We start from the raw sequence: 121,896 nt of genomic DNA on the forward strand, positions 1-121,896 counted from the left end.
TGTACCTCAAGAGTGGTCCTGTAACCGATAACAAATTTAGGGCTGAACCCTGTGGGGAAAGGGGACTAATGGCCTCGCCAAATTATCCACACCTGCACTCTTCATATCTGTCCGGGTCCTCTAAAATCTAATCTCTATGCTTACTGAAGGCTGCAGCACCTGAGGGGTTATGAAGGCAGCTGCCTTCAATTGCAGCCCATCTTTTCACTCTTCTTTTCTCAAGTGTAATTCCCTGCCTGGATGGACTTAAGGGCAGGGTACTGATTAATGCTGGAAAATCAATGGCCTGGAGAACTGAAGACAGTGCTGGAGTTTGGAGAAAATGGAGTTTACAGGAGGAAAGGAGCTGGCAAGCCAACATTTTGGTTCTCTCGCTTTCTTGCTGGTCCTTCTTGCTGGTGTTATTTAGGCTAGGTTAGGGCTTCTTTTAACTTGGAGCTAGGAAATCTGCGTCACTGGGAAAACAGATTGCTCCTGGGCAGTGTCTGGTAGGGGAAGACTCATGGTGTTATTTGTGGGGGTCACAATCCTTCATGTGCTGGAGCAGGGACCCGTTCCTTCCTTCATTACTCCAGATTAGTCATAGAACTATTCATATTTTGCCCTAGAGTCAGGCAAACCTGGAAACATTACAGAACACGCAAGTCCTCTGTACATGACCTCTTTAAAGAAATTTCTGTACCAAGATGGAGCTAAAGGCTGCGTCATTCAGGCTATTAGAAAACAATAGGGCCAGGCGGGACCACCGCTGTTCATTCTGAGGTTCAGAAAACATGCATTGAAATGATTTTCTGGGGAAAAAATATTTTTTTTTCCTCAGAAATAATTACAACAGGAAATAAGTTTATAAAAAGAAAACTGTTGCCCTCTGGCAGATCTGTATTCTTTCAGTATCTTAGAAAATCATTCTCAGGAGAAGACATTTATATGATGAAGCAGTGCGATTAATTCCCTGAGTCTTAGTTTCTTGCTCACGGTGGTAAGATGATAAACTTTGTCACTCATGCATAAGGAGCAGACATGTTTCAGTTTCTACATCTACCGCATTTTGAGGTAGCAGTAAGAGAGTAAAACTGTTTCACAGCTTTTATGGTTGGCCGTATTTTAATAGCAGCATCAAGGGTGTTTCCTTCCGGTTTCTAGCTGAAAATATCAAACTCCAAAATCCTCTCAGAATGTCCTGTTTGTCCTCTGCTGATAGCATTTTTATGGCACACGTTAATAATTCATGGGGAAAAAAATAATCATGGTTAAAATTCTACTCCTAGCTGCCTAAAAGCAGCTTATTGACCTTTCTAAAGGCTTTTCTTTTCATCTTTTTATTGGCTTATTCATATATTTTTTTTTAATGTTGAGCCTCAGAGGTTCCTGATGCAAAGCACAGCTTCTTGTTTGTGTGACTGCGGATAACCTTGAAGTGCCCTGAGCCAACTGAAAATTCAGGAGGGAGAAAACAGAAACAGCAGATTGAATGGCAGCTCATTCCTCAGGTGCACAGAATTTGCCTGAACCAGCAAGTCAGGTAGTACACGGTGGGGGATGCCCTGCTTTCAAGAATGTTTTATCATTTCCATTATGCAGAGGCATGTCATCAGAAAAAAGGATAAGCACTGTCTGGGAATACTTTGAAGAAATGTCTTATCAATGGCATTTTACATGCAGAAATGTGCAAATACATCACATACTTCAATTTTTGCAAGAGAGCTGTGAAGTAGCAGAATTTTCCTAGCTTAAACTAGGGTAAGCTGAGGCACCAGAGAGCCTCCTTTCTTTACACTAAAGCCATTGCTCTGGCTCCCTTGTGCCAAATTCCAATTTCTTGTCATCCATTCAGATGTCAAAAAGGCAAGTGGAAAAAGAAACTTGTAGCCCCACAAGCAACATCGTGGCTTTGACAACTGCCTCATGCTGCCAGGCACACAGGTTGATGCGTTTTGAAACATCTGATGTGCTCCTGAAATTACAGCTCTGATCCCTGGGTCTTTTAAAGTAGCAGGATATCCGTGGCAATACACGTGGAGACCAAAGCACCAGAAATTTCTGTGCTTTGTTTTCTGAAGGCTTTTTTTTTTTTTTTTTTTTTTTGATGGAGGGGGGAAGGGAGGTCCAGGTAGTGATAATCTGGAAGGTTTCTTTCCCTTGAACTGTGTTCCATTCATCTTATGCAAGATCTAAGGTCATTTTCAACAGTGCACCCAGGAGTAATTGGGTTAATGATAAACAAGGGTATCTTGCATCTTGTTCTCCTTTTTTTGCTCCGGCTTATGCCTTAAAATGGAATATGCCTGTATGGAAATGAAGCCCATTGAAAAAAATAAATAAATTCCTAGAAAACTTCTAACTCCACTTCCACATTATCATTGAGCTCTGTTATTGAATCTAGACTGCATTAAGCGAGAGCTTACAGTAAAGCAATAGATATTCTGTGCTGGCTGGGTCTGGAGGAGGAAAATGTCCTGATGAGCCATTAACATCCATGGTGTTAGCAGAATTTACACTATCTGATGATCCGTCTCCTACAGTCTGCTCTCAGCCCTGTTTTATCTCTTATATCTCTTATCCTTGCTTCCATTTCCCATGTTATTGAAGCCGGGCTTGGACAAGGTCCAGCTTTCTCTGGTGGGAAGCCAGCTTTATTATCCTGGAGACACCAACACAGGCATCAGGCTGGTGTCAGTTCAAGGTTTGCACGTACTGAAGCATCTTCCACTGTTGCATTCATAACGCATGGTGAGGGATGCCAGCTAACAAGGACCCTGCTGGCCGTGCTGGCTGCAAGCTGCTCACACCTGGAGATGTAAATAAAAGCCCTGTGTGTCTCCCCAGCCTATAGGTGCAGCCGGGTGTTTTCATCGCATTCAGCATCTCTCATTAAAAAAAATCTCACACACACACGCTGCCCCAGGGAATTCGGTTTCATCTGTAAAACTGGGGATTAGCCCACCGTAAATACACCAGACCCAGCAGTCAAGCTAAATGCTGAAAGGCAACGCTGTGCTACCACAGCATTAATTCACCAGGCTCATCAGTATTTTAATCACAAGATCCAGGTGGCTTTTCTGAGCCACGGGATTATTAAAGCACAGTGGGATTTCTGATATCTATTGCCTTTACTCACTTTATTCAGGAAGCAAATATTCTGCAGCAACAGTAGATTTATTTCCTACAGCTGCCAAACATTGCAAGCAATAGATACTACTCATGTTTCAGAGGAGGAGCTGATAACATCAGGGTCAGAACTGCAATGGACATTGCAGATCTGCAGCATGGAGCCCAGCAAGGCAGAGCAGTAGATTATTATATTAAGAAATCAAAAGCCATGTCGTGTTTTCTCGTGGCCTGGGAAAACATTTTCCAGTTCAGCGTCAGGCAGCAGCACCCTCCCTTTGCACACGATCTGCGGGCTGAAGCTGCTCAGTTTGGTGCGGGAGCCTAGAGCAGGCCATTGGACCAGGCAGGGTGCAGCTGGGGGTGCTGAGGGCAAATGGTACGCGACAATATAAAATTTTACCTAGTCCTCTTCAGAATCAGATCATCAGCTAACCCATTGTCGAGAGAGGCTGAGCACCCTCCGTTCTTGCAGATATTTGCAACTAGACTACACGCTACACAGAACAACCTGATCTATGTTTTGCTGCTCCAGGGGCTCTTTCCACCTGAAATTGTTCTATAATCCTATACCTCAGGATAATTCATAGGTAAGAGATAAAGACAGATAATAGGTAATATTTTAAAGGAGACATTGTTACGGTCTCTATGGTTACAGATGCTGATGTGAACCCTGGAAGGTTACAGGGTTCCCCCTTTCAGGAGGAGCTGTCAGTCAGCAACACAATTAAAAGGAAAACTTCACAGTACGGCTTTCTTAGAAGTCGTATTCCACACTGCGCGTTCCACTAAGAGAATAAGCTCTTGTTCACATCTTTTTATATTTGTATTTTATGGCTATTCACTGAGACGCAATAGTGGGTACTATTATAGCAGACCAAGTAAATGTGGACTAGTATTTTGCTGAGACAACAGCAAATCCCAGAGAAGCTGTGGAGCCTCCTCCTTGGAGACCTTCAGAAGCCACCTGGACGTGGTCCTGGGCACCCTGCTCTGGGTGTCCCTGCTTGAGCTGGGGCTTGAAGCAGACGGCCTCCAGAGGTCCCTTCCAGCCTCAGCCATTCTGTGATCCTGTGAAATCAGTGGGCTCAGCTTTTCAATTTGCTAGAAAAATATTTTCTTAGGGGAAAATCAAAAATTTTACTACATCTAATTAAGCGATAGATGTGAACTGACTAGACTTCTCTCATTGGTTTTGACCCAAAATGTCCTGATTTTCCTGCTTTGTTACTAGTGACAGTTGCTGGCGTGGCTACAGTAGCACCATGTCCCACCAGGTTCATGCTGGACTCCTGATGTGCTTTTTCGCTATATGTCAAAGGCTGTATTACACACCCTATATATTTCAATCCGCCCATAGTGTTCCTCTTTTTAGAATAATAGATGTACCATTAGCCTCAGGGACTTTATAGAGCTGAAAAATTCCTACTGACTTTGTGCAGAGAAATCCACTGTGTGTCGATTGCCTGACCATGGGCTGACCTGGCAGGCTGCACGGGGCAGGCACCGTGCTTTGGGTGTATGTGTAGGAACAAGCCCCGGGAAGCCAAGACCTAGCATGGGGCTTGTTGCTGCTTCTGAAACTCAGTCAATCAATGACCAGGGATCTGGTATATATGAGAAGCATTTTTCCCATCTAAGACATTTTCAGAAATACATGCTGCACCTACTCATCTGCACTTTGGTGATAACATTTCCCGCTTACCATCAACAAGAAGAGTGATGTCTGACCTGCCTAAAAACTGGCGGGGGGAAGCTTTCATCTCCTATTATGTTCCTATAATCGAAGCATTTGCTCTCATGCAGGTTTAATATCCAGAAATCTCGTTTATTTTTCTTTATTGCACATTTTCTGAATGCCCTGGCATGTAGCAAATGACTAGAGTTTGTTTAGAAGTAGAGATGCTGAAAATCGATTATTTTATTTCTAATCCAGGAATTCCAACCTCATCATTGCCATCACATTCGCCTGTCTTAGGTTTTAAAGTGGTGCAAGGCGCAGTCCATCAGAGCCACACTCAAAATCTTGCTGCGATCCTCAGCATCACACAGTTTCTAAGAGGAGACAGCTGTTCTGTGAGGGGACATAGGCAAACAGTCACAGTGATGGTCCTTGCACGGAAGGGGAAAGAGATGCCAAAGCACAGCAGTGTCGACTCAGCTTCCAGCAAATATGAATGGGAAGGTGCAGCCAGCAGCAGAGACCAGCAGCCAGGAAGGTTGCTCAAGCATCCAAGCACTTTTATTTCCTACTAGACTTTTGAAACCATGCCTTGAGGCTTTCCTTTGTTACTTCCCACTTTCCCAAGCCATCTGGAAGGCCCTCAGAGCTGTTCTGCAAGGTCTGTGGCACCAGCACCTTTTCAACCCCCTCCAGAAAACAAGACAGAGAAGGGCAGAGGGGAAGGAAGAGGAATGAATGGTACGTAATCATTGTGGTAAAAAAATATCTAAAGGAAAACAACAACAAAAGTTGCTTTAAAATATTTTCTCTGATCTGACCTCTTTAAAAAATAAAGAGAGTTCATGTTCCCGTTTCTGCCCCTGGTTGTGTAATGTCTCCATGAATTACAGAAGCCTCCATAGTGCCCATGTCAGTGTCACATACGCCTGTCTCAAGAACAAGGCAGGACAAAGCAAGTGAATGCCATGCCTTGGCCTGTGCCTGCACTCCCGGTTTATATCAGATCATCAAATCGATTTCTTTTTATATGGACTTTTCTGTTTAATTACTGTAGACAAAGCTAAACCGACCTCAGTATATTTAGTATGCCGATGTAAGGCAGCATAACTGTCTTGAGACAAACTGATTAAAGAAGAATCCATAATTGTTTTTAATGAGGTTAGGCCTGCTGCTGCTTTAGAAAATCCTACACTGATATTAAGTGTCTGTAGGGAAAAAAAAATAAATCTCCCTGTTTTACAGCAGGGCACAACCTGACACATGTTTCCAGGAGTTGAGGAGTATCTGATATCTGCCCTACATTACTTCATTGTACGGAAAGGGTTGAAATAAAAAAAACAAACAGAAACTTTTGTCGTCATGTTCCATTGCTCTTCTATTGATCTGAACTTATTTTAGATTTTTGTCGATGTTAGGAATCTCTCCAGTCAACTAACAAGGAAAGGGTTTTTGTTTTCAGTCAGAATTTGGAGCATCTTAGAGTAGAGTGTGATTTTTTTTAAAACGTAGCTTACTCTTAGACATGTTGATAAGACAAGGTTTTTAGGTAGAGTTAATCTGTTATTGAATGAAGTAGCTTAGCTGGAAAAAAATAAGCTTTTGGATATATAAACCCTCTTCCTAATCTCAGAAGAAGCTGGAGATTTGGGGATTGTTTATTTTGTTGGCATCTAATTCATTCTTTTAAGAAACTTTTGGAGATGCTTCCAGACTGCCTATTCTTCTTAAGATACCTCAGCTTGAACGTTCAGAAACTCATTTGAAAAACTGGGTTGTGGAAGTTGTAAAATAGGCAGAATAAAAAGGATTAGCCATATAAATAGTGTAGTTACTAAGACAGAGTTAAGCTAAATTATATCTTCTTAAATTTCATGGTCCTTGTTAACTTCTGAAGGAGCTGGGCAAATATATCCAAGGGCACTCTTCAGTTTTTGAAGTGTAAATCGACTTCTCCCCATCCCAGCTGAAAGCTCTAGGGCATCCGTTTGTAAAGCCTAGGAGTATTTTTTACATCGCTTTGGCAATATATTCCACAAATTGTGTCTGCGGCATCGGTGTTATTGCCTCTCGAGAGGCAGGTAGGCATGCAGCCTCTCAGAGACCTGTGCACAGGATCCATCTCTGCAATCAGGACTGAATGTTCGTTCCTTTGAGGCTCGTGGTAAAACTGCAGAAATTCACCTTGAATTTCAGTGGGATCTGCAAAAGGTGGGATGAAAATCATCTAGAAATATCCTTGTCGCCAAAGGGACTAATAAGGACTCTTGCATTTGTAATTGCCACTTCATTAGACATGTAATGTGTTCATGCCTGAAGAATTTGAAGGAGCAATGCTGCAAATCCACTTGCAAGCACAAGCATCTTTTCTCTCTTCTGCTAAATCCACATGTTCTGACAACATTGCTGAGCAGCTGGAGGATTAACAATCATTTCTCTAGTTTACTGGAAGAATTTTAACACCTCCACCACCAAATCTTTGTTCCTCAGCAGTCTGCACTATAAACTGTGTGAATGAATGCTCCAGCATTATAATAATTCTACTGCAGGAACTTAAAACCAAACTATTTCTGATCCTGGTGAAAGAAAAAGCTTTTAAAGGCTCTCTTAAGACTATTTGAAAACACAGAAGTGACTGAAAAGGCAAAGATGCATCTTATTGCCTTCTACAGTGGGAAAAGGAATACCAAACAGCTGAGCTGGTCATACCTAAAGTCAGCTAGGGTCTACTTCTTTTTTCCAGTGGAACAAGAGCCAGCCTTTGGCATCTGCAATGAGCTAAGCCCTTGAGGCCATGTATAGTCAGGAGTTTTGCTTCTCCTTCCCTTTACGTGCTCTCAGCTCTCCCGGGGCTGCCAGCTGCTAGTGCCCAGCTCCCAGCCGTGTTCCTCCTCACCCATCACCTTGCAGCCAGCCTTCCTCCTGGAAGTCCAAACCAGCTGAGAGTGGTGGGAGAGAGCTTAACCCACCAGGATAAGAAAAGCTTACTCCACAAAGCACAAACGGTATTTTGCTGCATGAATCACCAGTATGGCAGGCATTTAGCAGCCAGCTCTACATGTCTGCTTGCAGCTACTTGGAGCAGCAGGGCATGCAATGCAGGGGGACAAAGGACATGGGAGGAAGGAGGGAAGGAAGGAAGGAAGGAAGGAAGGAAGGAAGGAAGGAAGGAAGGAAGGAAGGAAGGAAGGAAGGAAGGAAGGAAGGAAGGAAGGAAGGAAGGAAGGAAGGAAGGAAGGAAGGAAGGAAGGAAGGAAGGAAGGAAGGAAGGAAGGAAGGAAGGAAGGAAGGAGAAGAAAGCACGGTTGCATTTTGATCTTGTGAAAAAAGCTTTTAAAATTCACAGATTTTGTTGAATACAGACTGTGTCACTGAGCTTTCCTTACTCATTAGTGATGTTCAGACTAAAAGTGTTTCATGTTTTCTCCCTGATTGAAACCCAGAATAACGTACTATGAATATGCTCCTAATAGCCAGGAAAAAATTAAAATAAAAATAGCATCCCCCTGAATGACTTTCAGGAAAGGAGGGTGTCCCTGCCCTGCTCCAGGAGTTAGGCAGCAAGGTTCAATTAGAAGCCGATTAAAGCCTCAGGCGCTCATCTCTGCTGCGGCTGGTGTCAGCACATCGCAGCTCCCCGAGGCTGCAGCAGAGGAAGGGAGAAGCAAGCTGGGCTGGCTGATTTTGCCTCCCTGCAACCTAATTGCAAGGAAATGTTTTGGGAACACACAGCTGCTGTTACACATGGCACTGGCCCGTATTTGAAAGCAGACAGAAATGCCCGCTTAACCATCCCCAGGATTTCTGTGTGGCTGCGGGAAGATGTGCTTTTCCTAACCCTGACACACAAACCCTCAGCAATTTATCCATCCATTTCAGTAAGGGTTCCCTGCACCTGGACAGAGGTGGCACCCTAAATCTGCATGGCAGAGCAAATGCTTCTGCTCCGCCTGTTAATGCAGAGCTGCCACATGACCCCCCTGGCATCATTAGCCCTCTAATGAGGAGCAGTGACTGCTGAAGGTGCTGTGACAGCCAGCATCTGGCCTTTTCTCTCCTTTGCACTTTGCTTGCTTTGAATTTTCCCTGTCACCAAGCTGCTTTAGCAACACTGCCCTCTTCCCAAAGCCTGTCTGGAAAAGACCCCCTTCACCGAAGGCGCCCAGGTCCTGCCACCTGCAGAGGGAGGACACGACCAAGCCCAAACCTGCAGCCTCTGGGGGCTCATCTCGTGCAGCCAGAGCCCCCGCGGGTTCCCCTTGCTGGGATCCGTCTGCACCCCGTCTGGGATCCGTCTGGGAGCCCTGGCATCCGTCTGCACCCCGCCTTCACCACGGGGAGGCTGTTTTTGTGGGAAAACAGCACTTGGGAGCAACCAGGCTTGCCTCACCAAGCCAAGTGGAGGCCAAGATGACAGAGATGAAGGCAGTGAGACGTGGGCCTGGCTTTCTCCGGGCTGCTGAGCCCACTGCTACTCAGGAGAGACAGAACAGGCGCTGGCTGCATGCAAATTTAATTGTGAAGCCTTTTAATGGATTTAAATGGATTTAGCTATTCCAAAGCAGCTTTCACACACACTTCTCAGCTGCAGAGTGTGCAGACCTCCGTGGAGAATTTGACTTCACACAAGCCAGCTTTGTTGGTTTGTTTATGCAAGGATCTAGGTATTTGGGGTGCTAAAGAAGCTTTAAAACATTACTGGCTGCAAAGCAAAAGAGCCCTTTCACCAGACCAGGGCAGAGGCAGTAGCTGATCTGTCTGATAATAAAGGTTTATTCAAAATTAAATCAGACTTGCTCCAGGCTTATCACAAAGAGCGCTCTCCCCAGTCATCTAAATGCAAAGGAAGGCCTGTGCTCCAGGATAAAGCCTCCGCACAGAAATTAAGTACCTTTTACGTGGAGGCAGAGGACAATTGGCTCACAGCCTGCCCCAAGATCTTAAACCTGTTCAGTCCATTACCATTTTCAGCAATGACAACCACTGCAGGGAAAAGGTCTTTTGAACTGCAGTCACTACCTAAAACGTGCCCGTGCTGCTTAGTCCCTGTCAGTGGCCGTGTTTCACGCTGCCTGCTCCATCTTCTTCCGAGGATAGCATCTCAGTGGGTTTACCTGAGAGGATTATGTTATCTCTGTGTAACACAAACAGCTTTTTCATGCCAGGCTTATCGCTTGCAGCCATGCTGAGGCTGGCAGCTGCGCTGACCTTTGGTATGTTTATTGTGGGTCATCACTTAGGCAGCGCTGTAAATTTACACGGCACTTTACAAACATAAATACAGCATTCCTGTTCCGAGGCAGGCCCCTATCAGTTCAGAAAGGGCTGTGCCATGAGAACAGTTGAACCAAGGTTAATGAGCTATTGAAGCACAATCAGAGAGAAGCCACATGTGGAAGGACACAGGTGACTTTGTTGACTTTATCACTGCAGAGCTCAAACTCTGCCACGCTCACGTGCTGCCACCAGGAATAAAAGCTTTCGGCAGAAAAACTCTCCAACATCCTCCAGCTGCGTGCAGCCATGCTGAAACCCTGCGACTCAGCCTGAGACAGCACTCACGGAGGGAAGAGCACCAGCACTCGGTCTGCTTTGCGTTTGGAGTAATCTTGGTGTAAAAAGCTGCTTTGAGCCCCCGGTGGCTGTGTGTTCTGCCTCCGCGCCTTTCTCTGGAGCAGAACAACAAACGTCCTGTGCTGAGACCTTCTCATCTCCTGTCTGGAGCTCTAGCACTTGCAGGGTTTGACTCCAGGTTTCAGAGAGATGCAGTTTTGCTGTGAATATTGAACAAACTGTAGCGCACAATTACCTACAAATTGCCATCGGATGGATGTTGATTACAGTAAATAAGAACTGAAGAGATTGTACAGAAACGACTTGAAAGCAGCAGAAATGAAGCTCATTTATGTTTCCTCAGCCCGCCTCCAGTAGCTTTGTTGCACATACGCTACATTTGCTACCCTGATTGAAATACAAATTACTTTCTACGTGGGAAGGTCTAGTGGGAACCACGAATACCCTCCATCTGCAGATTTGGGAACCTTGTAGTTAAAACGTGGTACTTAGCTAAAAAGTAGGTTGTCAAGCCAAGCAGCCTGACCTGAACAAGGGAAGGGGAAATACCTCAGTGAGGGGGAAGCCTTCCTTGCAGGGTTTGTGCAGAGTGGGACCTTGGCCCCTGCCCCACCTCACACAGAGCTCTGCGGCATGGACTGGGCAGGCAGTGCTCCAAGGGAGAGCGAGGAGAGGCTCCAGAAATGAGCCTCATGTTCAGCCTGCGTAACCCTGCAGGCCGCCTTCTGCAACCCGCCCTTTCATAGCATTGCTCCTCTAGTGCTGCAGAGCTTTCCTTTGAGCTGAGAGCCGTTAATGCTTTTGTTTTCTTGGTTGCTTGCTCTGAAATTGTGGTCACGCTGTAGGAGGCTGGTGAGGGAGGGAAAGGGCTGGTGTCACTGGTGAAAGCACCGAGATGTGTCTTCTAAAGAGGATGAAAAGTTGTTTCCAAAGGAAAGGGCGCAAGGGGTTAAAGGGCAGTTTCTCTTACTTCCAGCTCCCACCTGAGTGATGAGAGATGTCTGGGAGGGAGTAAGTGGATGCTATTTAATATTTACAATGCAGTACGTGGGAGAAGAGACAGCCCAGTGACGCTTTGCTCTGTGCTATGCCCCCAGTCAGCACTGGGGGAAATGTGAAGCTCTGCTCCTGAAGTGCACAGATTGCATTAAAAAAGCTGCAAAACTGAAGTCCCTCCTTTAGAAAGTACTCCGTGTTGCACTCAACTTTTGTGTTCTGCCGTGGATGCTCAGTTCGGAGCAGATCACTTGACTCTTGCAGCAAAGGAGTAGGGCTAGCAGTGCATAATTGTGTTTTCAGGACATGTCGCATGTATTCTTCCGTCAATACAGCACCAGTAAAAGTCATAACGTGTGGCAAGGACCAAAACAGCAAGATTTTTCTCAGATACTTGTCTCATTGTCTTCCTGCCTCTTGAAAACATTTTCAGCTTAACCTACACAGTGGGCACAGAGAAATCAACACAATTAGAGAGTAATGGTGAGAGACTGGGTCTGTTTATTTCAATACTTGCCCATTTGCAGAAGAAAAGGTTGTGTTTTTCCTCCTTTTGCCATTTGATTTGAAATGACTAATACAATAAAGTCACAATAATTAGACTCCATCGGTTTGCATTCCTCTGCAGCCTCAAATTAGAGGTGTAGCAAAGTCACACTGCCTGCCCAGCCTGGCCTGAGCACAGTGTGAGACACCCTTCTGGGGCACACTGCATTCATACTGTGCATGTGTGAGCCTGTACGTGGGTTATGACAGCCGTGCCTTTCCCTTTGGGATGAGGGCACACGACAGAGGCTGTGTTTGCAGCTCCTGAGAGTGGTTTTCTTTTTGTCAGAACTCATGGTTGCGTCTCGTGGACTCTTCCAAATCACTTTCCATCCTGGCCTCTCAGCAGCAGGGGTTCACAACCAAACTCTCCCGCAGGCAAGCAAAAGTCCCAGGCCTGGGGACAGATTTTCCCAGCTCCTGTGGCTTCCCCAGGTCCTGCTCTCCCCTTCCCACCCTTCTCATTCACAGTTGTCTGCAGCCACCTCCCTGCTGAGGGAGAACACTCCAAATGTGAGGAAATGCAACACTGCAACAGGCATCCTTGAGCTAAGGGACTCTGAAAGCTGTAGATGTGTCTTGACAAATGTTAATTCTTCGTACTGATAGCTCCAATTTAAAGTGACAGTTTTTAAAAGGTGTTTGAATCTGACTTTTAAAGTGTCCTGAGGCAGATTTTTTTAAACTTTTTTTTCCTCTTGGGCCATTATGAATGCAGAAGCAATGCAATGAGCACAGACTTAAATCCTGACTCAGGCTCCAGAGCATGATCACAGTGGAGAGGCGCCTATTGACAAAGCTGGAGATGCTTGCCTATAGATGTTCCTGCCTCTCTTGTGAGGGTGAACAGAAGATCTTCATGTATATGAATTATTTTTGGTTGGTTGGTTTTTGTTATGCTCACTTTCCTAGACCATATGTGCCATGGGAATCTGTAGCTTGTGAAGGGAAGACTTTTGTGGACTCTTTCAGTAGGATCATTCCTCCCTCTTAGACTAGGGAGAAGACAGTGAAAGTCAAATGACCCCACAGGGAAGGCTCTACACAACATTCTTTTATATTTGTCTATTTGATACTTATTATTTTGCCATTTTCACACCTGGATTTTATCCTGTGCTTATTACTTTTGTCCCATAGGTAAGAATCCCCTATCTCAGTTGCAGCTGTGATGTCTTCCTCACATAATCCTCCTGTTGATTCTTAATTTCAGGCGGGATGGGCAGTTCTGTGCAGCAGAGCTTTCTTGTGCTGCATCAATGAGCCAGCAGGGCATCAGGGGGAGTTAGCCAGGGATAGGGAGTCCTGCCTGCGCCAAACCCAGACCTCCCCTGGCTACGGCAGCCACCCTTTTATAGCAGGTCTCTTGTTACCATTTTTGTTTAGGGGGTCAGCCATGAAATGATGCTAATGACTTAATGACTTCATCTGTTTTTATTTTTTTTTCTGTGTGGATTTCATCGTTTTCAGGCATGAGGAAAAAAGACCCACCCACTCTGCATGGTCCACGTAAAAACTAGCATACTTTAAGAGAGGTATGTATTTGATGCAAATAAATGGTGTATTCAGAATTTAAGAGTTTCATTTAGTTTCGTAAATTATCATAATCGTAGCTAACCCACACAAAGTATTCCTGAGGTGTTGTGACTGATGGGAAAGCATTAATATGTCATAATCCCAAGGTCAGAGCTCAAATCTGCAGTTTAATGGCAAATCTTCATAAAGCAGTACTTGGAAATGCTCTCCAGTTCTTCAAAAGCTTAAAAGGTGATCAGCGAGTTGTTTACTCATCCACAATTATTTAGATAAATATTTCAGAGTACATTACACTTCTGTGCTATCATTGCTGTCCCACAGCAGGTTGCAAACATTGATCTTGGTATTGATTTCAGGAAATGCGGTTGAGACTTGTTCAATCTAAAAGTATCATTTTTGACCTGCAAAATATAAGGTTTGAAGACCAAATGCTCTTCACAATTAAATCTTCAAAATCCGTTGAACACCAGGGTTATTGTATGACTGCAGCTTTGCAGCACACGGCTGCAGTGTCCAGGGAAAGGAGCTGGTCGGCAGCCCCCAGACTGGGAGAAGGCTTAAAAGGAGAAGGGTCCAGTTTGAAGTACCAGGGCAGAAGCTGGATCTGGAGGGCTAAAGGAAAGCCCAGTTAGGTAAGCAAAAAGTAGATATGTATTCTGGAGCTGGGAAGTGCCCTGTCCTATAAGTGGTGATGCAGCCCTCACAGGTACATCACTGATATTGCTACTGTATGGTCAAAGGGACCTAGGGTGGATGGGGACAAAGCCAGGGTGCCGGGCAGTGCCCCCAGACTGCTCAGGACTCTGCAGGGTCTCAAGAACAACCTCAGATTATATATATATATATATATATGTTTTGTGTTGTTTTTTTTTCTTGGGTACATGAATGCTTCATTGCCTTGGCCCCATAGCACCCCTCCCTCTACATCACATCCAGCCAAACGTGCTCTGCCCAGGACAAGGGGAGAAATTCCTCGGCTCAGGATGACAGAAACTAGAGGAGCCCCAGGCAGTCCTGTGGCATGGCACAGGGGCTGAGGCACTGAAAAAACACGAGAAGTGAAGGACAGACCACTTTTGCTCTGGGTACCATTAAAACCTCCCCATTCACACAAGCTGCTGCTGGGAGAAGGTCACTTGCTTTAAGGACTGGAATTGCTGAGGACTGCGTGGCTGTAACCCACCCAGCTGGCTGCCATCACCTGCAAAGTGCCTGGGGCATAGAAGTATTTCAGTCACATCCCCCTGGGGCTCCAGGGAGCACCAAGCACTCGGTTTCCTGGGGACGATTGCCATGTCACTTAGCTCCTACAGGGCTCTTCAGAGAGGCGCAGGGGTGGCGGTGGCAGGCCTGCGACTCGGGGCGGGGAATGGCTGTGGCTCACACGGGACACACAGCTTCCCTGAACGAAGAAGAACTTGTCCCAAAACCTGTCTGTGTCACTGCGGGCAGAGCCAAGGCAAAAGGGCCATGTGCTGGTGTCTCTTCCCTGAGCCTCCTCCTGCTGCTTTAGACCTTGCTCTTGTATTTCCTCTTTCCCTGCTAAATGCTCAGTCCCTGTTACTGCCAGCCGTGGCTGGTACACAAACAAGATGCAGCAGGGCTCTTTCCAGACGTCTACCCCACGACTTCCACCAAAGCTGTTGTAGCATGACGTGGACCCTGGTTGCAAAGGTGTTTTACCTGATGAGGGGCACCAGGCAGTAGTTTGGTCAATAATGGCAGCAGGAGAAATTGTTGTTTCTTCTGTTAGCTGGCACGTGACAAACACTGGCAGAAGGGATGCTCAGCACCCCAGCACACATTTGTGGGTTGCTGAACCGCAGTTCCGTGTGTCTGCCTGCCTTTCTTATGCTGAACCATGAAGCACAGGAGGAAGGAGAAGAAATCCATGCAAACAAACCTTGTGGGCAGCTGTTAATTGTGGGGAAGCATGGGCAAAAGCCAGAAACTAAGCATAGATCAACAGCATTTCCATATCAATGTTAAACTCTCAGTGATATACCAGTATGAAACTCATGAATTTCCATGCTGGAGCTTTGGACCTTGACAGGAGGACTTCTCCGTTGGACCAGGGCAGAAACTTGGCTGAAATTTTCTGCCAACAATCAGGAAAGGCCTTTGAAATGGTTAAGTTCTTCATCAGAGCTTTTCCATTTTATAATAAAAAGTGTAGTAATGAAAATTCAAAAATTCAAATTTCAGGATCTGATATTTAATGTCAAGAATCAATGTCAAGGCTTTTTTTTTTTTTTTCTTAAATAATGTCTGGCTGAAATTTAGTCATTCTGGCTAAAGGATTCGACACTGAAGCAGTGGCTTGTTGCCACTTCCAGTGACTTTTGGCCCAGTTCTGCACAGGCTGGGGAAAGTGAGAAAACACAGAACATGGCAGTAAGCCCACTAGCAAGCCTTGCTAGAGAGCTCAACTCTCCCTTGTCCCTAAATCATAGCACTCGTTTCAAAAAACACGGTGTTGGCCTCAGTCTTGCTTCTCACCTGGGAGACTTTTAAGGTCACTATGAGAATTATGTGTCTCAATGCCTCATCAAAAATATTAAATTAATAGATCTGTAAAACCGCCTGAAGTCCATGATGCTGTCAAACAACTACAGCCCTTTTGCTTGCTGGCAGTTACCATACAGGGACATACTACAGCCGCTCTCTGTCTTGTGAGGCATCTGTAGTACCAGACTGTGGCAACCACCACACTATTGGCCCCGTACTGGTGACCCCCTAAAAGTGTCCCCATCTCACAGCAGAGACTGGCCGTGCCTGGCAGCAGCAGCACCTGCAGGACACGTTGGCTGTGTCCCATAGGTACCAGCCTGTCCCCACCTGCAGTACTTGAGGGTGAGACACCAAATGGGGCATACTAAAACATGTGTATGCTGCTTTAGCTCTTACGAGACCATTTGATAAGTAAATCACTCTCTTTTTCCACTCTTCTCATTCTGTCAGCACCAAAAGCCTGAAATGCCCAGTCTTGCGGGGAGCAGCTGCTCCAGGGGGGCATCATGCCATGAAAGCAAGCTTAGGCCTGTATAACAAATAACCAACTGTATTTTAGGTTAGTGTATGGTAGCGATCTCGTGTAACGCCCTCTGGCTGGGATAAGGCGGGTCAGGCCCGGCTCCGACGGCTCTGTTTCGGTGCACTGCGACGGCAGACTTTGCTCTGAGAGTTTGGGGGTCCCAAAGTCATGGCTACCGACACCCACAGTCTGTTAGGGTGCTCTGCTTCCCGGTATAGGCTGGAGACTAGCCATAGAGGGCATGCCATCGCTCATTAACTAACATCAGCTAATGAATGCCTTCAGCTACCTGAGGAAAGCTTCCCCCGGCCCAGCCCAGTACTGGGTTTAATCGGTGCTGGGAGGGAGGCAGGGAGTAGAAGCGGGTTACTGAGGGCCCAGAGTAAAAGAACTTGACAGGCCAGGTAAAACTGCTTGGAAGGTTGCTTTAAATAAAATGTTAAACGAACGTGTTGCTTGAAGTGCCACTAGGCAAGATTAGCATCAAATATCATCAAAATGCCAAAGAAACAGTGAGAGAGTTTTGTTAGATAGTAAATAGCAAAAGGAAATGTACCTTTCTCCACACAACGGGGAAGAAAAGGAACTGGTCAATAGCAGACTAATGGAAGTATTGAACAATTAAATTGCCTCTGGCGTTACAAATGAGGGTTGTAGATAAGCATACATCTAAAACTCAATTTACAAGGTCGGAAGAGTACTTGTGCAGCATACAAAGTGACATAAGATCACACTTAAGAGATTAAGAATATTTTAACCAATCAAAGACACACAGCTAGAAAAACTTATGAAGATATTATGTTTGTTTATGGATATTTTTATCATTTCTCTGAGGGAAGTCAGAACATTCTAAGAAAAGAAATGTGAGAGCAGGCTTTCCCAAAAGAGAGCTTTCTGCCTCAGATGTTCATTTCAAAAAAATAACTGATGCGAAACAGACTTCATAAAAACATTTAGACTTTTGTTAATTTTTACTTTTAAAGCTTTGTCCTCTGTTCTCAGATGCTGCTGGGACTGGAAGTACAGCATAGTTGTTTTAAACTATTCCCAAAGTATTTTCAGCCCAAACAGAAACAGAAAACCCCAGTGATGGTACAAAAAACTTTCTCCTAATCCTGCCACAAGCTTTAGGTCCTTGGTTAGTCGCATATCTAATCACGTGTTGTTAACTCTGGGCAGATTTTCCAGCATTACTTTATTTTGAACATTAAGACAACACCCTGTGAACCAGAACTGAAACATTTTTACTCTTGCAAATGAGGTGCTGTACACTGTGAGCTGTCTGAATATACAAGAAAATTTTTGCCTGCATAGATCTGTTTCTCTGTAAGTGTGGAAAGTGTAGTTCTAAAAATACATTTTCAGGTGGGTTTGTACTGATGTAGAATAAACTCCAGTCAATACAATTACATTGACATATGCCAAAAATCTGCTCTAGCGCTAAGTTTTGTATTTGAAAATAAATCGTAAATTGGATTCTTGCACCTGTTACACTTGTCACATCCCTCAGAAAGCTGGTGGGACCCTGGGTCTGTTGTGCTTTAACCCAGCGGGCACAATGCCACACGATGTGGGACATCCCCGTGGGCAGCCTGGGCCAGCTGTCCTGGCCGTGTCCCCCCCCAGCTCCTGGGCACCCCCAGCCCATTTCCTGGCAGGGCAGCACCAGGAGCAGGAGAGGCCTCGGCTCTGTGCGAGCGCTGCTCTGCAGCGACTGAAACATCCCTCTGGTATCAGCACTGTGCGCTGCCTAAATTCAAAACACAGCACCATACCAGCCTCTATAAGAAAATCAGATCTATCACAGCTGAAAGCAGGACAGGATCTTTCAACTTTTCTTTTTCTACTGTCAAAATGTCAGGCAGCGTTGCACTCCATTCAGTGGGTTCAGGAGCAAGCCGTAGGGGGAATCCCGGTTCTTTTCTGGTGTTGCCAGAAGGCAAAGCGCTATAAAAGGCTCCTTGCAAAGACATAATGAGTTGCACATTAAGGAAATGGAATCTCTGGAGAGACAATCTAATATTTGAAGCTCAGTATTTATTCTATATTAGCTATAGTATTTTTGTAACTGTATTCTAGAGATCACTGCAACTAGGACACAATGCTTACACAGCATCAAAAGCATTTCCTGCCAGAAAAGTGGATTGAAGGTCCAGATGGTACAAAAATGGCTTGAGTATGACAGAAAATTGAATGCAGCTTTCTTTCTGAAGCCCAAAAATAATCTTTCTTTTATGAAACATTAAATATGTACCTTCTCTATGTGGGGGTTTTCTTTTTATTAAATTCTGTTTCTCTCATCCTTATTTGCCACCCCTCAAATTGCCTAAGTCTAAATACAGTCAGGGGAAAGTGGCTCTGGACCAAAGCTATTGTAAATGTTTGGATGATCCCTTATCTTCTCTCTCACACAATGAAGTGCTGTCTGAGTTTTTTACCCTAACTTTTACCTGCATGAGTCCTTGCAAAGGGATGAAAGGGGAGGCCCACTCCATTTGGCCTCCACTCATCTCTCTTTTCTCTCACAGGATGAGCATGGGCTCACCTTGCTTGGAGCTCTTATTAATCAAACTATTCAACTGAAAGAGAAGAAATACTTTTTTTTTTTCCTTTCTCTCTTTTTTTTTTTTTGCAAGGCCATGTACTGCTCAAGGTTCTCCTCAACTGTTCAGCTTCTCATACAGCAGAATTAACTAATCCATGATAATTTTGTAAAGGTTGTGTTGATAAAGGATCTAACCCAGACTTCACAGCATATTTTGACACCAAAATCACTAAAACCTTTCCATTAGAAGTACGTCTTACACTCAGTTAAGGCCACTGGCAACATGTGAGTTCTGCATTTCCTGTTTCCTGAGTGTTTCCTGAGCCGCTATAAGTAATTAAGTAATTAACCTAAATGAAAGGTATGCTCGTCTGCAGGTGGATGAGGTGGTGCTCATCTACAGGTGGTGAAATTTCCAGCCTGGCACTGCTTTTCCTCTGAAATTTCCCACAGCAATGCTACAGAACAGACACTGTGAAGCCCAGCTAACTGACCATGAATAATTTCTGCTTGACTCAATCCTAGAATGGTTTGAAATGACCAAGCTGTCAAATGCCATCTGCACCCTCTTGCTTAAAATTACCTCAGATCCCAAGGATTGGAAAACAGTAAATGTCATATCAATATTTAATAAGACCCCCAGGGAAATTTAGAGAGTTACAGGGAGATAAATCTGCCTTCTATGAGGAGCAGAATAGTGGAAACAGTATTAAAAATTAGAATTAGTGCTTTTGTAGATAAATATGTTATAAAGGGCATGAATCAACATGACTTTTCGAGTAAAATCTGTTGGAGTTATTTGAAGATATCAAAAAACATACAGTTAAGGATGAGCTAATCACTAAATCACTTTAACAATGTCTCCTCAAAGAGCCTTAAAAATAACTTAATTACGAGTATAAAATTAGTGAATAGAAAATGGAATAGCTGTATAATTCCATTAATGTTTGTAAGTGAACATAAGAACATGAGGAATTTGGAGAAATTTTTTGCTGATGATACTGAATTACTCACAATAGTCAAAGTTAAGTCCATAAAGAGTTGTAAAAGGATTTTGTGAGAATGTCGGTGATAATGCAGTGGCTGATGAAATTCAATCCTGATAAATATAAATTAATGCATGAAGAAAAAACAACCCTACTTACACTTTCACAATAATGGTCTCTAATTTAGCTATTACTACCCAGGAAAAACATCTTGGTGTCACTATGAATATTTCCTCTACCCAGCAGTGGTGAGGCCACAGCTGGAGTCCAGTAGTGGGCTCCCCCGTAAGAGAGAGAGAGAGATGGAGAGGGTCCAGCAAAGGGCCATCGAGATGACCGAGGACCTGGAGCAGCTCGTCTGTGAGGAGAGGCTGAGAGAGCTGGGACTGTTCAGCCTGGAGAAGAGGAGGCTCAGGGGAGATCTTATCAATATCTTTAAATACATGAGGTGCAAAGAGGATGAGGCCAGACTCTTTTCTGTGGTGCCCAGTGCCAGGACACGAGGCCATGGACACAAACTGGAGCACAGGAGGCTCAGTCTGAGCACCAGGCAGCATTTCTTTACTGTGCAGGTGACAGAGCACTGGCACAGGTAGCCCAGAGAGGCTGTGGAGTCTCCTCCTTGGAGATCTTCAAAAGCTGCCTGGACGTGGTCCTGGGCAGCCTGCTCTGGGTGTCCCTGCTGGACCAGATGGCCTCCAGAGGGCCCCTCCAGCCTCAGCTGTTCTGTGATTCTGTAGCCCATCGTAGCGCTCACATGGCAGCGGGGATGGCGGGCCCTTCTCGTCCAATTTGTTGCACAAACTGAAAGTACAGAGGGAGGGAACAGAGGAAGGAGAAGGCTTCTCTGGGCATGGAGCCCTCATCATTGACATACTTGGTTATGCTCCTAAATAAAAGAGAAATAGCAGGTAGGTTACTCGTGTTAGTAAAGAGCTCTAAATTGAACTAAGCGGAGAGGGACGAAGGAGGATAATTCCCTGTGCCAGTGGTGTGCCAGATACCACCAAAGCGTGAAAATCCCCTCAGGCTGTAGAAAAGGGAACTGCACATATCACCTTCAATGGGCTGTCCTGAATTTACCAAGTCTATGATTATATTTTTACAGGTAATCTATTTGTAGCTTGGCAGCAATGTTTTTCCCATAGATGTTCAAATTCATAGTACAACAACTTTCCAAAGTCCAAGAAGTCAGGGTAACAAAGCTCACAGCACTTACAGAGTGGCTGAATTAAAAGCCTAAATATTTTTGTATTTATTTGTAAAAAAACATGTATTAAATAATTGAATATTTTAAAAGATGGAAGTAGAACCTCCATACTTTGTTCTTCAGTGTAGACACTTGCAACATTTCAAATGAGTAGGATTTTAAGAACAGTCAGACCAATGGTGTCGTGAGTTAACATCCTGTCTCCAAGGCAGGCAGATGCCCAGAAAGGAGTAGAAAAGGAGCAAGACCATGAGATAATCTTCTTCCACCGATATTCTCTCAACCTCCGACTAGTTTTACTGTTGGAACTTTATTGCATAGGATATGGTTTCCGTATCAATCCCTGATGGATTTCCCTTCCAAGTACTCATCCAGTTGTTCCCTTGAGGCACATAAAGATTTTCCATTAACAAGAGCCTTTTGCAATAGATTCCATAGGTCAATTATCTGCTGCACAACAAATTCCTTATTTTTGTTTTGAGACTGTTTCCTGCCAGCTCCTTTTGATGCCCCTCACTACAACACAGTGTATAGAAAGGGTCCGTTGAAGCACCAAAGAATAATATGCCCCCAGCCTGTTGCCATGTGTTTGAAAAGGACTCCAATTTAAAAGAATGTGAATAGGAAAGGTACATAAGAGAAAAGGACTATGAATAATATTTTCTGTCCAGTTAGCAGATTTGGTACATCAAGAAGAATTAGACTCTTCTGCTAGCTGTGATGGTGCTGGGGGTTGGACACAATGATCTCTCAAGGTCCCTTTCAACCTCTACAATTCTGAGAAAGAAAGATATAGTAAAAAATAATAATAAAAAAAATAAATGCTATTCCACCCTCAAACCAAGTTGAAAAACAAAAGTGTATTTGGCCAGAATTTCAATTACAATTATTTTTCATGTGACATTTCTCCTGACCTATTAGTGCAGTAAGAACATTTTCTTTCAAAGTACATCTGTATTTCCTGCAGCCAAAAAGCTATCCTGTGGTAGCTATTTTGCCTAATACACTGCATTTGACCCTCGGGTCTAGCTGAAATCCATTTGACCTGGGAGAGTGTAAATTACCTAAACTGCTCACCTATGAAAACGGCACCACATCCATTCCAGGCAGAATTACGTGACTGCTCCTCAGCTGGTAGCAGTGGCCTCTCATCCAGGTGGCGAGGATTTGTACTGTCCTGTTTGAAAAACAGAGCTGTTCACCAGCTTGATGCTAGAACATCCTTTGTACCCCAACAGCTGAACATTTCTGATTCTGCATGGCAATAAAAAGACAGCCTTCAATCTAAGTATTGAAATACTTTGGGCAAGGCTTGCTACGTGATGCTACAGACTGTGATATAGTATGTGCTTTGCCACCTCCTGTGCGTGCTATAGGTACACATCTACAGCAGAAAGTAGTAGCATATATGCACAAACCAAGCCTCTCAGCATTTTGCAGCCCACCTTCAGTGAGAGCTGGGACAATACCAAATAATACTCAATTCGTTATTGTTAAATAGAACTGGGTTTCTCTCTAGCTCATTAATTCACTTATGCCACCGACTGTCTTTTGTTATTCTCTTCTTATATTTCTTCACTGCTCTTTGGAAATCATTTTCACTTTTGGTAATCAGGCTTGTAATCAAAGCCTCCAGTTCCAGACGCAAGCTCCCACTCACAAAATCCCTGAAAAGTTGATTGCTGGAAAATGGGAGGATCTGCCAGGGGAAGAAACACTCAGCTGCCACTACTTAAGCAGCTGCTCCTGGCTACTGTTAAAGGTGGATTTTTGCTTTAACTCAGTTCTTACATTTTCATGAGTAAAGAATACAGGGGAAACTTCTGGTGTGAAATAATGTGTTTGTTCTTGTAAAATACAGTTTGATATGTGGAATACCTGCTAGGGCAGGGGATAGATTTCATATTCTCATTTGGCTCTGAAAGGCTATCGGCAGGGAATCTATCAAAAATAGAGAAAAAATTGTTTCCTTGAACAGACTCAAAATGTTATGCTTCTCTAATGTTATGTTTGTCATTGGAGCTGGGTTGATTATTCATGCATAATTTTGTGCATAATGATCTTTGAGCCCTTAAAACAGCAATGTGCGTTGTGGAAAGCATTTATAAAAATGTTCACAGGTTTACTTTTCCACTATTTAACTGTGTTTAACCCAGAGTTTCAGATCACCAATTTAAAAAAATGTTCACTGTTGGCCTAAGTGTACTTTCATTTTTGTTAATATAAATGTCCCATCCTGGATGCATCTTTCCTGTAGACTGTCACCTCAGCTGGGTGACAATGACATTTTCAGTTTTTAAATACAACTCTGAAGTAGTCTGATTAAAAAAGAAAAAAGAAAAAAGAAAAAAGAAAAAAGAAAAAAGAAAAAAGAAAAAAGAAAAAAGAAAAAAGAAAAAAGAAAAAAGAAAAAAGAAAAAAGAAAAAAGAAAAAAAAAAAGTTGCTCTATTCTTCATGCCAGCAGCCCAGCCTATAAACAACTGCCTAATTAAAATTTACTGGTTCGGGTTTGTGATTCTGCTCCTACATCCTCTCAATGCAGAAACCCTAGTGATAAAAGACCCTTTTGTGAAGATTACTTTGATTTGAATAAAGTTTTGCTGACTTTGGTGTCTCCTAGCCCAGGTTTGTTTGTCTTTTCGGTGTGCTGCCAATATGAGTATATTTTAATTTCTAGCAGGGCAATAAAGGGCAGGAAGGAAGAACCTCACGGTGTTCACATGTACGGGCAAAACCCACCTGTCACACAGGTAACTTATATGCCATGGGCTTCTGCTGCTGCACTGGAAAGTGAAGGGAACACAAGTGATGATGTGAACATGGTTTCATGTGTGGCCATGTGCTGAGTCTCAACGGAAACTATAAAAGTGAGACTTTGTGGCCTGTGCCTTGTGAACTACCCTAATGCACCCACTCACACAACTAATGGAATGCCCAGATAGCAGCTAGCTAGGTAAGCTTTTCTCTCCCTTGCTTAAGAAATGGTTTCTTTTGAAAGCTTCTTAATTTACTTGTATGGTTTCTGGGGAGAGTGCTGGTAAGGTAGGAAGCTTCGTTAGTACTGGGGCAGTGCAAGTCAGCCGAACCAACGTGTTTGCCCTGGTCTGTGCCAGGTCTCTGCTGCGCCAGGTGTTTATTTTTAAACTGGTCTTATACAAACCCACAAATGCAAGCATCACAGTCAGGGATGAATTACATAAAGCAGCCGAACGTGAGCATTTCCACGACAGCATGTAGCCCCCACCAGAGACCCTGCAAGGTGATTCCTGGGCAAAAGAAGGCACAAAGAAGGCTACATGCAATATGGAGGTTTTATGTATGTGATCAACACCCATTCCTAAGGGTTTCTGATTGATTTTGGCCGCATGCCTCCTGTGCCATCGTGACTAACCTCCTGGGGCCAGCCGCGGCAAAAGGAATCTTCCCTTTGGCAAAGGAGATGGGTTAAGAAAGTGCCTAGAGTTTTGGCAGAGCAAAGCGCCAAGGGATTTCTGCAAGGAATAATGATTAACAAATGTTAGCTAGCACTGCTCTGAAACCTCCTTTTCCTAATTCTTGCGAGGACCAGCTTGAGCCTGGAATATTAATAGTAACATTAATGCAGTCATGCATAAGCTAACGCAGTCTTTGGGCGGAAACGTCTGCTGGTAGTGAGAACGACTTTCGTTACAGCCGCAGACCTGGCTACACCGCCAGCTGCTGTGTGGCTACGGGTGTCCTGTAGGGTGGGAACAATGGGACGAAGGCCCCAAGGCACAGGCTGTGGGTCTCCCCGACCCACGCGGCAGCACGGCCAGGCCCAGCCGGCCTGGGTGTTGGTGCTGGGCCCCCCTTGCTCAGCTGAGCCCTGAAGCGGATGTTGGTGGGGTCGGTTGTTCATCCAGCCTGCTAGAGCACATCGTTGCTTTTCTCCACGAAGACGGGAAACTCCCACACAAGCTCTTTTTATTTCCTCTTCATGACCCAGATGAGTTCAATGACTACAGTGAAGATCTTCACTTTGATCCCGTGGCCTCTAGGCGCTGTTATTTCATCAGACCCCCCCCCAGTGTAAATTATTAATTTACATAAATTATTAATTCATATCGGTGGTCCAGAAATGCTACACTAGGAAAAGAGCCAGAAGCTCAGTAGATAATTATGAAGGAGAATGCCCATAGTTACCACAGACGAGAGTGGTCTTCCAACAGTCTGAAATTACACGGCAGCAACAAGACAAAATGACACAAATTGATCTGTGGGTTCTCCATGCATTTTTCTGTGACTCTCTAAATCCAGTAATGTCCAGTAATATGTTTAACCTCTGCTATTTTGAAAGTAATAAATCCTCATATACTGAAAATGGAAAAGTGTCTAGTACATAACTCGATAAGCCCATTTCCAGTCTCTCAAAAAAGTGCATAATTTCATTTCCTACTTTTAATCTTCTTTTAAGGTACAAGTTGACTGTCCTGTGTATTTCAATCCCTTTCCTGTATTTCGAGAAAGATTATTACTGTCTCTACTCAGAAAATTCTAGAATACATATGTAAAGAAAATGTTAGATAATTTACAATAAATGCTAGCTTGATGAGCAATTGATCTATTTCTACATGTATGCTAGATTTAATTCTAAAAGCAGTTTCAGTTGTGTTTCCTTGATTAACACTTTAGAGTTTTTTTATGGTTTTAGCATAATGGAGCAATAGCTTTTCGAGAGCTGTCCTGCACTTGAAGTTTTGACAGGAAGGGTGAAGTTATGAATATAATAAAATATATTTACTTAAAAATTAATCTGCATTTTCCTTTTTGCACCTTTACTTTTGAAATTTCTTCCTTATCTTTGCAGTATTATTCATTTAGCACAGTGGTTTAGCGATTCTCTACATTGTCCCTTTGTTAGCAATCGTTCACTGCACCCAGGTGCAGTTCACTGCACCCATTTTACAGCGTAATGGTAAGGAGTCTTTTAATTTATCTAGTTATCCTATTTGCTTGATGATTCTGCCTGGTTGCGCAGTGGCTGGTAATCAGCCTAAATAGGTTTGCTGATGCTACCTATACAAAGAACAGACATTTCATTTCCTCTTGTAGTCCGTGCTTTACAAGCATAACATGACACAACGCAGAGCTTGATGCTGCAGTCATCACACCCAGCCACTTACAAGCGTTCAGTCATAAATGTGCTCCTAGAGCAGGGAGGGAGATTTGTTTCCCACTCTGCTCTGTGCCATTGCTCTGCTGGCTGGGAGCGTGGGCAGCCCGGGACTATAAGATCATTCACAATTAGTTTCTGTTGCTTTCTGTGCACATTTAGGGATTTGACTACTTGGTCCCCTTTGATTTCTAGACACAGAACTTCAGTGGACCTGCACAATGGCAAAATTTATTAGTTAAAGGAGTTTCAAATGCAAATCCTGTTTCTTTGCTTCCCCAGAGATCACTGCCTTGAGCTTGCAGATTCAATCTCAGACTGCTTTGTCTTGATTTAGCCGCTATCCTGGAACATTTCATATATCACTTCACTCCGGCACTCTGCCAGAGTAGTATTTCACAGCAACATGATCATTCAGCCTTTCCTCTCTGATGTATTTGATTGGAAAATGTGACTGGATATTGTGACATTTGCCTATAACAGTGCCGCTGAGTGACAAACGCAGGTGTGCACCCTTTGACTGGCCAGATGCAGAGAGCACCTCCTTTCATCAGTTATTCTTCCAAACATTTTAACTTATCAAACCTTTCTTACTCTGGCACCTACATTCTGATTTTACCAGTAGCTGACGGTATTTTCTCTTGACTTTGTTTTTCTGTTACATTCTGGTTGTCTGAGTTATGACTGAAGTAAACTCATACCAGCATCTGTTTTTTTTTCTTCTTCTCTTCTGAAGGTTTCAGTGTCTGAAGTTCTCTGTATGGCTGGGGAAAGAAAATAATTTTAAAAATGATTCTGAAAGTGCTTTCCATGAGTTTTAATTCAAATTGCAATTTTCCTGAAAAACCAGAATCTCTAGAGTCTATCCTGACCTCAAAACATCTCTGCCTTTCTTATCTGAAAGAAAAACTCCTTTTATTTCAAATAAGCTTCTGCTGAAATCTTCATGTGTCGTTTCTTAATCAACTCTTTTAATTACTCTAATTCTCCATTTTTGATTGGGATAATCCTTAATCACCAAGAGCAAAAGGGGACTTTATTTTCCAGTAATGGGGACAGACCCTTGGAAGAAATAGTTCCACATCCCAGTCTCTGCTAATGCATTTTGCATCCAAAAGTCGCTAAACAAAACAGAAACAGCAGTGGGAGCAGAGTGCAGACCCCAGCAGTCGAACTCCAGCCTCTTGCTGTAACAGTTATTTGCTTATCAATGCCAGCGTGCCCCCTTTGCTATGCCAGGAATGGCAGCCGTATCGCTTTTTGTTTTCCTAGGTACTGTTCTAATTATTGCTCCACTACGAATGTGTTTTACTTCTCAGCCTTGCTGTCTCTCAGGACTGATTTTCATTCTGTACAAATGTTCTCATTATAAAGACTTAACATGAGGAGAATATAAATGAGAGGATGCGTGCACACTCAGAACTTGCTTATACAGAAATTGTATTGATCAAAGGAGTGGCGGAGTAAAACACATGCCAGCATTAACGCGCTCCCGTTTGCAGCGTTCAAATAGTTTCCTTTCCCATAGGAGTGGCGTGACTCCTTGCCCCTGAAAGCAGGTCAGCTTGACGATTTTACTTAACTGGAAAAGAAGGTGCAAATTGTTTCCTGTGATTATTGTAGACCATTGTTGTATGGCTCCAAGGAGTTCTTTGCAAGCAAAGGCAGTCTTCACCAATCTCAGACAGCACGCTTTATCATTACGTGAAACCTTACGGAGGAACTGAAAGTCCAAAAGGTGCTCATGTGTTAAGTGACGGGGTGAGCCTGGCTGGGAACAATTTTCACAAGGCTAGAACCACTTACTTCATCTGACTGGCCCCTGGCCGCACGGCTCAACCACTGGCCGGCTGGTTCTGGGAGGGTGCATCCCTCAGGAGCTGCTTTTGCCTGGTGGTTTTAGGCTGTCCCTGCTGCTTCAGGATCAGACAGCAGTCACCTGTAGGTAAAGACTTCAGCAGACAGCCTCCTCTGCCCTCGCACAGCATCAGGAGTGGCTCTGCAAAGACAACGTCTTCGGGATTTCAGTGGCAGATTTTCCCCTCCTCTGCAGGGAGAGAAACTGCTGAAAGCCACGCAGCCAGTTCAGACGCTCATTTGCTAAGGCTAAGACAACGTGTCATTAAGAGTTGATCAGAGGCAGGGGAATTCATGGATATAAGGCTGTTTTGAAAAAGTCTGTGCAAAACAAAACCCCCGGTTAGGAGCAGAGTGAAGCCCCAGGCGTCCGGCGGCTGGGCTCCCTCCACAGCCACAGGACTGGCTCTGCCTCTGCAGGTGGTGTCGCATCTGCACTGGAAAATTTTTGGTTTACACTTAATTACACCAGCATATTCTCAGACATAACTGAATTTAAAATGCAAATGTGTATTTCTATTGAAGCTCAACTTACAGGCTCAGCTGAGTGTGGTGACTTCGCTGCTTCTCTTCTATTTTTCCTGCTGGCTGGTTATATAAACATGTAGGACATCTATCGAGACCTTTACAAAATCAGAATACTAACAAGAAGACACGAGTCACATGTCTAGACTGACATAAAAATGAAATGGTATCGTTCTTGTCACTGGAACGAAGTAGGGCTGACGCCCCTTGAGCCCTCACAGACTCACGGCATTTAGGCCAAAATAGCACAGGTAGAGGTGTGCAGTTATAATCAGAAACTTCCATAAATACAGAGCATGAGGTCACTTCAATCCTAACTTCCAGATTGTATAACTTTGACATGAAGGTGCATTTTTACCATTGAAAGCATCGTAGTTATTTCAATAAGCCTGTTGGTAGATACAGGGTATTATCCAAAGTGGATCCCAGTATCTGTGTATCTGGATGCACAGTGCCTGAATCTGACCTTAAGTTCCAATCTCTTTAGATTTATATCGCCTTCAGTCAGCACAGAAACACCAGTTAGTCTCCTTTTTACAAAGAGCTTGTTGTACATTCATCTTTTGTTACTGCCTAGCTTGCAGGCCAAGCATCCTTATGCCATGTTCACCTATGCTTAGAGACATCGGTTTCTAAAACAGTCTCTCTTCCCACATCAGAGAATTAGTGTCTTTATTGGGCAGGACTCACACAGATTTCAGGAGCTGGAAGCAATGACATTTGTGGTTCCCCTTACAGCCTGGGATCCTCTGATTTACTGATCTCTCTGTTTACTCTGTCAGCCCCTAACACCTCTGATTGCACAGCTCAACAGTGCAGGCAATGTATGGCACGGGCTGCTTAGGTACCAAAAGCATGGCTTCTGCAAATTTCGTGCTCTACGCCCAGAGCAAGTGTTGATATCAGACAGTTTCTCAGTGGGTCACAGCAGCCCATTGAGTTCCACCTAGAGTAGTCCTGGAAGCTGCTTTGGAGCTGTCACAGACATCTCCACAACCAACAGCACAGAAATACTCTTGAGTGCGAGCTAGAAGGTAGAACTGAAAACAGAACATGGACAAACTTGCACCATCTGCCAACGCTTTCCCAGAATAACCTGTGCATCACTACCTCAAGACGTTCTCCAAAAGAAGGACTTAATTAAAAATCAGAATTATCTGAAAATTACTCAGGAGTGTGAGGAAGGCAGCATATTTGTTCTGTCATACGCTGCTCAGAGCTTCACACCTTTCTATATTAGGTTCAGTCTCTGTGTATCTGTGTTCTTCAGTGCTCACCTCGCAGCTCCGTACCAGAGATTTCTGCTTCAATACGGCAAGCAGGCTCTGCTGCCAGAAGCAAAAAAACAAGCAAACAAAACCAAAACCAAAACAAAACAGAGAGAGAGGGGAAGAAGGGCTGTTGTAAGAGCATGAATCTAGATGCAGGATTGTTTTGGTTTACCCTATTTTGAGCTCAATTTTGAGTAAATTAGTAGAGGCACCTTGTCAAACCCAGAATTAAAGGCTATGGCTTGCATTTTAAAAGAAACAGTGCTTCAGAAACAAAAGCCCAGTTGATTTTCACAGGTCAAAACATCTGAAAATCAAGGGTGGGATTCAGTTGCTTAAACAGGGACATCTAATGTCTTTCTAGAGGCTATGGGGGAGCCTCGAACCTGCAGTTCCTGATTGAGAATAACGCAGGTCTCCTGTAGGGTTTGTTTGTCATTTTTCCCAGACCCATGCCAGGATGGCAAATTCTGATTTTATTTTTATATCTAGAGAATATTTAGACCATTTGTTAAATTCAAACACAATTTTTGAGGTTGAAGATTGGATATGTACCTCAAGGAAGCTGTAGCCATATTTCCTTCTAAACCCATAATGCCCAAACGATAGGTTAATTTCTAGAGAACGGTGAAGTTTTACCATTTAAAATTTTGCCCTGGGATTTTTTTGATGAAGTTAGCAATTAAAATGGGCTGCCCAGGGGGAGGTGGCTGAGTCACCATCCCTGGAGGTCTTTAAAAGACGTTTAGATGTAGAGCTTAGCGATATGGTTTAGTGGAGGGCTTGTTAGTGTTCGGTCAGAGGTTGGACTTGGTGATCTTGGAGGTCTCTTCCAACCTAGATGATTCTGCGACTCTGTGATTCAAAGAAGAGAATGTGATTCCTGGTGGCTTTTTAAAATCCATGACTTGGGACTAGCTTATCTGCATAAATTTCTTCACATGATTTCAGCATCCAAGCTCTAGCTCAGTGTCTTGGCTCGAGACCCGCAGTCAGCATTGTGGGGGTGATTCATCCAAGCAATGGTTCTGTCAGTTTTGTTACTTGCAAAGTACCTCATTTTATTAAAAATCCATTTGGAGATGGGTGAAAACATACACAGAGTGCAAAGGAAGAAATACTTTATTGTGAGCATGGATTGAGAAATGTATGAGACATTTCAGAATATACTGTTATATATCAAATGAGGAAAAAAAAATAAGCCATGAAGCATGAGATAAATGACCAGTGCTTGAGACCAATGAAGAATATGCACACAGCTGTTCTAACAGCACAAAACTGATACCAATCACAACACGTATTAAATAACTTTTATCATCAGAGGAAATTTAAAACAATATTTATAAAAAGTTCAAATATTGGACCTATTCCTGCATTGTACATCCAAAGCTTCGCTGAATCTTGTGGGTGTACGGAGGGAACAATGACACCCCACAGAGCAAACTGACACCCCACCCCAGGCAACTGAAGGTAGAGATGGAGGAGACATCAAAAACAGAAAACATAAAACACTGTTCTACAAAAATGAAAAGGCAAATATCACCCCGAGGAATATTATTATTTTCATGAGATCTTAATTGCAGCATCCTGACTCCATTAAAGCCAACAAGAGTTTGACATTGAGATCAGTGGAGTCTGAATTTCATTCTGAAATTTAAAACATTCTTGTGTTAGTGTAAACATAAGCAGAAACAGCATATCAGCATCTATACATCTATTCAAGTGCTGTTAAAAAAAATAAAAATAGACAGTGCTAACCCAAAATGCCAGTATGTATACAAAAGGCAGATAATTAAAAGAGCTTTTTTCAAATACACACGTTAAAGTATTTAAAAGCATCAATATTTTTAATATTCGTATATCACTGCTAGAGAAAGAATCTATGAGAAAAGTCTAAATTTTTCACAATGATAAAGGAAGGGCACAGTGTTTGCTCAGCTTTATTTGACGCCAGTAGTTTTCCACTTTGGAATCATGTTGTCTACCTGCACACTCATGTGTGTTTCAAAGTGGTGCTGAGGAGTAGTTGTATTTAATGATGAACTATACTCCTTCTGTGCAAGTACTTCAGTATATTCCTCATGAGCCATTTACACCAATCGTATTTTCAGTAAAAAAAAGATGAACAGGGATAAGAAAATTTCTTGAAGAAATGTTTTTCGTCTTCGAACAACCTGGTGAGATCTCACATCACAGCAATTTACAATCATGCATTTGGCAATCCAGAGCTGATACAACTTTTCCATTTACTGTTAGAGTTGTCTTCAAACAATTCTTTGCTAATTTTCATGCGGATCTCTGGACTGGATAACAGCTCCTTTATCTGATTCAGTCTGGATAACAGGGCCTGTGTTTCTCTGTGCAAAGCTTCCTTTACTAAGTCTGCTTCACGGTTCTTTCCTAGAGGAGAAGAACAATATAACGTTTTATAATAACTAATGTCACTTAGAATCATTAATGTACAGAGAAAAAGAGATCATATCTGTTTTGGACAGTATTAAGTGCTTTTTCCCATATTGATTTTTTATAAAAAGGTACTCTGTCAAAAAAAAATACAATTTGCATCAACAAATGTTACCACAAAGTACAGAACAGAACAGTGTCACATTTAAGAGAAACTCCTGCTATATTACATACTGTGTAATAGTATCTGCGAGGAATATCTGTAGTGGTAATTTTTAGCCTGGGATGACCGCCGCTGACTACGAAACAGAATGTGCTCTCGCATCCAGCGAGCAGCCCTGTGGCAGCGCCAAGCAGCACGGAGGGCATTGTTTCCACATACGGCGAGGCCCCTTCCGTGGCCATTCATCACAACCCGAAAGGCAAACACAGAGGGCTCAGTTTCTCTCCAAAAGCAAGGAAGGGGCTCTTGGTGAAGAGCCAGTGAAGACTGGAGCTGTCTGATTCACCATTCTTGCCTTTTTTCCAGTCCATCCCTCTCAGCATTCGACAGATTTTCAGCAATGCCAGCACTTGTTAGACTCGCCAGCACTTGTTAGACTCGTCGGCAGTGTCCTTCGGTTCAGAACAAACTTTTGATAAGAGACTCACAAAGCAGAGTGCCTGTCACCCAGCACCACTTAGCAAGTTTCAGCAAGGAGCCGGGACATGTTTTTGTGGTTATTCGCGGTGGGATATTTGCTCCTGGGCTTTTGCACAGTGCTCACTTGCTGTTGTCATTGTCGCTCTCATTCTTAGTGCCACTAGCTGCTTCCTCAGTTTTCACAGGGCTTCCATCAGTCTGTCTGGTTTTGTTTTGCGTTTCTTCTAAATATTGCTGTACAGCCTTGAGCACTGCGTTCTCCACCAGCCTTTTGCTGAGGCTCACCAGCTCTGCATCATCCGGCTCTGCTGCATGTTTTTCACCTATGTGTCACAACAGACAAGAGAAGGAATTCATTGCCACGGAAAGACAGCAGCCAATTGTAATTGTACCAGAAGCCTCTGGCTGAGCTGGACATCTAGATTTCAAGTTATTAGCTGGATTTAAGACTGCCTCTTCCTGACTGTAAAATAATTTCCCCCTCCACGAGCTCTAAATCAAGTGTTTCATGAGATGTACACAGTAGATCAGACTAAAAATATTTCACTTCTTATCTTTATTGTAACACTCCTGTAAGCCACTGACTAACACTAGGAGCACTGAGTCAGCTTAGAAGAGTAAGAGGCGTCATTTCTTCTGGTCACCAATAATCCATGCCATCTGGGCAAAGATGAAAAATATGACACACAATTTACATTTTAGTAAAATTCTTAAGTCTAGCTGCCCCTGTTTTGTGAGTTTGCTTAATAAATCTGAAAGCTTCTACCTTACTTATCCATTGCTTATCATTCAAGAGTTTCTCATGGGAAAAAATGGTTAAAATACCCTAATATCAGGGTTAAAAATTTTTATTACTGTTATTTTAAAACAAAGCATAAAACCTGGAAAAAACATGTACCCCCTCCCAATCTCTCTCCAGTTTTCTCAATAAAGTTCTGACACTGAAGGAATGCAAGTGCTGAGTCTATTCATAGGTATCTACTGATAAAAGCAAGAAGCTGGCGTCTCCCTGCTTTGTTAAGAATTCACAGGAGTAAACACACACAACTAAATAACTGTACACACAATGAGGGTTCCCATATAACACTAAACACATTTTGAAATAGTACTTTTCCACGAAGCATTTTCCTAAGCACTTACACAGCCTACTACAGCATTCTCCTTTTATGAACAACGTAACTGAGGAAAAGCGGATTTCGCTGTCCAATTTCCACCGGCCATATAATTTGTGCCTGCTACTTTGCAATTTCTGGCACTAGGTAAATAACCGTTTCTCTCCCTGTGCATTTAAAGGCCATATTTTTAATGGCCCTTTCTGGAATTCACGTTCTGTAACCAGTAATAAGATGCTGCTTAGTCACACACATCTGGTGGAAGAGATACTATTGTATGTTCTCAGCACTAAGCTTTGTACTCTTCAATTATCTAAATTTGTTCTTTTTCATATATGTAAATTTATTCCAAGTTTGCCAGCACATATAGATTATAGATATAAAAGACTTTTATTAGTCTTCCTAGGGGACTGTACAATTTGTGAGCAATTTCACTGATAAAACATAGATCGTATGGGGATTCAAGAGGGAGAGGTACGCAGAAGCCTTCATTTCCAGAGGCAGTGCCTCTGTTAGCTATTAGCAAGAGCATCCTGCTCTGGAACAGGAGGACAGACCAAACTCCTCCAGTTCTGGGCCTCTGCAGCGCTGCTACTGTGGGACAGCAAGAACTGGGGTCTCCAGCTGAAGAGCGATCAGCCTAGACCTGGGCACAACATTTCATTAGGTTTTGGAAAAAGATGGGAAAAGCTCCTCCAAGCTTTTATGAGCTGATCCCATGGACTTCTCCGAATGCAACCCTTTGATTCCAAATTTCCTTTGCTTTTATTAAAGATACTCAGAACTGAAACAAGATGTTTTGGTTGACACTTTTTTTTTTTTTTCCCTAGCAAATAAACAGACTAGCACTGTGCTTTCCAGTTAAGAATTTCAGATTTCTCAGAATTGCCAGTGAATCACAGAAATTATTATTCACACAGCTCTAACGATCTGTCCAAGCAACTCTAAACAAAATCAATGGGAAATTGGTGCTCAGCGACTCCAACACCTGACCCTACTTAATATGCAGAATATGAGTAATCAGCCACAGAGGCCTTCAGATACCCCAAAACAGTTGTGATTGTTCAGAATGCTGTTTTACTTATAGTATATTATGTATTATTCTTATATTGTAAGCATGGACAGTGCTCTTCTTTCACAAGTATTTTCTGCATTCTTACAAAACAGTTGTCATTTCCACATATATAGCAAGTCCATATATATATATATTATATATATATATGCACAAACTGCATTTAAAAACTTCTTATTAAGTAGATGGTTCACTAATTTCTCAAGCATGAAAAAAAATCTGAAATATCTAAAATGAGCCTTCCAAAAGTACAGTTTATAAATTTAAAAAACAGATCTGTGGCTTTTATTTATTTCTAATATTTGAGACTTCCATGGCTCACCAGCAGTCTGTAGTACCTTGTAAGTCCGTCCTGCATTCCAGCTGGGAAGACTTACACAGGACCTGACTGACGTGTGACTGCGTGCACATCCTTATACGAAGAGTAACCCTGGACTTATCTTCCAGTCACTTTTGTGGCCTGGCACACGGGACTATATGATTCACTCATCATCTCTTTATATGTTTAGACTCCCTAAATTGCACTTGTGTGTGTGCGTGCATGTGCGCAATGCTAAAGTTCAGTGGCAAGGCAGTTTTGTACTGCGGTACAAAACTAACCATTCTGTAATTCATGACCATTAACAAAAAGAAATAGGTCAGGTAAAAATAACAGGTATTGATCATCTATATTTATGTGAATATTCAATGTATATGTCTTCATATATCTTTCTCCATGCTGCATCTGCTGCTTCCCTACTTCTTATATGTATAATTAGTTTGCAAAAGGCTTCTTTGTGTAGATTGTCTTATATTACATGACTTATCTAATATCAGTATAAAGTCATTGATGATAAGGAAGTTTTGGATTTGAAGGGCACGCTTAAAAATTCAATTCAGAATTACTTTGTAAACTCTGTTCTGAAAAAGGGAACAGATGTATCATGTGTACTGTATTTGCATCTGCAGTAGGCCTATTAGTACGGACTATGTCACTACTATATTTCTGTGAATGATGAAAATAAAAAACCCTTCCACTGCCTTCTCCTGCATATGGCTCAGAACAAAAATGAAATAAAGCTTCCATTTTGTTTATCCCAGAATTCTCTAATTTTCAGAAGATGAAAATAAATTCATATTCTGTGAATATATTTAAATTCATGCATCCTTTTTTATTATTTATTGAAACTAAAGCATACCTGTTGTCCTGAAATGACAATATTTTTATTTTTCTCATAAGAGAATGCACAGAATTATTTGAAAGGGGATTTATGATGCCACAACGTGCTGCTGTTAGTTATGGACACGAATGGGAGCCCTGCAACCAAATCCATGTTGAGACCAAATTCACGTTGCAACCAAGTTCAGTGTTGCATCTCCCTACCAGACTAGGTTTACTCTCCAATTCTACACTCCCTTACATTTTTACAAGACTGTGATCTGGATTTTGAAATAACGCACTGGAACAAATCACCTTTGGTGGTCCTGGTACAGCCTTTTCATGGTCCTGATACAGCCTGTTTTAGGTATCCTTGTGGTTTGGAGAGGCAGGACAGTTTATCCCTGTTTATATTACTAGTCTGCTTTTGTGAGATTTACCTTTTGTGACTTTGACTCTTTTGTGAAAGAGTCAATAGTACCTCCATTTTACAAGAAAAGCCAGTTTTACAGCCTTTTACCAGCTACATTCCAAGCCAAACTTCTGCAGTCCTTGTCTCTTGGCCTTAACACACTTGATGGTTTTGTTTTTGCTTCCAACAACCTTTCATCACAAAAAATGCGGCAAATTATGAAGGAGACTGCTGGTATTTTAAATAGGTGAATAAGACCAGCTGGGAAGTCTGTTTTCTGAAAGCAGAGATTACAGGCAGTGCCCTGGGGACTACTGTGGTAACAGACATGCCTCTATCTCCCATTTAGTTCATCAATTTTCTAATGTTCTCTTTGCAAAATCTAGAAATAAAAAGCCCACAAGAGACTTCAGCCACCTTTCAAAAAACTAAACATTAAGAAAATCCTTCTGAAAGGAAGAAATGCTAGAAAACTTAATTTTTCTACTTACGCTGTATCTCTTGCTGACACCCAGGTAGTGAGCCAAGTCACTGTTGTATACGCGCAAAGCTTTCAATTTCACCAAGACTCCCTTTCTGCGGGTGACCTCTCAGTGACTGAGAAGTCCACTCTAAGTCATAATAACCACTAACCAAAAGATAATTTATTATTACCTCCTCTGTAGAGAGGGGAAGGCTTTGTTTGTGTGTCGTATGGTGAGATTGGAAGGAAAGAGACACTATCCTAATTATTGGCACACTAAGAAACCTTCAGCAGATGTCTGTCATTTATTTCTGTCTGTGATGGGGTTGGAGAAAACAGAGAAAGGCCAATAAAACCATTGCCATATAGATTTCAGCCATGTGAATCCATGTAGCTTGTGACTTTGGTGGCTGTGCCTTTACCATGGCTCACTATCTCTGTGTTATCAGATAATGACTGAAGACTGAAGACGTTATTTCTACTCACAACATCCAGGCAGATGTAGGCTACTGCAAGGCTGCCACACCCTGCTTCACCCCATGGAAATATCTAGTTGGTGCTACAATATACCTTTATGTCTGCAGAATCTGATTCAAAATTAAATTAAATCTCAGTGACATCAGTCAGAATCTGATGAGGTTCCTATATCTGCACACCGAACTGCAGTGTCCTAGGTATCAGTTCAATGTGTTTAACATTTTCTTTACTGAGGACTTTCAGATAAATTTGATAGGCCACATATATTAACAAAACTCTAGCATTAGAAAAATACCATCACCTTCATTCTGCCAAGACAGAGTCCGCAGTCCGTAATAAACTGAATTACAAGCTACATCCAGTCAGCAGACCGTATACTTCCCCCCGTTGCAGCAGACTGTGAATCATCCAGCACAGTCAAGAACATGTAATGAACACAAACATGAGCATGTGCCCATATCTAATCAGTACAATAAGCATCAGCAGGAAAATCACAACCCTAAACAATTCCTTGTTAATTAGGAAAGACTTTCACGAAATGTCTCAGGCGGTCACTTAAGAAATTGGCACAAATAAAGCGCTGAGAGGAAGGGTGAAATTATAATGATGTTATGACATTACGGTAAGGACATTTGCATTGCTGCATATTCCCATAAATGATGATAAGCAGCATGTGTAGTTTAGCTCCTCGTGGACATCTGAAAAGCCTTTTTTGTTCTGTACATGTACATGTTCATGTACATGTTGTTCTGTACATATAGGACTGCCTAACAGGGTAATACGAATCATCTCTTTGTGCAGAATTAATGGGTTTCTAGTTTGCTGGATTTTAATTTTTTTATTTGATTTGATCCATCACGGAATATAGCCAACAAAAACATGAATTTCTAGTGAAGAGGAAATTCTTGTACCTATTCAGGGAATATGATGTTCTTGCCAGTTTCAGGGAGGAGAGCAACAATACCTGCAGGCGGCCTTGGATTTGGAGGCTTGGCTAATTTGGAAAATTTTTGCTTTGTTTCAGACAAAACCCTTCAAAGCTCAGTGATCTAAGGTTTCTGAACACCTCTACCTACAAGTGGAGAAACACAGAACGTGCTCTGCTAAACCTACTCATCCTCCTACGAGCAGTGAAGGATGTGATACCACAGACATGAGCCTTCCAAAACAACAACAAACCTAAATCATAACTAAAGATAACTAAGTCTCTACCTCTCCTTATTTTCCTATTAAATGAGACCTGCTGACAGAGAAATCTCCTGATTCCCCTAATGCAGTTTAAAATCTTATGAATTCATTAATTTTAAGCAAGTCTATGTTACCATTGTTTGCTATTACACTAATGGCTGAAGGAAAGAAGGTTGCTTTAAACAGCTCCAAGCTTTACTCAACTTTCTCACTGACAGGCAGGTCGAGAAAACAGCCCACATCATGGTCACAAAAGTGGTTTTACACAACCACCTGTTGTTCATGCTGGCCACAGGAGAACTGAGCCCCCTGGATGGATTTATTCACTCCTCTTCGCCATCCATAGCCACGTCCAGTGGTTTCATGCCAGACATGAAGGAAGTCGAGAGAGACCAGGCCTCCCTGTCCTCTCAGGAAGCATGGCTTGTCTAAAGCTCAACTGTGGCACAGGTTAGGTCTTCAGCAGCCCTCAAGAAATGCCACGCACTGTGCAAACAGCTTATGTTGCTCCCCCATCAACCACGTTTGTCAGTGACCACAGACAGGGCTGGCCGGTCTCAAAGGCAGAAAAATCACTCAGCCACGTCACCAGGCTGCGTGGGGTGTAGGCCCAACACATGCAGCAACTAACACGGCATACACAGGTTTTGATTCCTAAAGACTCTATTTTGGCTGGGACTTCTTAATGCTACCATGAAGTAGATTTAAATCAAACAAAAAGCAACCTGTTTTTTTCAAATATGACGGATGGATCTTACCAAGTGTCAAGTGAAGGTCAGCAAGCTGGTCCTGCATTGTTCAGCACTGGGCTGCTTCTCCTGAGCTCAGACCAAGACTCCATACAAACTCATGCTATCAAACAGTCTCTCACATAATATGGCTTTCCTCAGGAAAACCAGTTTTGAATATATTTTGTAAATTATGGAGAGAAAAGTCAAATTTTAATCAACAAGCATTAACATTTCATTATTTCAATTACTGCAACATGAGTTGCGAAACAGCTACATGTTGCTTGAACTGCAGAAGGAAGGTGAAATCTTGTCCAAAAAAACCATTTTGTAGATATAATTGCTATTAAAGAGAATGCCCAATAGTGTCCATAAAATACTTTAATTAATTGCAATTTTTATGGAAAATGCAATTTGCAAGATGGTTTTTATCATCTCTTTAATCATAATTAATTAGGACCTAAATCTAACAGAAGGCTAAAGGCAGTTCTTTTGGTAGAAGCATCTCACGCAAGCTTGAACTGGCCGTGTAACTACAACCCAACTACCACTACAACTACAAATTTCAGGTTGGAAATTAGGAGGAATTTCTTCTCAGAAAGAGTAGTCAGGCATTGGAACGGGTTGCCCAGGGAGGTGGTGGAGTCACCGTCCCAGGGGATGTTTAAGGAAAGGCTGGACATGGTGCTTAGGGACATGGTTTAATGGGTGACATTGGTGGTAGGGGGATGGTTGGACCAGATGGTCTTGGAGGTCTTTTCCAACCTTAATGATCCTCTGATTCTATGAACCCAAAGTTGTCTAAACAGACGAGTCTCACCCCTTTCCCAGAATCTTGCATGAAGGAGCTGAACCCACTTCATCAGCTTCTTGGGCAAACCATGAAGTTATGTATTTTTGAATGTAAGAGTAGTATTGTTGCTGACTTTTGTTTCATGGATCAAGCCTCCAGAATCTGACCGATTTTGTTAATAGCTTTGGGTAAACTAACATAATACCCTTAAGTCAATTTGAATCTCATTGCAAAAAACATCATTAAGTACTCATCAGAGCATTTCCTATCTCAATCCCCTTTATTTATATTCTGCCTTAAGTATATAGCATGATTCTTTCTTACTTCCCTTTTGTTTGCCACATATGTGTGTACGTGTCCTCTGCTCTACCACATATAGGTTTATGAAAGGCTTGTAAATATGAAATTCATTTCTGACACATGGAAAGATTAGTCCATAAAAGTTTAGCCCTGTATTTACATGCTACAGTTCTGAACTCAAAACTACTCACAAACATTTCCTCAGCTTTAATTTCTCTCAAAGTCCAAATATACTCACTTGCAAGAACACAATCTTGATGTCAAATAAAAAAGAAATCTGGTATTTTAAGCAATGATTTCAGATAAATGTTTGGTCATAATAAATTATTCTGTCGTGGGGTTTTTGGTCATCTTAGCCATATGATATCAGAGTGGCTGCTAGTTAGAGACTTGTTAATAATAATGAAGGTACAACCACAGTTAATCTAATTCACAGGAATCTAAAAATTGTTGCTAGAGCACAGTGTAAAGAGAGACCACTTAAATGTATGGATGAAAAAAAAATAGTTTACAGTTTACCGTGTCATAAACCTAAATTTAATGTAATCAATCCTTTACATAAAATAACCAGATTAGGACACACACACACACACACACACACACACACACACACACACAATAGAATAAGGATTCTAGAAGACAACACTTCTTTTTCTTTCCTATTTTATGTATGAATAACACATATATCTGAAGTTGATCAACAATCACTTAATCAAACATAACATTATTCTGCAGTCTGTTTCACTGTTAGAAATCAAGAACCATTCAGTCCTGATTATTTGTTTAAACCAGTGGGCCTTACTGTTCACATCCTTCCAATGTGAAAAACCTAAGAGCCGTAAAATCCCCTTCTTCATAAACAACATAAAACTTGTTAAGAACATAGCTAATATTTCTCTACCTAACAGCAACACCTCTTTCACAAGATTCCTTACAGCTCCACAAATGCACTCCACCAAGAGAATAACTCACTCTCTCTTTCCCCCATACTTCTATTTCCTCAAACTCAGTGAATCAAAGCCTATTGTACTAGCACTTCAATGAAATCAAGTTGGAAAAATACCTCTACAATGCCAAAAACTGAACTAACCATCACAACTTTTACCAGCTTACACTGTACAACTGATTGCTGATTACCATGCCTTAGAATTGATTGTTCTGTTCTCTTTCTGCTCCTTCTTCCATTCTCAGATTTTATTTTTTCTATTGACAGAGTATTCCCAACTTGATTCTTTCGTCCTTATCAATCTAATAATTGTAACTGTCCCATTCTTCTGGTCCTTTATTTCTATTAGGTTAAACAGCTCTCATTTGGAGTTTCATCTTTGCCTCTTCCTCCCCTCTTATTTTAAAGTAATATTTTTCCTCAGTCTTTTCTCAACTCAAGGTAAAGGAATAAAGGTTTGATATTCAAGCTAAAAAGTTTTTTCATTTCTCTTCACTACATTCAGAACTAGCCTTGAAAACAGAAGTAGCATTTTTTCTTCACTCCAGCTAAATACCAGTGCATTTGATTCCATAGTTCCCTTTGCCTTTCTATTTCCACACAGAAAAAGCTCCCCCACTTTATTTTTGGCTAGAAGTGCCAAGAAAAGTTCAGTAGGATGTGGAGAAAGGAAGGAGTTGGGCAACAGTTCCCCGTAAGAGCGGATCATATTTTTCATGGCTTTGAGATTTCCTGAGATGGGTAAACACACATTTTGGTCACATGGCACAATGCAATGCGGTGCTAACTCCAAGAATGCGAGCACATCTATACCTCAGGGGGTTATGCAAAGTGACCACATCGCAGTAACCAGAGCTCTTGAGAATTAGCCCATGGCCTGGGTGCAGCACCACTCGGAGCCAGCTGTTCTGCCGCTGCTGTAGGACCTCACACTTGGATGCATCTTACCACATAACGGGTTTTTATCCGGAGTCTAATCCTGTAATCTCTTCTTATTTTACACCTTGTATAGAGATTATGGCTAAAAAAAGGATCAAGGGAATTAAATTCATCTTTCAAAGCAAAATGCTGAGCTTCATTTGGAACACAGTTAGTATTACTGCTATTCACTTGCACTGAAGTGAGCATGACAGGCAATGTCCCAGTGGCCTGGGCTGTGTTATATCAGGCCCTTCATCCTTGCCATACCCAGCCCTCATTCCACATTGTCCAGCCCCACTATAAGAGAGAACACACACAGTGGGGTCAACATAAAGCAACATTTACTTCACTAAATTAGAGGACTGAGTAGTTTGAAATATGCACACACTGTATTTAATTTCACATTAACAAAAAGAAGATAACTCGGGACTTCAGGAAGGTGTTTGATCATCGCACTCACCTCAGCCTCAGATTATGTTTAGAGGAACTACAAGAAAAACTTTCACGTTGTGCTGAAAAAAACTTTTGCATTCTGTTACTGATGTGTCTGTGAAAAGTAAAAGAGGAGCAGAGAGAAGGGAGGAAGAAAGAAACCTTTTTGATTGCATTAGTCTACGCTGAGTGGTAATGGATTTTTAAGACAGCAAAAAATATTATGCATTTACTGATTCTCCTCTGCCACAGTAAGTGCTGCAGAAAACATGCCTGATATTTAATATGGCTTTGTTCAATCCTTGTGCTTTGTACTAAAGTAGAAAATTGAATAAAATGCCATTTAAAAAATTATTGTTATTATGTGAAACAGAATGAGTAACACAGTAATAGACCATGACAAAATACATTTCTCTTCTTAGCAAGAGGATACAAGTTCTCTAGCAAGAGTAAATGAATTATCCGTGCCTCAGTGTTTTAACTCAGAGGAAACTAAGCAAGTGGCCAGGTGAATTTCACCTGAGATTGGCAGATACTCAGAGAGATTAAATCATCTGCAGGAAAGATAAAGCTAACAGTGGATTTGGAGACTTTGTAGATTGGGATCCAGACAAGATACATAATAAGGTGCAAATTTTCTCTGTATCAACGTAAAATGGCAAATGCTAAGGTTCACGAGGGCTCCAAGCAGGGGCATGAGCCTGACAAAGTTCAGCTGTGTGCGCTAACAGCAGAATTACAAGCCTAAAAGCACCAACTATTACAAAACTTTGGCAGCCCCAGAAGCGTGCTAGTGTGTTACACTTCTAGATTCTTAAGGCCCGGGGACTTAGTCTATATTCAAATGTTTCCTTCGGTGGGAGGTAACTAGATTTTAAACAATATTTATGGCATCTAGCCCGTTATCCTTTTGTTAATTCAGGATAATTTCCTATCCCTTTCTCCAGTCTGACTTCCACAGCATAAGCGACCCCCCTCCTAGACCCCAATCTCCTTGCTAAGTCAGTCCCTTCTGTCAATTCTACAACTCGAGCTTTCAGAAACACGAAGACAGCTTTACTCAAGTATTAGGAATAGCAAGAACAATTAGAAACATTACTTAATCAGTAATAATTAGCTGCTGAACACCAAGTCTGTACGCCTTATTACAATAATTTTCAACACACCTTGTTTTCCATTTTGCCTCGTGTTTAGCAAATAATAGCAGACCAGTGTTATCTAAGGGACAACCACTCACTGGACCAAGGACCTTTGTTTGCCTTGCTTACTTTATTTGTCTGCCTCGTTTGCTTTATTTGTCTGCATTCATCTGAAAATCTCAGTCCCAATACCACAAGATGTAGAGACTGCTCTGCAGTCCAGCATCTGTCACTGTCAGGAAGCTTTTCCCGAAATACATACAAAATGTTCTCTCTTGTTCTTATTTTGCATGATGTAATAGAAGTAATCCCATGATATCTTAACAGTTGCTTAATCATGTTAACCAGTTCCTCCTCCTGCCTTCTGGCTTTGTAGCTATTTTCTAAACTTCTACTCAGAAACCACATCGGCTGTAGCTCCATGGATCCCCAGCCATTTTCTGGAAGAGCAGCCTGGGCTCCTACAATGCTTGTGGAGCATTTTCTTCTGTAGCAGAAGCAACCCTTCCTCCAAACTTCTTGCACGTTACCAGCCCTAACTCCGATGGCCCCAGCTGAACACAGCCTTCTCAGTGCAACACTGGCCGTGCCCTCCGCCGCTCCTATTGTGCCTCTTGCACTTCCACGACAAAAGTTACACTGCTTTTTCTGGGGCAGACTTAATTGGCACCACATGCACATCGTTTATGCTAAAACATAGGTCTGGTGATGCGCTATCTTGCTGGGAGGGGAAGGAGAAGAGAGAGCGTTTGGTGGTTTTTTCTTTCCCAAAGGTGAACCTTTCTTATGGATGAAACCTGCTTTCTCCCCTTTTTCAAAGGGATCAGAGTACAGCCTCCTGATCATTCCAGGTCAGTAGGAAAATGTCAAGTTTGACAGTCCAATTATTTGTCCAGATTTCAGTTCCTAGAGATCTTTAACAAAACAAAATGAAATACCATATATAATTAAGAAGAAAAAAGTAATCTTTAAGAGAGGCTGTGCAGACCTTTTTTTTTTTTTTTTTTTTTTCATTGTAATACTTTAAATGTTTCCAGAAGAAAGGTTAAAGCACGCCTGCCTGCTTCCAGGAATACCACTCTCCACTGGAAAACAAAGCACACAATTAGCAGGCATTAAGCATTACAATCAAGGCAGTACAAGAGTGAAAAAAAGCACATTCAAAACATCAGGTTAGGAAGGAGGAGACAACTACTACATATCGGGCATATAACACTTTCCCCCTCCCGAGCGAGACTGTTCTATTCCTGTAACACACGTTTTTCTCCATATGTTACGATTTCTACGCTGCGACTGGCCCCGCTCTGAGCCCACAGGGACCAGGTGCCGGTACGACCTGCCACAGAGCAGCACAACAGGTCGCAGTAAATGGGCACCCAAATTGGGGTGGCTGTTTGTGCCGGCACCAGAGCGGTGTTTGGCGCTCAGCGTGTCACCCTTCTCGGCTGGCTGTAACACGGGTTTGCTCGCACATCGCTTCGGAGCCAAGAACGAGCATTCCGCTTAGGCGGTTCCCTTTTGTCATCTGGCAAGCTGTCTGTCGTTAAAGTAACGTGAAAGTAATTTCTGAAGCCCAGCGATTCATTCGGACACACGGGGCTGTGTCGATACAGGTGAGCCACGCAGTGCCAGTGTCTGCTCTCTGGCAGCGAGGCCCGTTAGCAGGAGGCAGCTCGGGTCCACGCCACCCACTTGTGCTCAGCTCTGCAGCAGCACAGCTGCCTCCCACCTGCCTGGGGGACTGGATTCAGGTCGATGTTAGCTCCCGAACAGTGTCTAGGAACTATTTCAGAGAGCAATTTTCTCCAGGGAGGAACTATACCGGGGTCCACAGTAACAATTTACAAGCACAGGCAACCAAGAATATTAAACAAGAACAGTTTCACAACGCAGTACAGCAGCAGCTGGAGTAACACAAGTGACAGGGGACGGGATTTGGCTTGAGACTCCAATAAAGCTGTGGGAACAACACAGCCAATTTCCTCTTCCACCACAATGAAATCCTCCTGCGGTACTTCTGATTTAATCTTCAGAAGTAAGGAAGTACAGAGGTAAAATTCATAACCCTTGAGACTTTCTGACACTTTCTGCTTTTCAGGGCAGGTCTTACAGGACCTAAGAAAAACATGCTGCTCCTTCCATTGTTTGGCGAGTAGCATGTAGCACGAGCTCTTTTTTTCAATGTGTATAGTGAGTTTAGGGGCATTGTGCCAGAGCATACATAAAGCTCAGTAAACAGAGAAAGGAGTATATGAGAATAAATATGAATACGAGAAACAGTACTGAGCAAGGGGACCTCCCTCAGACAGAGTAAGGATAATATTTGGATGCTGTTCTCATACGTTCACAGGGAATATAAGGCAGCTTTTAATAGTATCTGTGATAGCAACAGCCTCTAATTTACACTTCGGGAAATCAATAAAAGCATTTAAGTTGTAGCCTTTGGTTTATTCAATAGTACATTAGTGTGAAGCAAGCACAGTTCTGAGAAGCTAGTCTCACCTTATCTTCCTTTTACTGCAGCAATGGTCTTACTAAGATTATCGTTAAACCATCTTAACAGCTTAAAAGGCAGAATATCTCATATCTAAGTGTGTACGTGGTAAATACAGAATACATCTTATCATAAGTAATCGATGTTGATTGCCCAGCATACTTACAGAAGTATGAGAAATCCAATACAGTGCTTCTCTGTTTAAATGAAACATCTGCATATAGGACAATCAGTGAAGTTACTCCCTCCAGTTCACCTAAAATATACTTGTATTTATTTACTTTGTCTGCTATCCTTTTCAAACCCAAGACGATACAGGATAGCACTAAACAAGCTGCTTAAGGGAACTGGTGTAAATGCAGAACATTTAAAGTGATCTTATTCGCCTTACAGGTTCACTCTCCTCTCCCTTGAAGAAATCACATTGGACGTCTCCCGCAACAGCTGTGCGAGCAGAACACCAGGCTTCTTCCAAGGGAGCCTGACTTCTTCTGCCCAGGGCTGAAAGAACAGTATTTTACCTGTCCTCCTCTTCTTGCTATGTACTTATGAAGTAGATTCCAGATGAAGCTGGCCATTTGTCGGCTTGCCATATGAACCAGTCCCTCCGGTATTATTTATAGCAAGTCCCTTTTACATGGGCTCGCTGATATTCCCATCCATCTCGCTGCAGTCCTTGACTCCAGGGACTGCCAGCAGACTGTCACAGCCATGACAGTTGGCAGGCCAGGTCCTTGGTTGGTATAAATCAGCACTATTCTTGCTTACAGCTGCTAAGGATTTCACTTGACATTTCACTACCGCTTTATTCACGCCCCAGATAATCTGTCTCACTTTCATGGTTTTACTTGCATGTTTAGCAAATATCCTTAAACACTTAACTTGCCTCTAATTAAATACTCCAGCTGAAGTATCCTTTTAGACAGCTTCTAAGCACTGCAGTACCTAAACTGTATGTTATCAAAATTATTATTTTTAAATGAATATAACCATTATTAACTAACTGGGAATTTTAATGTACACTGGAAAATTATCTGAGATTTTATCACTAGTAGAAAGCAATCATTTTTGTTATACAGAGTAAGTTTGTAGGCAAAAGCAATGTGAATTCTTATTTATGTTACACTACAAATTGACAAATAATCAGTTGTTACCCCTTTACAAAATATAAAAGGCCCATTACAGTATAAATAAAAAGAGAGATTCATCTCTATTCAAGTTTTTGTTCTAACTTCATGTTGGAGATTTACAACACATAAACTAATTGCAGTCAAAAGATTTTGCCCCATGAGAGACGGCATTCACCATTCTTTGGTCTGTGCTGTTTTGGTCCTTTGAAGCAAGCAGCAGCATAATTTGGAATATTAAATGCAATTATCAGCTAAAATCTGCCACTGCAGCTGTTGGCCAACAGAAATGCCCCGGGCCATTTGAATTCTATTGCAGCAGAAGTCCTTCATACTGCAAGTCATCATAAAGCTTCCTTTTCCCAATACTGACACAGAGTATTTCTGATACAGTCTTGGACCTTCCCTCCTGCTGCCCAACAGGGCAGTGAAATGACCCACTGTGCATGGCATTTAAGCTGCTATCTATAAAACCAAAGGAATTTAAGGCTCATTTCCGCATCTACGGAAGCTTCGTGCTGCACCAAAGATTCGCAAATCGATTTAATGGAAGGAGCACCGGTGCGCTCAGTAAAGAGATCAAGAATATAATACTTTTCTTTTGGAATACGCTCTTTCATTTGTGCAGTTCTTTGAACGAAATACCTACTGGAGACAACAAATAAAACATCTGGTTAATGTCACTGTTAGAAATATCTCCACATAAGCAAGTTTCTAGTGCATTACCTCTCCACATGGACTGCCTGACCTTGTAGTGAAGTGTGCTAAAAAGTTACTTGGTCATAAATTTTGAAATAGTGATCAAATGCAAGAAAACTAGTGACGGAAATACTTCGTGGCATAAACCTGCAGTAAAATAAATATTAAGGAAGGCCTTTCTCCTTGACAGAGGATTCCTTTTTATGTTCTTTACAGTGTTATACCTACAATGGGAGCAACACCAAACGATACTGATCATGCCCTCTTACCGTGTTTTGTTTCTGCCCAGAAAGAGTTGTACACCCATAGTATAACAGTACATTTCTCTCAACCCACTCAATCAGTTAGACTGACGAGTGCACTGACGAGTTCCAGCAGTGGTGACCTTTGTATTGGCTGACTGAGATCGTAGGCTCAATTCCCATAATCTGCAAAGAAGCCTTCAGCTGTAAACAAACCAATTTTAATCTTGTCTCTCATCTTTACTCAATGAAAAAACCTGTAACTGACTTATCCGCTGCAGCACTAACATGACAGAACAGTGAAGAATTTGCTCTTGTATAATTAGATTATTTTACCTAAAAATCCATCAGTGGTTCATAGAATGCCCTTCACTGCAGAAATGAGGTATAAACTTGCATCAGCCATCTCATTTTCTTCCATGGCTCTTAGCAGTCCCAGATGGGCATTAACTATCATTTCTTTCTCAGTAAACTTATTTCTCAGAGAATTACAGTTTGGCAGATCAGAAGAGGATGGGGAAGCATAGAGATATGAAGGTAACCTTTCTGTGAAATGTAAACATGATAAACCTTACAGCACCTTGTAAGTTAACCAAGCAATGAAGAGTACTGCATTTTATCTTGCTGGACAACAGCCATGAGGCAATACAACTAGGAGGGATGGCAAGAGGGAGACACATAGTCTATACACCTCTCACAGAGATTTGCCCCTCCAGCTATTCTTGTTGCAGTTCCCAAAAAGCATTAGGACTACAATTGGGTGCGTTCCGGTTGTTCTCTCCATCCAATTCCCATTTCATGTCTACTCAGTTTAATATTTGATCCATAACTATCACCAGATCAATCTGCACAGAAGCAAAGCTTAATATTTTAGACAGTAAAATCCCTTTAATTGTGCCAAGGGACTACAGTTTTATTTAAACCTTATCTCAATATAAATATTATTAAGAGTCTGTTGAGCAAGACACCATAACCAAACTGTTCTGGTCAATGCTCCCAACATCGTCTGCTGGCAGCAGGAGGACAGCATTATCATGTCTGTATGCGTACACGAGGGATCGAGGCTGCTCAGCGCATTGCAAGACTGAGCCCACATATTTCTGAAGCAATATACAGATACTTTTTACTTGATCCAGTCCTACACTGGAAGAAGTTACAGTGCCTAGCTGCTTCTTACCATCATCTGTCCTCTGGGTTTTGTACAATTCCTTAATACACTTCAATCAAAATTTGCTGGGTTAGTTTTGAGCAAAGAAGGAGAAGTGTTTAACCTCACTGGCGTGATTTTGCCTTAAAGGAGAGCTCACATAACCTGCTCTGCTGTGGGATGGTATACACAGCATACATCATCAGTGTATGGTCTGTGTGACCATTGATGGTGGCAACAATGACCACGTGGGATTAGTAAACTCTTAGGTCAGTACTTCTGAATCCAGAAGAGGATGGGGTTTTACGGCCTTAGAGCCATTATTGTTTTGCTTACCTAAGAACTACCGGCCTAACAACTTTGTCAATATCACATTAAATTGTGTTGTTAATTAGCACCATGCACAACCACGTATTTCTCACTGGAGTTCTCTAGGAAAGAAGGAAGGTTCTTCCTTCCCACCAGCCCACCTCAAAGCACTGGCAGGGTTATCACAAGCGTGGCCAGCTTTCAACTTTACAGTCTCATCAGAGAGGTGGGCATGCCAAATATCACACAATTCCCATATACGGGGCCAAGATGAATACAGTCATAACAAAGGGGAGAGCAAAAGACATAGTTATCTTACACCCCTCTCTGCACATTTTTGGAACCTAACACAGTTGTGGAGGTACTCACAGTTAATTAACTGTAGCATGCAAAGAGCCAGTAACTGTAGCATGCAAATACCCAAATGCTTGGCCTCAATATGGAAATCAAACACATGATTTCAACACCATAGGAGGAATCTATGCAAACATAGCTGCAAAATATTGTTCATCAGCCGAAAGCCAAAAATGTCCTCATTTTTTCCACCTACTCAAAGTGATGGTTTGGCAATTATGCTTGTTATAAAATGGACGTTAACCTGTTTATTTACCCTTAGATGCTTAAGCTAATGGTCAGTGCTGGTACAACACCAGACAGGAACAAACTGCCCAGAAATAAATCTAGGAAGGAAATTTTAAAAGGGCCTAAACCACCAGCAGAGACATTTTCTGCAGCAGGCTCCCAGTGGGGTCAGTAGAAGAAAGAAAACAACCAATACATTGCAGTAACAGTGTGCTACACTCAGGGACCTCTGCACTTCTCATCTTGCTACAGGGTCACAAATCACTGGAGGCTGGTTCTCTGCCAACATACTTTTTGAAAATGGGATCCTTAAGTTTTTCATCAGGCTCTTCTGAACTTTCTTCTCGGTGTGATCAGGAAGAAATGTACCTATCCTAACATGAAACTAGTCACCTACACCAATTAGCTTGTCCTGGTCTTCCGCTTGCTTCAACTAAAACAAAGTGAAATCTCTTCCTACCTTTTCACGGGTAATTCTTCATGTCCTTTAATACAAACAGGTTTGGTTAAAGGCATCACTGAAGTTTCTCAGTATTCAGCAGAAACAGATCACTGTGGTCCAAAGCACTTCCACATAAGGTCCACATACATCTTCATTTTGCACGTAAGTACGTGTTACATAAAAGTTTAGACTTTAAACTGATTCTACAATTTTGTGTATTCTAGAGTTGTTACAAATTAGCCTGGACTTTTTTAGATTATGTACCAGAGAACTCCCTGTCTTTGTTCATACTTCCTTTCAGGAAAAAAGCAGTTCTGCCATGTCTCTAAATAAATTCTATAATAAACACTGCTACTTTCCCCCATCAGTAACATAACCTAATAGCAAGGCAATCACATTTGACTTGACTCATCTCCAGAATTTCCAGTTGCAATTCATTTTACATAAAACATCCTGACAGAAAGGTGGCAGAGATCCCAACATCTGCAGCCTAATACATTATAGAACAAGATAGGCTGCTGTATCCTTGTGGAACAGGAAAATGTAGCCTAGTTTTAAAAATTACAGACTTCTGTGCTTCAGAATTCCTTACACCCAAACAAAAATTGGAACAAAAATTAAAGAATTTCATTTCTTTCCATGGGATACAAATGTTTATAGGACTTAAGTTTTGACTTATTTATCTTCTATTATAAAGGGAAAAAAAGAAATTTTTTCTCTTTTCAATTAAAAGTCAAATACACCCAAAATGACTACAGATCAGACAGCGGAGGAAATACAGCAATGTGTTAACACCTTCTAGGACTATTTAATACAAGCAGTAAGTAATTTTAATTTAATAAATACCATGTAGAAACATTTCAATTTCAAGAAGGCTTACATGTAGGCATATGGGTATATCTAAGATCATTGTAAGAACTCCCCAATTTCATAGTCACCATTATTTTTATTCTTTTTACTTCAAGATGACTATATTCTTCCGTTTTTTAAGCCATAAATAGGCATCCACTGCTTGGGGGGGGTTGTTTCATTTTTATTTTTATTTTTTTTCTAAATCTATTTCATTCTATTTGAAAGCCCGTTCTTCTACCATCCCTTCAGGACACCTTGTGATGAGGATGAACTTAACAGTTCAACTAACTCCCCTATTTTATCACCCAGATTTTCTCTAAATCTCTGCTTTCTCTTCATCTTCACTCGTACCTACAACTCCCCCACTACTGCAGCCTTAATTTTGCATTAATGAATGAGGGATTATTTTCTAAGCCGTTGTCAGTCCCAAGAACGGGCAAACAAGTAGACACGTACCGATGCTCCACACACACACAAATGACAGCCTTGGCTGTCATCGAGCCCAGTCGTTAAACCGAACATCACTGGTTGCAGGAGAGATGTGTGAAACTTTGAACTTTGACTTAGTGAGTACTGAACATTTAGTTTTGGTGAGGACCACCAAATCCTAAAGGAACTACTGATAAGATCGTGCCCCATTTTTCAGCCCCATATTTCTTTACAATGCAACAAGGTCCGTGGGACTGCTGTCTTTGGTGTCCCTTTTCTTCCAGAAGAAAATGGAAGCAACGTTAGCAGCCTCATCATGGGCTTTGTGATGGGAAGAAGACAAACAACAGCTAGCGATTATTCCAGTTGTCATTTTGAGGAATGCACCTTTCCTTCAAACTATTTGGTTCTTCATCCATAACATGTACTGCTTTGTCTGCACATACCTTGTGTATGAGTGAAGAAACAAAATTGCCCAGGGAGATTAGTAAGACCGTAAAGAACAGAGGCACTGTTCTTCTGCTCCAAGAATGGAGCGCGTGTAGGGCTTCTCAAGCTCAGCTGATGAGTGGGTGTTTTCATATACAGAGAAAAAGATGGGAAAAGGATAGTGTCTTTCTGGTACCAGAATGGGTATCACTTTGAGCAGCTAGGAATTAAAATCCCAGAAAATAGAAGTGAAAATGACACACAATCTGCTGGATAGGGACCTATGAGTATTGGAAACTAGTTAGACAGCTTGGCAAGCACACAAGGACTGTTTAACAACAAGGACTGACTTACTGTTTGTGGTAGGCAAACCCGTCCTGGCTCTCATGACGGAAGGCCAGACAATGGCTCTTTTATGTGGACATTGTACAAACACAAAATAATTGATGATAACCTCCAACAAATCGTAAGTTTAACCAAGCCATCGACTTACAAATGTAACTTTCAGGATTTTCAGAATTAGTTCAAGACCTAAATAAAATGGTTGCATTTTGTTCACTGTCCTTTCATTTAGCCTGAAAAAAGGATCCCTAGTCTGATGCACTTTGGCAATTTTTGGTGAGGCCACAAGAGCAAGATGGGGACTGAGTTTCGCTCACCTGGCTGTGTGTTCAAGCCTCCCTGGTTCCTGCCCACATGGTACGTAGCCCCAGTCCTTGCATTCATTCACTTATCTCCCCAACAATTTGCATGTATTATACTCAATCTGTGCCATAAGTAATACTGTACAGTAGCTATGAAATAATAAATTAAGTGCTTAATCTCATTAAATCAAAACGCATGAGAGTGCTCAAATTGCTCTGCTCTGCTCCCAAGTTGTTCATTTCTTAGAGTGCAAACACATTTCATGTGATACTTTGATATGACCAGCCTTATTTCACATACAAAATTACTGTTCAGACAGTTACTGGTATGTTCAATATTTAACAGTCTTTTTCAAACAAAAATTTCATGCCAGTACAAGATCCAAATCCTTCATTTCCTGTTTGGAGCCAGGTAGAAAATGGGCTAAGATGTACACAGATAAAATGCAGCGTAACAATGATTATTTTGCAAAACGTTTTCTTTTATGCCACATTAAAGGGTGTCACACTAGGAAATTAAAAAAGAAACAAACCCAAACTTCAGACCAAAAATAAGCTTCCAATAAGATCATTTCAACACACAGAAGTATATGTTAAAGATGTTTTTGTGTAACATACGTAATCCTGATGATATTTACAGCCCCCACAGTGCTGGCTGTTTTATATGTCGTGTGTGTTTATGAAGATGTAGTGTGTATTAAATACACACACATAATTAAGCTACTTCTCAGCATGTACCAAAGATATACTTCAAGTAGAATTCAGTCAAAGTAAATAAGGAAAAAATGTATTAAAAACAGTGAATTGGCACCTTTGGCTTCACACATTTACTGTAATTAATCTCTAATTGCCCATCAGAGCATGGAACAAGAGAGGAAGAAAACCTCACACATTTAGCACTGACACAATCAAATCAATACTACGTCTAACTCCAAGATATATATCATACAGCGAATTCCTCCATGGCCACAGAAATATCAAAAACTGTTAGACTATACATATATTTCAGAATATATTTTTGTAATTTACACTCTTTCAAAAAGTCTCTTCTTAAGTATAAAAAGCCAAATTTTGAAACTCCCACCTACTTCTTTGAGGTGTAACATTGTTGAATGAGGGCAAAAATAACGGGTTGTAGTTCTGCTTTGTTTTTTAAAGCAAGTTATTTCTACCCTAGTAATTGTCATTTGAAAGAAAATACTTCATAGATTTTTATCAAAATGTACGTAATTTCTAAAATGGTTATATCCATTCACAAGCATAACTTCAAATTTACAGAAATCTGAGGGATCTCTTGCACAAGATCAGGATAGTGACATGAAAAATGACTCAGTTTATGTACCTAAAAATTAATAAAGACTAGTTAAGTCACCACTCATGTTAAAGGGCTCAACATAGGATGCACAGATGAATATACAGGAAGGCAGCGCTTGGAGATGCCGAATCAGGTGTCTGCATCCCTACAGAGAGCCTACCAGTGTTAGAGTGGTTAAAAGATCGTCCACTGAGACAGCTGCAACGAATAGGCTGTAATGAGTAAGTTACAACAGCTTTGTTTAGGCTTTATTTGTATCTCTGTCCCACAACCAGTGGTGAGGGCAGGTATTTCTTCCCTTCCTTCTCTGAACAATACCCTAGCTCTTTGCTCTCCAGGGACATTCTGTGAACTGATTTCTCTCGAGTGTGGCAGGAAAATTGTCCATTTAGCACTCAGTAAAACAAAATGTGTTTGTTGGCATGACTAATAAGGTTCTTTACAAAATACGTATTTACACTGTAAAGCAGAAGACAGTATAGATACTAGAAGTTTACACAGATTCAAGAGGTGACTTGAAAAAAGTTAAGAACTCAAAAACTAGAATGCCAGCCTGCTTCAGGTGGCCTCCAGCCACTGGAGCACTTGAGCTGGACTTCTGGAAAAAAACCCTTGTGCTCGCCCTTTTCTAGTAGTCTTATTAGGCTGGGGAGAGGGGTCTTTAATCTGGGCCAGAACTGCCATTCTTAAAATCTTACCACAACCATGAAGCTTCGCTAAGTGTTTTCCCAAGTAGCATCTGTATTTGAGGAGACTGGATATGAAATAGACGCTGCGTGTGAATGCGAATGCCTTACTAAGTAATGAACTCACAGCGATGTAATGACTGGCATTTGTCAGCTTGTTTAACCTGAGGAACGTCAGCTGAAACAAACCTGTGGAAAGACAATAATGTTTGGGCACTTTCGTCTTCACCGTGACTGAAGCGACTGGCATGGTGAGCTGCTGTTTCCTGAAAATGCCTGCCTTTATTTAAAGCGGGGGCAATAAAATACCCTAGCACAATCAGTTTAAAGGCCATCATGATAATACGACAGGAAGACAACAAACGGACATACAAGTCATTCCCTCCTGCCTGCCCTGCCTCACACCCTGTTTAGCCAGGGCACGGCTGTGGTAGACCTGCTGCCACGTGCAGCAAGCACCTGCTTGCAGTTGCAGAATTGTAGGACATCCAGAGTTGGAAGGGACCCACCAGGATCATCGAGTCCAACTCGATACCAGACCTCCTTGCTTCAGATCCCCACCACCCCGTAACCACTCTCTCTGTCCCCTCCTCCCTCCCAGGGGCTCGTGCCGCACTTTTCAGTCGCTGCATGTCAGAAACCTGCCCCTTCCCAAAGCCCTTCTACCTTCGTGCACAGTGACATCCCCCGAATGATTTGTTCGACTACAAGCAGAGTCAGGTCAGGCTACGCTACATGCTACATTCGCTGTATGTTACGCACACTCACAGGAGCACACAGGAATAATCCTGGTACGTGACAGGTGATGCCAGAGGAAAAGTCAAAAGGCAGCCAAGTGAAAGGACTGAGAGAAGCCGGATGCAGGAGGATCAATCGCCCTTGTATCTTTTGTTCTGTGTCAACAGAGCTGTCCTAAAGAACAATTTGTGTTTGCCGTCTGTCCCCGCCTCTGCTGCGTATTAGAAATGAGGTGCACAAAAAGACATTCTGTACTGGCTTTGCGATAAAAAAGAAAGTTTGGAAATATATTCCTAGCCATTTTCCACTAAAAATTTGTAACATTTATCCTCATACCATGACCTGGAAAGGAAAAACATTTTAAAACAGCCAACTCTTTTCTTCAGGCTGTCTTCTAGATTTATGGCATTATTGGTGTATACATTTATTTTAATTAATGATATGAACTCTAATTTTATTTATGCCTAGACAGCTTCCTGAGTAACAAGAATAAAATATAAACTGGGTCCATAAAACTTGATTTTCTAGCCTATAGCTAATGAATTATGAGAGTTCAGTTCAAATTGATTTCAGAAACAACGTTGACAGAAATTTGGCTGCATTTTCTAGAAGAAAGGTTGAAAATATTTCACTTAGTAGCAAGTTGAGAGTAAATATTATATTGTGTAACCCAACTTCAGACACACATCAGTTTCAGCAGAGAATTTAACAGAAACAACAATCCAGCCAAAGCAGCTACTTCGACTTGGAGCAGCAAAGGACGAAGCAATGAGAACTGCTTCCTCTGATTCAATTTGGATGTACTCAACCAAAAGCAAAACCAGGGAGACACGCTTGCTAGTCAGCCCAGACACTACCAGGTGAATGAATTTGTAAAAGTGCCATTATTCCCTCATTTGACCAGCTTAAAACGCCACAACCGAACAACACCCAAATGCAAGAGGACCTGATGATTCCACTCAGCGGCTGTCGGCACCGCTGCCACCAGCCACCTCCCTCCTACCTGGTGCTCGCCACCCTGCCTGTGCCACCAGCCCCAAAACCTTTTCACCTCTTACTCTGAACCTTGCTTGTCCAGACCTTGTGAAAAAGGACGGTTAAAGTATTCACTTTGGCTACAGTTGCTTATGGAAAGGGACCGCCGGGATGCTAGTGGAATCAGGCATGATTAGCTGTATTACAAAGAAATCTTGATCTACTTGGTGGATATATTGCTCAATGTGTCTCCACCTATTCCCATCTTTTCTCTAAAAGCAGTTAGTTAATTTTCAAGATGGCAAAACAAACAAAACCCCCAGAAATGAAGCCCGGGAACGCCAGCCTGCCTTCCTCAGCCGCGAACTCCCCGGCGCGGCGGCACACCCGGAGGAGGCGCAGGGCAGCGCCGAGCCGCCACACTCACCGATCTTCTCCTCTCCTCTGGAGAAGGGGAAGCAGCACAGCTGGCCCATGGCACCCGCCGCCTGCCCCCGAGCACAGCACGGCGAGGACCGAGCCGGGACCCGCTCACGCTGCTCCCGCAGCCGGCGGCCGCGGCGAGGCGGGGCGGAGCGGGGCGGGCGGCGAGGCGGGGCGCGGGCGGCTCCCAGCGGGGACGGACCCGGCACCACCGGCCCCGGTCACACCGGCCCCGGTCACACCGGCTCCGGCCCCACCGGCCCCGGCCCCGCCACCCTCAGCCCCGGCGGTCCCGGCGCTGCAGCCCAGCCCGGTTTGGCTCGGCTCGGCTCGGGGGAAGCGTTGCCCGCCCCGCCTGTCCTCGCCGGCAGCCGGTTGAGCCCCCAGGCGACTGCCCTGCCTGCCCTTGTCCCGCGCTGAGGAACTTAAAATAGCCTGGCACAACTTGGCTGCCTTCAGCGAGTCGCCCGGAGGGTGGCCCGGTGCCCCCGGGCCAGAGCTCCCTTCCGCCACCTCACGCGGGCGTGCTGAGAAAGGGGCGAAACGTGGCTGAGGGACCTACTGGAGGGGCCCAGCTTCTCCCCTCCTGAGCTGAGGTGCTGGAGGCTGCCACCCCAAAACACCCACGTCAGTAGGGCTGGAGTCGGCTGCCCACATGCCAGGCAAAGCCACGGCTTCGGTGCCTCTCCCAGCGCAGCCTGTATGGCAGCGGGGGCTGAGACAGGGCACCCACCTATGGCATTAGTACTAGCCAAAAGACAGTCCTATGGGCATTAGTACTAGCCCCACCATGAACCAACCAATGTTAATTAATCACTTGAAAGTAAACAAGTAATAAAACACATAAATAAGACTAGAAGTTTGGTGTATACAGGGAGGATAGGATGGTAAATGAGAGCGGCCTGCATAGCCCCGACACAGCCTGCTTGTGCAAAGTATGTTAATAAAACCAAATGTAAAGATGTGTATTTTGCTTAAGTATTCTTGTGTTCACCCGAATTAAAAATGCCTGGCCTCCTACCTGGTTTGTCTTGTAGTTCACTGAATTTTTAATGGCATTAGACAAACACCACTGGGGTGCTCACAGGCTATTAGCTATCACAGCATCCTTGCGGGACAAACAGATTGCAAATATCCCCGCTTTCACTGAAAATGGCTGTCATCACAGACAGTTCTGCGGGCAGCTAAGACTACAGGTGAGGTACGTGGCTGAGAAGTAACTCTTTGGTGTCCAGTGAAATCATCATGCTGATGACTGACCCATGGCAAGCCTTTCAGACAACCACGGATACCCCACGTCTCTTACAAGTTCAGCTCATACTGCAATTTTCCCTTCATTGTAGGAATTAAAAATAATTAAATCTCTCTTCTATCTGTATGTTTATTTCCACTAACATATAAGTACTTAAAATTTTGAAAATTCTACACCTGTTTAATTTACCAGAAATTTGCCAACAATTTTAGAAGTTATTGCAATGGTCAGTTAACACAAGCACATGTACAGAAGCAAAGCATGACCCCACAAGCTATCATTAGGAAACCCGGCTAATAATTAAGGAGCGCAGGTATACATAGGAATCATGCAATTACAGTCTAGAAAATCCGCACACAGTTTCCTGCCCAGGTTATCCAGGAAAACCATGGTGTTCTACTGAAAGATCATCTGAGTGCACTGGAAAAGCATTCTTCCGTGACTGCACTCACTTTGCTTTTCAGTATAATTTTCCTTTATTCAGAATGTAAAACAAAAGTCCAGAAGAAGCCAAACCTACAAATATTTTCAATTAGAAGACCTAATCTTGCAGACATTCTCCCTTAAAACTGGCAGTCACTGACACATTTATGTACCCATTGAATATAAGAGAGAACCTACAACATCAATGGTTTTTAACATCTAATATTAATGTGAAGGATGGATGAAGCATGCACTTGTGTTTCTTATCAATCCAATAAAGTAATTTATAAGAACTAAATGACATTTTTTATATTATTTCTATTCTGAAGACTAACATTTACACTTGTAAAAAGAACCCATTTACCAGAAAATGAGAGTATGAATTCTGCTACTACTAACCAGCACTTTTTAAGGGTTCTAGTTAGCATGAGACACTTCCCAGAAAAGCAGTAATTTAATCAGTGGCAGAAACTCCCACAAAAATGTCTAGTGCTTCATATTCAAAGCACTATTTGATTCATGAACTTACGTATTTATTTTCCCAGACGTAAGAATCTCACACTGGAGAATCCTATCAATATTTCATACTCCTTACAGAGGTAAGTCAACTTATTCGAGAACAAGTGTGACATATTTAAAGCAAACATTTGTAGGGCATTGTTCCTTATGAAAAATGGATTGTCCTTAAGCTAAGTACCACTCCAAAACTAAAATGCATTAAAATAAGGTTGCCAGCTTGTCATTTTTTTTATTCTTTTCCATCACTACTCTGTTATTAGTAATAATTAAATCATCTACTGCTTTAAGAATTATTCTCTTCCAGTAGTAGAAACAAAAAATCAGGACAGTAAACAATTTTTAATAATAACTATGAAAATTATTAAGTTCTATATTCATAGAATTTAATTTCAGCTGTGCAGTTCCCTCATTTGAGGAGATGCTGTCAGCCTAATCACGAGCAAAAATAAAGGAATATGACCCAAATTCTACTATATGAGTGAATTAAACATGAATACTACAGGGCATACATGAAGCCAGTCATCAAAGCACAGAGAGACCATTTCTAAGAGTCAGCGGTATCTTCCATCCTTTTCGGGATGAAAACAAGAACACAGGCAGAATTTTATGCAGGAAAATAAATGTTCTCCATCAGGTAAAGTTAAAAAAAGCAGAATTGTTCAAGGAATACACAAAACAATAACATACATTTTCCAGTTTTATGTAGGCACAATCCCCATACGTCACATCTATGCAGTACCTAAATGAGCTGAAAACTCCCAGTGCTGTCATCTTTTGGAAAACTTGTTATACAAGGCAGCATATGAAGCATGAAGTCCTGTTGTACTCAAAACCAAGCATCCTCTATTAAAATGTAACAACCATACAGTTTTCTGTAGTCATCTCTTTCTAAGCAGTCCTGGCAATTCATGGATGTCAGGTTGACAATATCCTACTAAGCAATTTTGGAACAGTCACAACCAGTGAGAGATCTCTTTCATACATCCACAAGTCATCTTTCAGCCAAACCTAACAAAGCACATAAGCGCAAATGCAGATACAGAGAAGGAACAGAGGATTCAAGGAGGGCACTGGCCAGATCAGCAGCGTATGTGCTCTAACGTGCAAGAGACCATGTGCAGGGACCATGAAGTCAGCTGAAACCTTCACAGCTGGCTATGGTCCTCCTTAAGTATTTGAACATATATCCACTGACAAAAATGGGACTGATCACATTTTCAGTGTTTTGCTGGCTCAAAGCCTCTAGTTCACTCTATTTTGATACCTCTTGAAATTTTGGTGAGATACATAAAGCACATTTTGACAGAAGTTATGGCACAGCGGCAAAGCTTTCAGCTGTTACAGTCTCGTGAGTGTGACTGGATATGTAATTATAACCACCCAAGCTGTATGAGGCCTAAACAGCCACAGTTTTATTAAAAATGAAGAAGCCCCAAGACATGCTGGTATGTATTTTGCCAGGAGCCAGAGAAGCGTGAGGGCTCCTTGGGACTGTAGCTGAGGTGTGGCATTTTTCTGGGGAAGGAATGGCAAGGAACTGTCCTTTATCAAGGATGCTTCTAGACTAACCAATTTAAACCTGTACAAAACCAGCAAGAAGAACGACTGGCCTCACCCAAGCAAAAACTACAGTTTTTAATCTTGGAAAGTGTCTCTTTTCCGAGCAGACAGAGACTAAGAGAAACTTAAAGGTACGTAGAGAGAATTTCAGCCTTCTTTATGATCCAGAATACTGTTGCGTTGATCCAAAAGGAACCTAGCAAAGCTTTTTCTTGGATGATGCTTGTGGTGCAAATTATGGAAAAAGTGGGTGAAGAAGAAAAGCTGATTTGCATTTGAACTTAAAATTATTTCTGCACTCAGAACCTAAGCTGTTCCCAAGCCTGTGCATCTATATATATGTGTGTGTATATAAATATATATATGCACACACACCCCACAGTGCAGAAAACAGTGTATCACTCTACTAAGTGTTGTTTTGGGAGCACCTACCAATTCAGAATTACTATCTCCATCAAGAAGAGAGAACAGAAATAAATGAGGGAAGCCTTTGCAACTACATACCTTCTGTTGGACTTCCTGAAATGCAAACATCTTCTTACTGTGCTTGACAGTGCAGACTATGCTCTCATTTCTTTCCAATACTTGGTCTATAATGCATTGTTTAATTCTATCAAATTTTCCATTGTGTCCTTCTGAAAACAATTACAATTGATTTTTCACGGAGAAAAAAAATTAAATGACTACACTAAATTCATTTTAAAGTATTTGATTTTCTTATTCTTATGGTTTAAGAACATCCCTAGAAACATCTACAGTAGGGAAAAAGAGATACTGAGTTGACATTTGCATTTTAAAATAGAAGTGCCTATTTTAGCTTTGCCTTTTTAAAGCACATTAAAATACTTAAGGGGAGTCTCACCACTAATTTGTGTTTTACAACACTGCCTTCTAGAGAGAGAATATTGCTCTTTTTCACTGTAAATTACTACTTCTCATACTTCCACTTGCTGAACATACTGTACCTTTTCAGCAAAGGCTGGGAAGTCAGCCACTGATATGCCTGCCTTCTATTTTAAGTGCAACCTCAAGGCGAGACTCGAGACCAAATCTGCCAACTGTCCAGATTGCTTACCCTCAGGAATGCATTCAGAGCCATATTTAGTGTAAGTCAAACAGCACCTCTGGGTGAAAACCCCAAATACATTCAAGGTCTACAGAGTACTCACAGCACCCTTCTTTGCAGTGGTGTCTAGGTAAGTGTCCTACCTGCTTTGGCAGTGATTTTGCCTGACCGAGAGTGAGCGTATGAGATGGACTTCCTAGAGAATGCCAGCACACAAGAACATGAGCCCCTGGACACAGGAGATGTGCACGTAAGCACCAAGAGTGCGACCATGTGAAAAGTAGGGGCAAGACACACCTCACACTTGAGGGTCTTCCCAAGGCTTACCTTACAAGCCCAAGCCTCTGAGATCTACCAAGTGATCATTTAATTCAAAACCCCTATTGGCTCCACTTGGGTGCTGAGATGCTTATGTTTGTATCGTGATCATTTAGCATCTTTAAATAATAACTAAGAAATGGCAGGGTAACCTTCCAAATGAAAATTTTTATATTGAAAGTGTGCAGCTAGTTCCTACTGTTGTGGAAAAGACAAAAATTAAGGAACGTATAAAAGCAAGAGGGGGAACTGGAGGCTACTTAATTATTTTATTATATTAATTATTGTATTTTTGTGGGGAAAAAACCTCTCCAAAAACACAAAAAGAAACAACCTATTAGCTTGAGAAAAATTACTAAATGCCATGTAAAGCGAGTGCAATTTAATTCAGGGCAAAAATGCTGGTACTTATATACTTTTTCTTTCTAAAATGTCAAAGGTGATTTCAACAGTTGAGGATAATGAGGCTTGAAAAGAGTTATGTTCCTAGCATGGCAATCTCACAATGCAGTAAGTAGTTAGATACAGCTATCACTGTCCGCTAATGGTTTACTGAGAGTTAACAGAGGATACTAAAAAAGTTCTAAGAATAAAGAGAAAATAAAACTGTTCCCTTACATTTAACTTTTATAGTAAAATAACAAGATTTTTTTCTTCTGTGTATGGAAATTAAACAATGAAAAAAATCAGTAGAACGACGCTAATGACTATGTTCAGATATCTAAATTGGTAGACTTTCATTTCCAACAGATTATCTCCACATTGTTTGCATTTTTTAAGAGGACTTCCTTTTTTTTTTCCCTAATATTATTCTGAATATTTACTTTACTTTCCTGATTACATTTAGCCATTTTAAATGCTTATTATAATGAATAGGAAAACCTGGCTACCAAATTGTCAGTACTTAACGTACTTACTTCCATTCAACTCCGTTTGAACATGCCAACCTCTTACATTAAAAATAAAATGCAGCATGAACAGTGAGATATTTTTTGCAATGTACATGTATTACCAATCACATAATGTTAAAAGTTGGCTTATGGAACACTACTGTGCTCAGCCCAGAAGAACAAGTCTTGTTAAAAAAAAATCAGAATGCATTTTCCACTAGAACACGCAAACTGAAAAAAATAAAAATAAAAAAATAGTGAGTACTAATCTTTTTTCCCTTCAAAGTTTGTGAAGAAAGGAGAAAATAAAATGCTGACATTGCACGACAGTTTTGTGTATTCAATCCACTGTTAGTACCTCTGACCCTTGTCATTCTGTTCAGTGCTAGCATTTTATTGCTGGTGCATTGCTTGCTATTCATTACTGTTCTTCTGGGTATGAAGAATTCTTCTGAGATTTGGAACATGTTTAAATACGCTCACTGAATATGCCCAAAACTTAGCTGACTTGCTAAGGTTGCACAGAACGGCCACGATTTCCACACCCACTCCATTCCTGTTGCAACACTCGTGTGTATTGCAACTTCTTCCCAGTCTCCTACATTTCGAGCTCCAAAGCACAGATGTGTTAATTTTCTGAGAATATTACAAAGCTCATTTGCTCTTCCTTGTTAAAGCTGCTGATAAGAATGCAAGTCAGGGTGCAGATGAGATTTAATGTAATACTGTCCATAAAATTTTCAGTAATTCAAGAGGTACTTGACAGTACAACAGGAGAAGACTCCTTAAATGTGTATTTTTGCAGTTGGAAGAAAAAGTCAATGTTGAATAGACAGCTGCACTATGCTCTTAGAAGTTCTGGAAATCAGCACTAATATGTTATTTCTGCCAACTTTCTGGAGAGAACAAAGACCCAGCATTTTAGGTCATTTTTCAACCTTTTGCTATATTTTTCCTATACGTCAGTGAAAATGTGGTATTTGGTGCAGTGCAACTAATAATACTTATCTCTAAAGAACAGAAATGAAGAGACCAATGACAGTTACTATGATAAGAGCTATGTTTTTAAGATTGTATCAAAGGCTTTTCATGATTCATGGGAGGAAAAACAGGGAAGCAGCACCAAGTCACCAAAGCAATCCATGTAAAATGTATTAAAAACCCCCACAGTTCATACAATGAGGTTTTGGTGTTGTCAGCTGATACCACTGGCTACGCTGCTGCACCTTAATATGGTTCACTGAAATCTACCTGTGCACTGTCAATTAACTTAGTAACCTGTACTGCTAAGCAAGGAACACACCTCAACCAATCTGTTTGTTTAGACTGTAAAGAAAAACATATTCTGAAAGAAAGAGATTAACCCTTGACTCCCCTTCCTTTGAAATATCTAACACATTTCACCTCATAACTTTCCAAATAAGAAATCTCAAGATCTGAATATATCCTTAAATACATATATATCCTTTTTTTTCCACAGCCAACAGGCCTTCAAAACAGTCAACCACAGCGGGACGAGGGTCTGTGAAGAAAGAGGGATGCTATGAACAGAAACTGAATTCAGTATTGAAAATCCTCAGGTTTAGGTGCCTCGCTGGTGCACACATACGGAACTTGCAGGAAGTGAGTCTGACAACAAGAATTGATGCCCAGAGGAATTCCAGTGTCCTGTACTCCGATGAGAATAGAAAGCAGCTTAATCTACCATTGGCAGGGCTTTGACCACTGCCTGCAGGTGAGATGTCCTTGTGCCATGCCGGTACCACACACCTGTGAGGTTCCACGGGAGCACTGTCCTTTCAGACTGCCTAAATTCACTCAGCCCCACAAAGGGCCAAGCAGGTTTATAGCCCATGCTGTAACTGAGCTGAGACTGGATTATGGAGCCTTCTCTGGCTTTATACGCCATACAGCTTCAACAGCTATTTTTTCAGAAATTCAGCAGTCTCCATGTAAATTTTTGAAGAGAAATCACGTATGGAGCCTTCAGGCTGCCTTCCTGAATTGTTTTGTCTGATTTATGCACAGTTCTGGAGCTCCCATCTGAGACGCACAATGCAACTTCAGGCAATATGTATAAGGTTAAGCCCAAATCTACACCAGCTAAAACTGATACTTGGAGTACGATCTTTTGCAGGTAGCCAATACACAAAGCTATTAAACTCTACCCTGAGTACAGCAGTGAAATCAAACCTATTCCAGGAACAACTTTACTCCCAGTCCTTTCTACAAAGACAGAAATGGGGCAATGGAAAATATTTCAGGATCTAGCGCCCACATTTTAGAGTATTTTAAACATTATTTTAGCAGTCATTTGTTACGTATAATTTTTAAAAGCTGTTGCTTTCCTTTTATGATTTTTCCTCCCTGTTTTATTTAAAACTATGAAAAGGCAGTGGAAAACAGCATGGAATTAAAATGTCTATTCTCACAAGCAGGTGCAAAATATGCATTCATTACTACAAGATCTTTGCAGGAAGTCTACTGAATACTGAGTTTCTCATTTGCAGGTGACCCCTAAGCGTATGGCCTACCAACACACCCTAAACACTTTGCCAAAGAACTGGAAGTTGGATTAACTGTTTCCTTTATGTTAACCAAAGAGTAGAACACTGCCGCACTGGCTGTGTGTGAATCTATTGGATTCATTACCACACAGAAACGTGCCAGATAGTCCCTACTAAAAGATCAGAACAGGCAGTTAACACTGACTCATTTCTTATGGTAGTCTGCTGTAAGGTTTCCTTGAGACCGAAGCTGAAAACTCACTCTCAGGAGAAAGTAGGGGAGCATTGTGAATGCCAGATAGCTTTGGTTCCTCAGATGACTGTGAAAGGAACTCCTTTTGGTTAGCCATACTCCTGTTAGGACAGAATCCCAGAATGGCTGAGGCTGGAGGGGCCCTCTGGAGGCCATCTGGTCCAGCGCCCTGCCAAGCAGGGACACCCAGAGCAGGGTGCCCAGGACCATGTCCAGGTAGCTTTGGAAGATCTCAAAGAAGGGAGGTACCACAGCCTCTCTGGGCAACCTGTGCCACTGCTCTGTCACCTGCACAGTAAAGAAGCGCTGCCTGGTGCTCAGACTGAACCTCCTGTGTTCCAGTTTGTGTCCATGGCCTCGTGTCCTGGCACTGGGCACCACTGAAGAGAGGCTGGCCCCATCCTCTCTGCACCCTCCCTTCAGGTCTTTATAGACACTGATAAGATCCCTCCTGAGCCTTCTCTTCTCCAGGCTGAACAGTCCCAGCTCTCTCAGCCTTTCCTCACATGAGAGGTGCTCCAGGCCCTTCATCATCTCGGCGGCCCTCCTTTGGACTCTTTTTGGTTTATTCCCCCCATATACTCTTCACAGAAAAACTTATATAACGAAAATGATGCCCTGCTCCAATGTTAAGAGAAACTTCTGCTGGAATCCAGCCATTCCTTTGCTACAGATCATCAGCCTCAGTTTAATACTGCATGAAACAAACAGTTCCACTTTGTTTTCTATTTTCCATTGGAGATGAGATAAAACATTAGAGTTCATTAAAATAATGTAAACCTAATTACACTACTTACCCGAGAGACTCAAGTGTTAAGAGAATGTACTTACAGATTTAAAATCGAAATACATGTATTTTCAAACAAATTCAAACATGTAAGTTATTCTGTAAGTCATTACACGTAAGCATGTTGACAACAATTAATCTGAATGCTATTTATACCTGGAGAAAGTAAAAAGGAAAGTAAAGAACAAGTTAAGCAGCATTTGTCCATTAAGATTTTCTATCACATCTCTACCAAAAGATGCAGAAGTGTTATCTACTTAATATAAGGCTGGTAATACAGAAAGTTCGTAATTTGAAAAGAGAAATCTATGGAGTCAAAGGCAGGCCAGCAGCTAGGCGTGATTTACTAGAAGGTTCTCAAAAGCCTCATCTGGCACTACACCTGTAAAAATTTCTTGTATCTTCATGTAGAAACATGCTTATTGTTTTTGAATCTGGTTTTAAGATTTATGAGGAAAGTGCAGTCTAGAATTTTAGCTTCATATATGAACACCTGTTCTATTTGTATAAAAATCAAAGCATTTTGAGAAAAAAAAATCATTCTTAAAAAAAGAATTCAAGAATTGGGGTTTCTGACTGAAATCCCTGTATAGTGGACATTCCTACATATTTCTTAACTCCAAGGACACAGTGGTATTTATAAGGATTTTAAAAGAAGGAACAGGATTCTGCATTTGCAGTCAGAACAAGGAGATGATACAGTACCTGTTATGTGAAATAACAAATTCTTTCTCCCTTCCTCAACGTATTGAAAACATTTTTTTTTTACAAAATGAAGGCATGTATAAACAGGCTTTAAAAGAAGTAAAATGTTTTCTTTTGTTCTGGATTTTTTGTGTACTGTACAAACTAAAACTGCATTTATCTCCTAGAGAAGGCAAAGAGAGATTCGTTTTCATCCTTGGCAACAAAAATTATGTAGCAGAAATCAGTGGTTACACCTTAGGTATTTGCTTTTATTTTTAAATTGCTGTTCTACCCAAGTTGATAAAATAGGATTTATATATTTATTTTAATTATAATGCTGAACATAAACTTTTCATTTATGTGCTAATGAAGCTTTTATGTAAGGATGCAATAGTTTGAAAAAGCTATTTTCATAGCTTGAAAAATAAGATCACATACAAAAGATAATAACATGCAATAAATAAAAAAGATGCTCCTTTAAATGGACATTCCTAAACACGTCAGTGTAGGAGACTTTCCTAGCTGTTTCCAAGTAAAAGAACATTTCAATGAATCACCTACTAACAACACATGCGAAAAAGAACATCTGGGCTGTACTCAGTGCAAAGCCTGTATGTAGTGGGGAATCTGTACTGTACAACTGGTAGGAAGCAGCTTTGGTATATGTCAAGGTGATAGCAATCCCATAGTCAAAGACTGTCCGAAAATGCATTTATTCAACGCATTTCTGGTGTGCTATTTTGTAACATCCTCCATGTGAATGCCACCCTTCTGTGGCTAAACCGATTAAGAGGTTTCCAGCAAGAAAAGAGTTGCTTAAAGGGAATTTTTAGTTAAGTAAATTCTAGGAGTTACACTATATAGGTATGCATGCACGTTAACATACACAAACATGCAAGCACACACACACACACACACACACACGTATGCATCAACCCTATGTACTGATAATTTGTTTCTAGTGAGTGAATACCAGTGAAGGACAAGCACCAAACAGAGCATTTAGACAAAAGTGATGTGTCTGCATCTGAAAATAGAATAAAAACCACCTACCCTACTATTGGCCAGCACTAGTAGTACTCATGTTCAGTTTGAACGGCTTGGAAATGGAGGTATCTCATTCTGGGGCTACATGCCTACAAAGACATTTCTTTCTTTGCCTTGTAATTTTTGTTTATACACAAAGATGTATAACGGGCCCCTCCTATAGTACAGAACAGCAGGGCTTGCCAAGATAATACAGCTATCAAATGCATTTTTCAGTCAGGTAGATAACATGACACAAAAGACTGGACTAGTAGTACGAATTTGTTTGGAGAAAAGCCCTTACGAGAGAATCTGTAGAGAGAATTGTTACTACAATTGCACTAATAGCACAAGATTTTTAACATAATTGCACTGGTAGACCATTACATTTGAATTTGTCTGCCTGTATGTAAATTTACATTGAAAAATGTATGTATGTGACAGAACGTAAACCCTTACAGATTCTTCAATTAATTTATCAATAGAGACTGAAGTGTTCAAATAATAAAAAAAAATAGTCAGAATGGCTACAGCTACAAAAGGTGAGCTTATTAGATATAAACAGCTGATTAATTCCATGTGTTTAAGAGTTACAACTCATCTAGACTCTAGACAAAAGGGATACTAAGTAGAATCTTATCTTTCAGAAATATTTTGTAATTGATTATTGCAATCCACTTTAACTGTTACCTTGAAATCTACCCTAATACAAAGTATTTTCCCAAAATATTTTTTTCTTTAGAATTTCATTATGTATGTCTCACCACCACTGGCCCTGAAGTCCCAAAATGAGAAAGACGTGGAAAAAAATAACTGAAAGTGATTGGAGAGTTTAGAATTGAAAGGACAAATGAAAAATCAGAAATAAGTCAAGTTTTAAAAACTCTTAGCCCTTTCTCCTCATAAACAACTTCAATAATTGCAGCACCATTCTGTAAATTGGTAATATAAGTCAAAAATGAAAGCCCAATAATACAAAGAAGCAGTAAAAATACAGATGGCTCTTTATCAGTAAATTATTTACAAATTTAAAAATAGTAAGGCATTAGTATTTACATATCTGTATTTCAAATTACGAAGTGAGGTTTACATTGAAATACATGTTTGTCGTACCTATATAGAAGGAATTGTAGTATAATATTTTAAACACCATTTGGAGAAACTGTATACCTGTATGATCTTCATAATTAATAAAACTATCCCAAGAATATATCTAGCCTAAGTACACTCAAACCAATACAGACGGTGAACTATTAAGGAAGATTATCAAGGTGTGCTCTGTATTTCTCAAAAGAAAAAACATACATGAGAAGCTCTGACTAGATAACTGCAAAACAACTGGATGATGCAAATGATGCAGAACATGATGCAAATAGCTAATCCAGATTATGGATGGTAACTGAGAGATTTGGAGATTAGCATCTATATGTCTTGGGTAAAGTCAGGAAAGGAAATTACAAACTACAGAAAACAAAATTCGTCAGTAATAAAGATCACAAAGAATTCAGTGTATGCTTCTAAAAGAGTATATCCATGAGAAATAGCTATATCTGCCATGTAAAGTAATTATTGCTTTCACTTGCTTTCATGTGTTTATATTGTCATATCTTAACAATCATGTCATTTTGTTTTGTTCTTTAATTTTACATTAACTCTTCCTAGTATATTTTTTTCACCAAAGAATGGTTATATCTCTCTTGAAAAAAAAAAAAGAAAAAAAAAAGCTATAAAAAGTAAAGGTTCCATCCTGAAAATATCTTCACAATGATCCAATACAACTTCAATACAGTACTAAAAATAGCATTTCTAATATTACATATACACTAACAAGCCTCCTTTTCTGCCAAGGGTTGCATATGTCCTAATTAAGTGATGTAAGTTTTAACATGCAATGTTTTGTGTTTCTAATACGATAAATAGTAATGGAGAAGGAAAAGTGTAAGGTTTGCCTGCATTTGAAAGACAAAACAGATTAACAATGGTTGGGAATTTTAAAGTACTAAGAGCCATTTCTGAATAATTCCATATGTGAACACTCTTACTTTGGAATAAGAGTGCTTTGTTCCTGTTCAGCTTGACCCACTTTCCAAGTGTATTTAATCAGGAACAGTTTTATGTGTAAAGAAGCCTTTTGTTTATTCTCTTGATTAAAGCTATGAAGTTCAGTATCTAGGGTTTCTGATTCAAAACAAGTTAAACATTTTTAAAAAATTAACAAGCTATGGAAACAGTGACTAGGTATTAAAATGCATTTCCACTGTTTCCCTAAATAAGTAATTTCAAACTTAAAAGGTTATTTAAACAGTCTTCGGTCAGAAATTACTTTTTGCTGTAATTGGTAGGCTGTGGATGGTTAGTCTGAACTCTTTAAAACAAATCTGCTTTTTGTAAAACACAAAGTTACAGTGTAGATTATTAAAGTTTATTGAGCCGAAGGCTCAGTTGGAGTGCCTCAGCAATTCAGAAATCAAGGTGTTTACCTAAGATAAAATAAAACCATGCCCTTCAGAGAGGACCGGAGGAGCTCACCCTTCCCGTACTCACAGCTGAGGCGGACCCAGGTGAACAGACCCTGTGGTGCCAACTCACGCCGTCACGCTCAGCGCTGTGCCGACCTCGCTCACCCAGATGACCTGCTCACAATGCAAGCGGTGTGAATTCACACCGACTCGGAAAATACCATGCAGACATGGTTAGGAACATAAAAAATTGGAGGTCTAACTTTAGGTGGCTGTAAGTATGTACGCACGTTTGACCTAGGCCTGGTACCACAGCTTTGGTCACTTAAGTCTCTTGAGCTATGGACACTTGTGTACAAATTAGTACGCAGTTAAACACTATAGCATCAGCCCAAAGTCCACAGCCAGCACTTGAGAAGCAGGAAAGACGTCTTGAGGCACTGCCATCTCTCCTGATCTTCACTGTTCTTTGTTGCATGGCAAATGCAAACAGAGCACCTAAAACCACTCAAATGAAATCAGATAGCTTGTGTCTTCAGTGGTTAACTCATTTAATCTTGCAGTGGTACAGATGAGGAAAGTTCACAAATCATGAAAGGCTGTGTAAAGTTATTTCTTACACATTGCTAAGACAGGCTGAGAGAGTTGAGGTTGCTCAGCCTAGAGAAGAAAAGGCCCAGGGGAGACATTACAGAGGCCTTCCAGTGCCTAAAGGGGGCCTACAGGAAAGATCGGGAGGGACTCTGTCAGGGAGCGTAACGGTAGGACAAGGAGTAATGGCTTTAAACTAAAAAAGGGGAGATTTCGGTTAGATGTTAGGAGGAAATTCTTCACTCAGAGGGTGGTAAGGCCCTGGCACAGGCTGCCCAGAGAAGCTGTGGATGCCCCATCCCTGGAGGTGTTCAAGGCCAGGCTGGATGGGGCTTTGGGCAACCTGGTCTGGTGGGAGGTGTCCCTGGCCATGGCAGGGCGTTGGAACACGATGGTCCTTAATGTCCCTTCCAACCCAAACCATTCAGTGATTCTGTGAGTCACCTGTATAACAAAGCTGTTTATGAAACGCATGTTGCTCCTTCCCAGAAATTCTACATGCTGCATGACTAACAGCCTCCAGCCGTTCACATCCAACAGATCTGTGTAACTCTCCTATAAAAAGGGGTGTTTCAGATTTCACTCCTGTCATTACTCACATCTTAAATGTTTGATACAAATGTACTATGCATTCTGCAGGGTCTATGATTGTTCTTTCTGATGGGTTTGAGAACAGATTAAAACTTCACGTGATTTGGCAGACTACTCTTAAGACTATAGTGATATGTTTCAGCTTGTGATTGTTGTGATCTTGCTATGGAAAGTGCTGTTACAGTCTACTGCTTCCATAAGAAACAGTGCACTGCTGCTTTCTAGGAATTACGAAAATGACGCTATATGCCACATTAACTATACTTCTTTAAAACCACTCACATTTTATCTTGAAATTATCTCCACTGGAAAGAAAACGTTTCTTTTTGTTTGTTTGTTTGCTTGTTTTTTTTTTATATAAATTTTAGGGCATTCAAAAATATTTTACATACAGTCTAAAATAAGAAAAGTGCTGGAAATGAAACTATCATCTGTTTCTATTCATTGCCAAGTAGCGTTCTGAAAGACGAATGTGAATTGTGGTATTAAGCAAAACAAAGCACTTTTATTTAATAACTAAACTTTTATGTCAGTGCTTGTATTATCCTGAAGTACTGATCTGGACTGATCTGTAACCATGTTTTATTTTAGAGCAAGCATAGCAGAATCTCTCCATGTAATCCTGCAGCACAGTGTATAAACTCTTTAGATCTACATGAACCATCAACAATTGAAAAATACTGACATTATAACAATGGAATAATGTTTTTCCTTTCAGTCCATGTCCTTTGAACTACTGAAAAACACTTCTCACAAGTACTGCAGAAGAGCTTAATTAAATTATGGTAAATCAAACATAGCTTCTTTTTGATGTTACGACTATAAAATAAGTATCAAGAAGAGCAACATCCTAGCTTGGAAAATTTTAATAATAAAAAATAATTAAGTTCTACTGATTTATTCAATGAAAGAATACTAAATATTTAATACACTCCTCACCACTTTGGCAGTCTTTTTTTTTATATATGCAATTAACATACCTTGACATTAATGTGTTACTTATTTTCAAAGTATTTTAAATATATTAAAATTAGGAATAAATTACTTGTTTGGAAACTGAAGTCTGCTTGAGGAAAAATGTCTTTCAAGCAGAAATACTTAATACACCAAAAAAAAGATGCTGGATGATATTAAATTGTACTTTACAGCATGGGCGAAAAATTCAATGTTTGTTTTATACAGTTGACTAAATTTTCACTCACAAGTCACATTCTTACTGATCTGAAATATGCTTTTGTGTTTTCCTTCAGATTTACTTCACCAATTTTATCCCACTGTCTGCACTTATTTTTGAAAGTCATTTGTGGAAAATACTTTCATTTAGTTTCAACTACTGATAACAGCACTGGCATGAAAACACATCACTACTTCAAACATCTTTTTGCTGAAAAATAAAAAGATAAATATCAGCATTTAGTCTTTAAACAGCCCTCTAATTATAATATGGTATTCTTAAAAGAAAAATGCAAAAACTACCCTGTACAAAGCAAATAATACATACCCCATAATCACTGAATCACAATTTGCAATCACGGAAGGTGATGAGAAAGTTTTCCTTACCATCAGTATTAGGAGACGCATGATTGAATACAAAGCATGCTTCTTTCTTTAAAATTCATTGTCACTTTCCAATGAAAAGTTTCTTACACATTTGCCAACATAAAAGCTCGAAGTCGGGGATATTAAAAGTTGCCCTCAAAACAACTGAATATTACTATGAAATGAAAATTTCCACTTTCAAGTCATATTTACATTGGTTATTTTAACTTCAATCAACTTGTTCTCCTTTGTATCCACACAGAATTTGTCATTATAACTTCTAAGTTACAATGGTATTATTTGACTGGTACTAAAAAGCTAAAATAAAAATGCTCTGTCATGAAGAAAAATACTGTACGGATGGTTAATGTTTCAATAACATAAAATTACCAAGTACAGAAGAAACTGTCCAGTGTACTGATACAAGATGAGCTGTATCACTAGCGCTAAAGAGAACATCCATCAAGTTTCAGTGTAAGACCAGAGAAAAGGAAGCAATAGGGGACCACTCTATTCTCAGAAGTCAATACAAGATACTTGATTTGTGTATGAAACTACTGCCTCACCATTTTCTATCCACCTTACATAAAGAGTCTGACTTCTACGTTATAAACTGAAATGCGAGTGTTTCTCTGCCGTGTTTAAAGGAATCACTTTTATAAGTCAGCATTAGACCACATGATGCTGTTAAGAATTAGTGCTTTGGGGAAAGACTACAGATTAACCCACAATACCTGTTGCTTTTTATGTAAGGCAAAGAGCTACTTAGCATACTATACACACAAAATTGCAGCAGCTGTGGAAAAACTCATCACAAACAGTGAATGAATTGCTAATTACAAATGTCAAGAAATAGCCCCTGGTAAGCTGCCCAAGCCATTTTATCCATAAACAGTGTGACTATCGTTTCTAATTAAAATTTAGGATGAGTGTCATAGATATGCAAGAAACACAAGAGTGGTTAATCACAACCTAACAGAGTAGAGAAGTTAGAAGCGAGCCTATAAACAGATTATCAAGAAGAGAAAAATTAAGAAGTGAAACTAACAGAAATATTTTGAATTTACAGAAGAAGCAGAAAGAAGGACAGATATCAGATAAATTCAAAGAATGATTCGGTATTTTAGAAGTGATTCAATGCCATACGCATATTTTTGGAGGAAACAGAATTTGGATGATCAAAACAGCATTTACTTCATTACTACTGTTGCTTCCTATGTGAGAAAATGTTTAATTGCTGTATGAATAAAATCAGTCACAGTCAGGTCAAACCATCTGTAGACAGGGAAGTAGGACAGTACGTAAAGCAGACAAATGCCAGTCTTTCTTTTCATTTAAGCCAATGCTGCTTTAAAAAGATGTCAGAGAAATTGGGAAGAATTCATATTGCACACTGTATTTGAATTCATTTCTTCCTTGATGATGAAGGTGAGGTATCACCATACTTCTTGCATGACACTCTAAGCGCATTTTTTTAAAACAGCAAACCAAGGGATGTTGACAACCTCTCCAACTATCCATTGGTCTCCAATTCTTTTATTTTCAGTCTACTATTTCTTTTCAGTATTACTTTGAGTTCATAAAGTGATGTTATCACATTTATTTTCTGTATCCAGTACAGATGTGTTTCCTCCTTTGTAATTCCTTTCTTCTTGGTCAGTATTCCCAAAATCTACTCCTGGCAAGCCTATCCACAAACTAGAGAGCTCTTCTATAAGCTGCCAGCAGGAGCATCTTGTTCCTTGTTTGAGACAGGAGCGCTGAGTAGCTGCCTGGCTAGAACCATAAAATGTAATGCAGAAGCATAAACTGCAACACTAAATCCTAAACCGAGGCTATTAAAAAAGTTACTTAAACGACTCAGATGGCCTAACAGCAGAGATCTGCAAAAATATATTTTGCTTGTAACACATTCCATTCATATGGTTATTGCTCTTCCTCAGAAACTTGAAGCTTGCAAATATAAATTTCATTGAGAATCTACGCATTTCTGTATAAAAAATTAACAAGCAAACTAATTAACAAATATTAACAACTGTTCAAGTAACATATCTCAGATTCTAATCTTGCCTATCTTAGACACTTCTTAGATCTTGCCTGTCATACACGCATATTTTAGGATGGGATGAATGACTGCAGGTGTCTCCCATTTCAGAGAGACTTGCAGAAGGTTCCTGGATGAGGAAGTTAGACCTAACTTGTACGTAGCTCCATAGAAATCTAGACTGACACACCAATGTTCCGCTACTTAAAACCCATCTGTATGAGGAATTATTTGAGGAGCAAGAAACAATATCTTTTAACATATTCTTATGCTTTTATTCAGATAAATTAGGTGTTTGTGGTCTGGTATTTTGATTTCTAGATTGCTACTGCTAGCTTGCAAGGATTAAGGGGGACCATAACAGCACTTCAGCCTCCAACCTGGCACACAGTCCAGAGATAGGACTTCTGGCTGAAGAGAAAGCAAGAGTGTCCTGCTTGGTGCTTTCCACTAACGAACAGTCTTCTGTTGAAGATTTCCTGCCTCAGAGACAGCACATGGGAAATCTCATATTTAACCTTCTCCATACCAGCCATGCAGGAGAAACTTACCACAGTTTACAGGCTGAATACAGCTTGGCATGCGACGACTTTCCTTAACATGCATATAATTTGATTTTACATTATATTACTATAAACACATTTTCTTTAAAACAGAAGTTTATAAAAATCTTAATACAAGGATCCCAAAAATATTTAAGTGGGATACATAATGTCAAAGGCATGTTTAACATAACAAGATGTACATAACATTCCCTTTGAGGGTCTACTGAACATCTTTACTGCAACATAAAGAACTGATTCATCATTCAGGTGAAAGAGTATATATTGAGAAGCTCAACATATTCTAGCATTCACTGCTGTTTGGCATTCAAGGTGACATACAACAGCTGCCGTGAGGCGGGTGGTCTGAAGGACTTTTTGTCGGCTTGCTGATTTATTTGCTTTAAAGAATAAACTGATCTCTGCTTTGAGAATGAAGCTTCTACCCCATTGTCACTGTCATGTCAAATTTTAACTCCTGAATACATACCCTGTGGGGCTGGCACGCAGATGGAGAGAAATCTTCTGGTGCAGATGTCTGTTGGCTCTGCTGAAGATAGTGGATGTTTCTCTGTAACATACTGTCAAAGCTTATTTACCTGCTGTGCGTGTTGTTGCAGCTCAGCAGGTGTTTCACCTCTGTCTTTATCTATATCGAGCTTTTGTGCTTCCTATACTTTTAAACATGTTTTTAAAATGTCTAGCTACCAAGCTGATACGTGTAGTGGCACTTCTTAGCAATGGTAGTACGTAGTTCTTCATTGTGCATGGATTTCTGTTTCTCTTCTAACATTGTATCTGATCCCTTTTTAGATCTTTTCATCTTATTAGATGCATAACCCTGAAGTGTGGCCCAAATTCTACGTAACAAAAAGCAAATACTGATGTTATATTTTCTTTGCACTTCAAGGAAAAAAAAGAGAAGTGCTTGAGTGCATGTGCATGTAGAAAGAATAAGAGCTGGATACAGCTCTTGTCTGTATAAATTTACAAATTTTACTGTTTCTGATGTATTAATAAAACTGCATTAACTCTCCACATGTTTATTTTAATGCCCTAATTATCTATAGTTACTAAAACCCCTGTTCATGTAACATTTTAAAATATTTTAAATATCAGGTTTTTAAAAATTCAATGCAGTATAGTTTCTCCTTCTCTGAAATTAAACTTGAAGTCATTTAAACTCTGTTCCAATATAGATGTTTTCCCTCCCCTTTTGGCTTTAGATAAGTATATATTAATGTATTCAAAACCAGAAAAACAAGATGCATACATTTTAGCAAGATGCATCTACATTCATGCAGGGCTGAGGGAAGCGGGGATAATAAAGCTACACTTTCTTAATGTGGTATCAGTGAAGAACATCTATTCAAATACTCTGGCTAGAGAAAGCATGACGTAGTACTAATGTAAAAATAATTCAGAGAATTCTGCTCAGATTGTGAAAATGACAATTCCCATAAATTCTTTAGGCATTGTCACACCACCACTCAGTTAAAGCCAAACAAGCATCTGATCCTTGCTTCGAACACCAGTTGATTGACTGCTGTTATAAACCATTTAATGGGACTCAAAAGACAGCTGAAAGACTGACTATCTCATTCCGAAATGTCAGTAACAAGAAAAGTTCAAGAAGAGAGACTTAAACAAATGTTTGAAAAACACATTGTCAGTATCTATCAAATATACTACTAAACATCTTTGTAATGAGTTATTTGCCAAATTCATTAATCAGATACACATTCTAAAACAAGTATATTTGTGAATAGCCTTATTTTCATCCAAAAGATTATTTTCATCCAAAGATTATTTTCATCCATGAGTCTTAATTTCATCCAAATTAAAAAATTTGTTAAAAAATCTTGTGATTTCTCTAAGCATTCGGATGCACACAAATACCTAACTGAATGTACAAATGTGCACAGAAGACATATATATATATATACACACAGATATAAACATGGGACATACATAACACAAGGTAATAAATATTATATACAGAGAGAGAGAGCTGTATAAATAAATCTCTTTTTGGTTTTGACTGATCTGGATTTTGCAATATTGTCACTAATTTAAACAGCCATCCTACAATTTTCTTCCTCTGTACTGCAGGCAACTACTTTCTATTTGTTTTGTAACAGTATACCTCTTCTAAATAAAGGGGGCCTAAGTGCAAACAAAAACATTAACAGGAAATAATATTCAGCATTTACAAAGTGCCTGAAATGCTGAAAGTCTTGTATAAGTATTTAATAATAAATCCTCAAAACAGTCCTCTCAAAAACAGTAATATCCCACCAGTAATGCTGTGGGAACAAGGACCACAAGGGGGACCACAAGGAGGAATAAGGCACCACAAGACACAAAGCAAGCTGTCACCAAAGCCCTACATGGAGTCCTAGAAGCAGCACTACCTTTTAATAGCAGTGCTTATGTAAAGCTGGTCCAAACTACAGAAACTTAGACGTGGTAGTAGTTGCTCATAAACACTTTTTGTCTCCTCTACAGTGTTAGTTTTGACACGGCATTAAGAATGAAACAATTCAGGTGTTGAAGAGTGCCTGAAAAACAGCAGATGAGGCACATGAACCCGGTACAGTTTTTATGATGATGAAAGCACAGCATTTGCTAAGCAAAAATGAAGTATAATGCATTGATCCTGTCAGTTACGAGCCTTAGAAAACTGGATCTTTCCATCAAAATTAGCTCTACCAGAAAAGGTGCCTGGATCAGCAGTTTTCCTTTTATTTTATGTTCATCAAGCCTTTAAAGGTTTTGCAGAATTTGGGGATGGACACAGTACTTGCGTAAAATTTTCATCTTTTTCAGATTTCTTTGTCCTTAAGGATACATCCATCTTCAAAACCAATAGAAGTTTTCATCCTTTTAAGATCTTTTAGTCCTTTAGGATGTTATCTTCATAACAAATAGTTGTTTTAATCTTTTTTAAAGATTTCTTAGTTTTCAAGGATGAAGACACGTTTTTCCTTTAGAACTGTCTACACAAGAAAAGATTCCAGTGAAGATGTTTCTATTCAACTGCTTGGGATGGCAACAGTCTTGGAAGACTTCCCTAACGTTGCATGTTTTGTTCTTTCTTTCTGAGGATACGATCATTCCTTGGTCGTGAATATTTTCATTAATAACGTTAGTATGCTTTGGAGTGGGAGAGGTTAGATCCACTGAATGATTGTTTGTTGAAATGATTTATGGTCAATTTTTGTTATGAATATTTTTGTTTATTAGCAGAAATCTGGAAAATGTTGCAAAGTGTATGAGAAGAAATGCATCATAGTCTTTAAGTATTTTATCGTTGAGGCTCCCTGTAAAAAGATTTTTTATATTTCTTTCTTCTTGTTAGAGAATCCATACAAGAACAGATGTTTTTTTTTCCCTTGAGTATGAGTTAAGACTTCGATTTATTCAGATTTATTGAGGCTGTCCATATTCTTGTTGAAATAGAACTATTGCTCATTGACAACATGCACAACAGAGTTCTAAATTTCTAAGGAAAAATGGCAAACTTCACATGAACTTTCATCATGAATGTCAGTATCCCATGCCTTCCAACACCACTACATTCAACCTCTGACACGAATGCAGGAAAAAAATCCCTGAAATGTAAAAATCAAGCTGTACCAGTACAAATAAAAAATATCAACTGACCTCCCAAGACCATGACCTATTCCCTGCTATAAACCTCTTTTAAGACTCAACATCTAACATGGCACATATAAAGAACCAAACAAATTAGGAAAGTAAAAAATAAAATTAATATAAAAAAGCTCTTATTTTGCAGTATTACTACTTGCCTGTCTTCCCATGTCATCTGGCTTCTTGAAGATCTCCAAGGTGCAGGAATGCTATCTTTCAAGATATTCTCAACACATCACACAATACATTCCTAGGTTTAAAGGGCTGACTGCATTAAGAAAAATTCTCAACACTCCTGAGTTACTTCATTTAAGAATCTTGTAACTCATGTTCTTAATATAACTAACCCCAACTCCAAACTCCACTACCATCTAGTGAGAGCTAACCACCCCGGAGAGGTGGTTAATTAATTATACAGCAATTATCCCATAGTCTCTCAGTGCACAGACTTTCCATGCACACCAACTGAAGTGCCAGCTATATGCAAATGGCAAAAACAAGAAGACAAGCCTAGAATAATCACCGAGTTGTGAAACTTCTGTTCAGATGAAGCTGGAGGACACTAGTGTAATTTCTAGCATTGCAATGATCTAGGCAAAGTATTTGGTACAATGTTTAAAGTGTTGATGGTACTCTGAACAGTTATCATGAAATCTGTTGTATCACTGAAATTCTCTCTATATAGGAATACAGTCCGAGTAAGGTCACATCTTTGCCAAACCACACATTTCACTTAGCTTTAATAATCTAATAATCTACTGCATCTAATCTCATTTAGTCACACAGGCTATCTTTATAATCAACAGAGAGAATTGCCTAACATACACCGCAGAAAAAATGACTTTTCAGGCATATAATTTATAGGCACCATTGATACAGGAAGAAAATGAAGATGTACTTACCAAGAAAAACAGAGGACTCACAGTAGTAGTAGCCATTGGGTTGCTTTTTTTTCAACATGGAGCAAAGATCTAAGCGATGAAGGACTTCATCTCCAAAATACTGGCTTTTAAAATCTTCATATAGGCTTGAGTCAATTTTTTTCACCTTTAAATATCAACAGAAAATTCAATCAGGCGTTCTGCTAAGAGACTGAATTTTCACATTTAATTCCTACAGTTTTTGTTTTAACCAGAGGTTAAACGGAAATTTGAAATCAGAATGGAAAATTGCTTTAAAATGCAAAAAGAATACTGAAACAATAATGTGCCAAATCTTCTGTTTCAGTTAAGCAGTTATCTGCTGCAGAACTTAAACATGGAAATAGAAGTGTCATTACACCTCCTTTCTACTCATCCCCCTTCAATGTTATAGTTGTGTACAACACTACAACTGCTTTAACTTCAAGTGGTTTGCAAGAGTCTTCATGGAACATGTAACTGCAAATTATTCTCTGTCAGCACCAGGCATGTGTTCATGCATAGAAGAATCTCAAATGTTTGTCAAGGAAAGTTTTCTGTGTTTTTAAAATCACCGAACAGGAAAATATGTTTCAGTGTAACCAACACAAGGCTTTTTATCTCAGCAAATCTAAAAACTTACTTATATTTCTGAACTTTACCTATCAAAAAGACTGACTCAATTCTAATGATAAATATTAATGATTTGTAATATCAGCAGTAATATTAGTATTTTAGCAGTTTGGTACTCCTCATTCCATCATGTTTTCAATAAAAATGATGATGTCTGTAGAAACTATATTTTCTCCTTCAGTGTGCTTCAACATAATGTCACTTCCTTTTTAAAAACCGTTACGGTGTGCTAAGGGATGTAAGCAATGGCCGCAGCCTGTAGCAGCTCTACCCAGGGCTCCCTCCAGCCCAGATGCTGGAGCCAGCCCAGTGCCCCGGGGACGCAGGGTCTCTGGTGGGGATATGGGTTCTCTGCTGGATGGGCCAGCTGCTCTCCTCTTTGCAGATGCAAACAGTAGGGAAGCTGAGCACGCAGCCCTGAGACACAGGTACAAGCACTGAGGACATGGACGTGTCTGATCACACGCATTGCCACAGACAAGGCACTGCCACAGGCAGCCCCCAGAGATAGGGCTGAGTGCGGACAGACCCCACCCACCCCAGTGCCTGGCACGGAGATCCCACTGGGTCCAGCCGCTGACACTCCACTCCAGGCCCGCGGTGCCCACACAGCCAGTCTGACTCCAAATCTACCCACGCCAGATCCCAGTATCTGGTGCCTTGTTCTTGTAGCATGTGCACAGGATTGGGAGAGAGATTACTCAGAAAGAGAGATGGTTAAGAGACTTTAATAAGAAGACAGGACAGACTGCGGTGGTCAGCCGCAGGGCTAAAGTCAGACAAGCTCCATTTTACACACAACTGGCCACCTTTACAACCCCTTCTGTCTGTTCCTCCTTTGCTCCTCTTTGATCTCCCTCCACTGTTCATTGCCCTGTCAGTTTGCAGTCCCACTGACCTGCAAACTGGTCAGCAGGATTGCAAACACCCTGGACCCTCAAGTTTATATCCCCAACAGTTGCAAAGTTATGGTTTGCCTGCAGTTTCCTGATAGATCATTAATTAGTGAGACAGACAAGGTTTGTTTCTTGGTTTTGCCTCTGTTCGGTTTGTTTGACAGCTCTGTGTCTCCATACATTTTGTTTACATCTTTCCTTATTGTCCCATTTAACAAGGCCCTCAACCAGATGATCCTACAGAAATAAGCATTCCCACAATCCACAGAACCCTAGCAATCAGAGTGACTGACCAGTTTTCGCCCTCGCTATATCTCCCAGTTGTATGGCAGGGAGCCATACCTAGCCATGTCTCTGTGTGTTGCTGTCTGTGGCTTCCCCCTCCTTTTATTATCCCCTTCTGCACTGGAAAGGTCCTCCACCAGGCGCCCTAAAGTAGACAGATGCTTTGCCCTTGCACATACCCTTACGCTATCTCAGTTCATCTGAGCATTATGTTTAATCATTTCTTGTGTTGCTTCACAATTAGTCACATGCCGTATGTGCTCAGTGGTGGCATTTCTACTGAGCTTTTTACTTAGATAAAATTCAGAAGCACTATGCTTGAGTAACTACCTGCACATCTGGGTCTCTTTCCCCTGACGTCTAATTTAGTAGAGGTCAAAAACCATCTTTCCAGTTCCTTAATGTCTGAAATGATGACATCTAGTGGTGGATGTTTTTCATTTAGGGTAAACAATCACACTGGAAGACCACATGTATTCCATAGTCATTTTTATTTAAAATATGATATTCTGTGGCTATATTGGTTCCTATGTACTAAGGTTATTTTGAAATTAAATCATCAGTTGGTGCTCTCTGGCTGACAGCTCTTTGAAATGCATTTAGACATCAATTAGTAATAAAAAAAGACCTTTTCAGACAGGAGAACACTTGTCAAAATGTGAAGCCTTGAATACTCATCAAAGAAAATGAAGAAAAGATTAAGATAACCCATCCATGCTACAAGATATTTGGAAAAGCAGCCAAGGGAAAACTGAATTTGGAGCGATTTATGGAGCAGTGCTTGCAATGGTTGCAATGAGATGCAGATGGTGAAAGGAAGGATGAACCAATGCAGGTGCATGGGATGGGTCATTTATTTGAAAGCGTCTGGAGCAGCGGGGAAGAAAGAGAGGAGTTATTCCCATTTGGGAAAGTTGTAGATGCCGCTTACAGAGATATGCTGTACTTGGGTGCTGGATGAGGAGCAGGAGGCAGATGCCTGCGGAGGGACAGGCCTGTGCAAATGGGCCTGCAGAAGGCCAGGCTGCCTCTGTGGCAGTCACTGGCAGCGGCAGGGGCAGGCCATCGGGAGGGGGCTTGGCCCAGGGCATACCTCCCTCCTGACAGGATCAGGAGCCAAGCTCCGATCCGGAGAAGGAAGGGGAGAAAAGGGGGTGAGATCAAAGTTTTGGACTTCATGAAGTAGCAGCAGCTGAGAGGAGCTGACCGCCTGTGAGTGAGGAGGGTGAGTAGCGGGCAGGGAGAGGGCTGGAGGCAGGGAGCTGACGGTGACTTCGGCCTCTGTAGGAGGAAACCGATGAGTGTACTTTACTGTATTCATGGATATTTGGGCACACATATAGTAAAGCTGCATCTCTGAAATACTGGATACAAATCAGAGAGTTGCTGAGGTTGGGCAGGACCTGTGGCAATCCCCCAGTCCACTCCCAGCTCGAAGCAGGATCGCCTGCAGCAGCTGGGCCGTGTCCAGTATCTGAGTATCTCCAAAGCTGGACACCCCACAACCTCTCTGACAACCTGTTACAGCGTTTGATCACCCTCACAGTGAAAGTTTGTTTGTTTTTTCATGTTTAAGTGGAATTTCCTGTACTTTTTGTGTCTACTGCCTCCTGCCAGTCGGTGAGTACCACTGAGGAGGATCTGGCTCTGGCTCCTGCGCTCCCCCCATCAGGTATTTATACGCTGTGGTAAGAGCCCTCCTTGAGCCCTCTCCAGGCTAAACAATCCCAGATCTGTTGGCCTCTCACATGTGAGTTGCTCCAGTCCCTTAACCATCAGCACATGGCTGACAGCAAGTTTTTACCTTCTACAATGTTATTTCTATAGCTCATTATGGAAACAGGATATACAGCAGGCTATTAGATACCTGCTGGGATTACGTATTAGATATGAGATTAGATTAATCACAATCTACACAACCTGAAGATAGACAGGACCTATTATGTTTGAGCTTTCAAGCTCAGTACCTAAAGGTGGTTTGGAGTTTCTCCAGCTATGGCTTGTAACACCAAGTCAGTAGTAGAAGGGTTCAAAGAGCATTATGTTTGAAGGGTGTGATCGTACTTAAAGATATGAAGAAAAACTATAAAACTATTCCAACATTGCTAGTAGTAGCTCAGTTACAGCTTGCTTAGAATCAAGATGCATCTGTAGCTATTGGCTGCATCTTTTCACTGGAACTGTTAACATCTGTCTTCAATTACTGGTAGCATGTTACTTTCTCCAGGGTTGGAAGAATAAGTGTTAACTTGCTGTTGTCAATTACAGTTAGTTCCCAGGACTGTTAGGATGAGTTGTGAATAAAAATTTTGTTCACCAACAGAATGAGTTCCACATCAACCACAAGTTGTCCCTTGCCATCACTGCTTGTGCCTGAAGAAGAGGACCAGGAGTGTTCTGAGACACATATGTCTGTTTTGTGGTACGCAGGGCAGTTTGCAGTTACTTACTATGACACAGAAGACTGCTCAGTGTACTTCATGCCTGACACACCTGATAATGAAGACCTTGACCTACTGCAAAAAGTAATTGAGGAAGTTCATCCTCAATGCATAGTGACAAGTGCAAAACAGGACCAGAATATTGCCAAACTCCTGACCGACCTAACAGCTAGCGATAGTGATAAAGACATGGGAAAACCAGAAATTGTCTTGTTTCCTAACACAGACTTTGGCCTAGAAGTCAGCAAACAACGAATCCTATCTAGGCAATTTCCATTCATCCCATCCCATATGACTGCAACAGAGAAAATTCTCTACTTGTCCTCAGTCATCCCTTTTGAGAGCCCACTCGTTATAAGAGCTCTGGGGGGGCTCCTTAAGTTCCTAGACAGGAGAAGGGTTGGAATTGAGCTAGAAGAAAGCAGTGTTGTTGTTCCTATTTTGGCCTTTAAAAAGTTTGTGCTGTCAGATACTGTGAATATGGACCAAGACGCTTACTGTGTCCTACAGATATTTAAAAGTGATATCCATCCTTCTGTGTACAAGCTGTCTAGTGGATTAAAAGAAGGATTCAGTTTATATGGGATTTTAAACCGCTGCAGGTGCAAATGGGGAGAAAAACTGCTGAAGCTGTGGCTTACACGACCTACTCGGAACTTGACAGAGCTAAATAAAAGGCTGGATGTTATCCACTTCTTCCTGCTGGCTCAGAACCATGAAACAGTTCTCACCCTTCAAGACTGTCTCAGGAATATAAAAAATGTACCTCTTATTCTAAAAAGAATGACACTTTCCCATACAAAAGTTAGTGACTGGCAAGCTCTCTATAAGACACTGTATAGCGCAGTGTGCCTTAGAGACACGTGCCGTTCTCTGCCCAGTAACATTGAACTCTTTCAGACTATTTCACGTGTCTTCACTGATGATCTGCACTACATTGCCAGTCTCATCAGCAAAGTGGTGGACTTCGAAGGCAGCATCTCAGAGAACCGCTTCACTGTCAGACCTAACGTGGATCCCACCATTGACGAAAAGAAACGAAGGCTCATGGGACTGTCAGACTTCCTTACAGAAGTGGCACGAAAAGAACTGGAAACCTTGGACGATCATATTCCTTCCTGTTGTGTGATCTACATTCCTCTGATTGGGTTCCTTCTCTCCATTCCACGGCTACCAACTATGGTGGATAAGACTGACTTTGAAATCGAAGGCTTGGACTTCATGTTTTTGTCAGAGGATAAACTGCACTACAGAAGCGCGAGGACTAAGGAGCTAGACAGCCTGCTGGGTGACTTGCACTGTGAGATAAGAGACCAGGAAACACTAATTATGCACCAGCTGCAGACAAAGATCTTGGAGAAGTCTGAAGTGCTTAGCAGCGTGATCGAGTACACTGCACACCTTGATGTGCTGCTGGCTTTGGCAGTGATGGCCCGGGAGAACTCCTACTGCCGGCCGTGCTTTACTCACCGCCACGGCTTCCACATCAAGGATGGGAGACATCCGCTCATGGAACTGTGCGCAAAGACTTTTGTGGCCAATTCTGTGAACAGCGGTGAGGCTGCCAGACGAATAAAGATCATCACAGGGCCCAACTCATCTGGAAAGAGTGTCTACTTAAAGCAAGTAGGTCTTATAATATTTATGGCTCTGATTGGCAGTTATGTCCCTGCAGCAGAGGCAGAGATTGGAGCGATTGACGGGATTTACACAAGAATCCACAGTAGGGAATCTGTTTCTGTAGGGCTCTCCACTTTCATGATTGATCTGAACCAGGTTGCCAAGGCTGTAAACAATGCTACAGAGAGGTCCTTGGTGCTTATTGATGAGTTTGGTAAAGGGACCAACACACTGGATGGGCTGTCCCTTCTGGCTGCTGTGCTGAGGTACTGGATCAACCAAGGAACCCGCTGTCCGCAGGTCTTTGTCTCCACGAATTTTCACAGTTTAATGCAGCTAGAACTCCTGCCTGCCACACCTCTTCTGGAGTACCTGACCATGGAGACCCACCAAGACGGAGACGAGTTGGTATTTTTCTATCAGATCAAACAAGGCGTGTCCACTGTCAGTCATGCTGCCAACATCGCTGCATTAGCTGGAATGCCAGCCAAAATTATTGAAAGAGGAGTGGAAGTATCAGAACTGATTCGCAATGGAAAAGCTATCAAACGTATCGATCATCCTTCAAAAGGAGACCAGATGGAAAAATGCAAGTCTGTTGTGGAAAAGTTTCTTTGTCTAGACCTTGATGATCCCCATCTGGACTTAGAAGAGTTCATGCGTAAAGAGGTGCTGCCTTCTGCAGCCTCAGTCCTGTAACAGGGCTTTGTGTAAAAGCATGAATTACATGGTATCTACCATGTTTAGTAGGACAGTTTGGTAATTTAAGCAATGATGACAATGACTAACACCTCACACTACATTTCACTTGTAAAAAACTATCTGTAGTGTACGTCTTTTCTTCTTGTTTAAAACAAGTATTGTAGTTAGGCATCTCTGCAACATGGTCTATGATATGAAAACAAGAAGGCTGAACAAAGAGAATTCAAGAACCTCTTCCACCTGTTGGATTACACAGTTTGTGCTTTTTGAGCCCCTGTTGTTAGATCCCCAGACTGAAAAAAATACTGTAGAAAAATCACAAAATATTTCTGCTGGTCTCATGAGACTGTATAAGCAAAGTGTTTATTGTTTTGTGTTTGTGTCAAAGCGATTGTTTCAGCTATTTTAGGATCAGCATCAAAACATTACAAATAAGTGCCTCAGACTCCCAGATCAGCAAGTAACAGTTGTCGCAATACAAACCTCTGAAGTAAAGGCTGATTAATGGAAATATAGAGAGGGATTTAATGAGCTCTGTGGCTTTTCTTAAAACAGCATTTCTGGCTAAAATGCCAGAGATCCCAAGAGTTGCTATAAAAAGAATGCTGGAAGTCAGAATCAACAGGGACTGATTACAGGGGAAGCGCTTTGGTTTTACTGAGAATCACTCTCTTCTCCTCAGGTCCTATAATGTAAGACTACTATCTATAGGACTTGTAGGACTATTGTAAGACTACTATCTATACTGTATGAGTATAAATAAAAACAAAATTACAAGTCTAGGAAATGGAAAACTGTACTAGGGATGTAAGACAGAAACTTACATTTTATAGTCTATTTTAAAGTATTGAGTAAAAGTTATGGTTAAGGGAATAATACCAGAACCATAGCATTCCCTTTCACTTCTGTCAGTGCAAACGAACTTTACTGAACACAGCACTTGATGAATTAGTTTGCCAAAAATATTCATGAACAAATTAATGAAGCAGCAGCCGTGATATCTAAGTACCACAGAAGTAATAACCTTCCCTGCAATGGGCTAAGCGCCTGAGATTCCTTACCTAAGAGTAAGACAGAAAAGACATCATATTTCTAACCAATTGTCTGACTGCCAAAACTTGCTATAACTGCTTACAATATGGCTCATAAGAGACATCAGCAGATATATTACATCTCTCTTCAGTTGTATCTGATTTCAAGAACCAAAAATATTAGTCACATACAGTGAGAGAAAAAATATATGAGAAAAAAATAATTATCTTCATACTATCAATATTAAACATCTTATTTGTTTGGTATGTCTCACTGAAGATAGCAAAAAGACAAATGTGTCCCCCAAAAGATGTGGATTCAGAAACACTGCTTTGGTTTTGATTCAGTGCAGAATTTCTTCCTTTATGATGTGCTTTAGTATTACAAAATAAGTAACTTTTGTTATCTCTAATGAAACTAGGATAGAGACAAAAGTTTAACATAATTCACACTAAAATACACGAGTAAATGACTGAATCATGCAGTTGCTGCTATTGTCAGTGCTATCACAATAATACCCTCTGCAAGATAATATCTAACATATTGGCAACATTACCATTGAAGTTGAACGGTAGCAGTGTACAGGCCATGCAGAACTCTTACAAGTGTTTTAAATACAAAAGCTTTTTTCTCAGTAATATATTTTACTAGTTATACACGCAGCACTCTAAATATGTACTATAGATTAAATATATTAAATATTCATAGGTGGTATTTTTTGAATACTTCCTTGTCAGCCTCTGTCTAGGCTAAGGATACACTGCTTACTAACCAAGTAGATGCCATCTGAGCAGTTTAGCTGTCAGTCATCTACTTAAAAAATCCATTTCACCGTATCTGCAGTTCTGGCAGCACTATGTATCAAAGGATCTCCAAATGTCATACAGCATTTATCTAATGTGCCTCACACCACTCCCTGAAATAAACAGCAGTCTGGGTGAATGAAAAAGAGAAGGTGTGACTGACCTACAGCAACACAGCAGGCTTGTAAGGGAAGCAGGAATAGGAATGTTTTCTTTAAGTGGAAAGCTCCAATTGCTTCTTTCACTGTTTCATTAGGTTCTTTGTACAGAAAATAATGATACCAATCCAAGATTCTTATCATCCAGTCAAGTGTGGAAACAGCTAAGCACATGCAAGTAAATTATCTCCCTTTATCTCCTTCCACAAGGACACCCACAGGCATACTGTGCCTTCTTAATTTTCAGCGGCAAGTGGGGAAGTTTTCAGTGGCACATGAGATTTTGGAACTGTCAAATCGAGTTGTGAGTTGCTCCCACTTCTGAGCAGTTAAGAAGGTTCTTTAACCTGAAAAGCTAAGAGTACTCAGATAGCTCTTTCCTCACGGACTTTATCTGAAATTTTTACCCTTTATTAATTTATATTTCCAAGGATTTTTCTTCTTCTTTTTGCATTTACCATTTAGTCTGTTCTTAGCTTAATGCTGTGACCTCGAAGTGGAAAGCTGTTTTCTTTTATTAATTCTGTATTCTCACACTCCTTTCTTTCTAAATACCAGTAACAACTAGGGAAAGTTCAAATATTTTTCAGAATATATGCATCTCTAAATGCATTTATCTATATTAAGCATTGAAGAAATTTGATTTTTTTCTTCCAAAAGGAAGTGTTGGTGGAACTCAGATGTCATTATTAGGAGGGTGTCTTAAGGTACTGCTTCAAATTAGAAAACATACATTTTAAAAATACTAAAATAGTTATGAAGCTGTAGCTGTGAACTATAGTCAACTACTTCATTCTATTTGCTCTTTTACGTGTTTTCATGCAAATTTCATCCACCATTTCTCGTTTCTCCAACCCCATTTCTTGTTTTTCATACTGTTGAATGATCGGAGAATGCAATTAAACATTACGTTAAAATGTTCTACAAAACAGTTTTTCCTTTTGTGCTTCATGTTTGTATTATTGTTTTCAGTAAATGCATGAAACTGTCTTACTGAATTCATAGACAATGCAACTAGAAATAATGGTTATGATGCTTATGACAGACAGTGGATTGACAGAGAAAAACTCCTGTTAAAATAATTTACAGATTTTTAATACATAATATCTTTCCAAACAGTATATCTTTAGAATACTATATGCATTATCCAGTATTGTGGAGGACTAAGGAAGATGATTTGGAATGACACTGACCTGGTTCTGTCAGTAGCCATGAATATCAGAACACAGAAAATATGTATCCTGGCCAATAGTTCATGAAAGGTAGATAAACATTAAAATAATAAAAAATAGCTATAAAAAAAAAGAAAACAGAATGGAAAATAAAAAAAGCACCCTGGTTATCTGAGAGGTTTTAACAAAACAGTTAAATTAATATTCTAGAAGAGCTGTACTTTTAAAAGCAGCTGTTAATACAAGCAAAAGCTTATTTGAACTTACAGTTTTGAGAGCTATAACATACCACCTACAACCTGTGTACATTTATACAACTTATTTCTGTTTCAGAGCAGATATGTGTTATGTCCTTGAAGTTTCCTGATGTATCTCAGAACTCACTCCATTCTTCCAAATGATTTCACAATACTACTTAATTAAAATTTGCACGTTTATTATTTTTTAGAGGTTTTTTTCTAACAAAAATTTTAAAGTATTTTTCTTCAATGGTTGCTAACTGAAGATATCTATACTGCATACTTTTTAGTTCTTATTTAAAAAAAAAAATATTTATTCTGAAAATTATTTTCCTGGTCAATATTGAAGGGTCACATAAAGCATTCTATGCAATGTCAGCAAAGAAATTTTATGGAGATATACCTTATGTTAAATACTATATTACTGATAAACTAGTGGGAAATAAAACCCTAGATATACTAGTATTGAGTCTATGTACTTCTCATTACAGTTACTGTAACTTGTGTGTATTTGTCTATTTTTTCTTGTCAAAAAAGCTAATAAATGCTCAAGAAATATATACCTGCAAGAAAGAATATAAATGCTGTGTTTCATCACTACCCTGGAATTCACCAAAGCATATTCAATTGACAGAAGTGACAGTCTGCATATTATGCACCATCTAAATACAAATTCTACTGTTTGTTTGCTTACTTTCTCTCATACAGTAAAACAACACTATTCAAACAAACCGCATACAAATACTGTGAAAGCATGTATAAATATATAATCTATACCCTAATACTAATTCTGTAATTTTGAGCAAGTACTTACATCCTTTGCTTTGCGTAGTTTCACGGAAGAAAACAGACCATGACTTTACTGTATTGAGAATGTCAAGTTTATTAACCTGCAGTACAGTACAGGACTGCTGTTTACACGGTAGATGTACTAATTCTTTTTTCTAAAATATCAGCATTTTAAAGTCTTACCTCTTCAGCTGGTTACAAAGACGTAATAACTATGATGCTACAGCATAAGCAACTCCTGTGTTTGTCTCCAAATTAAGCTTTCTAGATTGCTGCTGAGCTATGTGAAATGTGAGCTCACCTCCTTACGTAGCTGTGTTGATTTTGACAACTTCATGAAAGTCAGATGGGGTTTAAAAGCTCTTCCTTCTCCTGCCAAGATGCCTTTTTCTTGAAATATCTTCTTCATAGTCTCTGAGGTGGGAAGAAAAATATAGAGGAACTCAGATACTAGATGACAGAATGTTTAAAATGTGCAACTGTAGCATGAGTCACAGCCACACCACATTAAAAGCAAAAACAAAAAACAACCAAGAGTACTATCAGGCAGAGAGATCTTCTAGCTAGCTTCAAAGGTGCATATTATTCCAAATGAAAATATTCTTGCATTTGCAGTTAATATGGGTCACAAATTTGGCTTTATTAAAATAATGGCAATTAAAAAGCTGTTCATGCTGTCCACTTTTGCTATCAAATTAGGAACTTCACAATAAAACGGTTCAGGAGTTACTCCCACTGAAAAAATTTTGCAAACTTCAGGAAAACTCTGAGAATATATTGGAAATTTCCCTCTTCAAAAACACTGTTCTGTGGCAAGCTCTACTCTCTGTATTTGGGTAATCTCCCACTTAGACCAAAGGAAATCTGAAATTGGAAGCTATAAAATCTGGTGCTGAGCTGCCATTTACATGGCAGAGTTTAAGGACACATCAAGCATACTGAAGTTGGATGATTTTTCTTATGTTTTCCTTAAGCTTCACTTGCCTTTGAAGCTCACTTCTTATTTTTAAAGTACGCTTTTACCTATCTACAGCAAAGGCCTAAGCAACTCTACTGCATAGACCTACCTTACTATTTTGCAGCTTATCTGCCCAATACAATATTTCATTTCTTGGAAGTAAATTTCAGTGTCATTTTTGAACTGTTTCTTTTTTTAAATGAAATACTTTACATGAAAAATATCTGCTGTAATTTTGAAAAGAAATGTTTTAGATAAAAATTAATAAAACCTGTGGCAAAAATAATAATGAGCTAAATGCAGAATAGGGAAAAAAATCAATCCTATCACATGAATTTAATCAGCCCTTACTATAATGACGTGTTTGCATTAAAGTGTATTACTTTTTGGCTAGATGTTTCAGCTGTAATGGAAAGAAACAGCGCATTATTCTCCCGCCTGGAAGGAAATGCGTTACACTGGGAAGTACACAGCGAAGATGGGTGGAAAAAAAAAGGGGTGGCCCAAGGAAGAGGAATTCAGGCATATAAAGTTGGTTAGCCTAAGTCTGCCAGCTCACGCTCATGTAACGTGTCGTTCCAGAGTCCTTACTCTTACCTTGTTTTTAATTGCTTCAGTGAGGTATTTGTGAGTTAGTTGGAAATCACACATAAAAAGAGATTTTACAAGTTTGTGCATTACTTCACAACAGAAAAGTTCTAAAAGAATCTCAGAGTATCCTCCTCACACCTGGAGATCAAAATTCACTTCTTGTTCTCTGCTGCGTACGATGTATAAACCTAGGCTCCACAGCCTACGCAGCTGAGGCTGGGATTTTGAAAAATGCCAAGGAAATCAAAGACCCAAACGGCACTTCCTACAGAAGCCCACTTGAAGATTCTCTTTCAAATTTCATTCTCCACTTAAAAGATGCTGATGTATTTTACAAACAAACAAAAAAAAAGTATACCCTTTTTTTTCTACCTCACAGAAAGCTGAAAAGTCAGTAGGATTAAAAACCATGAAGCATGTAGACAATGGTAACAGGATCATATTACCATCACAAACACTGAAAGTGACCTACTAGAAGACAAAATTTTGCCTTTTACCAGTAGAGCAGAATATATAATGCATCAAAACTATTTTGCCTCTCTCTTCTGCCAAACAGAAGTCTTAAAACAGTAAAGCTGATATACTTCAATTGAACAGAGACAAAAAGTTATACAGAACTCATGAAGCTCTTTCAATCCTTCGTTGAAGCTAGTATTAGGCCTCTGCTAGAAAACTGAACGGCTGGACAGAAGAGAATTTGGTTGTATGACAAAGTGAATTTTCAGCACTGCAACCACCTTCTTCCATAGCTAAATAAATTCAGGCAAATCCACAATACACTGTTCAAAACACAAGTAACAACACATGCTATAAACAGTCACTTGCCTCCGAGGTAGTCAGTGCATTTAGATCTGTTTTCAGTCTTTTGTTTTTATTTTTCACTCATTTATCATCTACATTTATTTCTTGCAATTATTACTATACTACCCATTAATATACAACACTCTAAGAGTCAGTGGAGTAAACAATCATTTTTTGATTACAACTTTTGTGATAAACATTGAGAAAACAGAGATGAAGAAGAGCACCAACATTTATTTTTTGAGTGCATGGTTTCAAATTCAGCTGCAAGATTCCTCTCGCTGCAGGACATACGTATATGTGGCACGTAACACAGAAGAAGGTGAAGGTGTGATGCAGACCAAGAGATGAGGCACAAAACTGATCTAGACTTCATTTGCACAAATGATTCAAACCTGTTGTGTTATGTTGGATGTCATTATGCTTTCCTCTGGTTTTATTCCTCTATTTACAAGACAGGATTATATAAAAGCGCATATACATGCATATATATACATATGCATATAATACAGAATCACAGGTGGGAAGGGACCTCTGGAGGCCATCTGGTCCAAATCACCCAGAGCAGGCTGCCCAGGACCACGTCCAGGCAGCTTTTGAAGATCTCCCAGGAGGGAGACTCCACAGCCTCTCTGGGCCACCTGCGCCAGTGCTCAGTAAAGAAGTGTTTCCTGATGTTCAGCCCAAACCTCCTGGGTTTCAGTTTATGCCCATTTCCTTCCTTCCCCTTTCTCTTCCTCCCCCCCCCCCCCCCCCCCATGTACGTATATATGTATATACAGGCATCTGTAGATCCACAGATATCTAGATCTATATATCTAGATCTACTGTATATCTATAGCTATACATACATGCCTATATGTAAATACAGCTTACCTACTTGTTTATTTTGTGTCTGCAGGAAACATTTCTAAATTTGCACTAAATCCCCGCTAAACTATTGTGGAGCTGTGCACACAAATGTTATTGAACAACAGATTAACATATCAAAAGAGAAGACTATAAATAAATGTTTGCTGCTTCTTCAAATTGAGATACAGAAGTTCAAGTCATTTAGTAATGCTGTGCATGTATTTCTATGCTTCAGATGGCCTGCTTATTTTCTGATGTTGGTTGCTGAGTAAGTGCTGAAAAAAGTGTTACATTTATTTAAAACTGAAATGATCTGTAACAAACCCATTTTCTGGTCCCTTTCTTTCATTCCCTTAACAGCATCATTTGGGGACTCATCAACTTTGATGTTCCAGCAAAGGATTAGTCTTGTTAAAAAAAAAGTTCATGCTACCGTCTGATACCCTGTCTCATGGATTGTAGCTTTTTTCCCCTAAAAAGCTCAATTCTTTCTGCTACCATGTCTTACAGCCAGCATGTTTTATCTCTCACCTCTGCAATTAACATCTGTAGTGGTGAAGACTGGCACATCTAGGGGTCTCCCCGTAACTCCTTTAAGAGCTCAGTGTCAGACCAGTGGTTTGCCCCAACACATCTCATCATGGGATTTTAAACACAGCAGCTTCAACAGTGTAAAATGATCCTAGGGTATATAATGTGTGTTACAGCTGGACAGCTGGGCACCTTCACTTTATATTGCTGAACGGCAACCACATGGCCTGGGTATCTTTGCTTTGTGCTAAATAAACCAACTTTATTTGCTATCTGCTTCTATTCATCTTCCTAAATTCATCTTTTTTCCTACCTGGGAATTCTAGTAAAGAAAACACATAATGAAAAACTGGAAGAAAATAGATAACATGGATTTACAGAGAGATTGTCGTTTTAAATGTGATTGATTTGCATGTGTATGTGTGTTCACACGCTCCTATGGTCATCAGACATAACCTTCTAACACAGCTTTGTCATGGCATAGACTGGCTCAAGAGATTGGCCACAGCTGCTGGCACTACAAATAGCTCCAGTTTTGTAGTATTTGACACTTAAGGAAAGCGTGACATTCTACTGGTTAAGGTGAGTTACAGACATAACTACCAAAGTGTTCCCCCCCTCAAAGATAAAGAAAACAAAGAAATCTGAGGAGATGGGCAATGTGTGTGTGTGCGTCTCAGGGAAGAAACAAAGGGAAACGTTATCCTGAGAGTACAGGAAGGGTAAAAGATAATGCAATGCTATTAATATCCACGCAGCCCTTTGAAGAGGTGGTTACAAGGAGGGTTTTAAAAGAACAGGGGAAGGAAGCATGGATATTGTGGGCAAGAGAAAGCTTACGGGACAGCATGAAAGTCGATTTGAAGACTAAGCAAGTATACAAAGGTTAAACTCCGTGATGGAGACTACCCAAACTAAAGTAAATTAGAAAGGCCAGTTATAAGAATGATAGACAGATTGGTCTTAACAGATAAGGATCTGCCATATTTACCCCAGACTTCAACATTACTAGCTGGACTGGAAAACAAAACAGAATCTGTGTTTTCCCTTATTAATTTCAGGCTGACCGATGTTTGCAGCTTCAAAGTATACCCTTGAAAAATTAAGGCTATTTTTACATGCTCAATGACTTCCTGGAACAAATTTTTGGACAGCTTTCAGAGCATCTTTCATGCAATTTGAAGTACTCTGCAATACCATTTTGTACGTTATTTTTATAATGTCAAAATTACTGAAATGTCATCTGCATCTCTTACATTGGATGTGGCTGAATCCATTAGACAACTGTTTTCCCATAATTAAACTTGAAATGTGATATATGAAGCTCACTCAGAACAGCTATATACTGGAAAGGCCCAGAACTTAAACAGCCAGATCAATACAGAATGATTCATACAAGATCTGCACATTGAGCAATATTCCACAAGTAAGTAGCAAGTAGCTTTATTTTCCAAGATTTCATTAAATATGAAAAACTACTATGTACACACATTTTCTTCCAGTCTATTAATTTTTGCTTGTACCTCAATTAAAAGATTTAGAATTTAGAAACAGCATTTTGTCTCTTTATTGAAACATTTCTGACTATACACTCAAAGCTGAAGACAGAGAGGAAGCTAAGCATAGCTAACTTACGATTATAACTTTAGCATGTCAAGTCATGTTCAAATTGTTAAGTTCTTCAGTTGTTTGTTTGTATTTAAGAGTATTTTAAGAGTATAGAGAGTGTTGGCTACCAATTGGCAGAAGTTTGGTTTTTACAAAGAAGCTTTTTAGTTATCCTTACTTTTTGTAATAGTACTGAGCATAACACACAAAGCCTCACAAGGCCCAATATCTAAGCCAACGAAGAAATCTACACCAACCACTTCAGATGGTAAGATTTTTCAAAACCGCATCTATGAATCACAAGAAGTGAGTACCAAGCGATAAAAAAATTACTTCAGAAATCACTTTATCCTTGGAACATATAGTCAAACACTGCACCAAGCACCAATCTCCCCACCGCCTTACTGCTAAGACCCTTAACAGGGTAAGGAAGGACTGTGTCAGACTGACGAGCGACCCTAGCTACTGTCAGACAAGACCTATTGACTCATGAACAGCTCAGCAATACTCAATCTCTGGAATGGAAAAAAATGGTGGTTAAACCAGGGTCAGTCACTACCTGATGTGCTTTTGTCTCCAGAATATAAGAAAAGGAAGGACCTTATTTCTCTTTTCTCTGTATGAACAGTGGCTATTTTTACTCCCCATCATCCCTAGAATTTCTCCTCAAATATTCATTCAGCTTTGCACTGTGCCAGCAGGCAAACCACAGTCAAGATGATTCCCAATGGTTCTTCATGGTTACTTGGTTATGTATTGTTTAGGCTTTTCTATAGTGAATTGTCACCATACATGCCACCATACATACCACTATCATGTATCAGCAAGCAATATGGTTCTTTCAACCACGTATCATCAATATTTGTGGCTTTTTCTCTTTCACCCCATTGTTACACAAGAGCATAGATTAAAAACATGCTCATTCATATGGTAGGATCCAAAGAACACCTGGACCAAGCAATCCACACTTTGTGCACAGGTGCCAATGTGTAAGGTAAGCCTTACAAGACAGTGATAGTATGAAGGCTTGAAGTACTAGACTGAAATAGAAACTTATGTCAGATTTCTTGATAAAACTCAATTCTCCACAAAAACATATCTTATTGCTTCATTTTAATAAGGTGTTTATCACAATGACTGTTATTCTGTGTTTGGAAGTGCAGTACACAAAATAATATAAATGAAAACCCAAAAGCATTTGCTGTCCTTGTTTTCAAGGGACCGTGGGACTCAACATTTTCAGCATTAAAGAACCAATGTGGTGATCACTGAAAGGTATTTTAGAGGAGTGAAGGCAATGAACATCGTGAACAGCACATCCAGTTTCATTAAACAATAGAGCAGTGCTCAGCAGCCTTTACCCAGATAATTGTTTGTGTTCAGGCAACATCAGAGGGATGTTAACAACCAAAACTATCTCACAGTAAACCATCAAGGAGAAATTAATATGCAGATTGAGAGCCTGCCAGTTAGTTTCATATATTCCACAGTTAAAGTGACAATAAAAGTCACAATGACATTAAAGTGCAAAGAAAAGAAACTATGACAAACTGTAGATATTTAAATCTCCCTAGTTTTTAAATAAATTACTTGCAACAACTGAAAACTTTGCTTCCAGTCCCACCTGACTACACAACAGCAAAGCAGAGATTACCTGGTCTGTAAATGCCAACAAACTTCTGGGAGATTAACCTTCTCCTTGCCTTACAAACAGATCCTCCACTCATCCCTGCCAACCTGTCTTCCTTTCCAGTAAAACCTCATTCTTCCCCTTGTTAACTGCCCTCTCTGTACCTCCCTGAAAACACCGCTATTATAGAGCCAAATCAAACTGAAAAGACTCTTTTTTTCCATTCTTTCGGCCTCCTTCCACACAGTTGGACCCAAATTTTAAGACCTCGTGTGAAGTATAAGCACCGTAGAGCCGAAGGGCAAGAGAGGCCCAGTGCGGTGCCCCAGAGCCAGGCCCCGGCCCGGCCCAATGCTCCTCATACCCACGTCAGCCTCTTCTGCTGGTCACAGCATTCGTAGCCCACTGCAGCTAATGAAGTACTCAGCTCAAGAGCTTATCAGTATTTTGTAACTATTACCTATTGGAAGTACAAACTCTTAATATTAACTGGTGTTAAACTAGGCCTCAACGGTAATTGTTTATCTTCACTAAAATGTTTGTGCCTGTTGCCAGCACTTGTCTGGTCAAGGGACCTAAAACGAAGAAAACTGTTGTGTAGCACAAAGCTTAGTTAGAAAAAGAAGGCATGCGGAAAACTACATAGCATCAAAAGGCATGAACAATGCTCAACACTACCAGCAGGGAGGTGTCTTGGCTCTTGAATAAAATCAGCAAAAACACTTGTATTTTTCTGATGTTTATATTCATCGCACGATACAGTATATATGTATTTGCTGACACAGATGATTATATTAAGATAGAAAAACGTTGCCAGTTACTTTCAACTTTACAGCATGATTCCCTTTGTGCTGTGGATGAACCGAGTTTCTACACAGACCTACGAAGTTCTGCTGCAGACGCTCACAGGGACTACAACTAACACGGGCACGTGGATTAGAAGAAAATCTAACCCACCACAGCAGGGTATTTCCAATACAATTGTTAGGGATTTGGACTAGCAGCTTTTTGTTCAATTTGTACAAATGAGTTATTTTAATGGAAAATTACAACAGTTTGAGTTTGCAATTTTTACAGAATCACAGAATCATCTAGGTTGGAAGAGACCTCCAAGATCACCGAGTCCAACCTCTGACCTAACACTAACTCTACATCACATGACACGACTTAAGAGTAACTGACAAGAGGCAAAATTCATTTATCTTAGCTTCAGCCATCTGGAACTGAAGTGAACCAAATTAACTGAATTAAACTATTTCTCTAGGCTCTCACCCTAAAACAGATGCTAAATATTGTGGTTACATAATCTTTAAAGAAGTGCATAAACCACCATCCTTGCCAAAACAGGCTGCTTCTCTCTAGCCCCATGCCAGCCACCACTCCTGTCCTTTGTGCTGACAGTCATGCATCTTTTCAGTAAACTGCACTGGGAAACTGAATGGGTTAAAGTTACCTGGCAAAGGACAAATGTTTAATTTAACCACATCTGAATTCACTGTGTGGTTGCAGAAATCCCCAGCACAACGGGGATAAAGGCTGCTTTGGTATGGTGGCAATGCCAACTTAAGCTTGGGTAAAGCTGTAATGTATGTAAAGCAACTGATAGGCAGTGTGACTTGCTCTCCATTTCTCTCTCTAGTAGCAACAGTTAGGAAAACCAATTTAGCAAGATTAGACTAAATGTCATTTTTAGAAAACTACAGTGACAGGAAGTGACTACTTGTCTTCCTTCTGTAATTCTAATTAAAATATTTAATCCAACCAATCAGTATTTATTAAAAAAAAAAAAGAAAGGATCAAAAGCAAATGAAATAGTTATCCACGTAAACAGAAGAGTAACTTGTTCATGGAATGCAGGCTCCCTCTAATGGTCAGAGTATAAACTCCATCGTTCATTCATATAACCAACACCGCAAAGCTTATGGTTAAAAAAAGAAAACGGGATTCACCTGCTTACTTTATCAGCTTCAAAGAGTATTTTTAATGTAATTATCAAAATGAAAATTTAAGCCAAATAATTTGTTATATTTCCCAAATTCACTTAGTATTTCAAATATTCCATAGTATCGAAAAGCACAAGAAATGATTTATTTATTGTTTGAATCACTGTATGTGTACCATTTAGCTCAGGATTTCTAAGAGGTCTTGGACAAAAAGTGCTAAAATACTTTCCAAACTTCTGACTTAACACTTTAGATCTATAATTGCATTATTTCTAGTACATAATTACAGAATGCTAATGTTTGTTAATGGATTGCTACGGAATAAATCACAAATCACAACAGAAGATCCGTATTAATGCTGCTTTTCCTTAACTTTTGTCTCCGGCAAACTTTTATTTACATTGGTATTACCAGACGTGCACTTACCATTATAATATTTTACCATATCCAGACACTATCAGTATCAAATTTCCATGTAATTTATGGAACTAAGAGTTATCTGACAGAAAGCTAATTTGAACTTAATATATTTTCTAGTGTTATCCATATTTTTCTTTCAACATCCTCACAGAAAACAAAATAACAGGTTAAGTCAGAATTCACTTTAGAGTACAAGAGAAACCATGTATAATTTTGAAGTAGTAGAACAGTGATTCTGTAATAAACTAAGATTAGTTCTTGCCAAAAATCAAACCAACTACATGAGTGATCTCTCTTTACTGCTCCATGGATAACAATAAAATGATTAACAACCTACCAGCAATACTGTATATTTTTTAATTTCTGTAAGCTTCAGTTTTAAAACTAGTTTTCCAGGGACACAAGTTATATCACAGACAAGCTGTACTAGACAAGAGAATAAATTTTCAACAATTAGTTTATGTCAAACATATACAGCATCACAGCAGTAGGCTGTGAGCAGCACTCATCATACAGATCCTGGTACCAGCATCCCAGCAGCAAAGAGTATCTGGTATTGTCTCTGGTAGCTGTGTCCCTAAAATCATGTATTCAGGACACTACCCACAAAGCAGGAATGCTAGGTATATTTTTGACATATGGCCTGTTTTTGAATGAATATATGAAATGTATTACAGAAAACAAACTAAATGGTACATTTTTGCTAATGTGCTTCTTTACATTAGAATGTATTTATTATTTCAAGTACAATTCAGAAAGTACTACATGGTATATAAGCGGAGGAGCAGTGCAGCAAAATACAATCTCTAATATACAAGGAAAACAACTATAGATGAAATATGTGATCATTTTTATTGGACTCATTTTGCTGATAACATAAGCATTAAAAAAATCCATTGTTGGGCCTGTGCAACCTGTCAGATGAAGCATCCAATACATCCAAACCAGCAAAAGGTAACATTACCAGTCCCAGAAGTTAAAATAAAAAAAAAATACTCATCCACTCTTTTCAATGGCTATAATACAAACTAAAGGTCAACAACTATGATTGGAATACAGTGACTGTATTAGAGAGGGAAAGAGCATATTCCAAAAATAGGGCACACTCAAACAAAAGATATCAGAGTGAAGAAAATGTAGAAAAACATCAAAGAAAAAACATTCCTATTGTAAATTCTGTCAATAAGCTGTGTCAGGATTTTTCTTTATATTTCAGACCTTGAAAGCCTCGCTAGGACTTGAAAAACAACACTAAGATCACAAAATTCCAACTAAACACAAACTCAGAAAATATGTGGAACATACTCAGATTTAATTCAAGACATTGTGTTCTAGACATTCTGAACTCAAAAACATGCAAGAGTATAACAGAGCACAGTTCTACGAGGACAGAACACAATTTTAGCACTTGTAGATAAAAGTTCACACAGGTGAGCCTAAGAAGAATCAATCCAGATCAAACAAAACGCATGCCACAAATACATAGAAATGCTAAAAAAGAGAAAAAATATTTAAGTAATTGTAAGCTGCAGAATGAAGGAAAAAAGAAATGTTAGGAAATTAGATTTTAATAACAAAGGGAGGTGGGGGAGACAATGGTTCCTAAGATTAGAGTCTAAAGCAGAAAGTGTGGTGTCTAGAAATGATGGTTAAAAAGAACGCCAAGCTAAGAAAAGTGACATGAAAAACATACAGGGAAAACAACAAAAGAGGAACTAATATAGGAGGAGAAAAATTGAAGCTGGTATATCACAGAATCAAACGTGGGTTTATCCTTCTTAACGCCCTCTATAAGCTGTATAATCATGTCCAGGAGAAAAATGACAAGAAAATTCAGATTTTCCGTAGTCATAAGGAAAGGCTGTGTTAGGTGTTTCCAAGGTGTTTCCACTTCAGAAGGAGAGAAGCAGAGCACTCAAACTGTGATAAGACAATTCATACAAAAAAAGTCATATACTATGTGCCGCATGAAGCTGAATGAACAAATGCACATTCAGTAAAATAAGAGCTTCCAAGTAGAAAGAGAATTAAAGCTTACCAGAATTTTTAAAACTCCGCCAACTTATCTTCAAAGTGTTATATAAAATGATACACTAAAAATTCTTTCATAAGTATGCAAAATTGTACCATCAGATCTCTGGATCCTTAAATTTGAGAGAAAATGATTAATATCCTTTCATGCCATCTACAAAGCAATACTGTTAAGTGGAGACAAATAATAGTTTCATTTAATGTACTTGCAACTTCCTGCGCAAGTACTAAAAACACTTCCTGACAGCCAAAAAAAAAAGGATGCCTCAGCTCTAGCATCCATATGGTATGCTACTACATTTTGAAAGTTCCACAATTTTTTTTATTTTTTTTTTTAAAGGCAAGATGATTCTTGCTGCGTGTGAAGGATCATGTAAAATGTCACTTTGCCTCAAGGAATTTAGCCTTTTTTTTTTTTTCAGAAAACAGTTATTTAGCACAATTGTGAACTCACTTTTTTTTTTTTAGTAGCTGTATGCTTAGTGTCTGTATAGTCAACTAGAAAAGGTTGGACAGTAAGGAAAGTAGGTTCATTACACTAGATGCTTTGTGATTTGCCTCATATTCAAGCCTATTGTTTTGTTACAATAATGTCAATACAAATTGCTGTTTGCTGTAAACGTTAGGAAAAGTTCAAGAAGTTCTTTTCTCACAGTAAGTAGTTCTACTATATTGTGTAAGTGTTATAAAACTCAGCCATGAAATATAACAGACGAATAACCTGCAAACCAGGATCGCCCTTTTTCCAGTTTGGGAAAATTCTGTGCGTAGCAAGACACAGACTTCTCATTCAGTTTCTACTGCATCTTTCTATCTTGCTCTCTGATTCTCCATAGTAAGAGGGATAATATTTTAGACAATCACAGTCTGCCAGCCTAAAATTCCCTGCACTCTACCCATAACATCTGATTTCATTTCATTCATAAAGGCAGAGGAAGGATGATTACAATGCATTTCCCTTCTTATCATACCTAGTTCTCATTTATACACACAGGAGGTGGTTACTATTGGAGATGAAAAATTGAAAAATACCATTTTTATTATACATCTACCCTCCACTGACCACAAGAAAATCCTAATTTCTGATGACATTTTTACTTTTTTCCTAATTTGTGGATGTGATTGGAAAAAATGTATACATCATTATTTAAATTTTGCAGGATTTTAAAAACATTCAGATCAACACTGTTATAATTCCATCTTTTCCAAAATACACTACCCATAGTAGGAGTTTTGGCCACTAGGGGACTGTCCGCTAATGCTTTGTAAAAACTGCTTGCAAAGTAAACGTGCTGTAATTAGCCCTGTAAGTGCATCATTATGCTAAAGGAACTATATATGTGATACATTTGGGAGATGGGGGGACCCTAATGACTCCCATTTGCCTCATCAGTTTTGAAGAGTTCACAGAGATTCTTTTGTTTAATATTATTTACTATTTTAAATCACACTACCTTGAAGGAACAAGCCCTTTCCTGCGAAGTGCTCTGTGTGGGGTGCCTTCACTTATCAATTAAATTGCTTATCCTTGCCGGGCTATGCAGTAGTAAACGATAAAACAGTCTTGTGAGCTACAGGATCAAAATCACTCTTACCCACAGATTTGGTTCTGTGGTGTAATGGGCAGCACTCTGGACTTTGAATCCAGTGATCTGAGTTCAAGCCTCAGCAGAACCTGTGGGGATGTTTCCCTTTAGCCCAGGGAAGTGGTTCAGCCACCACCCCTGGAGGTCTTTAAAAGACGTTCAGATTTAGAGCTTAGTAATATGGTTTAGTGGAGGACTGGTCAGTGTTAGGTCAAAGGTTGGCCTAGATGATCTTGGAGGTCTCTTCCAACCTGGATGATTCTGTGATATATGTGTATTAACAATTTATCTATTTAACCAGGTTACTTATATTAAAGTCTTCCCAATTCAGTCTTAATGAAGACATAGACTGAAAACATTTAGTGCGTTTATTTTCCTCCTCCGTTTTTCCAATAATTTAACATGCAACTAAACTAACTTTTGAAAAACTTGTATAATATTTGATATCCAGTGATTATAAACCTGAAAACTTTTTCCTGGCTTAAGTATCAACATATAACTGAATTTGCTTTCACAAAATATAGGCTACCTGTTATGAAATAATACCAGCACTTCCAAGAAAGCAACAAAAGATATTTTGAAATCAGCAGCAATTGAGAAGTTACAGTTCTGACAGCCAGTAAAGAAATGTTAGGAGAGAATATGCTAAGTCATATCCATTTAACACTTTTGGCCATTTTACCATTTTCTTCTGGTAATGTTCAGCTCCCTACCCTGTTTCAGAATCAAATCTGGGTGAAACAAATGTCATTGTATAAGTCTACAAATTAAAAGACAGTCCTAAGGCAAGAAACACTCCATTCAGTTGGCAAAAGTAAGCACTAAAATAATAAACGTTTTTACTAAAGAGCAGTGTTTAATGAAAACAGTAATATACAGCTGTCATTCTAACATAAGCAAAGAAAGTTCACCAATGAGTACCAGTAGTTATACTTTAGAAAACATAGGTTTGCTTGTTTACTGAATTTGACTGTACCATGAGTTCATCCACTGGGAAGGACCTTCAAACATAAAACAAAAGTTGAAATCTGACCTCATCTTTTACCAAATATTCTGATAAAAATCTGTCTAACTGGTCTAAAATGTATAGTAAATCACTTATAACAACTTCTTTATTTCCTGAAGCCAAAAGATGTTTGGCTGTCTGAGTCTAGCAACTTCAGTTGTTTTAGAGTTCTTAATAATTTACTATAAATCCTTAAAATCAAAAGTCAGTGACTAACAGAAACCATTCATCTCCTTTCTTAAGAGGTACTGAAAGGGAACTCAGCTTATGCATAAACTCTCACTGTTCATAAAACAGCGTACACACAGTATTCTGTCACCTTTAAAAGAAATCTAAAGACAAACTCAAAGACAAGAGTTGTCTTTATGAGGAAGCGTATCTTCCAAATGACTGAAAAAATACTTGGTACATTAAATCCCTAAAATAATTATGGTATTATTTGACAACCAAAGCCTCTCTGGAACTCTAAGTACTGCTCAATTCCTACCATAATTAATATTAGAAATACTTCTCTATCAAATACTGCTTAAAATAAGAAGGCATCACCTAATCATAACATAAGCAATTTGGTAAGCTGGAAAGCTCTCTCACACTCTTCTCTTCAAAATCTAAGTTAAAAAATACTAAACATTTTGGAAATGCACTTCAAAAATTAACCTAATGAACTGCTAGATAAAGCACTGTATTAATGAAGACTTTCTCCATTTTTTCTCTGTACTGGACTGCACAAGATGTAGCGTGACAACAGTAGTCTTTGCTGTTCTGCAAAATGCCTGATATGGGTTATTGCACTATTAAAAAATGGTGTGACCTCACATTCCACAGAACACAAAAGATGATTCATCAATACTGAAAAACTCTTTTAAAGAGTCTTTTCAAAGAATAGCTGGAATTGCTGGGATAGTTTTAAAGGACACTGGTGAATTACAGACAGTACTGTTTACTGATAATTTTTCTTTAATATCTGTAAACAACATAATTTAAGTACAGTCTTGTACACAGATAAAACTCCACTGTACCTTGGTTTGATCTACATACTGTCTACTGTTACTCAGCTGATATTTATACGCCTTTTAATTTATATATTTCTACTGACTTGAGAACTATATTTTGGATGCATTTTACCTGACTGGCAAATGAAGCAGCCTTAGCTCCACTGCTAAGACAGAACTGAGAGTTAGTGCACATGCAGGTGCACATATATCACAGAATCACAGAATGGTTTGGGTTGGAAGGGACCTTAAAGACCATCCAGTTCCGACCCCCCTGCCATGGGCAGGGACACCTCCCACCAGACCAGGTTGCCCAAAGCCCCATCCAGCCTGGCCTCGAGCACTTCCAGGGATGGGGTATCCACAGCTTCTCTGGGCAGCCTGTTCTCACACTTCGTACCACCCTCAGAGTAAAGGATTTCGTCCTAATATCTAATTTAAATCTACCCTTTTTTAGTTTAAAGACATTACTCCTTGTCCTATCATTATACCCCCTGTCAAAGAGTCCCTCCCCATCTTTCCTGTAGGCCCCCTTTAGGCACTGGAAGGCCTCTGTAATGTCTCCCCTGGGCCTTTTCTTCTCTAGGCTGAGCAACCCCAACTCTCAGAGCCTGTTTTCACAATGTGTAAGAAATAACTTTACCTGCTATTTCTGTAAGTATAGCTGTATGATCATTTTCTGTCAACTTCACAAATCCAACTTCATTTTTGAAATGATCAATTCCTTGAAAAGACAAGTCCACTGTTTTTCCTTTTAGGAGATCTTCTACAAAATCCTTGCTGTCTGAAAGAGCATCAACTGCTCTGTCAAGAAGAAAGAAAATATCTGTGTGAAAGTCAAATATATTAACGTTTACATTTCTATTAATCCTTCCATACAAAAGTCTCAGAAAGCTTTATTAGTATTAGTTTATTAGCTACTCGGGTACTTTTGCACTACTTCCTATCAATGCAGTCAGTACTACTCTCATCATTTTATAATGGGAAACTGGTTCATACGCCCTGTTGTAAAATCATGGAAACTACAAAGCAGACTTAGCAGCAGGTACAATTCCTTGAAAGAATTTCTCTCAATTCTCAAGGTGACTAGATAATAAGATGACAATATTTCTATTACTCTGTGCATATCATTTTAGTAAGATGCTAATTCAGAAGCATTTGGTTTTCCATTCTGAAAGCAGCCTACTTTTGTTCATCTCTTGAAATCTCAGTGGGACACTCTAAGATTCTACTTCATTCAAACCTGCTACACAATATTACTTAATACTGTAAACAGAGGTTAGTGACATTTTATATGTAATATATGTATAATGATAAAATTAGATGGAATTAGATGGAAATTACTATTAAGCTTGTTGAGAGCTATCAGGATGTACCATCTAAATTAATGCTTACTTTCTTTAAGAGAGAAGTTGCATGCACACACAATCTACATGTAACAAACTGTAGCAAGCCTGGTAACCTTTTAATAATCATTTTAATTAGCCCTATTAAGTACATGTACTTGTTTTGAAATGATTCATGAGGGAAAAAAATATATATATTCTTAGTGTCTTCTAAAAATCTCTCGCATGCTCCAAGTTTTCAGTTCTATTCAGTGAAACTAAATTTAAACTTTTCACTAAGCCAATGTTGACTTTATCAACGCTAGATGGCAGTAACAGATTTAAAACTCTCAAGTGTTTATTTTACTTTCTACAGTAACTGCATGAAAGCCATCACCATGATTTCTGAAGTATATCTATTTTTTAATCCTGTACATATACAAACAACTCTACTCACTTTTCCATTATGTTTAACAAGACAGAGTCTTGATGAGAACCATGCAGTTAATTGAAATCAAGACCAGGTTAAGAAAGCATGTTGAGTACATGACAAAAAATCTTTGATTGATATCGTTCTCCTGTGGTTTTTCTCATGACTTTAATCTACAAAGTGGAAGTATTTTAGCTCCTGTATGATCACTTTAAGCAACAATGCTATTACTTGTTCCTTGGCAAAGATATTTCTTTGCCAAAGAGCATTATCTCTGCCACCTTCATCACCTTAAGACGAGATTGTTCTGAGTGCCTTCCATGTCTGCTATACTTCAAGACTTTTCAAAAACACCATCTAATACTGATTATACCTGTCAGATTATTTTACAGATTATTATTTCTGTATTTATTTACTGACATGAACCTGAAAATCATTCCAAAGTAAGTACAGGTATTACAAATAAACAGTATCAAAGACTTCAGGGGGTTTTTAAGTAGTGAATCGTGCCCTAATACCCCTCTCTGGATTTTTTACATCTGAGAACTGGTACACAGACAGCCATAGAAAGCTCTGGTACCTAACTGAATAAAGATTTCTATTTCCATACTGTAGGGTGTGCTGCAGAACTCACTGACCAGCCCAACTCCAGTTGGTGAGGTTTATGAAAGGTCAACTCAAACAGAGCAGTGTGTTTTCAGTTTAGCACTGTTGTCACTGAAGATTTAGCTCTACTTTTTTTTTTTTTTTTAATAATCTTTAAATACACTGAATTATTTTTTTAAAAAATTGTTGTCATCTCTATTGAGAATATTTTGTATTTTTCTTTTTCCATCAATTGCTTTATAACAACTGACAATTGCTTTGTAAGAATAAAGCACAAAGGACAAACGTTTCCGCTGAATTCAACAGCAGTGAACACAACAGTGGTATTTTCTTCTGATTCCATACCAAATAGTACTTACAATGCCAAACAGCAATTACACTCAGTGCAACTACCCCACAAACATAACAAAAGAGCTTACATGCATTTTGCTTCAAACTAGAAAAGGAAAAAATTTTTAAAAAGGCAGTATATTCTAAGTGCATACAAACAAGGGTCACAGAAGCAGTGCTTCTTGTTTTCTATATTGTTCTAATGTAAACATTATAGCATTTGTTTGGTGTAGCTTCTCAGAAATTTCTGAACTGTTACTGTAGAATTCAATAGCTTTCATATTTATAATAAAAAGGTTAGATTCACAGTCTTTGACAAGTAACAAGCAAAAGGAACTTAACGCTGTAGTCTGTTAATGAAGGCACTTACTGCGAAGGCTGGTATCCTAATTTCTAATACCTGATCCCAAGTATGCTACGAATGCATTTGACATTAAAGTAAATGGATAAAAGACATGCTGTTAGCATGGACTACAACTGCTTTGCTTGAAGGGTGTGCTGTCATGACTCTTTTTTGCTTGTTTTCTTTATGTTATTTTAAACCTCACATTCTTGATTTCATGCAGTCTTATAAAAACAGATGTAACGTGTGCTCACAAAAGCTAGACTACAGCCTGTGAGTTAGAAAATTCCCATGCAAATTGCCAGGTCTGGATTCCCTTAGAAGGAGAAACCTAAAATGCAGATCTTCTATTTCCAAGGCAAAAGCTGTATGTACTAAAACATCATACAAAGAGCTTTGTGCTGAACTGAATATTATGTTTAGAACATTCTTATCATGCATTTGGACTTCAAATAGCGTTCAACACATTTCATTTCTATACAGACAGAAGTACTGTCGTGCATATACAGTATAAAAACTGTAGATATCTACATAACGCATCCAAACTTTTGGATCTGTGAACTCTTAGAAGTCTAGTTGACTAGTTGCCCTTTGTTTGGGGAATTACTGTCACCTGACATTACACACAGGTTCTTTTGCCAGTCTGGATTTTGATTTAATTCCATTAATGTGGTATCAAAAATTGGTGATGCAAGGAAAGGAAAATTCAAGTTTTAACTCTTCAAGTTCTCACAGAATATTAAGCAGAAAACATCAGTTACGAGAAAAATAAGAATTCCATATAATAGAAATGCAACCTGAGGATAGCTGAGCTAGATACCTGTAGTAGGCACCTGGCCAGGAAAGGGGTGAATCCCCGGGGAAGCTGCTGCCGACTAGAGGACAGCTCCTGCATGCCTGGACTGTGGAGTTCTGCTGGGAGAGGCAGAGAAGAACTCCATAAGTAAGTGCCCAAGCGGCAGCTGGACAGAGAGCTGCAAAGGATGTAGCCAACGACACTGAACTTGGCAATATTCATTCTGTTACACAATTCACGACTCCAGTCATGAGGAGGCATACTTGCCTTTGAGGTATCCTCTCACACTCCCTTTTTCAAAAGTTCATACTTAAAACCCTTAAAAAAAAAAAGTGCTCACACAGTTGGTGATTGTTCTCTCCGATTTTCAGGTGCTACCAAAGATCACTCATCAACCAGAGGAGGAAGCCTGGGTGCCAACTCCAGGAGACAAAAGGAACGTGGAGAGGAGAGGGAGCCCAGCAAATCTAGAATCCTTTGCTCTCCTTTTGATTCCCTGCTCCTGGCTGTCTCTGTCTCTCCCTTCAGAGCAGTGTTGGAGGAAGAAGCCGACAGATTTGTAACCTCACAAAAGAGGTGAGAGCATAGCTGCCTCAATGATTCAATATTGCAACATTCAAGGAAAGGTGTGAAAAAACAAGCAGGGCAATTGATTTAGATACATTGATATCTCATTATTTTTAGGTGTGATAAATGCTTTCAGCCAAAATACCTTCTACTAATTGTTTTCACATTCTACCTTGGATTCTGGCTTTCCTATGAGCGATCTGTACTTCAACAGCAAAACCTTCGGGGGGGGAAATGATTCAATGCACACACTTCTTATACACATTATTTTGTAACTGTGTGACCATAACCCAAGCAATGTCTCACTGCACTTGTTCGTTATTTGATCTGGGTAATTCAGCATACGGACTGCATGTCTTCTAATACTGCAGAGAAAACCACTATGATATATAGATGACGGAAGCCCCCTGAAAGAACTCATCTTGGGGAGATGCAAAAGTAATGCTTTTCTTTCACAAAGCTACAATGTAAGGACTTTTGATTCATTACCAATTCTCTTCAAAATTGATACATAAGCAATGGAGGATTCCCAGATGTCTGTATAACGCCAGCAGGCCATTTATCAGCATTTTAATTAACACCGTTACAGGTACCCAAGTGTTTGTGATCTCTAATCCTGCAATTAGCATGTACACATATAGACATCAAATACGCAGGCTACTGGGCACCACATCGCAATAGAAACTGCCAGGAAAGTCTGTGTGAAGCAGGACTATGAAACATGAAGTATGTTTTCAAGTCAAACGTACAGCTAGACACACAAACTATTATTCTAAACATTCATAAATTATAGCCGTATAGACTTCAAAGTCTGAATTTCTTCATGTTAACCATGGAACTTGTACTTTAACGTAGGCTTGTCGGAGAGCTATACAGCATGTGATAAACAGTAAAAGCCATCAAAGAACTGCATTTTTTATAAAGCAAATAGTCACACTCGACACTTATACATGATAACATCACATAACACATAGCCCTTTCCATGACGGTTAGGACTTCTATATAAGCAAAAACTCAGCTATTTCACTAAAGCAATATAAAAATTGTACTTTTGATAAGGCCTAATGAACACCACTCTTTTAATGTACTTAAATTTTGAGTATAACAAATTCATTTAGAGGCATTAAAAACTAACTGCATGAGGCATTACCTTGCAGCTAAGGCTTATTTCATTGAGGTCTTTCAGTGACAGTGACTAATTTGGCCTATAATATCTGCTGAGCTACGGAATTCTGAAAGCTCCTCTGTTGATCTGTTCAACATCCCCTACAACAAAACATTGTTTTGAAATAACTACTTTAGCAAACATGAGATTTGTGCATGCAAGTTCAGCACACAGTTATGAAAAATGTAAGGAAACAAAAAGAGTACTTTGTGCAGAGCTTATGACATACCGTAAGTTAGGAAAATAGCTGATATTAAGATTAGCAGCTTAAGAACAACATGAGTTAAATGTTCAGTAGCCCTAGTAATTTAGGGATGACAAAAAACAAGCATCAGTTACCCCTCCTAGTCTTTTTACGAACTCCTCCAACAAAACTACTTTTACATATTTAACACCAAAATACCTACATGCCAATTTCTTCTTCACCGGATAAATGCATCACCAACATGGTGACATGCAATGAGCCGCAGCGAACCATTGCTTTGGAAAGCCTATGATCCTTTTGTATTATTGCATCTTGGACGGCCCGAATACCGTCAGTAATCTGGAAAGACAGACAGGCACAGAAACAGCAGTTAGCAATTACTGCATCCCGTAATGCAAGCGAACAAGAAAGCACACAAACTGAAGTCAGATGTTTATGCAGAAACCATCCTAGCAGAAGGAAGTTTTGTCCTCTGATAAAGCTGTGCTAATTGGCCTGAGTAAACTCATAGTGGGTACAAATGCAGGGATTAACAAATAGGAGGACATTTCCCATCACATCTTAACAGGAGTTAGGTTCCGTAAAATGACAAATTCCCGGAACAGATTAAAATCATCCAATTTTACACTTCCAGTAGTCCAGATCAGAGGCTTCTTTAGGGAGCTTCTCTACTGTCTGCTAAACACGTATACTGCTATGAGCAGACAAGTGTCTGAAAAGCTAAAGAGGTCTTTGCAGTATCAAGCACATATGAAACAGGCAAATAGTAAGTTATTTGTGGAGATTTACAATTCTGATCATACTGTCCAAAAGATTGTATAATTTATATACTCTCTTCAAACGTTTTAATGAATCTCTGTAACACCTATACAGTTCTAACACCACCAGTCTTTTTCTTTAAAAGTGTTTGGTTCACATTTTTCTTCAATTAAAATTATTTGTACAGCTATACATGCATTATAAATTGTATCCAAATCGCTTACTGTGCTTGCAGTTATGATATTTGTACTATAGTAGTTTTAAAAAACATCCATGAATGCTTGAATATGTTAGTGGAAATTAAATCAAATCCAATAACCTTGACCACATGACAAAATGAATTATTTCTAAACGATGGTAAGCAAAGATATTACAGTCAAATCAGCTTTGGGGTATATAGTCTAAAAGAAGCATGTAGAAAACTTGAATCTGATTTTTATTTGAAACTCATTGGTGAATGCTTAACGAATATACTATATATATTAATTTTTACAACAAGCACAAGTAGCTGTTGGGCTAAAAAAAAAAAGAAACTATAATTGAGTTACTCTGCTAATGATAATTAACACACAAATTTCCTGGAAAAGTACACTATAATGGGAGTGGTCAGCACTTCTGTGACCCACGTTCTTATCATGAGTTTTGCCATGCAGGAGATTTACCTAATATATCTAGTAGCACTTTATTTATTTAAGGTAAAGCACCATATAAATAAAAACAAGTTATAGCTGAAGAGGACCAACTCCAGGAAGGATGGGAAGGAGGAAAGAAAAGCCACTTGCCAGAAAAAAAGTAATATGGCACCTACAAAATCAGAAATGTCTTTGTAGTATGAGACACATGAAGAAAATTGCACCAGCACTCTGGTTATAACTCTTGTTGTAATAAGACCATTTCCTTCATAGTCAGAACTTATCATAGATACGTGATGCTTCTATTGTAGTCTAAGATGCAGGAGAAATTTAACCCATGTTTACACAAGAAACTGGTAAACACAATCCCTGATAGCTACAGTGTATTGACTGCATAATTATTTAAGTTTATAAACTAAAGCAAATGCAATTACCCTGGTAAAGGAAAAAAAAAATGAAATGCTCTATCATAACAATTGCAGTTTCGTTCCATTTTCAACTATTTTTGACTACTGTTTCTAAATTTAATTTGTACATGAGAGCTGGCAAAGGAAAAAAAATATATCTATGTGTAAGTATACACACCCTTCAGAATACATTAAACAGGTTTGGAGCTGTGTTATCACAGTGATAAAACCATATCCTAGCTCAGAAAAAGATCAGTATTACTCAGCATTCAGTTATTCAGCCAACACTCCACTTTCCCTCACCCATACAGTTTCCTTCAGTAGTACTTCCAAATCTCTTCCTACTCATTTCCTAAACTCCCCGCACTACCCCCAGGTCCCTCCTATAGCTCAGTTCTAGCTCAGGCAAGAAAGAACACATGCTGTGGCGGATCTTCAGTTATCGGGGGTTGACTGCCTAAAAAATATGCATATATTTATTCATCATCTGTCTGTCAGATCTCAAAGAACAGGTAATTGCCATACTCACACTGCAGCCTGTAACACAAGCACGTTCTTTCAAGGCTCTCATTTCACCAACAATTCCACAAAACACCGTAGGAAATTAGGACCTCTGACAAGCTAAAACCTAATGAATAACGCACCTTTGGAAGAAGATTAATTCCAAAGATGGACAGTTAGCAGGTCCAGAGACAAGCTGTTGTTGAACCCAGCAGAGAAGTATAAAATGAGCTGCCTTCTTGGTAACAGCAAAATAGAAAGACGACTGACCGTGTTCTCTGGCTGGAACAACAACATTCGATATGATCTATGTTGAGATTGTATAGAGAGAAGGGAAAAAAGAACTTTTCAAATCCATTTTTGTGAATTCAGGAATTTATTTTAAGTGTGTTTTCCCAGAACTTATGTGATCAAAATGTAATACAACAGCTAGAGCTTAGCTGTGCTGTCACGACTTCAGACCAATTCTGTTCTCTTCGATAAATCCAAGGTACTTTTAACAGCTGAGAGCACTGAATTTTAATCAAGCTAGCTAGGACTCTTCCTGAATCTTTGTAATACCTAGTTATAGCCCATGCACGAATGAGAACTTTAAATTGCTTTAACTTGCTATTTACATTACCTTATGAAATTTTATGTTAAATTTCAACTGCTGTCATGCTGACAACAACTTCATTTAACCTGAGATTTCCTAACTTTCATTTCCAAAAAGAAACGTCTGAGGGCAGATCACACTCAACCATTCTCCACTCAGATTATTTTTAAAACTTCCCCCAAAATAAGAACTGAAATAGTGATTTCAAGGTAACCTCTCCCACTTCCTGGGATATGTTATTCCGAAGAGTAATAAAAAAATGGTTCTGCTTACTGCAAGATCGCTACTGGGAAGTGAATACTGTGAGCTTTAAAGATTTAACAGATTAATTGAAATTATAATCAAGACTGGAAGAACCCGAAAGACTAACCTACCAACTGATAACATTTAATTATTCTTACAGAACCAATAAAATGTTAAATATAAATCCCAAATTAATGGAATACCTCATTTTACTTTTGAAGATTTGAAACATAATTAAAATGAAAGCAAGGAAAATGTTTAATTTCCAGCAGGAACAGTTCATTAAATGTTCCAGGGATATTCCTTACTACAAAATGATTGTGTAAAGCTTAAAAGCATATATAAAATATGAAGGAAGAGTAGTAATGCCTAAAACACTTCACTGGAATAAAATTAGATCCTCACAAAGGGAAGACCTCTCCTTACTAACTGAAATGCTACTAGTAATTACCAGATCCCCTCTGGCTATCAAGAAGCCAGGTGTCTTAAGTCTACATTTTGGCTAATGTTGCCTATACAAATTCCAACGTGTATTTTCTACTTTCATAACAACTCTACATCTGAGGCAAGTATAAACAAAACTTCTTAGCAAAGTCTTGGAATTCCCAAATGCTCTGAGATTTAGAGTTGTTCCTTCACCTTTGTAAACAATACAGGGCATATAAAAATGAATGTTTAGTTAAGATTTTTTTCTACTCAGCCAGCAATTCAACATAACAATTGTGAGCAGCAATTCTCAATGAACAGATTATGTAACCCTTACATTAATTGTTGCTATTAAATCATGGAAGAGACGGGAAGAAAAGCCATTTCAGACCAAGATGGCATTAAAAATATTTGTGTCAGGCTATCTGAGATCTATTCTGAAGAGGAAGAAGAGAGCCTCTGCAATCTCTTCTTCACACAATGTTTTTGAAGCATCAAAGGCTGCATCGTAACTTTCAAATCCAGATTACATCATTTTCATTTCAGATTCTCTCAATCTTCGACTTTCTCTGAAAACAGTACAAATGTAGAATGAGTTAAAAATCACCTGAAAGATATAGCTTCTGATATTAAAATATAAATCTAAATTTGGAAATGGTGGTAAACTGTTGTTTTTAACTTTTTAAACATAACATACCTACTTTCCTTGCTGAAGACACAAAAGATGCCAAAGCTGTATCAGACACATCCCACAGCACATAAAAACATCATCTTTGTTCACTGTTAGGTTAAATGAAACAACATACGCCAACTATAGGAAAATACGTGTTCTTTAAAAGTCCACCGCACTTCTTGAATCCATTTAAACAGCTTGTCACTAAAACAACAGCTTGTTTGAATTTTAAATAAGATGATCTATTCTACTGGAAACCTTTTAAACTGCAAAATGCCTAGTTAAAACAACAACAGATCCAAATTTAGATTTCTACCTATAAGCAGAGCTAAAAATAATGCAGAGTTTTTCCTATTAAATGAAATGTCTCTCTTCCTTATTCTAAATGAATGACAAAATATACAATACTGGAAAAGTGCAGAGGGGAAATCTAAGCCAGCCTCAATCAAAACAGTATGAAATCCATAAAACTGAATAAAAAGACAAACATAAACCTCTCTTCTTGCAAACACATAGCTGTCAAAGTAATTCTGGTTATATCAAATTACAATCATAAAGAACATCACCTCTGGATTAGTAATTGGAATAGAAATGAAATAATTTGGCTGATACTGTTTTTTCTTTTTCTTCTTTCTCTCGCTGCCTTCTGGGATTTCCCTTCCAGTAGTCCTCTTTCTTTTCTTTTCTGTATTTACTTCAGAGGTTGCATGCACTAAAAAGAAGAAATTAATTAAAAAAATCAGCATATGGACAAATCGGAACAAAGATAAACATAACATCATGCCTACAGGAACTGCCTTCAGTCAACTGACTGAAGCATCTGATCTGCCCATGCACTGAACTGTCTGATTGGGATCCTACTCCAACCTGAATTAACAGTCACGCAGGTGGAGTACCATACTTGAAATAAAAGCGTCTACCTCCAAGCAGGGCTCATAAACTGCTAACACAGCTTCCAAGCTACTCCCATGTTTCATTTTGTCAACTCTCTGCAGCGGACTTGGCCTGCAACTGCCCACACATGAAAATGGACGTGACTTCAAAACAAGATCATACACAGGATTATTAAAGGAAAAGGTTGCAATAGACTAGGACTGCCAACCTACAGTTCATAGAACAAACCCAGCCCAGAAGAAGATTTAATCCAAACAAGACCTACTGTCTGTCTCCTTTCTCAAAGACTCCTTCCCACAGGAAGAAAAGTGCATGCGCTCAGTTCTTCTCTGTACCATAAATCACTTTTCTCCCAGCTTATTTCCTCAAGACTTTGCAGACCCTCTCCCACCACATGGAGCGATACACATCCATAAGCTGACCAGAATGCAGTCCTCCACTGTCCAATGTCAGGTGCGCTAATTCATAGCTACGTGCTGGTAACACACGTGTTGGAAAACAGCTCTTCCAACCATCAGCTGGAAGCCATCAGTTGAAAAGTTCGCATGTCGTAATGCAAATAGACATACAAGCTGTCTTTATTCTGCAATTCATTCTTGCAACGGATCATAAAATAGTAAGTTTTTAATACACTCATGTACCTGCAGGACTGCCTACTAACAACGGATACACCGGACTTGATACTGCTTGCAGGAGCTCCACCACTCCACGCACACGGCCCACCTGTGCACTCCAACAGGCAGAACCAAGAACCACAAACACTCTTTCTGTTTAAATTTACTTACTAGCAAATTCATCTTCGATATCTGTGTTGGCAAACGGCATTTCTGCCATCAGAGAGTCTACTGAATCAGCAGATGGACGTGGCTTTTTTCTCTGTTGTGTCGTTTTTTTAATCTCGGCAAAGATTTTCTTCTTTTGCTGTACATTTTCCAGCCCATCTGTAATATATTTTAAGACACTGGGTCTGAGTTTTCAATATAAACAGCCAAGTGGCATTATACACAAGCAATATACAATTTATAAATTCCTCTATTTACCAGCATTTCCTTGTCAACATATCAGCAAAAGGACTTCAACACTCGATGTGAAATAGCATAAAAAGCGAATTTAGCTTTCTATGTTTAGTAACTTGTTCTTGTTCAGTTCTAAGTAAATGCAATTAATTACGTGCAAAGAGGACAGTTATGGCCAAGTATAAAACAGTAAGCCTTTACATATCATGTAAAGTTCACTCTAGATAACAGCAGTGGCATATGAAATTCAATGCAGACAAACACTGGCAAATGACTTGCAGTGTAAACACACCGAAAATGAGGCATGGAGGAGCACAAAGGGAATCCTACAGTTCCAGATAAAACAAAGAATTCTCAGCTGACTACATCATGCAAGAATGAGATGATTATTCTATTCCTGCATCTCCCACACAGTATTAACATGTTATAGACGGCAACGATTTCAACCTGTTCTAGAAACTAATAGCATTTAAGAAGGAATCAATACAAATCTAAATTCACCGTGCATGTATAAACATGAATCTCAGAAAAATACCACAATGACAGAACAAACTCTACTAACAAGTTTTCAAAAAGGCCTTTTTTCCCCAAGAGTACTAATTATGCAGAGTCATTTCCCTATATTTGCTTCATATTTCTGCATCAGTAAACGCTAATAGCTGTGTACTAAGCTATACCTCAAGAAATAAAAAAATCAAAATCTCCTCTAGCAACAGAAAATGTGCACGTAACCAAACATCCAGCAATATTCTTCTGGGACAACTCCACAATGGGATTACTGTAGTGGCAGAAGCCTTATGTCAGAATTGCAGTTTATCCCAGGACAGCTCATTACTACAGACAACACACTTTCAAAGCTCCTCTTGTGACCAGTGCAGATAGTCCAAATCTGGCCCAAGGGGGAAATCTGGCAGTGAAAGTGCATATTATTTTCTTGTGCCATGCAAAGCTGCACTATCTGTGTAAAATCAATGGTACAGACCCAGCCTGGGCTATTAGCACCCTACAAAGTGTTTTTGTGTGTGTGTGTGTTTATCACTTTATGCTAGGGATGATAAGTAAAAGAACAAGCTGGTTCAATGCTAATTCACTCCAGCCTAAAGTAGGGAGGCATAAATCACTCTGTGGTTGTGATCTGACACCTAACTTTGTGCCAGAGGCTAACCGAAAAGCAGCAAACTATTTAGTCTGGTTGCTTGTTCCCCCTGTAGACACTAAAAACTATGTGCAACAAAGAGATGCTAAAGCAATAATAAATTTATTACTTAACATATACACTAAAGCTTACGCAACAGATTGTTGCTGGTGAACTACCAGCACACAGAAAACAATGTTTTCTCCTTCAAAGAGATCACCAAGTAAGGGGCAAAAAAAAAAAAAATCCATGGAACTGGCAACCAGGTAGGTCGGTCTGGGGCACAGAAGTTACCAGCGAGATCCCGAAATGCGGAACCGTGCCCAGCCGAGAGCAAACGGGATCTGTCATGGTAGCACCGGCTGCAGACCGGGGCTCGCATGAATCTGAGGGGGTGTGTATTGCAGACGTCCGCAGGAAAAGCCATCCACCTGAGGCAGCCTGCACGTTTCTGCCCGCTCCCAGGGGCAGGTGGGCACGGCAGCGGCACAGCTCGCCGTCAGCAGCGCCCCTTCTCCGAGCGGCCGGCTCGTCTGAAGGGGAACTGCTGCTGAACACGCGCTGAGACCCGGGCAGAAAGCCTCATCCCACCCCTTTCCTGGCATAAAATACCGCAGGCAGCAGCAACAAAGTCCAAGGATTGTACCCTAGTCACTAACACAAGGTGAGGACAGCTTTTCAGGATTCCTGACATAATGCAGGTAACCTGAGACCTCAGTAACCCAAGAAGTAAGAGCTCCTTGATCACCAAGCTATTGTAGGATGAACTCTTTTTAACTGCACGTTTAATGGTATTGCCTGGGGTTTATATACGAGCAGGCATCTACGTTATCCCCATGCTTGTCTTTAAGTGCTTCCTGATCTCCACGAGCCATCTGTTCCAGCAGGAAATAAAAAATAACCATGAAAAAAAAAAAAAAAAGATACACCTAGCTCGGAAAGGGAAGCTCACCCAGCGGGGAGCCGTAAACCACGTTTTATTACTTGCCACCTGCCCGCCCGAGGCCGGGTGGATCAGGCCCGGGCGTCCCCTGGAGCCCACCCGGTCCCGTTACGCGGGCCGCAGCCCCGGGACGGCGCGGGGGTGCCGAGCCCGGCCCGGCCGCCTCCTCTCCCTCCCTCCCGCCTCCCTCCGGCCGCCTCCTCACCGTGCTCCCGGGGGGGGGACCCAGCGGGGGGGGACCCGCCGCCCCCCGCTGCCGCCGCCGCCGCCGCCGGGCGCAGCGCCATGGGCCGCGGCGGGGCCAGGAGGGCGCGGGGGCGCAGCGCGGGGCGCAGCGCGGGGAGCAGGCGGCGCAGCAGCCGCAGCATGCCCGGCGGGGCCGGCGGGGCGCCCCGCTGCGGGACGGCCGGGGGACGGGGCCCGGCGCTCCCCCGGGACTACAGCCCCCGGCGTGCCCCGCGCGCGGAGCCCCGCGTGGGGCATGGCGGGAGGGGCGGGGTGGGCCGCCATGTCGGTGCTCCCCGCCCCGCCGCTAGCCCGCCCAGGGGGCGGCCCTCATGGCGGTGCTGAGGGGACCGAGGGTGCCTTGCCAGGGTTTTGGGTGTGTTGTGCCCTGTGCTGTTCCTGCAGCTTATACTCTGCGGTGTGCTGTTGTCCAGCTGCCCTGTACGCAGTGGAGGCATCCAGATAGCGTGTCCTGACACGAGATGTCCATTTGTTGTTGTGTACATCTCGTACATGTCACATACATCTCGTGTATGTCACATACATCTCATATCTGTCACGTACATCTCATATATGTCACGTACATCTCATATATGTCATGTACGTCCCATATATGTAATGTACATTCCATATATGTTATGTCCATTTGTTGT

General features: G+C 40.2%; 2 protein-coding genes across 3 annotated transcripts; one reads left to right on the forward strand and one right to left on the reverse strand.

Moving 5' to 3' along the window:
* Nucleotides 1–31,106: 31,106 nt before the first annotated feature.
* On the reverse strand, nt 31,107–121,459 carry AKAP7 (A-kinase anchoring protein 7). 2 transcript variants are annotated; one of them, XM_080583855.1, is made up of 8 exons: nt 121,224–121,459; nt 118,710–118,865; nt 117,597–117,742; nt 112,997–113,133; nt 107,671–107,831; nt 92,380–92,492; nt 81,312–81,456; nt 31,107–32,401 (listed from the first exon to the last, which is right to left on the reverse strand). In XM_080583855.1, the coding sequence occupies exons 1-8, from the start codon at nt 121,384–121,386 to the stop codon at nt 32,208–32,210; spliced, it is 1,215 nt and encodes a 404-aa protein (XP_080439981.1). In that variant the 5' UTR covers nt 121,387–121,459; the 3' UTR covers nt 31,107–32,207. The 2 variants fall into 2 exon arrangements, with proteins under 2 accessions (XP_080439981.1, XP_080439980.1); XM_080583854.1 differs by lacking the exon at nt 31,107–32,401 and adding an exon at nt 32,810–33,370 and having other exon boundaries at nt 121,224–121,458.
* Nucleotides 81,480–92,373, forward strand: MSH5 (mutS homolog 5). The gene has a single exon (XM_080583852.1). It carries the CDS (start codon nt 85,447–85,449, stop codon nt 87,880–87,882), a length of 2,436 nt encoding a protein of 811 aa, XP_080439978.1. The 5' UTR covers nt 81,480–85,446; the 3' UTR covers nt 87,883–92,373.
* Nucleotides 121,460–121,896: the final 437 nt, after the last annotated feature.

The sequence above is a fragment of the Anser brachyrhynchus genome (genome assembly GCF_964034855.1).
Source record: "Anser brachyrhynchus genome assembly, chromosome: 3".
In the NCBI taxonomy this organism is placed as follows: Eukaryota; Metazoa; Chordata; class Aves; order Anseriformes; family Anatidae; genus Anser; species Anser brachyrhynchus.

Coding starts and splice junctions, on each gene's coding strand:
- MSH5 (XM_080583852.1), top strand. CDS start 85,447: ATGAGTTCCACATCAACCACAAGTTGTCCCTTGCCATCACTGCTTGTG.
- AKAP7 (XM_080583854.1), bottom strand. CDS start 121,386: ATGCTGCGGCTGCTGCGCCGCCTGCTCCCCGCGCTGCGCCCCGCGCTG. Junction 107,832..112,996: donor GGTGAAGAAGAAATTGGCAT/GTAGGTATTTTG, acceptor TCTTCTTGACAG/AGCAGTTGATGCTCTTTCAG. Junction 81,457..92,379: donor CAACACAGCTACGTAAGGAG/GTGAGCTCACAT, acceptor TGATATTTAAAG/GTGAAAAAAATTGACTCAAG.